General features: G+C 32.5%; 4 protein-coding genes across 5 annotated transcripts; 1 reads left to right on the top strand and 3 right to left on the bottom strand.

Moving 5' to 3' along the window:
• Positions 1-1,393: 1,393 nt before the first annotated feature.
• On the bottom strand, positions 1,394-24,664 carry LOC139513234 (2-amino-3-carboxymuconate-6-semialdehyde decarboxylase-like). 2 transcript variants are annotated; one of them, XR_011662406.1, is made up of 11 exons: positions 24,490-24,664; positions 23,088-23,229; positions 18,820-18,869; positions 16,478-16,637; positions 15,708-15,784; positions 14,004-14,097; positions 13,469-13,564; positions 10,057-10,229; positions 9,347-9,442; positions 2,836-4,229; positions 1,394-2,666 (listed from the first exon to the last, which is right to left on the bottom strand). XR_011662406.1 is itself a non-coding variant. In XM_071301537.1 (10 exons), exons 1-10 carry the CDS (start codon positions 24,544-24,546, stop codon positions 4,149-4,151), a joined length of 1,026 nt encoding a protein of 341 aa, XP_071157638.1. In that variant the 5' UTR covers positions 24,547-24,662; the 3' UTR covers positions 1,394-4,148. The 2 variants fall into 2 exon arrangements, 1 of the variants encoding a protein (XP_071157638.1); XM_071301537.1 differs by having other exon boundaries at positions 1,394-4,229; positions 24,490-24,662.
• Positions 24,665-24,666: 2 nt separating this feature from the next.
• On the top strand, positions 24,667-54,472 carry LOC139513235 (protein Abitram-like). The gene is made up of 5 exons (XM_071301539.1): positions 24,667-24,886; positions 30,348-30,399; positions 31,008-31,134; positions 32,711-32,857; positions 54,069-54,472. Exons 1-5 carry the CDS (start codon positions 24,775-24,777, stop codon positions 54,198-54,200), a joined length of 570 nt encoding a protein of 189 aa, XP_071157640.1. The 5' UTR covers positions 24,667-24,774; the 3' UTR covers positions 54,201-54,472.
• A 2,091-nt stretch (positions 54,473-56,563) lies between these two features.
• Positions 56,564-57,163, bottom strand: LOC139511055 (uncharacterized). Its single transcript, XM_071297626.1, has one exon. The coding sequence runs from the start codon at positions 57,161-57,163 to the stop codon at positions 56,564-56,566; it is 600 nt and encodes a 199-aa protein (XP_071153727.1).
• A 12,171-nt stretch (positions 57,164-69,334) lies between these two features.
• Positions 69,335-80,666, bottom strand: LOC139513221 (growth/differentiation factor 8-like). The gene is made up of 3 exons (XM_071301517.1): positions 79,212-80,666; positions 77,030-77,382; positions 69,335-72,098 (listed from the first exon to the last, which is right to left on the bottom strand). Exons 1-3 carry the CDS (start codon positions 79,723-79,725, stop codon positions 71,709-71,711), a joined length of 1,257 nt encoding a protein of 418 aa, XP_071157618.1. The 5' UTR covers positions 79,726-80,666; the 3' UTR covers positions 69,335-71,708.
• Positions 80,667-121,896: the final 41,230 nt, after the last annotated feature.

The raw sequence follows: 121,896 nt of genomic DNA, 5'->3' as shown, positions 1-121,896 counted from the left end.
AGTTACCTGTCCATTTAAACTTTTGTAAGTTCTATTGTCCCATTGAACAAATACAACAGGTAATGTTTTCTGTATAGTTTATTTGATGGACCTTTAAATTTCTTCCAAGAGAAATATATCACTCATTGATTAATTTACCTGAACAAAAAATTGAACTGTCAATGATAAAAAAAATACATGTACAAATAATAAATAAGAACTCCTGCAAAACTGCATGTGGCATTGTATTTATTCAATATCAATAATACATTTTTTATAGTTTCAATATAAACACTGATTCAAAAATTAAAAGTTGATTTCTGATCAAACTTTTGTATAATTAACCTTATAACCTATAGGAGGGTAAGCTTGTCTAAGGGGGGATTAGTTTGTTCATACTTCAGTATTTATGATAGTAAAATGAATCTCAGCCAAGTGTGCATTGCTTTATTTAGTTAAGTTAGTTTGCAAAATAAGTTTCAAAGTAGTGTGCATTGCTTTATTTAGTTAAGTTAGTTTGCAAAATAAGTTTCAAAGTCATTTTCAAGATTTCAAAATTATTCAAGATGCAAAATTAAAGCGTTTTTTTAATCAAATTAATCATGAAATTCTTAAAATATTTTTTTATCTAAATTGATTTAATGTGTAAATAATGTATCCAGCAAAATTTGCACTTTGTATGAATCAAAAGAACTACACAATAAATAAACAGTCAGACTCAACAATAACCAGGGGAGATAATTTTAATGAATATATCCACAGTGTTTAAAAATGTTCTCAGATTTTTCAAGCGTTATTCCATCTATAACTGCATCACATATTGCAGCTCTTGTATGGTCAAAAGTAAAATAACAGTGATTTTATAAAATAAGAGTACAAATAAATCATTGTACAAATATTACTTTTTGGTCTTCCCTTACATAATAACAGCAAGAAAATTATTAATCTATTCAGATACGTAGCTGAGAAATCAACATAAAAGGAATAAGTTGAGATGAATAACTATTTGTGAAAATAAGTTGGTTTACAGAATTTGAAAAATAAACAAAAAACACACATTCATACACCTTGGGCATCTATTATATTGAGTTCTGTCCTCATAAATACATTATTGACATCCTTTTATGAAAACATAACAAAACCTCAGTTTTGAATGAAGAATAAAAAACAACAACCAGGGTATATTGAATAATTACAAGTGTATTTTCATTTATTTGGAAGATATTTTTTTACTCAGGTAAATTAATCAATGAGTGATAGATTTCTCTTGGAAGAAATTTAAAGGTCCATCAAATAAACTATACAGAAAACATTACCTGTTGTATTTGTTCAATGGGACAATAGAACTGCCAAAAGTTTAAATGGACAGGTAACTTGCAGGTGGATCTATGGAAAACTATGATAGGGTTCGCTATAAATCATTTATAAAATAGATATAAAATTAACATTTGAGATTCTTCATATTATGCTTACACAAAACTGAAATATCATAAATGTATTCAATAAGGAAAATCGAATGATGTCATACAAAGTAAAGCACTATATAATGCTTTGTATTGTGCACCTTGTTTATTGTGGTATTCCTGTATTTATATCCGTAACAAGCAAATCATTTACTCACAACCTGTGAATTTGATCCATTTATCAAAATAATTCTGCAAGGTGGCCAGCATTAAACAATTTATTGGTTATTAGTCTGTAAAGGTTGTGTAGTATTGAAATTATTAGCACTTCCAAAGTAAAGTTTGTTGGTCTGTTGCAAGGGTCAGTAAATGTACATTTTGAAAAACATATTTAGAAATAATGTGGACAAGTCTATTTTTCAAATGGCAAAGAACACATAGGAAAAGATGATCTATGCATGTTTACTGATTCCAATCCATTGTGTGTGTATCACAGGTAATATAAATAAAAGGAACAATTATTGGAAAAAAATATTTAAATCACAAAATCTTTAGCTAATTTTTGTTTACTCCTAAAAATTTATATTCATTGCAATAGAAGCAATTTTTGTTGATGGGTCTCAACAAGATATAAATTTGACCACGATTATTTTGTGTTTGGTAATTGGAACCAACTTTAATTTTGGGATGGGTCATAAAATGTACATATTCATCTTATCCCTATTAATTTGATTTTGGACACTGTCGTCTAAAACAGCTAAGGTTTATTTGACTTTTTCTAGATATAAGAAGTATAATCTGACACAAGAATCCACTAAACCATTTCAGAAAGAAATTCCACATTGACTGCATTTTAAAGAACGTATTTAAACTATTTACCTTTAACAAGTTGGTTAGTGAGACCATTTCCCAATATTTATAATGCAAAACTGCTAAATCTTTCATTGGATTAAATAGAATTCAATTTGACAAAATATAAATCCAAGGAATGCTTTCTGTAAATTGCACACGTTTAAAAAATAAACCAAACGATTACACAATTATCAATACTCATGTTTGATTAATCACATTTATCAATACTTCAAACAAGAATGGAATAAACAATTTTTAACCGAAATTTATATTTTTTTATTCTAGAATCACTGGTGTATCTTATATAGACAAAATACATGCTTTGCTCAAAAAACATTATTCCTAATATCTATGATAAGTTTATCTATATGTGTTTCTTAAATCATTTATTATTGGTGTATTCACAAATAAAAAATTCTATGTTCATTATCACTGGACTAGTATATATTTGTTTAGGGGCCAGCTGAAGGACGCCTCCGGGTGTGGGAATTTCTCGTTACATTGAAGACCTGTTGGTGACTCTCTGCTGTTGTTTTTTATTTGGTCGGGTTGTTGTCTCTTTGACACATTCCCCATTTCCATTCTCAATTTTATAGTATACAATTCAAATACACATATCTAATTTTTGTTCTACATGATTACAGAATTCATTACAAAATCAGATCTTTCACTCTAACCCTTGATTTTTTGTATTGCAGATTTGAAGATCTGAAGACATCCAATAAGGATTATACTCAAATGATCTTTTAGCATAAATGCACAATATTTTAGGTTATGCTTTTGTTAAAATTAAATTAGACCAAAAACAAAATGTTAAATACAATGAAATAGCCTTATTTGCTCAGAAATTCTAATTCTGAATGTCAGACCAGTTTATATCATCTTTTAAGTAAGCAATAAAATAACATAAATATGAAAGTATTAAGAATCTTGCTATCATTGCAATTCAAAGAACCAAATAATGACTCTTATCATACCTTATATTGTTAACAACATGTTTAACATAATATTGTTTCTACAAATGTATGGTTGCAGCTCATGTTGTACAATGCATGATAAAAATAGCTGTGTATTTATTTATCATGTTTATCAATCGTCTCAACTTTCTATCACCTTCAATTCATAATAACTATATATGAGAGTGGGTATGTATCTGGCTATAATATGATCAAACCAGAACTTCAAATTGTTATGGCACAAGTTTAATAATCATTAGCAATATGTTGACAGCACTATATTCTGTGGATTCAGTATTATTCTTACTGTACTGATTTTTGTTGGTACATAATTTAAGAGATAAAAAAGATACAGATTTCTTTGTATTCAAAATTTGTCCACCCATAACAATACAAAAATTTCTTCAAAATCTACTAAAATTGGTACAAAAGACAATAAACAAATCTTTAATACTTGTAATCTTACCTGACTCAGTAGCACATAAGTTTATTATAAAAAATACTGTATAATTAACTACATGAACAGGTTGAAGCTCTCAATACAAAATAAACTGTTCCAAACTAATTTTTAAATGAAAATTATTAAAATATTTCTTAATTCAAATGTGAATAAGTGACATTATGGAACACACCTCTATACCTTAATGAAGAGGAGCATTACTTTAATACAGTTCAATATATAAAAATGGCTTCACATTTGTAATAAGTTGTAAATCCCTGGTATACAAACAAACGACAGACACCAATCAATTATAAAATTTCAATTGTTTTGGCACTGTTGCTTCAGTAAACAAATTTTAAATACTTTTGCAACAAAGTTATATTAAAATCATAAATTTTTGATATTTAAAAAACATACTTAACATAACAAGATAAAAAACAAATGTTTATATGGATTGTTCAATATGACTGTGTTCATGTCTCTAATGCTGTGGTTCTATGATGCAGTTTCTACACATCAGTGAAAGATAAGGTGTGGACTGTAGTCTGCTCGTTTGATTCCAAGGAAGTCACATGCATTCTTCACAAGTAATTTATCCTAAAATACAAACAAAACACATTTGAACAAAACAAATTTATATTTGATTTTCAAAAAAGTATGTGACAAATATAAGAAAAAAATATATGATTAAAGCATTAAGTAAAATATAGCAAGTCATAGCAAACAACTTCTGATACTGATCTTTATTTGAAATAATAGAAGTCTGTGGAAACCAATGCCCCCACTCAAGCTTTGTAATTTTCCAAGTAAAAAAGGACATCAAAATGACTCACTGCCTAATTTGCACTCTCTCTGTTTGTTGTGGTTCTTGCCATTCATTGTGTATGAGTTCATAAAAACTGGATTAAATAAACTAAAGTTGACTTCCGAAACAAAAATGGGAGGAATGGACAAAATAGATGGGTGAACCAACATAAAAACTGATGGACAGATGGAACAGTCAAGGTAACACTTATTGTCCCCATTGCCTAGCTACAGTTAATCAAAATATTAAGTTTAAAGGTTAGACTAAAAAAAAAATCTAAATCTTTTTGCCACAAAATAACACTCAAGGTATATTATGAGATGTAAATTTTTACGTTTATTCTAAAATACTGATATAGTTTCCAATAATTTTGTTTTCCCCTGCTCAATTCATTCAACTTTTTGTCTTATCCAATTTTTATGAAACTTCCACAATTTTTCAACTGTTCTAAATTAAATGTCTTTTACACAATTCACTCAAGATCAATTGCAGTAAGTTGTTCAAGTTTCCTGAAAATTATTTGTGATCAATATCCCTTTGTAATAAAATTCCCAAAGTCCAGCTGAGGAATGCCAATATTTTCACAAAGTTTGGAAGGAAATATTGGTTAACTTTATGTACATGCATGACATGCTGTATGCTGAAAGTGAATATAAGACAAAATTTAGAGATTTTTTTTTATTAAATAAGCAATGTAACAAATACTTTATATTTATTCAAAATGTTCAATGAAATTTAACACAATCCTATTAATCAAGAAAATTTCAATTGGAAAATGGAATTAATTTTATAAATTTTTATCTTTTCTTGACTGTGACGTTAGTGTCTGTTGATATGAGGCAACATGTAGTCATTTACTGTCAAGCTGTTAAAATCTCGGTTACACTTCTGGAATTTCCAGTCTAGTCATGCTAATGCTAAATCTGTTGCACAGAAGAGAACTTTAGTCTAAATTTAATCAAATTATATCAAACATTTATAAACATGATAAAAGGCTTTATCAGTAAATAAAGTCATAAGAATTTGACCAACACTTCTAACAAGGAATAATCAGTTCCCATGCATTTAAGAATGAGTTCTCATGCACTAAAGAATGATGACTTCCCATCAGTACACAAAGACTTTAGATTGAGGGATCGTATTTGCTCTTTTAGAAGAAGATATTGCAAAGGATATGGTATGATAAGGCTCCTTTATTTACCCCTTGAATTGAAAAATGAAAAGTATTATAAATTTACCAAAAAACACCTTTCAGGAATTCATATGACATAAGCCTGTTAAACACCAGTACTTATAATATGTCTTACATATTAGCTTTAGCCTAAGGTCCTAATATGGGTAGATGAATAAGACTAGGGCTGATATGGAAAATGCCATGTAATGATCTATTCACATATTAAGCCTATGAAATTAGAATAAACAATTTAATAAAGAAGATAAAATTGAGAATGGAAATGGGAAATGTGTCAAAGAGACAACAACCTGACCAAAGTGCAGACAACAGCGAACAGTTATTTTATGAAATTTTTTGGCTTTTCAATTTTTTATGTTTGTTTGTTCTTGATTATTTCTTAAAATATTTTAACTTTCCATTGATACCTCAATAATTCATGAAACACCAACATGACCAAGATGTCACTTCAAAAATATAAGACAAGTTTATTTTGTTCCAAAATTGCACTGATTTATAAACAGTAGGGTAATTCTTTTATCGAAAAAGTCTTGCAAATTGTACATGACTCTCCAAACAAGAAGACAGTTCTAATGGATTATGAATAAGACAGCTGACATGGCTCTCCCATCAAAATTACATGGGAAGCCTATATCAGCCTCAGTTTAAGCTGGTTATTTGCACCAGGCAGAATTATAAATAAGGCAAACCTACATTTATTATATATATATATTTTATCATATACTTAGCATTGATATGATAGCTTTTGCATATGTGTAATGAGCGGAAGTACACAAGCAATAATTTCCAACCCTGGTTGATAACCCATATCAGGGGCATCTTGTGCACAAAACCCATAATAGTGTCTCGTGCAAGTTACTTCCGGTATTTCTGGTATCAAGTTGTCTTCTTTTCCATTGTGACGTCAGATATTTTTTATGACATGTCAAAATTTACGGGAACTTTTGTGGGGATAGTTTAGTACTTGCTAACAAATGCCATTGATAATTATGAATCATTTCATAGTACAACAAACATGGAGTAATAATAATCATAAAACTCTTCCAAATTTTCAATGTTTCAAAATGCCTCTATAGGAAATAGTAACATAGATAAATATGGAGGTAGTGATGTTATTGTTGGGCAATTATAGTGACTGTATTTGTTGGATTCATAATTTACCTTTATATAAAGTTTTTGACTATTTTAATTACTTTATTTGTTATTTTGCCATACATAAAAACAATTGTTGGAAGTATATGATAAAGAGATTAATACATGGCCTTTTCCATATCGGCCCGGGTATCATCCCTCGACCCATATCAGCACCTGGACTACGTCTCGGGCTGATATGGGGGTCTCGGGATGATACCCGGGCCGATATGGAAAAGGTCATGTATTAATCTCTATGTAAAACCCAGGCAAATCTGCATTTATTACATTTAAAAAACCTAATGTCATTGTCTGTTAAAGACATTATCCTCTTATTGATCAAACTTTATAGAAATATATTTTTTTTACAAAATAAATAAATTGCTTCACAGAGCCCAACTGGATACAACCACAGAGGTCCAACCCTGAACAGTTGGGTCAAAAATGGACACAATATTCAAGCTTGATATGGGTGTGAATTTGGATTGTAATTTAATATTTGACACATAATAGGTTTCTGACACAGAATAAATGTAGTCAAAGAAATTAAAATTGGTTAATATATGATTTGAATTTATATTCAATTGAAGATTTCTCCCTATTGTGCAATACACTGTGCACTGCGCTGTTGTCCATTACTTAGTAGATCTGTTTTCAGACTCTGTACAAAGAATTAGCTGTTGTGACACCCAATATTTCTTTGGAAAATTGAGGGGACAATTTCTTAAACCTTGCAGAAAAAAAACCTTGTGGTACAATTTCAGGGCAATCAAAATAATTTGTACACAAGTTATTGTCCTGAATCTAGAAAAATGCTTGTATTTTTGTCCATCTGATGAGTTAAACCTTTTTTTCATCTGATTTTTATAGTTCGATCTTATGTTGTACTGTTATACCACTGTCCCAGGTTAGGGGGAGGGTTGGGACCCCACTAACATGTTTAACCCCGCCACATTATTTATGTATGTGCCTGTCCCAATTCAAGAGCCTGTAATTCAGTGGTTGTCGTTTGTTTATGTGTTACATATTTGTTTTTCATTCATTTTTTTTATATCAATAAGGCCATTAGTTTTATCGTTTGAATTGTTTTACATTGTCTTATCGGGGCCTTTTATAGCTGACTATGCGGTATGGGCTTTGCTCATTATTGAAGGCCGTATGGTGACCTATAGTTGTTAATGTCTGTGTCATTTTGGTCTCTTGTGGACAGTTGTCTCATTGGCAATCATACCACATCTTCTTTTTTATATTGTTTGCTTGTTTTTGGCCCCTTTGTGGCTCCTTATTCCTAAATGGTTGGGACCATCATCCCCAAGAACAATCCTAACCTTCCTTTTGTGGTATTGAACCTTTTGCTTATATATTTTTAAAAGAGATCCATTCACTAAAACTTTAGTTATTGTCTTAGGACTACCACTAAGACAATGCAGACAACATGCATGATAGCATTATCCTTTCCCCAAAATCTTTAGATTAATATAACAAAGAAGTGTGTACAGTTTCAAGCAATAATCATAAATTGTTTTTGAGATACGGCGCAACATGTAAAAAAAAACCCTCCCCTGTTTTACAAAATACTCAATAACTCAAAAATAAAATGTTGAGTCATCACCAAAAAGTATACAGATCTTTAGATTAATATAACAAAGAAGTGTGTAAAGTTTTAAGCAATAATCATAAATCGTTTTTGAGATACGGCACGACATGTAAAAAACCCCTCCCCCTTTTTTACAAAATATTCAATAACTCAAAAATGAAATTTCTAATCATCACCAAAATGTATACAGATCTTTAGATTAATATAACAAAGAAGTGTGTAAAGTTTTAAGCAATAATCATAAATCGTTTTTGAGATACGGCGCGACATGTAAAAACCCTCCCCCTTTTTTTCAAAATACTCAATAACTCAAAAATGAAATTTTGAATCATCACCAAAAAGTATACAGATATTAAGATTAATATAACTAAGAAGTGTGTAAAGTTTTAAGCAATAATCAAGAATCATTTTTGAGATACGGTGCGACATGTGAAAAAAAACACACCCCTGTTTTAGTTACAAAGTGACGTAACTACAAAAGTTTAAATCTTATTTTCACCAAAACGTATACAGATCATTTGACCATCATAAAAAAACTCATACCGTAGTCAGCTAGAAATTAAAAATGTAAAACAGTTCAAAGGAGAAACCTAACAGCTTGATTTATTAACAGAAAAATAAAAGAAAACAAATATAATATACAGCAACAAACGACAACAACTGAATTACAAGCTCTGCCTTGCAAAAGGCACATACAGAATGTTTACATAATTGAGCACTGTGCAGTTTTTGTGAAAACATATTGTGTTTTATTTTAACTTGTAACTTACAATTTCTTACACAATGACTTTTTTGTAGATTGCCTATGTTCAAATGTTGGCTCTGCAGCAGTTGGTGTGCTTTTTGATAGTGTTTAACTTATCTAAAAAAAAAAAAAATTGCTGCACATTATTGTGGGTCTGTTCCTATAAACAAGTGTTTGTTTTTTTATTAAATAAATATGTTATGTTCAGGTCTAGTCTCACTGTTTACAACATAATAGAAATTACCTTCAAGCTGTCATCTAAGTCCATTGTCTCTATAAGTTTACCTGGATGGTGTTCTCCCAAGGGAAATGGGTAATCTGAACCCATACATATTCTATCCTACAAATATCAAATAAATTGATTATTATAAGTAGATTGTTAGGTACCAAAAAGGTATCATTATCCATTGATAATATATATACTCTCAATCCTCAAATCAGTTATATTGTAGTTTGGTCAACATATTTGGTTGATGTTGTCTCTCACCTGAAGTTAGATAAGACATATTTCTGTTTTTGGTTCTTGCTAAAACAATTTGAAATAATGTTTTAATCAAACTAATTAACCCTTCTCACCATTTTGGTATTTTAGATTTGGATTAAAAGGGGACCTAATCAGTCTTACACAATGTTTTGATGACAGATCTTTGTTAGTCTGTTAAATTTATTCAAAATTTGTTTATGTTCAGTCACAAATTACTTCTTTCTATATTATGCATCAACATGTACATCATAGCTGTCTATTGTCAAAGACCATATTTTAACCTGTGTATCTTGTTAATTTTGTTCTGTTTGCTGCTTCAATGACCTTTACCCCACATCTTCTTTTATTAAATTTTCTTAGTGACCTTCCTGACGACTGCTGCCAAAGAGGGAAACAGAATCCAACTCAGACCTTATACTTATCAAACTGGTTGGTAGTGGCATCTTATATCTCTTAACATATCTACTTACTTCTCCTATAACATCTACCAGTAGTTTCAGAGAAATAGGATCATGGACTAATGCATCAGTGTAAAACTTTCCTAGAAAGCTACGAGGGCTTTCTTTACAATCTGACGCACACAGATCAGGCCTGACATTGTATCCATGTTCTATCCTACCAATAGTGAAAGGGAAAGCTCCTCCTAAAATATTAGAAGAAAACTAGTTTGTTTTTACAAATAAAGGTGTTTTTCTCTCTTTACAAAGATATAAGTCTTCCACTTCCAATATGTAAATATACTTTAAACCCAATATGATATTTCCGTATTTCAATCACTGCACTTGTAATTATTTCAGACACATCTTTTATTTGTGGTCCTGCTAACTCCTTAGATATAGTTCAGTGGTTTATTTCTGTGGAGTGAAAATTCCCTATTTCTACATCCTTGTTAAACTGTCTGTGAGTTGTTTTTTCCTAGTTATTTCTGCTCCTGATACTATTTCCTAATTGATCAAATTTAAATGTCAGAGGGAAAAGTTCTTCTATTTTATCATTATCTAAAAATTAGTGAAAAAATAAACAACTCACAAAACTTTCCCACTTAACAGTACATCATTTTAACACAAAATTAAATCATCATTTTAAGGAAATTGGATTTAAATATGGTTTTTTAACTAATACGGTAATTTGGCAATGCTGAAGTTAGATATTTGGTTCCCTTGCACCATTTGTACTTGTTTATTCATTTCTTTTGCTTTTGCTTATCCACATACTGTTGACTTGTCTAGTAAAGATATTGAGAGAGGTTTTAATCAAGAACACTTAACATGAACACTGGAGAATGGCAATAAAACCAGTCAGGCACAATGGCAGACTAACAATATTCATCCTCAGTCAAGTTGGAGAAAAAGCTATTAGCACATTTTTATTTCTGCCGCCTAAGAAAAAGCAATATCTTTGGGTCATCAACTACAACTTTTCATGAATGTGAGACATAACTTGACAGAGCATTTGCCCTACATAGATACAATTAGATATATTATCTCCAACATGCCCATACCATATGAAAAATTAGGAAGAGGTCCAATATACCAAATTTCTTTCAGCTGTTCAGGGAGGGGATAATTTCAAACTATTAGATATGCAAAAAAATATGTTGTTGGAAGACACTTATGCTCTAGCCTGCTGCCAAATACCACTTTCATGAAACTTTTAAGTGTAGTTTCATGAAAAGTAGGTCTTACAATTTCATCTGATATTCTCCATTACAAACTTACAGCTGCAAACATCTTTTAGTCTTTAGGCATATTGAACCAGGTGCTCCACAGGGCGCAGCTTTATACGACCGCAGAGGTCGAACCCTGAACAGTTTGGGCAAGTATGGACAAAACATTCAAGCGTGATACAGCTCTGAATTTGGATTGTGATCAAATTTTTGACATTACATGGTTTTTTTTTATGCAAAACAAATGTCAAGATTTTACAAATCAATTAAAGATTTCTTCTTCAAACTTATTTAAATCTAAAATTAAATAGTTGACACAGCCTAGGTTTCTGACACAGAATGAATGTGGTCTAATGAACTTAAAAAATTTTTTTTGCCTTTGAGCAATTCATTATGCTGTTGAATATTAATCCTCTCAAAAAAATGTTTAAAGAAATTTTCTTTTTATTTATGAAATCTGAAATGAGAAAAATTTAACCCCCCCCCCCCCCCTCACATCCCTATTTCCCTTTTTCCAAAACTGATATCAATTCAAATTTCTAATGGAGTTTGCAACAATAACTACTCTTTTAAATACATCATAAAATATTAAAATGTAAAATAAAGTGCTTGTTATCACTGAATGGTAAAGATTGGTTGGTAGTAAAAGTGAATATACATTGTTCATTGTATAAAACAATAAAAAAAACTTCATCAGCAACATTTTATATTGGCAAATTTCCAATAATGTTATTTACATAAAGTTATCGGCAAATAAAAATAGAAAATGACATCATAGTCATGTCTGGCAAATGTCCAACATACATTATCTAAAAACATTTTAGATAAGATAAGGAAAAAAAGCTTCATCAGCAACATTTTATATTGGCAAATTTCCAATGAAGTTATTTACATAAAGTTATTGGCAAATAAAAATAGAAAATGACATCATAGTCATGTCTGGCAAATTTCCAACATATATTATCAACTACTATTCTATACAAAGAAAGATAACTCCAATTGAAAATTAATTGCTATTGCACAATACTGTGCAATTAGATATTTCTTGCTATTGTGCAATACTGTGCAATTGAAAATTTCTTGCTATTGCACAATACTTGATATGGAATCCTGATTTGGACCAACTTGAAAACTGGGCCCATAATCAAAAATCAAAGTACATGTTTAGATAAAGCATATCAAATAAGCCCAAGAATTTAATTTTTGTTAAAATCAAACTTAGTTTAATTTTGGACCCTTTGGACCTTAATGTAGACCAATTTGAAAACTGGACCAAAAATTAAGAATCTACATACACAGTTAGATTTGGCATATCAAAGAACCCATTTATTCAATTTTTGATGAAATCAAACAAAGTTTAATTTTGGACCCCCATTTGGACCAACTTGAAAACTAGGCCAATAATTAAAAATTCAGCATATCAAAGAATCCCAAGAATTTAATTTTTGTTAAAATCAAACTAAGTTTAATTTTGGACCCTTTGGACCTTAATGCAGACCAATTTGAAAACGGGACCAAAAATTAAGAATCTACATACATAGTTAGATTCGGTATATCAAAGAACCCCAATTATTCAATTTTTGATGAAATCACACAAAGTTCAATTTTGGACCCTTTGGGCCCCTTATTCCTAAACTGTTGGGACCAAAACTCCCAAAATCAAACCCAACCTTCCTTTTATGGTCATAAACCTTGTGTTTAAATTTCATAGATTTCTATTTACTTATACTAAAGTTATGGTCCAAAAACCAAAAATAATGCTTATTTGGGCCCCTTTTTGGCCCCTAATTCATAAACTGTTGTGACCTCAACTCCAAAAATCAATCCCAACCTTCCTTTTGTGGTCATAAACCTTGTGTCAAAATTTCATAGATTTCTATTCACTTAAACTAAAGTTATAGTGCGAAAACCAAGAAAATGCTTATTTGGGCCCTTTTTGGCCCCTAATTCCTAAAATGTTGGGACCAAAACTCCCAAAATCAATCCCAACCTTCCTTTTGTGGTCATAAACCTTGTGTTAAAATTTCATTGATTTCTATTCACTTTTACTAAAGTTAGAGTGCGAAAACTAAAAGTATTTCGGACGACGACGACGACGTCGTGATTGCAATATACGACCAAAAAATTAAAATTTTTGTGGTGGTATAAAAAGAGTTTTATGAGGAAGTTTGAAAATAATTGATTGTTATGACTACAATATATGATAATAATTATACCTCCATGTGCAAAGCAGACCTTCAGTTTGGGAAATTGTTTCAACACCCCTCCCATTGTCATACAGCATATGGCTGTTGCTGTCTCACTAGGCATGCCTGAATAAATAAATAAAAGTTAGTTTTTGTCTTTCTTCTTTAGAACTGCTGCACTATATTAAGTGCTACATATTGCTGTTTGTAATACAATATTGTTAACTTTTGTATAAAATGGCATCTGTACACATATTAAAGTTCTAAACCATCTTTAAGAATTAATTGTTTGGTGAAATGTTCAGATAAACACCAAAAGGTTTTAAAAATGTTTGTGGTGTGAAATAAAATCTAGTGATATTAACCCTACCTCTTAAATTAGTTATCTGGAAATAAAAAAATATAAAATAAATGTTGATAATAGGTCAAAATGAATCTGAACTATAGAACTTTTCTTTTGACTCAAACAACAGAATAAGAATTTACATCAGTAAGAACTTGATTAAATAAGAATATACCAACAAGCCAAGGTAGCCAGTAAGAATTCTATTTAATAATAACTTACCAACAAGCCAAGGTAGCCAGTATTTTTTCATTCTTTCTCCCTGGTCCATATCCCATGGATGAACAAATATTGCAACTTCATGTTCCTCAGCTGCCTGTCAATATAAAAGTGTTAAGTTGATATTAGTTTAGTTGTCTATAAGGTATGCATGAATTTGTTTAGTTTTTAATTAGATTGAGCAGTCTACAAAGTAGGTAAAACGGATTTTAGTTGTCAATAGTTAATAGTTTGTCCAAAGCTAGTAATTTTGGCACAAACAGCAAAGCAGAACCAAACATAAACTCAATAAGTAACTCATCCTTATAGACTCACAAACTGCAAATCAGCCTAATATATGTGAAGTCTTTTAGAAAAAGTTGGTATAACTGTTACTTTTCATGAAGTTTTGGAATTCCAAAGATGTAATTTTTTGCTAAAATCAGCATAGTGATACCAAACATAAACTCAATCTGTAACTCATCATAGAAGACTCACGTACTATAAATCAGCTAATATGTTAAGGCATTTAATAAAATATAAAGCTTTTAAAAAGATTGCTGAGGCTGCTACAGCCACCGCTGCTTCTGGCAGATCACTATCCCTATTTTGGAGTTTTATGAGACAGAATTCGCAGGTTTGAAAAAAAAAAATTTTTTATAGACTTTAATGTAAACATATTTTAATAAAGAAATCATCATAGCTCCAATAGGGTTTCAAAATGTTCAGATTTCACTGTGCGAGTGCAACACAGACAGGGAAAACTACTCTTTAACTCTTACTTAAATAAAACTATCTTAGAAATGCAAAAATTCTAACAGAGGTTAGGTCACTACATTAAAGAAGGTGCAACATAAAATTAGTTGAAATTTGTTTAAAGGGTTTAAGAGAAAAAATTACAAAAAAATATGATCAGATATCACAATACAATGGAATAGTTTTCATAAAACCATAATGCAAAAATCAAACACTGATATATTTTTGGCTGAATTCAGTGATTTTGGATGAATAATATATAAGTAAATAATTTTATCAAAGTGTCATGATCAATCATTACTTTCTAGATACTGTGGATTCAATATATCAATTGTTGGAAATAACCATGAAATAACAATATTTACTCAATCCAAGAAAATTGGTACCCTTGGAAATAAACATTGTAAATATTTCTTAGTTCTATGGGATCTAATAATTCTGATGTGCCTTTATATCTCAACTCTAGAGTGCAAAATGAAGAACCTATTGAAGGAGGTGAGTAGCTAATCTAAGAGAAATGGGGGAATGATATGTATTCAGTAGTTTGTGAAAGGTAGATTGAATATATCTTAAAATGGACAAACCTATATATATATATAAACAATCTGACACATGGACATGCTGAAGATTATACACAGTGTAACCTCTTCTATCTGGAACATAAATATCCTACATATAGCTATTTCTGTATAAATAGTGAAAAGAGGATATGGAAATTTTTTAAAGACACACATCATGGACATGCTGATTGTAATAAATCATCAAATATTGTTTCAAGGATGTATAGCAATATAAATAATACATGTGTTCATCGATAATCAATGATAATACTTATACATATTTTGATACTTAACATGTGAGGCACCCAATGAAAGTCCAATTGTGAAAAAAAAATTGTTTTTGTAAGTTGCCCGTTTTGTTTGTTTTTATGATTTATAATTTTATTGTAAACAAAAATATTTATTTACCTACAGCAAAGAATAGACGTAACTCTTCTGCATCTAAGTTCCAGTCGTTTATGTGAGAACCAATCTGAACACCTTTAAAGCCTAAAAATACATTTTATGTTAATTATAAACATATATATTTAATGGCAACATTACGATCAAGTTTTTTTGTTGATTAAGTTTGGCAATTATTTCAGCTACTGGGAACTCAGTATAAAAGTGGTACATTATGTTATTTCAGATGCTGGGTACTCTGCAGAGAAATTTCAGTATGCTTATCAATTGTGTCGGTTAATAAATTTGAATCAACATATCAAAAATCAGGCAATGCTTCACAGTGATCTCAACTGGTAAATGTGGTTTAAAATATGTTCTACAATTTCATACCACACTTCATTAATCTCATATTAACAAGGAAAATTTAAAGTTGACATATTTTCAATGAAAATGAAAGCAAGCTGAAATGAACCCTGCAATATGGACATGCACATATTATAAGGGTTAGACAAGAGGTTCCTGATTCCTCTTTCCCCACCAAAACACTTAATTCCCTCTCTTTACCCCCTGCAGATTTTTCTATTTTTACTCCTCCTCTTCCGTAAGGTTCCCATCCCCAGTTGATTCATGTTTCCCACCTATTTCAATATTTTCTGAGAAACATGAAAAATTCAGGAGTTTTAAGGGTTAAGCTCAATACATATATCTATAATAAATAAATGTTGCATACAGGTACATGTATAACACAAGTCTGAATATTTTTATCCGGTTTCTTTTCTATTAATCTAAGTCTATTACCTAGTTCGTATTTACATCTTTTCATTTCCTTGATGGCAAGATCTGGTGCTTGCATTGGTAAGGTACCTAATCCTATAAAGCGAGTTGGGTGAGCTTTTACTGTCTGAGCCAAATCATCATTGACGATCTGACAAAGGTCTAATGTATCTTCTGGTTTAGCCTACAGAAAAATGGAAAGATATTCAATGATAAATTGTGCAAAATGTCATAATAAACACGGGACTAAGAATTTGACTTTTATTACTCTAAAAAAATTACTAAACCTAGTTTTTATACCATAAATCAAAGAATGTATAGTATGGTATTATTTTGCGCTGTAAATCATTGTAAATAGGTGTATTGTCAATTTTAAAACCATAATACATGTAAAATCCATACAGCTACATAAAAGGAATTTTGTTTTTTTCAAATTTTGATGATCAGTTAGTTATTTCTAGGGATGTCAAAAGATCTGAAATTGAATACTCGGATACTCGGTCATACTACTCGAGTACTCGCGAGTACTCGGCTGAATCTTAAACGTCTATTGAACAGTTTAGATTTCAAGTGGGATGCAGTGTTTTTCTTTTTACCTTTCATAAACATATTAGCGAAAGACAAACATACTACAAACATAGCTTGATCCAATGGTTTTTGTGTCAATTAAACAATGAACTCCCGATTGCCGTTTCTACAAAAAGAACTATCATAATAACAATTATTGTTTGCGTACAATTCCAGTAAAATCAAAAATGTTTGCATATAAAGTCTGATAAAGTAGACAATATATGTATCATATGTTCCTGAGAAGTTCGTATTTTTTTTATAATACGACGTGTCTATTAAATTGTCAACAGCAAATTGACAAATCGACTTCAAATTACCTCTGCTTTTTCGTAATGCTCAGTCTTACTTTTTCTGTGTTCTGTTATTTTGCACTATTTTAGCCATGACGTTGTCACTTTAATTTCGACTTTTGTGTTTCAATGTCGCTCTCGTACTTTTGCCTATCTTTCAATTGTAAATTAAACAATTATAGTTAAGTTTTAAACACAGAGTAATTAAATCGAATTAAATGTATATCTCATACCAATCACGTTTACTGAAGTCTTGATTAACAAACAAAGGTACGTTTTTACAGCTTGTAATGAGTAAATTATTAATCAATGAAATTGTTGATCCGTTACAAACACCGTTAAAATTGTCTTTAATCAGTTGCGTGGGGATCCCAGCAGGTCACTTTGAATGTTTGAATGGAGTTTTTTTTTTGTTCTTGTTTAGAAATATGATCTGGTCAATGATTTCAGACGAAATATTGGGTTGACTGTTAATTTTTCGTTACAAGTAGTGCACATGAAAACATTCCCTCGGAATGAAAGGACGTTGCTGGTACTACTATAACAAATAGTATCGCAGGATAAACATATTTATGTTGTTAATTGATTTAAAAAAATGTATTTAGTTATTACGAAGGGGATAGTTCAACGAAACTAAAGTGAGTGGAAATGTGAAGAGAAATATCTCAAGACGTATAACAGACAATCGAGTATCCGAGTACTAAAACTGTACTCGACTACTCGGCCTTTCGAGCGAGTACCAGAGTACTCGAGTACTCGTTGCCATCCCTAGTTATTTCTAATGACATTTCACTTAACTATGTCATGTATGTAGTGCATAATATACAGATTTCAGCTATCATTTTATTTTAATGTTTATTGTATTTTTTTCAGATGTATTTGTCATGGACTACATAAAAACAGAGTTTATTGCAATTTACTAAATTCAGTTCTTTCAATGCTTTATCATGTTTATCACATTTTTCTTATGACATTAATGACTTTCTTTTCTCCTTGCTCTTTACGAGACTTTTCATTCACATTAGAAATAAAACCACATCTGATTACTGTGGCATATAACATTATAAATGGACAAAACTGAAGAAGGTAGAAGAGATGCAATCCAAATTTTAACTTCATCTGTATGTATGTGTTTTGTCATGTTTGTGGTAATAAGTATTGTGTATTCATGTTATTATTTTCATAACATTTGTTTGAGGCAAACTAAAGAAAGAGAACTGAAACAAACTTTCGTCAGAGGACATAAAAATTCACATATTACTGAAAATTTCAAGATGATGTGATAAAAACTTCATGGTTAACAACCTCAAATCTTATATTACAGACGAAATTACAGAACCTGAAAACATCATCACCCTTTTATTCTAGGTGAGGTATAAACATTCAATTTGTAACATGATATTGGTATATTCTGACAAAATTGTACATATTTTTTCTTTTTCATGTTTACTGCACTAATATTAACATTTTATGTTTATAAATTAACATTGTTTAAACAAACCTTACCCAATAACTGAACATAACAGGAACTGTTGATAAAACTTGTACACATACTCCTACAAAGATAAAAAAAAAAATGCATTAAATATCTATAGATGCTAATTTCTGTTTTTGTAACTTCCTACTTAATTTAATTTGAATTTTAAATAACGCCTCATTTTAAAACAGAACCTGATTTTGTGGATAAAGTATGGTGGATGGTTATAAATTGCTATCAGTCAATTAGTATTTTTCAAGTTCCCAAGGCTTGTGGTTCATATTGACCTAAATTGTAACTGCAAGATATTATTTGCTATGTTGTCATTATCTTTATCTATGATTTTTATATTTAAAGTGAGGACCCTTGGTGGCCTGAGTTGTCTAAGTAGGTCTACTACTGTAATCACTAGCCAGTCAACACTTACATGACTTATGTTTTGAGTTCAAACCCTGCTCATGCGTGTGCACTTGAATCCAATCTTAATTGACTAGGATTGTCAGTTTTTCTATCAAAGGTTGTGGTTTTCTCTGGGCACTCCGGCTTCCACTGCCAATAAAAACTGTCCACCACAGAATAGACCAAATTAAGCGCTCCAAAATGGCATTAAAATACCAACAATCAACCAAACAATATATTTTATGTGAAATTGTAAATCTCGTTATTTCTATCTTGTATGAGGTCATGGAGGTAATCTTTCTTCTTTGTATCAAAGGAGAAGGGGCTATAAGGGGCAAAATTTATTGATAAATTTAATCTGTCGCTAATCATGTCTATTTTTCAGCTCTTACCAGGAAACCATATTCATATACGAAATACTCCTGTCCCCAACCTGAACTGAAGTTATTAAATATCAGATGGCATTCTCTTATTTAACACAACTTAAAGTTGATGCTATTTTTAAACGCACAGTGACACATATTTCATGCACATTCAGGAAACACGAGATTAAATGTCAGATATATATAATACAAAAACAAAGAGATGTGTTATTATTGATTTTATGGCAACTATCCACCGGAGTTCAAAATGAAGTGGATGTAAGCAATTACAGGCAACAGTAAAGCCTTTAATAATGACAAAATCTGATACTGTGAAGCCGTTTATAAAAGTCCATGAAAAGTGTGAAACAATTTAAACGAAAAAACAAATGGTCTAATTATACATAACAAATCAATTTAAAAAAATCAAAAATGAGTTGAGACATGAACCAAAGACAACCATTAAACTGCAGGCTCCTGACTTGGGACAGGTTCATTAAGAATATGGCAGGGGGTAATATTAAAACGAAGATGTGGTATGATTGCCAATGAGACAATTTCTCACAAGGGACCAAATGACGCAGAAATTAACAGCCATAGATCATCATAAAGTCTTCAACAATAAGCAAAGCCAATTTCACATACTCAGCTATAAAAGGCCCCGAAATCACAAATGTAAAACAATTCAAAGAAGAAAACTGACAGCCAAATTAAAGTTCAAAATGATAAAAGAAAAACAAGTAAGTAACACAGCAACACACAACAACCACTGACTTACAGGCTCCTGACTTGGGACAAACATATCGTTTTTTACATACATAATGAAGCGGGGATAAACATGTAAGTCGAGGATCCCAACCATCCCCTAACCTAGTACAGTGGTGTAACAGCACAACAGCATGTTTGTGAGCGCTCAATCCTCCCCGAAGCTGAAACAGTAGCGTAGCAGTACAATATAAAAAACAACCCGCACAAATCAGTTGCAATTAAATTAACTCAAAATATCGGTACGAGACACACACACAAAAAACAGCAAACTAGAATTAAGACAATAGACGAAAAGCATCCAACTAAGAGTATTTGCAATTACTGGAAGTGTGTTCAAAACTAGATGCAACTAGTACTGAGATAAATCTTTTTCTCCCAGACTGAAGTATCAATCAGTAAACAACCAACTGATTTATGTATTAAGAAACGTCTGGTATACGTTGTATACTTACATATAGATCCATATACATGTACAATGAAAGTTTTAGAAAAATGGTAGTCCGAAGGTTTTGACCATCAAAATTTTGCATTAGAAATAATAGTTTAAATAGGACCAGAAGATGTTCTTCAATGAGCACCAAGGAAAAACGATTTTAGAACTTTCAGATATCTTAACCTTATACAAAAAAATCCAGTTCGGTTACTTTAAAAAAATAAAAATGGATAGACTGAGATGTACTTTTTGACATCAGACAAACATTGACGATTTTGTTGTGCAGTTTAAGATTCTTAAAAATCAAATAGCGGGAGATTAAGCCTGGTTTGTTTAGAAAAAATGAGTTAAAGGAAAGCACAAAGAAAATAGTAACGAACAGAGCATACTTCTATAGTCATGCATGTCTTCCGGGCATATCTTAATTTTTTATAAAAAAAGTCATCGAAAAATTAATTTATGTCAACCAACATAACAAAAATCTGCTATATTCGACGTCAAAATGAATTTTTATTTTATTGATCTTCCGTAGAATATCTCCAGAAGAGGTCCAGATTAATTTTTTTGACTCTTCACCAGAAGACATTCTGGAGATGTGCAGGAGAGACCAATAAAACACGCCCCAGACGAAAACTTCAGTTTCCATTTTGCAATTTTAACGTCTGTTTGGTAAAACAAAAATAATTTAAACCATGACATAATCAACAATAATGAAATGGCCATATCATTGATATAAACAATTTAGTTGAATAAGAAGTAACGAAATAAAAACAAAACAAAATTGCTCCTACCATTGATGAATGAAAATGATAAATATGAGTTATTTTACCTACAATTAATTGCTGTGTCAATGTGGTTTAAATCGCATACACGCTACGCTACAGGCATAATGGTGTACGTTCGAGTCTCATCAAAACCAATTGTTTTTTCATCGTTTCATATTTTTTTTACATTTGTCGTTTAAATTCACATTATCATGGTATTGTAAAGACACCTTAACAACAAAAAATGAAAAAGAAAGATAAATAATGCGCTAACAATATTTTAGTTTTATTAAGGTTGAGTCAGTAATTATTGAAATGTATAGTTTATGAAATTGCGAACTTTATTCATATATTATATGTATACTAGTACGTAATATGTTCTACCTTCTTGTGTTCTTATCAGCAGAGTACATAAAAGTACACACAAACTTATTTTTGGTTACTCAAGTTAAAAAAAAAAAACATAAATAAGGCCGTTAGTTTTCTCGTTTGAATTGTTTACATTGTCATATCAGGGCCATTTATAGCTGACTATGCGGTATGGGTTTTGCTCATTGTTGAAGGCCGTACGGTGACCTATAGTTGTTAATATCTGTGTTATTTTGGTCTCTTGTGGACAGTTGTCTCATTGGCAATCATACTACATCTTCTTTTTTATACAAACAATAACTGTAGATTTTCTCTTGTGAAACATTTCTATAATTTAGTCATACATAGAAAGAATGTTAACTTTGTTGTTACCATAGCAATTATATTTCTGATATTAAATAGTTAAACTTTATATCAATTTTTGTGTTCGTTGTATTGATACAATGGTTCACTAGTAATAATGTATTCCCGTTGTAATCTATTGTAAAATATACACAATACATAAAACAAGGATAAAATACGTAAAAATTTGATATTATAGCTTAATCGGCATACCATTATTATGACGTCATAACAAAAAAACGGCAAGAGATAACTATATAATTCCTGGTGTTTTATAAGCTCCATATCATAGATATCAATTGAAAGAAATATCAATAGATTCTGAAGTGGGGCCAATTTTGCCCCTTATAGCACCTTCTCCTTTCATTTTTAATGGCTACCATGTATTATTGTTTGACAATGTTGACTCAGTATTATTAAAAATGTCTTTTTACAAAAAAATGTTTTAGTTGCCTCTGAAATCATGGAAATGATGAAAAATGATTTTTATTTGTTCTGTTAATATAACTTCTGTTATCATGGTTATTGTTAACAAAAGTGTATGTATCAAGTCTAGACTATGACAAGTCAATCCACAGTTATTTTCATATTAACATGATTAAGGATTATTTGAAGTTGTTTTCCTAAAAAAGAAAGCTCCTTTATATTGATCATGTATACATATGTATTTTCATGATTTTAATCAGAATAATATAGCCATGATAGCTTTTGACCATGTTTTTAAGTATTTTAATAAATTTGCTACCTTTTGTCATAATGATCATGTTTGTTGCGGTTTTTTTTTAAATGCATGCCTCTGCACCACTTATTTCAAAGTAAAAGATTCATCATGGAAAACATGAGTAATTCATGGTACTGACCTGTATCATTCATATCTCTTATTCTGGCTTCAGCACACCAACAATTCTCCTCAACCTTTCTAAAAAATTTGCCATTCTTCATCATGTTAGCCACACCTGGACAGCTATGATCCATCTGTACCCAACCTCCATATCCATATCTCTAAAATCAAAGAAATTTTTATCATTGGTGCCCAATTTCCATAAATGTATCTCTAAAATCCAAATTATATTTATCATGTTTATCATTCGTAAACACAAATTTCATCTTGTGTCCATTTTACTGTGGATTCATTATTATTCCTTAGATACCAACTGTCATGGATTTTGTGGGTACATTGAACCAGGAATTTAAATGTTTAATGAATAACAAATTTTCTATAAGTTTGTATGCAGACTTTTTCAAAACCACGAATTGAAATCTAACATTTACAAAAAAGGCAAGTTTTCCACAATCCACAAAATTTGTTTTGTTGTCGTTTTGTTGAAATTGGTATCAACAAAAATAAACAAATCCACAGCATGTTCACTTTTAAAAGAACTTCACTAGAGCTTCTAAAACTTAGTTGTTATCATAGCTGATCACTACATATACTACATTTGTAATAGGAACATGACAATTAAGATGTCTAGTAAATTTTCTTCATTTAAAATTTTCAAAAAGGTATCTAATGTTGTCTTGAGAGATTTTTGTGGTTTTATTAGGTTTTTATAACTAATTATACACTAGTATTACATTAAACCATGAGTATTTGAATTTATTTCTTCTAACATGTAAACATAAATATAAAACATGAAATATGCATACATGTGTACCTGTTTCTATTAATTTAAAATTTTCTAGATATATAACATGTATAACATTGTTTTAAGAATTCTATTTCAAATTTATAGGTTGCATTATCATCATGATCATCGTATCTCATATAAGAATATAACATCAAGGACGTATATTAGTTATATGTTAGTTATACGTCCTTGACAACATACATGTATAAAAAGTAAAATACTAAAAATACTAAACTCTGAGGAAAATTCAAATCAGAAAGTCCCTTGTAAAATGGCAAAATTAAAATCTCAAAGACATCAGTAGAATGGATAACAACTGTCATATATTCATGACTTGGTACTGGCTTTTTCTTCAAGTAGAAAATTGTGGATTAAACCTGGTTTTATAGCTAACTCAACATCACACTAGTAAGACAGTCACATCAAATTCCATTATACATTAACATGTTATATGAGGGTATGGATGCCCTTTACCTTCAGGTTCATACATTCGTTTTTATTCTTAACTGCTGCTACATGTAGTACTAGATTACCAACACATGCATTGTTTTTCAAAATGACCTTTTTGAAGGACAATTTGGCATTCTATTTTAGATATAATTGCAAAATGATTTTACATATTAAGAAACTCAACCTTTTCTAAATCAGGCCAGCTTTTTGGTAAAATGTGTGTATGGAGATCGATCTTCATATTTAGCCAGGTCAGATGGTAAAGGTGAAGGCTACTACAATAAACTTTAACCAATCAAAGCAATCAGTTTTGGAGGCAGGGTCAAATAAGTCGTATCCTCTCCGGAAGACTTTCTTTTTCTACTGTACTTCCAACTTCCGGTTAAAGTGAAAGTAGACCACATTTCAATATTGTCAGCATCTCTACTGCCTTGCATGTTAATTAAGCCTTCTTAAAATCTCTAAGGTTATGGAAACTGACAAAGAGCATGTGATCAATGCTCAATCTGAATCTAAAACTGTAACTGGCAAAACTCACTTGAGTGTAGTCGAAAGATACTATAAACCAAAGTATATTCTAGGTAATCTACATTTCGAGTATTTATCTTAAACAGGTCAGGAATAACCACCAATTGGTGGATTATACCTCAATTGACGTATAATCCACCAATTGACATATAATGGTATAGACAAATTGACATATAATGGTATAGACCAATTGGTGTATAATTCTTTGTTTTTCAAAACAAATTATTCCACCAAAATGAAGCATTGTTTTCTTAAAGGCAGTGTCTGCGCGTACCCGCATGCGGGTACGAATAGCAAAATTGCCGTTCGTAGGCTACGCGTACTCACATCCGGTTTTATAATAAATTGCCATCGGATCGGGAATTAAACGTAAAATATATACAGAAATTATCGCAATTAGTGAATAAAATTGATCAACTACTTAGAAGTTTTGTAAACATTTATATATTATCATGATTATATGTAAGTCAACAGTTTTTCTCGGTTAATAAATATACTTGAAATGGGAAAAGAGTGATATACATGTGGGGCAGACATTCTCAAAGTTATCATGAATTGGCTGAACAATTTGTTCAAAAGTATTAGTCGATTAATTTTATACAATTGTATATATAAAAACAAACTCGGAGTCAATTGCAGCTGCAGAGAAAAGAAGAACTGGAAACACAAAAAATAAAGAGGAAATCAAGTTTTACAGAATATTTTTTTGTATTCACGGAGGCAAAAAATTCTAAACAAGTTCGACAGGAAAAATTAAGGCCTAATACATTAATCTGAAAAACAAAGGCCGATGCCAATAATCTTCTATGAAAGCTTCGTTAATAAATAACAAAATGTTTGACGAAAATGTAAACCTTCAGCGCATCAAAAAATAGTTTGCCTCTGAGGCGTGGAAGCAACTTAAAATTCGGATATTATATATTATAGGACTATAGTTTACAGGGACTGTAATCATGGTAATGTATATTTCATTTTCAATCAGTGTGTATTTAATTGCAAGGTTTATTATATATTATTAACTTATAAATACAATTCGAAAATATTATTTGTCATATACCCTTCACTCGTTCTACTCGAAATCCCCATATTATCGATAATTTCTGTATATATTTCACGTTTAATTCCCGATTTGATTGCATTTTATTATAAAAACCGGATGTGGGTACGCATAGCCTACGAATGTCAATTTGACTATTCGTACCCACATGCGGGTACGTGCAGACACTGCCTTTCTTAAAACCATATTATGGTATAAAAACTTGTCAAACATTCCTAGTTTAGTATAGTGACATAACATATTGCATTTAGTCAATAATTGTATTTGAAGTTTCTTCTATTGTTATCTTGTCAATTCTTGATTGGCAAATTTACCTGTAATCACCTGTCAATGGACATCATTACTGTCTGCAGTCGTGTGATCATGAGTACAACTCCACAGGTGAATGGAGCTCTTTGTTAATACTTGACTTTCATTATCAAAAGTCAATCATGGTCAATAGTACAAATGTTTCAACAAAAGAATTGCTGTACACATGCATTCTCAAGAGATGCAGCAAGCTTGGACAAAACTGAAACTTTCGGAGGACTCAATAAGCAGTCAGGGGACTTACTGAAATAAGTGATTTTTAAATCACTTATTTGAGTAGCAAATTCAAGGTTTTGTCACAAATTAGGATTTTGTAGTTTTTTCAAAATTTTAAAAACATAGGTTTAAATAACATCTTCTAATTAGTAAAATTAAAAAATATGAACTTTTTGCTTCTTTTAATAACCCTTTCAAGGCGAACAATGCATTGAGGCATCCCCGTAGCCAGGCCGAACAATGCGTTGAGTCATCCCCGTAGCCAGGCCGAACAATGCTTTCATGCATTGACAATCACGTGATGAAAATAATTTTCGTCTTTTTAACTCATTTCCCCCGTAAAGCTGCGTTTAACCCAATAGATATCCAGGTTTTCAACAAGCTTGCATGTTACAGTATAAGAATACGTATTCTTACTGGGTTTGACACCTAATATTTACCACAATACAATGAAAGATCGGTAGCGTCAACAAACAAAATAAGTCATCACCATTTTGTACAATACATGTGATGCGAACATGTGACCTTTTAGGTCAAGAAAATGTTATTTGGAAGGAAAGTCAAATATAATTTCATTATTAATTTGATTTATATAATGATTAAAATTACGAAAAATGCTTTTAAAAACTCCACGGAGAATAAAAGTCAAGTATAAATAATTGGACTTCCGTGGGCGCGGCTATTCCATTTTCCGACGAGTGCAAAAGGTCGCACTCCTTTTATGGAAAATCTAAATAAAACTATCCAATCACTTTTCTCTCCCACTTGCTCGGTGTCAAGGATGCCTAAATCATAGTAAATATAGTAAAATGTCGTCTGTAACATTTTAAAAATACAAAAATGTCCGACACTTCAGAGGACGAGCTTGAGGGGTTTTCGGCGGGTGAAATTGAACTTGCTTGCCAAAGATATCAAGTACAATTAGCCCAAAATGGCATAGGAGATGATTTCCTGATAAGTGATGTTGAAAGTGATCTGTCAGATGACAATAATGATGAACCGCAACTTGTTGACGTAAATAATGCCGGTGATGCCCCCAACAATGATGGATGGCACCAAGAATTTGATATTTTTGAAAGAGGTCTCCCCCATCTGTTCCAACCTAGAAATACTACTGGCCCACAAAATATATTAGGCCCAGAGAAGGATATAATTGACTTTTTCCAACTGTTCTTATCTGACAACCTTTTACAACAGATAATTGAAAAAACTGATAGCTATGCAAAGATGCAAAAAGATATGAATCCTGATCTAAACAAATCAGCTTGGTCTTGTCCCTCCTTGCCCGAGATGAAGGCTTTTATTGGTATAACTTTCCTAATGGGTATTGATGTAAAGCCAGATATAAAGTCTTACTGGTCTAAAGATTGTTTGGAAACCCCATATTTTGCCACAGTTTTGGCACGTGACAGGTTCATGCAGATTATGAGATATCTACATTTTACTGATCCTCACCAGCGAGTTCCACAAAGAGGGGAGCCTAAATACGACAGTACTTACAAAGTCAGATACTTTATGGACGCCCTTAACCAACAAATGAAAGATCAATATATACCAAAACGAAATGTATCGATAGATGAGTGTATGATACCATACAAGGGAAGGGTTGCATTGAAGCAATACATGCCTGCTAAACCAACAAAATGGGGAAGCAAGGTTTATGCCTTTGATGCTATCATTTACCTGAAAATTCTATTTTATTTGAAAAAATGCTATAATAATAGCTTTACATAATGAACTGATACTTTCTTCAAAGATTTTTCCCAGCAGTGGGAGTATTTTTCCTGTGAAGTTCAAGGTTTCATCTTTCAGATTATGTAATATAATTCTACTGTTCGCGATAAAAATTTCACTGTTCGGGGGTGTTAAAATTAGTGGGGGTTATTAAAAGAATGATACTTAAAGAAGTATTTTTTGGGAAGGAAATTGAAGTTTGATACTTAAACAAGTGATTTTTATGTCATTATCCTAGATTTAGTACAAGACCATCACCTGAAAAGACCTGGTCATCTTAGACAACACAGATGTTGGTTCTGATAAGTTTAGAAACATAATTAGTCCCTGGATCATTAGTATTCTATATTTAAAGTACACTAATATTAAATCACTTCTTCTAGTGATTAATTTGTACTACTTAAATAGGTGATTATTAAAGAAAGACAACTCTAACTTCCAACCTTTATGGAAATAATGTTACTTGAATCAGTGATTTAGAAAATCACTTGTTTAAGTAAGTCCCCTGACTGATAAGGGTCATTTTACAGTGAAATTTATCATCATGACCTATGGAATGATGGACACAGGCGTTAAGTCATGTTTTTCTTTCCATGATAAGGCATCCTATCCCTTTATATTATGACAAGCACATAGAATACCTACAACCTGTTGATAACCTTTATTGCAGAAACATATATAAATATTACGAAGATAATTAGCAGCTTCAATCGTCTTATCACACCTTCAGTAATAATAGTGGTGTAGTGGTTAGTGCATCAGACTACTAACACAGAGGCTCCAGGTTCGATTCCCATTTGGGATGAAAATTTCAGGAACTCAATTTTCTGCTCTCCCTTGACACCATTTGCGAGTATGGTCTTGAGGAAGCCATGATAGTCTAGGAAGGGGACGATAAATGGCTGGCCCGTGTTAAGAGAGAGCTATATCTCTTGCATGTTAGGCCAAATAAAAATATATGTGTGGTTCCAGTAACCGTACCGTCCCTACTTTTTCGGCTTAAAAATAGCCTACCCTAAAGATTTTATTGTCATTTTTCATTAAGCACTGTTAAAGTCAGAATGTTGCTCCCATAGACTCAATGTAAAAAAAAAACATAAAATAAAAAAAATTCCCTACCTACAAATGTACCTACCCTAACTTTTTTTCAGATTTAACTGGAACCACACATACTTTTTTATTTGGCCTTAAAGACATCCTTGTAGATTTCGAAAAATAGTAGGCTAATGCCGCTAGAAGGCAGCACTCGCATCTGCAAAGTGGAAAGGGATTAATATAAGTTGCAAAATTTGTTTCCCAATCCACTATAAATAAATATGTTTAAACTAATAAAAGTGAGAATGGAAATGGGGAAAGTGTCAATGAGACAACATCCCAACCAAAGAACAAAAAATAATGAAAGGCCACCAATGGGTCTTCAACACAGCAAGAAAATCCTGCACCTGAAACAAAAATGTGTACTACTTTAGTGATAATGGAGGCCAAACTAAACTCCAAAACATACAAATGATCAAAAATTAAAAATCATTCAAGACTAAGAAAGGCCAGTGGCTACTTACTTGGGACAGGAGCCAAAATTTGAAGTGGTTAATATATATGAAGATGTGGTATGACTGCAAACGAGACAACTTTCCATCCTAATCATAATTTGTGAAGTAAATCATTATAGGTCAAAGTATGGTCTTCAACATGGAGCCTTGGCTCACATGGAACAGCAAGCTGTTAAAGGGCCCCAAAAATGACTAGTGTAAAACCATTCAAACAGGGAAATCGACGGTCTAATCCATATAAGAAGCAAGAAACACTTGTGAAAAATGTTTTGTGAGATCTCAACCCTCCCTTATACCCCTAGCCAATGTAGAAATAGCAAACACACAGCAATACATACAGTAAAACTCAGTTTAAAAGGAGTCTGGGTTCAATATCAGAATAGGCAACAAAGGAAACTAAGCAAGATGACAATGATACATAAATTAACAAAGGACTACTAGCAGTTATTGGCATTCCAGCTCCAGACCACAATTAAACTGATTGAAAGTAAGTATATTTAGCATACATTTGTGTTTACCTTTCTCATTAATTGAAAAGAAGGCTAGTCAGTATAAAACATGTCAGTATAAAATGAAAACATATATGGTAATAATAATTTTTATTATGTTGTATGCATAAATCTTATAATTATTTTAACTGTTTTGTAGATTGTCAGGCTAATGAAGACGAAGATCTCTGTATACTCACACATTCAAACAGGTACTGTAACTTTTACCAACATAAATCTCTGTATGCTAATATATGTCTATTACTTTTGTAGGCACAAATGTCTCTGACCTTTGTAAAAAGTGATATTTTCTAAATGTTTTCTTCCCTTGTTTTTATAGAAAAGTCTTGTCTTTGATCAGAACACTGGACATTCTGGATCTGACGTAAAAGAAAAAATTTATCACAAACTGCAATTAACAGTTTTACAAAAAGGACGCTCCACAATTTTATTTTTTTAACATTCCTAAATGAGAATTGGTAACAAGGTGTCATTTTGATTATTCAATCTGATAACATGTCCTCCTACTGATGAACTTGGTTAACTGATGATCAGATCGGATCAATATCATATACATTGTATTACCATCAGAATATTATGTTCAACTGACTTTATAATTAGGTATTTATCAGTAACAGGTTCTGTAGTTGCTTTATTACATCCAGGTACACTTGATTATCAAGTGCATTCCAGTCTTTTCTTGACCAGCATTTTGGTTCTTGAATTCAATATTGTTTGGTTTTTTTTTTTATTGAAAAGCATAAATTTATATCAATCATAACTTATTTTTTAATAACATTTCCCTGCATCTGTCTTTCAGAATTTGCATTATTACGCTGGCGTCTACTCATCCAGTTGTAAGAGATCAGAAAACTATAAAACAGATCAGTTTTAAGGTTGGAGGTATTGATAGACTTAACAACAAAGTTTCTGGAAAAGGGAAACGGGTTAGTATATATGTAAGGTTGTACGGTGACCTATAGTTGTTAATTTCTGTGTCATTTAGTCTTTTGTGAAGAGTTGTCTCATCTGATTTTTGATACATTTCCCTAGTCCCAGGAAAAACTTTCAATCTTTAGTTATAGACGTTTAATAGATGTGTCGCATACCATTGAAGATGACCCCATAATATGACCTTCAACATAAAGTTCAAATATTAGTTTTTGTCGAGCCTGCAACTTTTGTTGCAGAAAGCTTGACATAGGGATAGTGATCTGGCGGCTACGGCGGCATTAGCTAACTTCTTAAAATGTTTATATTTTAAAAGGTGAAAGACCTGGATGCTTCATACTTTGTATATAGATGCCTCATGTTACGAAGTTTCCATCAGTCTCATGTCCAACGTCGTTGACCTCATTTTCATGGTTTAGTGACCACTTGAAAAAAAAGTTCAGAATTTTTGTAATGTTGAATTCTCTCTTATTATAAGTAATAGGATAACTATATTTGGTATGTGCGTATCGTGCAAGGTCCTCATGCCCGTCAGACAGTTTTCTTTTGACCTCGACCTCATTTCATGGATCAGTGAACAAGGTTAAGTTTTCTGTGGTCAAGTCCATATCTCAGATACTAAATGTATAAGCAATAGGGCTAGTATATTTGGTGTATGGAAGGACTGGAAGGTGCACATGTCCAACTGGCAGATATCATCTGACCTTGACCTCATTTTCATGGTTCAGTGGTTATAGTTAAGTTTTTGTGTTTTTCTCATACTTTATGCAATAGGTCTACTATATTTGTTGTATGGAATGCTTGTAAGGTGTACATGTCTAGAGGGCAGATTTCATCTGACCTTGACCTCATTTTCATGGTTCAGTGGTCAAAGTTCAGTTTTTAAGTTTTGGTCTTTTTATCTAATATTATATGCCAACAGTCAACTATATTTGGTGTATGGAAATATATTATGATCTATATGTCAGTCCCACAGGTTTTATTTGACCATGACCTCAATTGCAGGGTTCATAGCATAGTGTTAAGTTTTTTTGTTTTGGTCTATTTTTTCTTCAACTATAAGTAATAGGTCAACTATATTTGTTGTATGGAAGCATTGTTAGCTGTACATGTCTGCCTGGCATGGTTCATCTGACCTTGACCTCATTTTCATGGTTCATTGGTCTTTTTTGAGCTACCTTGGTTAATGTTAAGTTTATGTGACAGTTGTAATAAAGCTTTATACTTAGGACTATCAACATAATATCAATGATTAGTAAACATGGTAAAGAAGGCGAGACATTTCAGTGTGTGCACTCTTGTTTAGGGACATTTTTATGTTCATCCACAAACCTGATGCTTAGTCTTGTTTGCCATGTTCACATTATCATTGATATGTAATAATATGTGGTAATTATGTTATTCTTATATCTGCATTGTTCATAAAAAATCATGTGTAGGCTTTGTCTTGTTGCAAAATAAATTAAAGAATGATTTAATGTATCATGTGTATATCAAGAAATCAGAAATGAAAAAAAGGACTTTTGTTCAACCAAGACAACATTTAGCAAATTATTCCTGACTCTGTTTTAGGGAGCACAAGAATTAAATGCTGGATCACCAATATGCAAGATTGCATGTGTTGATGGGGAGGAATTTACTGTTTATTCAGGAATAAAAGGACAGCTAATTGAGGTTAATGAATGTCTGATACAAAACCCAAACTTAATCCTGAAAAAAGTAAGTTTTCTTGAACAATAGTTTTTTTGTGACTACACATTGTATAAAGTCTTTTGCAAATCCACACACAATTAATTTTCCTGTATTGCTGTCATCAATGAGAAAAACCCTTATTACATAGTGAGCTATAAAGGCCCTTATAGGAAATATGTGTTTTCATACCAGAAAACTAATGACCTTATTTGTTTACAAAACACAAATGTGACTGACATCAACCCAAGACAACAAATAAATTACAGACTCTTTATGTATTTTATCAGATGATGCCATCATGCTATAATATTAGCATATATATATATACCATCATGCTATAATATTAGCATATATATATACCATCATGCCAATGTGATGGAGGCATGTACAGGAACTTCCAAAGAACCTGGTCTCCTGTGGAATTCTGATGCTTATATTATTTTCAAGCTACTTTTGAAAGTGACAAAAATAAAAATCTAAATTTTGTTTACCAGTACCATCAGATCTAATCAATCTGTATCAAAATCTTAAAACAATCAAAAGATTGCATGAAATTAACCTACAGAGTGAGGGTTTACAAATTAAGTGTACCTTATTGAGTTGTTAACATTTTTATGTCAAATAAAATCTTTTTGGGGGACAAAGTGTGAAATACAAAATCATTATATGTTAAAGGTGTATGCCATATCACAGAGTGTTAAAAGAGGCATACATTTTATAACCAGTGCTAAATATATTGTTTTCTCTTTTAAAACTATAATAATAAAGTTTATAGGATAAAAGGGGAAACAAATTATTGCTGGCAATTTACACTAGAAATTTTCCAGTTTATATATTCAGCTTATTTAAGCTGGTACTGTTATACTGATAATTAACAGTTAGTATAATAGTCCAAGATCTAAACTTCAAAATTACTTTTAAATAAGTTTTTTTTATACCTTGAAAAAGAGTTTTAGATGAGTATTGAAAAAATATTTCCAATTGAATAGTTATCAAAGGTACCAGGATTATAATTTAATACACCTGACACACGTTTCATCTACATAAGACTCATCAGTGACGCTCAGATCAAAATAGTTATAAAGCCAAACAAGTGCATAGTTGAAGAGCATTGAGGACCCAAAATTCCAAAAAGTTGTGCCAAATACGGCTAAGGTTATCTATGCCTGGGATGAGAAAATCCTTAGTTTTTCATAACAAATTCAAAGTTTTGTAAACAGGAAATTTATAGAAATGACCACATCGTTGATATTCATGTCAACACCGAACTGCGGATTATTGGACTGGTGATACCCTCTGGGACGACACACCAACCAGCAGTGGCATCGACCCAGTTGTAAATAGTTTTCAGAGGTACCAGGATTATAATTAAAAACGTGAGTTTCGTCTACACAAGACTCATCAATTCAAATCAAAACAAGTCAAAGAAAGAGCATTGAGGACCCAAAATTCCAAAAAGTTGGTCCGAATACAGCTTAGGTTTTCTATGCCTGGGATAAGAGAATTGTTATTTTTATCCAATTTGTTATTGAAAAAGACATTTTGTTTTTCATTAAAGTTTAAAAAAATCTTTGTCTTTTATACAAATGCTTGTCCCTAACAACAGAATATGTGTTGATGCAAGATGATATAGGTTGGTGTCAGTCTTTATTACTATGCTTAACTTTGAAAAGTATCAAGCAAGCTGACTAGACATTCAGACAGTTAAACTGCTTTAGGTAACAACTGCTATTTAATTAATCATAAACAAATCTTACCTAATAATTGAGAATAAGAAAATTGGTCTGGAGCAGGCATGTCAGCAACTGCTAGTAGTCCTTTGTTAATTTATGTATCATTGTTATTTTGTTTAGTTTCTTTTGTTACCTATTCTGACATCGGACTCCTTTTGAACTGAGTTTTACTGTGCATATTGTTGTATGTTGTGGGTTGAGATCTAAAAAAAGATGTTTAACCCAGCCGCATTTTTGACCTTGTCCAAAGTCAGGAGACTCTGGCCTTTGTTTGTCTTGTGTGATTTAAAATTTTAGTTTCTTGTGTATATTTTGGAGTTAAGTATGTGACAATTTGTGACCTTCGCCTGTTGTCTGCTCTTTGGTCGTGTCAAAATGTTTCCTGGATTTTTCCTGTTTCATTTCTCCAATCATCTGAACCAATATCTCGAATGCACCTTAAAGAAAGGAATACAAAAATAAAATGGAAATGCTGTTATATAACTGAGCTGTTTGATGAGCAGATGACACTAGAATAACAAGAATGTGTCCCCAGTACACGGCTGCCACACTCGCACTATCATTTTCTATGTTCAGTGGACCATGAAATTGGGGTAAAAACTCCAATTTGGCTTTAAAATTATAAAGATCATATTATATGGAACATGTGTACTAAGTTTCAAGTTGATTGGACTTCAACTTCATCAAAAACTACCTTCACCAAAAACTTTAACCTGAAGCGGGACAGACGAACGGACGAATAGTCTTACTTGAAGAAGTAAAATTAATATACTTATCTGAGTAAATTTGTAGGATACTTATACAAGTGAATTTTATTTACTGGTATAGGTAAAAAAAAATGTTGGATGAGTTATGTCCCTTAGACTTTTACTTGTAGAAGTCAAAAAGTCCTCCTATCTTCTTTTATTGAATTCTTATGATTTCTTTGCTCTAATGGAATTTTAAATTAACTGCCCTTTGCAGAAGTCTTTACTAATCAGTTTAAATGTAATTTCATGGACAATGAAAATCCCATTTGTCTGTTATCTTCAGAACACTGCTCATTTACAAGGGGCAATTTTTGAAGGCCTTACGCAAATACTTAAGATCTTTGGGCAATCAGTTTCTTTGTTGAATTAATGAGATGAAACATTGAACTCTAATAAAAGAAATTGAACAAACCTGGAAAAAATCTTTAAAGACATGAATTTACATCTCAAAACTTTGGGACTTTTGTTGGATTGTAAGAAAAATTTACTTATACAAGTAAATTTTTGAGAAAATTAAGGGGAGATTATTCAAACATTATTTATTTACTTATATGTGTATATTTTTTTACTTCTTCAAGTAAATAAAAATAACTTCTACAAGTAGTACCCCTGACTGTCCTATAAAAAGTAACGTATGCAAGGTATATAATATAAATATCCTTTTTTGTTCATAGTATGAAAAAGTTTTCAAGTCATGCTTCATACAAACACACTATTTACTGCAAATGTTCTTTTTGCTATGTCAAATTGCATTGACCGTATATTTATTTGTGATATACAGCCAATGACTATATATCACCTTGTTTGTGATGTTGCTAACTGTGTTTTCTCAAAAGTTTTATCTAAGACATCAATAAAGAATACGGGTCCTTGAAAACTTGACCTTGTCCACTTTAAATTAACAAAACTATAAAAAAAAAAAATATAAAAGTTGCAGTATAAAAAACAACAACCAAACATTATCTCGATATATAAATGCTATCTGTACTCGACTGTAATCAGGAAAGGAATGCTCCTGTGTCTAAACCATTTATAAAATATAGATTCCTACACTGCAACAAGTGTATTACGATATTTCTCCACTCGAGACAGTTAAATTTTATTATTTAAAGTGCGAGGCTTGCCGAGCTCTTTAAATAACTTAAATTTAACTGTCGAGAGTGAAGAAATATCGTAATACACGAGTTATAGTGTCGGAATCTGTTTCTCTAATGATTTTTGGTGGAAAAAGACTTCAAGTCTTCTGAAGGCCTATGGTGCCGACTTTAGGTGTCATACCACCAATTACTCCCTCAAATTTAGAACGTATGTGAAAGTAGGTCTACTCGGACAAAAAAAAGTGCATTTGATGTCATTGTTCACCTAAACCAACAAACAAATTTGCAGAAATGAAAGATTTGTTGAAAGAGAAATATATTAAGACCATTTTGAGCCAAAACTTACCTGTCTATGAGTTTGCATTAAAAATTGAGGATTAATGCGCTCCATAGTATACTAATTTAAGATTTCCAGAAAACCAGGTGTTATTTTTAGTGGTACCTCCTTTCGGAAGCTCTCTGCTTTCTTATATGATTTTGAATGTATGTTGAAAATTGGCATGCAGAAAGGTGACACCTGTACAATTCAGGATATACCTAGTTTCTATGAAGTTAAACTTAAGGTAAAATATTTAGAAAGCTGTGAAAATTGCAAAATTTGGTTGAACAGATAGGGACTTTTAATTGGTGGTATGACACCTTTAAGCAAAATGCGGTGAAACATCAAAATCAGAAAACAATTGTTTTTTTTTGTCTTAACTGATCATTTGAGATAATAGTAGCCATATTTCAATTTTTTTGGGGGCAAAATGTCAGATATTGCAAATTTAGAGCCTAAAACTTGAGTTTGTCCTATTTTTAGCTTTTCCCATCCTGACAATATGCTTTTATATAAAAAAATGTCCTAAATAATGTTATAAATGCACAGAAAGTTATTCTGTGGTGTTAAACACTGAAATCTAAGTTGTTTACTACCCCCAAAAAAATTTTGTCATGCAGATTTAATGAAATTATTTGATTTTTACGCCTTATAGCATTGCGTCATACTATGTACTTCATTTGTACTTGGCAGATATCATAGCCTAATGTAAGCACTGCAGAAACTCAGAAAAGCACCATTTATTATTCCAAATGAAATTTTTATATCTTAAATTTTATTAACTGATGTAAATAAACACAGTTAAATGACCATGACTGCACTTTTGATCAATTTGTAGTACTTTACTGACATCAGATGAAAAAAAGGGGGGTCAATATTCCTTGACACTTCAATACCTTGGATTTTTTACTAAATTCATTGCAAAAATTGTTGGAAGTCTTTAAAGAAGTAGAACAAATAAGAAAAAATCAGCAAACAATGATCTTGATATTGAAAGTTTATGTTCCTGTAGCCCAAAATGAAATTTTCAAGTATTTTCTATCAAAGTCATACATTACAGTCAGTTTAAATTGAGCTGTGAAATTTTTATTATAAGTCACATAATGCTCAGATAGGCTGTTTTTAACTACAAATTGACTAAGGATTAAGAATAAAGCAAAATAAAAGATTTCTAATCAACTATTTTGTCTCTTTAGGTGTCATACCACCAATTACTCCCTCAAATTTAGAACGTATGTGAAAGTAGGTCTACTCGGACAAAAAAAAAGTGCATTTGATGTCATTGTTCACCTAAACCAACAAACAAATTTGCAGAAATGAAAGATTTGTTGAAAGAGAAATATATTAAGACCATTTTGAGCCAAAACTTACCTGTCTATGAGTTTGCTTTAAAAATTGAGGATTAATGCGCTCCATAGTATACTAATTTAAGATTTCCAGAAAACCAGGTGTTATTTTTAGTGGTACCTCCTTTCGGAAGCTCTCTGCTTTCTTATATGATTTTGAATGTATGTTGAAAATTGGCATGCAGAAAGGTGACACCTGTACAATTCAGGATATACCTAGTTTCTATGAAGTTAAACTTAAGGTAAAATATTTAGAAAGCTGTGAAAATTGCAAAATTTGGTTGAACAGATAGGGACTTTTAATTGGTGGTATGACACCTTTAAAATCATTGAACCTCCGTATGCCGCATTCGTTTCTGTGTATTACAATTTCATAACAACTTCTGATTCCTGACACCGATTTTTACTCATGATTAAGCATCTGAATCATTTAATTTGTAAATTAGGATTGAAAAACAATCACTATCGTACATATGTACCCTTTTATTTATGTAAATTATCAGATTTCATCTCATCTACATGAACGTTATTTGTTTACCTGTAACCGGATGTTTTTATTGTAGATATTTATAGTACGCATGCGTGAATTTGGTATCGGGACAACTCGCCCTGTTGACATGTTCGCCCTTGGTCTGTTCGTTCTGAGTTCTTTCGCGCGCATAGTACGTTCGCCCTGTGTTCATTCTCTTTTCTGTTATCAAGGACGTTTTATAATACGTTCTTGCATTTATTAAAAAATATTAATATTAAGGGTATCGTTATTAAACACGATTTAGGGAAAATCTTCTGTTCCTTGGTAAGACAATCGTGTTCAGCCAATCAATTCTGTGTTTCTCATGATCAATTAATAAGCCAATAAAAAACGTTTTCTCTGAAGATTATTCTAACATGCTAGATTTTGAACTTGTGTTGTTAATCGTGAACATGGCATGTGAATTTTCATCTGCAAGCAGGTTCTTACACAGCTTAAGGATAAAAGCATGGCTGATTGACAAAATTCGATGATGCAATACTACCATAAAGATAATAAATAGTTTTTTTTTCACTAACTTATTGACATGATACTTGTTGTAACATAATTTATTTTTGTATTCTATTAAATCATTTAAAGGACAATGTACTATTCTTTTTTCACAAAGACCAAGAAACAGTTGGGACACAGATAATGAGTGATGTCCCTTAAATGAGGGAGTGTCCCTAACACAAGGGGTCATTTTACTGTTAAAAAAAAAGAAAGAAAATTTTTAAGATTTTTAACTAAAAAGTGGGAAAATTCATTATATTTGGAACAACTTTTTTTGACATGTTTTGACCATTCAATACTTGATAGATGCATAGTTCTTGGGAAAAAGTTTCATCAAATAATATGAATATATAGGTGCTCATTTTTTACAGTGGGTTGTAATGATCTTCCAATGATGGTTACCCTGTTATTTGGAGTGTTGTTCCCAACCTGTTAAAGGTCCATCTTTGTGCATAATTCAAAATTGCAAATTTCAACAAGCATCTAATATTCTTACACAAGAAAATAATCCCTGGTCTGCTAGCTACATGGTCATCTTTTCTACACATTTAATACCTAGAATCATGCAAACGGACTAAAGAAAAAGGCATGTAAGTTAATCAAACAAATATGACACTTTTTCTAGACAATCCAGATCGTGCAAAATACTTCGCTAAAAGTTATAACCTTTAAAATTGTTGCCGCTCACTAAAAAAAAACCATGGGAACTTTTAAAAGTTGGTGGGTATGTAACAAGTCTTACTATGTTTATGCCCCACTTATGGGCATCATGTTTTCTGGTCCGTCCATACGTTCTGCTTCAGGTTAAAGTTTATGGTCGAGGTAGTTTTGATGAAGTTGAAATTAAATCAGCTTGAAACTCAGTACACATGTGTTCCTTATGATATGATATTTCTAACTTTACTGCCAAATTGAAGATTTTACCTAATTTTCATAGTCCACTGAACATAGAAAATGATTGTACGGATGGGAAATCCGTGTACTTATGACACATTCTTGTTTGAAGAAGAAAAAAATACATCATAACGATAATAGAAAAAAGCAGGCTGGATTAGTGGAGCTGCTTTTATGGTAATTCAAGTTACCTTTTATTCATCTTCTTCCACCTCAGAGCTATCAGCTCTTTGATTATCCTTCTTTTTCAAAGATTTTCAGAAACTTGTTTTCTTTATATGCGACTTCATCAGGCATTTCCGCCTTTTTTAATGGCGTCACATTAGGATAATTCAGAAGAAAACAAAACATTTAGACATCATAATCAAATTTCGACTAATCATTTGCAGAGAACAGATTTTTCACTAGTGAGGAGAAATTTTTTTCTCACACCGGTCAGGAAATGTGAAATTAGCACAAAAATTAGAGAAAATAGATGTTGTATTTTGAGACAATGTAGATGTATGCCATATTTTTTATTTCACTTAAATTTTCTATAAATTTATGCAAAGTAGTTTATCTATGTTCAAATATAGATTCAGAAGTGAAACAAATCAAGGTAACACACAAATACCAAGGAAACTCAATGAACTAAAAAGGAGCAAGACTGGGTGCGTTGTCATGGTGAGTGTCTCCTATCATGCTTGCATAATCTGTCATGCAAATCCTTACTCTGTCCAAATGCCTTAAATCAGCAATATTAAGTAATATAACTGCAAAAACATGTCGCATGAGCTAAGCTACAGACTAATTGCATCAGTCATACAGTTTGTGATGGTGGCTGTGAAATGTCTGTAGTTGTGAATTCAGCTGTTCTTCCTCATAACTCTGTAGTTTTTGTTAAAGGCCTGCTCATGACGTGTGTATAGCGCGAACGTTAAGGAGACTAATGTATCAATACATATTTAATGTCATACAAAAGTTCGTGGAAATGCTAAAAAAATATAAAGTTGATAATTGTAATCATCCATTCCAAATTTCTACGAATGCCATCACGAGTTGCTTGACCGCTTTGGAATATCTGTTTTACAGATGAAGAGGGATATATCCCAACTTATGTAACCGCAATACCGTCATATTTTCCTCGAATGTGACTTACTGATTGTGTCATATGATCCAAACTGAATTTAGGAGTTCCTGAAGGACCCCACTTGACAATGATTTCCTTCAACTTCTCAACCATTGTCTGATGGGCCAGTCTAGTATATTGTTAACACTGACACAAGATACCAAGCCATATGTTAGCTAGATGTATTACCAAGGGAAAAAATGAATACATACTGTATGGCATCAGGACCCATCATCAACAGTTCTCAAGACCATGTTGAAATCATCCCTTCGTAAATTTTACGGACGCCATCACGAGTTGGTTGACCGTTAAGGAATAACTGTTTCACAAATAATATCGGATATGTTCCTTACGTCGTAACTACAATTCCCTTCCCTTTCATGAATGTGACCTACCGAATTAGACTATTTGTTATCACATAAGCAACACGATGGGTGCCACATGTGGAGCAGGATCCACTTACCCTTCCGGAGCATCTGAGATCACCCCTAGTTTTTTGTGGGGTTCGTGTATCTTATTCTTTAGTTTTCTATGTTGTGTCATGTATACTATTGTTTTTCGGTTTGTCTTTTTTTTCATTTTTAGCTATGGCGTTGTCAGTTTATTTTCGATTTGTGAGTTTGACTGTCCCTCTGGTATCTTTCGTCCCTCTTTTAATTTATAGAGTAGAATACAATAGCTACAACACTAGCATCAACAGTTCCGAAAACCATCATAGATGTTAATTTAAGAGTAGACTACAACAACTGAAAATACAAGCATCAACAGTTGCCTAGACCATTTATAGATGTTTATCTATAAAGTAGAATACAACAATTGAAAAGAATCACAGTCCTGTAATATAACAGTCACTGAGAAAGCCAACAATAGTATATTCGTTTTCTTTAATCAGACAGTCTACAGAGGCTTCATCGATAAGAATACATTATCGTATACTGACCGTGCAAGGGTTGTATAGCCAGTCAAGGTCGCTAAAAACTTCCATCATCATCTTCATTATATATGAATGGTGTTTTATTTTTGCTGTACACCCAATTCAAAAGCTTTATACGAAATAGTTTTTGTCAACATTTCACAATAAGTCCAATCTTTGCCTTTCCTTAAAAAAACCAATCTTCATGTAGTAAGCGATACTCAAACAACAAAAATGACTTCAGGTTGATCTGCGGTATGAACAATTGTCTTGCATTCTTTCCTATATTGTCTTTGTATGTAAATCGTCTTACTACGAGTGTCTTGTAAAAGAATTAAGAAAAATGAACACTCAGGTAATCCCACATACAATGACATATCATTTAACAAGGGTGAGATTTTGGCGAATCATACGTTCTTCATGGCTTTAATGAACATTACATTGAACAACAAATGGGGGGCTTATCTTGTTTGTGTTGGAAACTAGTACCCAAGTTTCACAAAATTCCATACAAACAACGGTACATTGCCAGCTCATCTGCATGTTCCACTAAAGAACTGTCCTTTAGATTGAGTATAATTCTGTCTACAGTGAAAAAGGGTCTTCAAAAATACAGTAAAACTGTTTACTGGCGTAGTGGTATTAACCATATGTGGATTCTTAAAAACGCTTTAGAACTCCTGGATAATTTTAAAGCTGGGTCTTTTTCTGAAATTAGTTCTATCAAAACTTTTGATTTTTAAAGCCTGTATATATACCACCATTCTCCATGTGCAATTAAAACAACCTAAACGAATTAATCCACAATGCCTTCCAACATAAAAATGGTAGCATACGCTTTAAATTTATTACTTTTGGATACCATAAGGCATATTTTGTTAATAGTGAACATAAGGGTAAAATATGCTTCACAGAGAAACAAGTGAATAGTATGCTGGAGTTTTTAATCGACAAAATATTGGTTGAATTTGGAGGTAGACTTTATCAACAAATTGTCGGCGTTCCTATGGGAATGAACTGTCCCTCTTTGTCGAACTCTTTTTATTTTCATATAAATCTGAGTTCCTTCTGACACTTGTCAAAAACAAAAAGATCAAAGAAGCTAGGTTATTTGATTTCACCTTCTGATATTTTGATGATGATGATGATGACGTTTTTTCCATTAACAATCCGAACTTTTCTGATTGGATTCCATTAAAATATAGAAATCAAAGAAACAACTAACACGGCTTTGTCTGCCTCATTTTAGACTTATACATCGAGTTTGACATACACAGTCATCTCATCTCAGTACCATAATCTATGACAAACGAGACGATTTTAATTTTGAAATTATCAATTTCCCCTAACGTAGTAGCAATATACTAACTTCAACTGCATATGGGATATACAATACTCAATTTACTCATTTTTCAAGAGCTTGCATTCCAATTGGAACGAATTGTGCCCCTCTTGCCGACTTGTTTTTTTTATTATTATGAAGCTGACTTCATACAGGAACTTCCTAGTAAGAAAGATAAGAAGTTAGCAATATCCTTTAACTACTTTCAGCTATATATATATAGATGATGTCCTTTCACTAAAAAAAAATCAAAATTTGGTGACTATGTTGAACGCATATATCCCATCGAACTAGAGATAAAGGATACTACAGATACAGTTAAGTCGGCCTCATATCTTGACTTACATCTAGAAATTGACAATGCGAGTGGGTTGAAAACAAAACTTTACGACAAAAAAGTGATTCAGCTTTCCAATTGTGAACTTTCCATTTCTAAGAAGCAACATTCCAGCATCACCTGCATACGGGGTATATATCTTCAAATTGATACGATATTCCCATGCTTGCATTTCCTATCATGATTTTCTTGATAGAGGGTTGCTGCTCACAAATAAGCTATTAAACTAAGAGTTCCAAATGGTGAAGTTGAAATCATCCCTTCGTTAGTTTTACGGACGCCATCACGAGTTGGTTGACCGTTATGGAATAACTGTTTCACAAATGATATCGGATATGTTCCTTAAGACGTAACTACCATCCCCTTCCCTTTCATGAATGGGACCTCCTGAATAAGACTTTTTACTGGATTTGTTATCACATAAGCAACACGACGGGTGCTACATGTGGAGCAGGATCGGCTTACTGTTCCGAAGCACCTGAGATCACCCCTTGTGTTTGGAGGGGTTCGTGTTGCTTATTCTTTAGTTTTCTAAGTTGTGTCATGTGTACTATTGTTTGTCTGTTTGTCTTTTTCATTTTTAGCCATGGCGTTGTCAATTTATTCTTCAACTTTGTACTTGTTTGGCTTTATAAATATTTTGATATGCGCGTCACTGATGAGTCTTATGTAGACGAAACGCGCGTCTGTCGTACTAAAAAGTAAAATAACAAAAATACTGAAAATTCAAAAAGGAAAGTCCCCAATCAAATGGCAAAATCAAAAGTTCAAACACATCAAACGAATGGATAACAACTGTCATATTCCTGACTTGGTACAGGCATTTTCTTATGTAGAAAATGGTGGATTGAACCTGGTTTTATAGCTAGCTAAACCTCTCACTTGTATGACAGTCGCATCAAATTCCATTATATTGTCACCGATGCGCGAACAAAACAAACAGGTGTACAGCAGTCAACATTGTGCTATCATCTTAATCACTATAAAAACAACAAATGTAACGGAGAAGCACAAAAAGGCATGCATCAAAATTAACATCCTTATTTTGCTTATATTATACAATTTTATTTATCTATGTAAAATGCACCCATAAAGGATGGAAGGTTTTAAGTACTGGTGTAAAATTGCGTGTTTGAAATTCGCACAGGTAGAGATAAAATAATTTTGTCGTTCAAAGTATGACGGATACATAAATACAGTCACGTAAAATAGATATAACAAAAAACAGACTTAACAGTAAATTAAAGTAATAATAGTAAATAAAATAATATTGTGGTTCAAAGTATGACATCAAATGTTTATCAAAAGATATATAAAAAACAGACTTAACAGTAAAAGTAATATTAATAAAATAATTTTGTCATTAAAAGTATGACAAGATACATTGGTACAGAGTCACATCATAAAATGATTTTGCCGTTTAAAGTATGATGGGATACATAAGCGCAGAGTTACGTCAAATGGATATCTCAAAAAACCGACTTAAAAGTAAAAGTGATATTAATAAAGACAAATAAAAGAATAATATAACACTTTATTAAGATGATAAACAACGTCAGTGCGTACAATCTATACTTCAAGACCATCGTGTATTATTTGTGAAGTTGATACGGAATATTTATCAACAAGTTTTTGATACCTTCCGATGAAATTTTTTAGAAAAAGGATTTGACATACCCCTTGTTCATCAACTTTCTGCTCAGACACTGGTGACGTTTTACAAAGTCTGAGTAGGAGCTGCAAGCTCTTGAATACCTAATAAGTTGGGAACTGTATATTTCATATGCAGGTGAAGTTGCTACTTAGGTGGGGAAAGTTTTTGATAATTACAAAATCAAAATCGTCTCGTTTGTCATAGATTCTGGTACTGAGATGACTGTGTATGTCAAATTCTAGGTATAAGTCTAAAAATGAGGCGGAGGAAGCCGTGTCTGTTCTCTCTTTAATTTCTAGTTCTGGTGGATATATTAATAGAACCCAATCGGAAAATTTCGGATTGTTAATGGAAAGAACATCTTCAATATATCTGAAAGTGAAATTAAATAACTTGGCTTCTTTGATCTTCTTGTTTTTGACAAGTGTCTGAAGGAACTCCGATTCATATGAAAATAAAAAGAGGTCAGCAAGGAGAGGCGCGCAATTCGTTCCCTTAGGAATGCCGACAATTTGTTGAAAAAGTCTACCTCCAAATTCAACAAATATGTTGTCAATAAGAAACTCCAGCATACTGATCACTTGTTCCTCTGTGTAGCATGTTTTACCCTTTTGTTCACTATTAACAAAATATGCCTTATGGTATCCCAAAGTAATAAATTTATAGCGTATGCTACCATTTTTACGATGAAAAGCATTGTGGATTATTTCTTTTAGACGGTTTTTCAATTTCACATGGGGAATGGTGGTAAACAAGGTTGAAAAATCAAAAGTTTTGATATAACTAATTTCAGAAAAAGACCGAGATTTAAAATTATCCAGGAGTTCTTTAGAGTGTTTAAGAATCCATATATGGTTAATACCACTACACGAGTAAACAGTTTCACATTATTTCTGAAGACCCTCTTTCACTCCGACAGAATTTTAGTCAATCTAATGGACATTCTTAAGTGGAACATGCAGATGAGCTGGCAATGTACCGTTGTTTGTATGGTATTTTATGAAGTTTAGGTATCCAATACAAACCAGGTAAGTCCTCCGATTTGTTGTTCAATGCAATGTTCATTGAAGCCATGAAGGACTTGTGATTCGGCAAACTCTCATCCTTGTCAAATGATATGTTTTTGTATGTGGGATTACCAGAGTGCTCATTTATTCCTAATTCTTTTACAAGACACTCGTAGTGATACGATTTACATATAAAGACAATATTATTTGAAGGTATGTCCGCAGGGACAACAACATACTTATCTTGAAGAGATGATAGACATTCTACCGCCTCTTTGTCTCTAAAAACGGACTTTGGTCGATCATTCACACATTTTTTCAACTTGTGAATACTGGAGTTGGACATTGCTAGAATTCTTTGATACTGAATTATAATCCTGGTATCTTTGATAACTATTATGAGTTTGACTGTCCCTCTGGTATCGTTCGTCCCTCTTGTCTTCTCAGATTTTGTCAAACGTCACCATTGTCTGAGCAGATAATTGATGAACCAGGAGTATGTCAAAGAACTTCTCGCCCTTTTTCTAAAAAGGTTCACCGTTTGTTGATAAATATTCTGTATCAACTTCACAAATAATACACGATGATCTAGAAGTATAGATTCTGCGTACTGACGTTGTTTGTCATCTTGATAAAGTGTTATGTTACTTTTACTGTTTTGTCTGTTTTTGGTGATATTCATTTTTCGTGGTTCTGTACTTGTGTATCCCGTCATTGTGTAATTGTTCTATACTTTTTGTATTCTAATTAACATTCTGTAGAGGATATGCTTAAATAACTATAGACTATATTCTTTTCATACTTTAAACAACAAAATTATTTTATATATCTAACTGTGTGACGTAACGCTCGATTTTACAACGTACGTCAGAGTTATTGTTAATCTATTCGGTTTCAGTACTTAATCTTTCAATCTTTTATGGATGGATTTAACATACATAAATAAAATACTGAAATAAAAAAAAATACATGATGTTGTTTAATTTGATATATGTCCTTTTGTGCTTCCTTGTTAAATATTTTTTTTTTTTTTTTTGTGATTAAGATTATAACACAACGTTGACTCCTGTACCCCTATTTTTGACATTTTTACCTGTTATGCCTGTAGTTTTAATCACACATCGTTGTTAATATCATGGAATTTGATGCGACTGTCATACAAGTGTTCAATCCACCATTTTCTAAATAAGAAAATATCTATTCCAAGTCAGGCATATGACAGTTGTTATCCATTCGTGTGATGTGTTTGAGCTTTTGGTTTTGCCATTTGATTAGGGACTTTCCGTTTTGACTTTTCATCTGAGTTTAGTATTTTTAGCTCACCTGGCCCGAAGGGCCAAGTGAGCTTTTCCCATCACTTTGCGTCCGGCGTCCGTCGTCGTCCTGCGTCGTTAACTTTTACAAAAATCTTCTCCTCTGAAACTACTGGGCCAAATTAAACCAAACTTGGCCGCAATCATCATTGTGGTATCTAGTTTAAAAAATATATCCGGTGACCCGGCCAACTAACCAAGATGGCCACCACGTCTAAAAATAGAACATAGGAGTAAAATGCAGTTTTTGGCTTATAACTCAAAAACCAAAGCATTTAGAGCAAATCTGACATGGGGTAAATTTGTTTATCAGGTCAAGATATATCTGCCTTGAAATTTTCAGATGAATGGGACAACCTGTTGTTAGGTTGCTGCCCCTGAATTGGTAATTTTAAGGAAATTTTGCTGTTTTTGGTTATTATCTTGAACATTATTATAGATAGAGATAAACTGTAAACAACAATAATGTTCAGTAAAGTAAGATTTACAAATAAGTCAACACGACCGAAATGGTCAGTTGACCCCTTTAGGAGTTATTGCCCGTTATAGTCAATTTTTAACCATTTTTCGTAAATCTTAGTAATCTTTTACAAAAATCTTCTCCTCTGAAACTACAGGGCCAAATTAATCCAAACTTGGCCACAATCATCTTTGGGGTATCTAGTTTAAAAAATGTGTCCGGTGACTCGGCCTTCCAACCAAGATGGCCGCCACGGCTAAAAATAGAACATAGGGGTAAAATGCAGTTTTTGGGTTATAACTCAAAAACAAAAGCATTTAGAGCAAATCTGACATGTTGTAAAATTGTTAATCAGGTCAAGATCTATCTGCCCTGAAATTTACAGACCTATCGGACAACCCTTTGTTGTGTTGCTGCCCCTGAATTGGTAATTTTAAGGACATTTTGCTGTTTTTGGTTATTATCTTGAATATTATTATAGATAGAGATAAACTGTAAACAGCAATAATGTACAGTAAAGTAAGACCTTAAAAGAAGTCAACATGACCAAAATGGTCAATTGACCTCCTAAGGAGTTATTGCCCTTTATATAGTAATTTTTTAACAATTTTCACAAAATTTGTAAAATTTTACTAATATTTTCCACTGTAACTACTAGGCCAAGTTCATTATAGATAGAGATAATTGTAAGCAGCAAGCATGTTCAGTAAAGTAAGATCTACAAACACATCACCATCACCAAACCACAATGTTGTCTTGAATTCATCTGTGTCCTTTGTTTAATATTCACATAGACCAAGGTGAGCGACACAGGCTCTTTAGAGCCTCTAGTTGTGATTTTACTTTTTTCCAGTAACCTGTATGACAAATGATATGTATATACTTACAACATACACTCTGTAATTGATGACCTTACACACGCCGCTGGAGTTGGACATTTCTAGAATTCTTTGATACTACATATGTCAATGCCACACTCAGATCAAGTCCTAATTCAGAACAGGTTTTCAAACTAATATTATTCCACAGTTATTTGATGTCACTGATGTAACAGTGTCTGACATACTTTCGATTAGCTTTTTGTATGAAGCTGTATTTTACACTCAAAAATATAATTACCAAAATGTATCAGATCGGACAAATAAACAAACCAACATTATTAGAAACCATTGCAATCACTGTTAGTACGAAGTAAATGAAAATATCACAAATAAATCCAAAACGATATTCTATATTTATCTTCACAAGCCGTCAGTATAATAATTGTTAGTTATCTCTCTTTGATTAATATTTTGGTGTAGATTTAAATCTAGTCGCTCCTCTTTATCGTAATTACATCTTTTGATTGCGAATATTTCTATCAAATTCCTTATATAAATAACAAATGTGTTTCATATAATGTATGTAAATTTACCACAGAGTTATTTCTCAAAATACCTTTCAAACTCCGCTTTCAAATTATTTGAGCCTTCCAGCACGTTCATACGTTATAACAATTTAAATTTTCTGCGATTTTAGAAATTTAATTGGTTGTCTTGCCAGTATCTTTTTTGATTATATGCGGGGGCATTATACTGTCATCATTTCCTTTTTTTTCTATTTTTTTTGGGGGGGGGGGGAGTATTTGGCATAATCAATACATAGGTTAAAGACAATTTTTAAAGCACAATATGATTTTCTATTCATTTATTATTAAACTATTCCATTTTTTCTCTTGGGTTGATATTGACTGGCTTTACCAAATTCACGTAGAAAGTAACATCAACACAGTTTTATAGACAGAGAAAAAAATATATAATATTGTAAAAGAGAGAGTTATATTTCATCGTTATTTTTGGTTTTCCGATCTGGATTGAAATTGTATTATTTAAAAAATCATAAAAATACCAGGCTTCTAAATTACCTTTCCAGATGCATCATCTACGCAAGAGTAACTAGTGGTGCTCAAATAGTTACAAAGCCAGTCCAAACACTAGCGTATTAATAATCGAACATTCCGAACAACTGTTCCAATTACAGCTTAAGCAAGCTACTAGTACACATTGGGAAATAAAATCTCTTAGCATTTTGAATATTTCAATATTTAAAAAAAAAACGAATATATCTTAAATATAATTCCTGTCAGCATAGAAGTGCAGACTACTGGGATGGTGGTACCCTGGAGGACGAAAATCTCTTAAGCAGTTTCATCGACCTAATGGTCGTTAAACTATTTAAAGATACAAGACCATAACATTTACTTAGTGTAGGTTCCAACTAGACTTGAACCATATGTAAGACATGAAATGATTCAATTCTCTAATGTCTATCATTAACCTGATATATTTTTTTTTTTAAATAAATCAGATGAAAGTTGTTACTTAAATAATTATTTTCCTATGTTGTTTCAAATTTAAATGTTTGGAAAATCGAGCAAAGAATAATCTTCCAAACATTTTGACAGTAATCTTTGCCTCTCGTTGTTTTCTATTCTAGATATGTTTTTTTATTATTTACAGTATACCTATATTTATTATTACCATTATTTACACTAAGACACAATATGAGGCTGACTGATATATGGCCGAGATGATATAGTTATCAGATAGGAATTTATAGTAGTTGCAAACTGTATCTGATACTTTGACATACATATTTCAAAAATAGCAATAATTAGTTGTGTCTTGTTTAGCTTCTTGATGGGCGTTTTAATAGAATATTTTTCTTTATGGCATTATAGTGTTTATTTCTGAAGCTATAGAAGACCTTTAACATAAGTACTTAATCTTCTTCTTGTATCTTTATCTGAGACTAAAATACACCAATCCTGTATTAATGTATCATGATTTTGGTGTAGTATCCTTTCAATTAGTATTTATTTCTAGTCACATTTCTGGTCATTTGTCGTACAGTACTGTCTATTTCAAGAATCGAAAAATCTGTAAAAACATGAAAAAAAATAGGTGACGCAGTGTTTCATTTTGATTAAATATTTTGTTTTATTTGCCTATCATTGTGAAATAGAATAACAAAGATACCAAAATCAAAGATAAATTCAATAGGTCGATAAAAACGGACAAAATCACACATATGTGACTTGTCAACCAACGAAAGTAGTAGAAACAAGTATTCGTGAATTATACAGTATTTTCGGGACAAAATGGTAGGCGAAACCTGGTTTTGACATTCATATAACTCGATTAGTTTACATAACTATACCAGTTATTAAAATCCGTGCAAAGTAATTTGATAGTTCGTCTTGTTTCTTCTCATATCCAGTAATGCATTTTTGTAACTATATTTGGTAGTAAGTTAATACATTGGTAAATCCTATATTCTTAGGGATGGTGATGATGATGTTGGAAAATTACGATAAAGAAAACGATTTACAGTATTTCTGCATTACTTAAGATGAAAAATATTAAATTATCGGAAGGAGTGGACATGTTAGGAGCTTGATAGACTTACATTTTAGTGACCATGTTAATTTTCTTTAAAAACGATTTACAAATGTAAATCCTTTGTGATACATGCAAATGTTTCCTCATCATGTATTTATTTAACTTGGAGTTAATTTCTCGGTTTATTCTATGCAGATAATTTATTAAAACATATTTAACAATAAGTATTACTAATGCGCATTTATCGTATGAATGTTATGCAGGTAAGACAAAGCAGTATTATCCAAATCAGATGGAATATATATAATGCTGCTGGCTACAATTATCATAAATAGATAATGTTTGATATCAATAGAAACTAATTGAACTATTTCAGTAATGTAATAAAGATGATGCCCACATAATTACTAAGCTTAAGTACCTATAAAACAGTTTGACTAAAGATAGAAATACAGAAATAGATATGACGAGGAATCTAAAGAGCTCTCTATTGAAAGTTCAATATGCTTCAAAGAACCTATCAATCATTTGTAATTAAGTTTGTTTACACCTGTAATTGTTGTACATAGTTGAAATACTTGCTTGGTAATACCTGCGTGAATCAGCTGATCGAGATAATAAATGTCACGTCTGTTGTGGTCATTTTTAGCACGGAAGTAATTAAGTATCGTTGATTAAATACAGGTTATCTTCCCCTACTTAACCTTGGTATAATATATCACACGTAAAATGTTCGTGAAATGCCAAGAACATGCTAAGTTGTTGATTAATAATGGTAGCGAGCCAGAAACCCTGACCGTTCGTTGTTCATTTACAGTACTTAATTTCTGACAAATCGTACGAATTCCGATTGTATAATTTCGAATACCTAAAATGTTAAATAATTTACATGTAAGTTCTTCATATACATGTATGCACCTGATGAAAAGAGGCAATGCTGAACTTTTTTCCATAGTGTTTTTTATCAGAAATATGCAGAGGAACCTTTTTGGTTTCTTCCTTTGAATCTACCTTATATACATGTACTTGACAATAGAAATTTGCAAAACTTCCCAAACAATCTAATGCTGTGTGTTTTTTTCCCATATTGCAAAATACTACACAGGGCTTGATATGTAGTGTCAAATATGACAAAAGAAGCTTTATATGTTACAATAGATTTTAAATATTACCCAAGCAAATACAAACATCACTATAAAATATAAATCAGGCAGTTAGTTTTTTATTTTGAATTGTTTTACATTTGTTTTTCGATGCCTTTCAAACCCGACTATGTGGTATTGGTTAGCTCATAGTTAAAGACTAATGGTAACCTTTAGTTGTTCAGTTGTGTGTCATTTGATCTCTTGTGGAAAAGTGTCTCATTGACAGTCGTACTATATCTGGGTTTTTTAGACAAAAACAAAGAGATGTCGTATGATTAACCATGACACAACTATCTTTCAACAGCTCAAAAACAGACAGTTATTATATTGTTCCAGTTTAAATGCATTTCAAAGTTTAAGTTGGTTCTGGCAGATATTGGAATCACGTGTCAACTAAAGTAGATTCTAAAATGAAATCATTTTGATTTGTCAATGTGCAGAAAACAACAACTATAGAAATGCAACCAGCAGGTGTTAAAAGTACGTTTTTGTGTATAATCATGACATCACGAAAGCGTGGTTATACTTTAGCCATGTTTTGACCATTTATGAACCTACACCTCTAGCATAGTTAATTCAGGGCTTTAATTGAAGATGTTTATTCATACGTAAACTCGAACGACTCGCTCATAAAATAAATAAAATTCTAGATGAACATTTGTTCAATGAAATAATATTTGAAGCAGGACTTCACATTATAACTTAAAGCAGCATCTTTCCCCTTGTATTCACCTTATATTATTATGTTTATATATTCTTATGAACTATCAACTTGAGAAAAAAACTTACTGTTTTTTCAAAAATTCCGTTTTAGATAAAAGGAAATGGTGTTTATATTGGCATATCAAAAGTCTTTTCCAACGGTTTGCCACGAAAACGCTACATACATGTATATATATGCATTTAAGTACACATAAACAGGATAATATCCACAATCTGCACATAAAAACAGGCAAACAAGCATCTTACGAATGAAACCTTCGTACTTAATGTGTTTTCCTCGGTTTTAGTTTGTAACTCGGATCTGTTTTTGCCTATTCGATTTATGACTATCGAACAGCGGTATACTACTGTTGCCTTTATTTAAGTCGTGCTTTGTTCATCAATTCCATTGTAACAAACAAAAGAAACATTCAGACAACCACGAGGAACATGCTAATATTTGTAAAATGCCATGAAAAATGTATAATAGTGCAAACAAGTCTTATGTTCTCAGTGAAATGAGAAGTAGGCATGAGAGAATAAACATCAAGCGCGGGAAACTTTTTACTGTTTCTATTGCTATGGTCAATTAGTGTTTATATTCACTTTATTTCTTCTTTGAAAGTATTTACAATTGATTTATAGATATAACATATTATTTTTAAAGAGAATTTTATCTTTTTATTGTTTATTAATTTGTAACACTTATTTTCAGCCACTTACAGAAGGATACATCGCCATTGTGTTACCGAAGCTTAAAGACCATGAACAAGTTCTTAAAAAGTTAAAAACAGAGGAAGAATACAGACAAAGAATATTTGACCTTCCAGATGCTGGAGGAAGTTGAAATTTTATAATTTGTTTGAAACACCGAATACTGTAACTGAATTTATAAAAGAGTGGCATATTGTAAATGGAGTAATGCTGCCAAATTGAACTAGTTGCACAAAACATGACAAATGTAAGAATATTCAGTAGTTTTTTTTAACTGAATATGTATGTAATGACGATATTGGCTATGTATTGAGGACAGAATACTGCAGTTATCATATTGAAATATATAGAGAACCTATTGATGTCAAGTTTACAAAAATACGATAATTAAAAGTATAAAATACAGTTTTCCTTTTGAAATTTCTGTTTTATAGCCTTTAAACATTAGTATGATTCGTTATGCAGGCAAACGTTGTCTCTTTTACACCGTTAGACTAGTCACTATATTCAACAACCAATTTTTCACTTGTTTACTTATTTCTATAAACATATAACTTTGGGCCTACTTGTAAGATTGTTCTTTTTTCTATTTTCCCTTTTTCCAAGAATACAGCAGAAAAAAAACTATAAATATAAAAAAGAAGATGTGGTATGATTGCCAATGAGGCAACTGTCCACAAGAGACCAAAATGACACAGACATTAACAACTGTAGGTCACCGTACGGCCTTCAACAATGAGCAAAGCCCATACCGCATAGTCAGCTATAAAAGGTCCCGATAAGACAATGTAAAGCAATTCAAACGAAAACTAACGGCCTTATGTATATAAAAAAACATAAACGAAAAACAAATATGTAACACATAAACAAACGACAACCACTGAATTACAGGCTCCTAACTTGGGACAGGCACATACACAAATAATGTGGCGGTGTTAAACATGTAAGGGGGGTCCAAACCCTCCCCCTAACCTGGGACAGTGGTATAACAGTACAACATAAGAACGATGTATAAAAATCAGTTGAAAAAGGCTTAACTCATCAGATGGACAAAAACCGTATTTGTAAACTAAAATGTATTTAATTATGGTCTAAGACCAGTATATATCTTGCAACTCATGCTATGCAAAGGGTCAATATGTTTACCTGCACGATATATAATAAACTGCAAGGAATCGTTTCACTAATTATCAATTGACCAGTTCAACCATATCTTTAGTTTGTCATCTTTCATATATTTAGCATAAAAATAATTGACTATGTTACATTGTTCTGATTGAAAAAGCAAAATATATATATATATATATCGAGTCTAAAAGAATCTACCAACCAGTAAACTTTTAAAAACAGGTATTGGATCATCAAAGTTGACAATAAAACACAAACAGGAAAAATTATATGAGTCTAAAAGATTGTTTAACAATAATGACAAATAGATGGAAAACAAAACACTAAAAAGTGTTGAATATCATCGCACAAAGATGGAAAAACAGATGATATAAATTATACAATAATTGCAAATATTTCGACTCAACAAATGGCCTTCCTCAGTGTTAAAAGTTTTTAACAATACTGATATACAATGTATAAGGTGTAAACATAGATCAGTAATAATACAGGTAAGTTTTGGTCGATTGATTTTAATCCAAAATCCTGAATATAATAATATAAACATTAGACTGTAATTTTAATTATTTCTTTCTATTGATTCCAACTGGATGGAGGACACCCAGTTCTTTTATCCAAAACCTCTCCCGATACTCTCTTTGCCTATGTTGCCATGTGCAATCATGTTCGATCACAAGGATCTTCATGTGATCAAAATCTTTCAGATTGTGATCTGGTAACCTGAAGTGTTGGCTGACATGAATATACGGTTTTTTTGTGAGGTCACTCCTGTGGCCATTAAGGCGTATGTGAAATGGCTGCATAGATTCACCAACGTATTGGAGACCACATATAGGACACTCAAGAACGTACATCACGTTTGAGCTTTTGCAGTTAACATTGCAGAAGATGTCAAGTATGTCTTTTCTGTGGTCTTACTGTGAAATGTTGATGAATGCTGCAATTGGTTGCAACACTTGCAGAGCTTATCCCCACAAGGCTGGCAATTACCTACAGTATGGTAAGGTTTGGAAAGGTCAGCACGGACAAGTATATTTCTCATGCTGTTAGGTTGTTTGAAGGCAATATTGGAGACTCAGGGAAGATTTTGGATAACTTACAATGTTTCTCGACTGCTGTCCAATGATCACGAATGGTCTTGAAACTATTTCTCAGGCATGGATGGTAAGTGAGCACACATGGGATTCTTTTACTTTTCTGTTTTTCTTTGTAAGTTAGCAGACTGCTTCTGGGGGTGGATTCCGCTTTTCGAAAACTATTTTTGATGTTTTCGTGTTTATATCCCCTTCTTTTCAAATGTCCTTTGAGCTTCCCCAGACGTTGTTTTGCAGTGTCTTCAGAGGAGCAGATTTGCCTTATTCTGAGAGCTTAGCTGTATGGAATGCTCTTCGTGCAGTGTGGAGGATGGCAAATTTCAGGCGACAAGTATTGATGAGTATCTGTAGGTTTAGAGTATATATCTGTATTTATTATACCTACAGAGAGGATGCTAGATGTATCAAGGACGTTTATGGTGGAATTAGATGTTTCATGGGTGAATTTGATGGTAGGGTGTTGATTGTTAGCATTTGTTATAAAAATTTGTAATTCTTGGTCTCCCTTGTCCCATTTCATGTCAACGTCATCAATGAATCGATACCAGGAGAGCGGTTTTTCGATGGAGCACTCCAGCAGTTGCTTTTCAACTTTACCCATGAATATATTGGCATAAGAGTGAGCCATTTTTGTACCCATAGCAGTGCCATTTGTCTGTAAATAGTGTTCTCCTTGGAATGTAAAGTTGTTCTTTTTCAAGACCATAGTAAGCATTTTTACTAAGCATTCAGTAGGTGGAATTTTGAGAGTTCGAGAGTCCCAAACTTCTCTACATGCTTCAATACCATCCGCATGGCGAATATTCGTATAGAGGGAGGTGACATCCATTGTGACAAGAGTAGTATTGGCAGGTAGAGAGTTTAAATCCTGCATTTTTAGTAGGTAATCTGTAGAATCTTTTATAAAAGATGGCAAGTTTTCTACATGTGGTCGAAGATAGTAATCCACGAATTCGGATATTTTTTCGGTGGGATGACCATTAGCTGAGACGATTGGTCTTCCTATAAATACTGATCAATACAGGATATGTTCTTCTCGTATATTTCATGATGGTATGATACTTAACCCCTAACGGGCGGGATTGTGCTAGATTTTCATAAGTTAAAGACATAATCTTTTCCATCAGTTATATTGGGGTCATGAGCTGGCATGTCAGTAACTGCTAGTAGTCCTTTGTTAATTTATGTATTACAAAATGTACTGTCATTTTGTTTAATGTCTTTTGGCATCGGACTGAGACTTCTTTAAAACTGAGTTTTGCTGCACGCATTACTGTTTGTTTGTGTTTTTTTCCACATTGGGGGTATAGGAGGAGGATATGAAGTCTGTCTCATATGAATGAAACAAGAGGAGTAGCAAAGTTACCAATTGTTTGTTGAAAAACACATTCTTCAAACATACAAATGACAGATAGGTTGTCAATCAAGAAGTCAACCTTCTTGATTATTTTAATTCAAAGACTTTTTTGGTTTTTAGAACAGTATATTTATATTTTCACAAGGCATGATATATTATTCCCTAAAATAAGACACTTTGTATCTGCATAGGCCACTTCTTTAAATGAAACAAAGTTTGACGAACTCTTTCAACATGTCTTGAAATTAAAAGTGGGTTATACTTTTGATCATTTATTTTCGTGGGAAACAATTTTTGACACTTAGTAATTTTGGAATCCTGGGAGAACATTAAAGGAGGACCATGTTCTACACCAATGGTTGAAATTCCTGAAGAAACAGAAAACCGAATTTTCAGAATTTTTGCTTTTGTGGGTTGAGTTTCCAATTGAATTGTCAATACCTTTATACTATTTCGTTATCAAGCAGTGTAGTGTGACAGACTCACAAATCCGATATTTGAGTCAATGAAAATTAGCTTAAGTTTTCGTAGACCAATCCAGTTTTTTGTTTGTTTGTATTTTTATCAGTCCTATCCCAATCGGGAACAGAAAACATATCTTTTTTTTTTTTTGGCATTTAACCCATTACCTGTCATAATTCTCGACTGAATCCCTAGGATTTTAATGTTGTGGTTCCAATTCTTGGATTTAGGCTTGCAGTGTTTCGTTCGTTTGGATAACACATTTCGCACAGAAGTGTTGTTGACATGTTCAGGTGACCAATAAAAAAAACATGACCAGTCTGATTATTGAGAATGGGAAACATGCGCGGAGAAATCCACAGATTAAGACTTGATGTTCATAAAGAAATTGAAAATTTAGTCACAATGGGTGTGTTATAGGAATAAGTTAAGGCCACAGTGGTTTACCGAGATGACAACTCTCATTAGTAGATGTTTGAGTCAAATTAGTTTAACATACAAAAGCTAAAAAGAATGACATGAACTCCAAACGGTGCTTGATCGTGTCGTCGACAGGGCAAGTATATACTGTTATGTGTTCATCACCTGCTATGTGAATCCGCACTCAGTCAAAATGTCACAATAGGTTAGATACAAGAAACTGATAAGACGACAATTCCGGTGACTTAAGATCAAACACTGTAAAAACATAACCGCTAGTATGTGATGAAAAAACACGTCGTATCGTTCCTATTTTTGGAGGTGACTTGGATCAGATGTGAATACTTCAAAATTCCAAAGATGATTTAGAGTTCATACAATCTAAGACTTTTTTCATATTGCGTATTAGTTTTCTACACCTTACACAAGTATTCCTTATTCCAATCTAAAAGACAAATTGAAAGAGTTGGTATTGCTTTGTTTCATAAAAACTAAGGGCCAACGTAGATACAAGTATCTTGACATACTTGTCATAGGGATGAGTCCTTATTTGTAAAACAAATTATGATATCCTTGATAGAGGGTTGTTGCTCACAAGAAAGCTATTTAAACAAGACCTCCAAATTGTAAAATTGAAATCATCCCTTCGTTAATTTTATTGACACCATGACGAGTAGGTTGAATCCTGGTACCTTTGATAACTTTTTACACCACTGGGTCGTTACCACTGCTGGTGGACGTTTCGTTCCAGATGGTATCACCAGCCCATTAGTCAACACTTCCGCGTTGACACGAATATCAATTATATGGTCAGTTATATAAATTTTCTGTTTTCAAAACTTTAAATATTTCGAAAAACTAAGAATTTTCTTATCCCAGGCATAGATTACCTTAGCAGTATTTGGTCCATTATTGGGAATTTTTGGGTCTTAATGCTCTTCAACTTTGTACTTGTTTGGCTTTATAACTATTTTGATCTGAGCATCACTGATGAGTCTTATGTAGACGAAACGCGCGTCTGGCGTATTAGATTATAATCCTGGTACCTTTGATAACTATTGACCGTTATGGAACATCCGTTTCACAGATAGCGGATATGTTCCTCATGTCGTAACTTCAATCCCGTTCCCTTTTCACAAATGTGACGTACCAAATTCGACTTATTCCGGGTTTGTGCTATCTTGAGCAATACGACTGATTTCACATGTGGAGCAGCCGGACCTGTTTGTCCTTCCGAAGCACCTGAGATCGCATCCAGGTTTTGGTGAGGTTCGTGTTAATTAGTCGTTATTTTTCTCTTTGTTATGCTTTGTGTACTATTTTTGTCTGTCTTTTTCATTTAGTCATGTCGTTGTCAGTTCTTTAAGCTTTCTTTTTCTGTCGATGGCTACGTCGTTTGCATTGTATAAGAAACATTCACCAAGCTACAGGAAGGACTAGAATAAAGACATACGGAGATTATAATGGTTGTATTATTCATAAATCAAATAAGTTAAGAAATTGTTTGAATCTTCTTTTTTTTGTGCTTAAAACCTTATTGATAAAAGTTTGTATATCAGTATTGTTTACTATTTCACCTGGTTATTATTTAAATGAACAATAATTCGCTTAATTAATTTTATGCATTGATGTGCTGTACAAATTAATTCTAGGCGTTCTATAACATCGTGTCTTCATTCTCTCTTTATTTCGTTGTTTTATACATTTATTGCAAACACAGCCAGCTTAATATTTTGGAGTGAGATGCATGACTTTTTATTTAATTGTTATAAGCTTTGAACTAGCTATCAGTCAGTAACTGTCAGAGTACACCTGTACTTACTGCATTTTTAAGGGGATGTATAAGTCACCTATCAAGTCCGGTCCGTGTTTTTTGTTAGATTTACATCTGCTTTGTGTCAATCTGATGAGTTGAACTTCAACTGATTTTTATGGTTTGTTCTTGTGTTGTACACCATGATTGTCCAATGTTGGGGAGGGTCGGCGCCTTCAAACTAGTTTAATCAATATCTGTAATCCAGTACGGTTGTCGTTTGTCGCTATATTTCATATTTATTGTTCGTTCATTATTTTGTACATATCGTAAATATTACTGCTACTGCTGAAGACTGTATGTTATTGTTAACTCTTAAATTCGCAATGTTAATTGTTTTGCTTACGCCAACTAAGCAATAGCTGCATATATCGTACTCTGTACGATTTATCTACGCGAGGATATCAATTCGGAGGAAAATCGGAGGGAAACTCGTACCGTGTACAAACACAGCTTAAGACATCTATCGCTGTATGACGTCACAGCTCTCATCTATTTATATTAAATGACTAGAAAATATCCGCGAAATAATTAATACACTCTGGTTCACATAGGATATACATGTCATTGTAAACTTATACCCTAGATGCATTGCGCTGATCAAAATACCTTTAATTTAATCATGACACATAGAGTGAAAAGTGGCAATTTTTAATCGAAAATTAAAGTAATCCCCCACCCTTTTCATGTTGAATTGATGTGGTTCCCCGGAAGGAAAAGCCCTTGACGTTATGTTGTTAAATTGCTGATAGCGTCAAGGGAATGTGTATCACAAAGTGTTTCAGTGTAAGGTCAATATTTACCGTATCTGCTTCGAAATAAAATTTCAATTTTGCCGAGCAGACGTGCAATGACGGAAATGATGACGGTACGTAAATTTTAGAGCCGAACGTCGTGAAGGACGGTCGATCCGAACTGGGTTTTTTTTCCGATTTTAAAAACAATATTCCTGGATTCTATGTAAAAGAAGAAAACGCGACACCCTATTTCAACTCTTCATTTAGTAATATAGATGTCTCATTACAAAAATATTCAATATATATATATATATATATATCTCGTATATTAGCATCCTTAATATTATACCTGCACAAAGAAAGAATTGTAAGCAAGCATCAATTGGCATTTTCCGCTCTCAATTTACTACATTTTGTTTGAATTACATAAGTTTACATTGTATTTGACACCTCTTAGATCTTCTGATTACCTTCGTACGAAATTACATCGGAATTGTATGAAATGCTTTAGTATTCAGTCTTTCCATTTAGGAGATATTACAAAAGCTATATGACACTGTTATAATTATTATTTGGTTGAAATAATATACAGTATGGATAATTTGTTTATCGTGTTGATATAAGAAATCATTAAGATTTGACACCTGATAAATAATCTCGCTGACTTGATTTACAATTGATTTAAATATCCTAAATGTATATAGTATAACCCTGGTTTAGTTTCTGTAAATATTTGACACCAGCTGTTTAAATGAATTAGGTATGATAAAATTATATCTCATGTAGAAATGACGTCTGAAGGTATTGCTGATTCAGCAATTTTTCTTGCTCCTGCATAGAACTTTCATTCTTAACCCGGACACCATGCCCCCTGGTTTTCTCTAAGTAGTTGATTGACATGTGCCATTAAATAGAGCAGACAAATTGTCTTATTTTGTCAGTAGTCCTGTTGAGAGTCAAAATTAATATACGTTTAAATATATTTCAGCTGTGTTTGATATAGGTTTTTGTTACTTTAATGTAGTTTTAACAAAAAATGAAATTTCAGTAGCATTGTGACTATTTATTTTTAATAAATTCCAGCTTCAAACTGTTACACACTGATACACTCTGTTACTATTCATGACTTTTATACTCTATTTAAAGTTAATAGCATATATATTTTTTTTAGTTAAACTAAAGTCGATGTTTAACGAATGCGATAAAATTACTTATTTCAGATATATCTTCTACATGTGACAAATATTCAGAAAAGCGCTTCGGACGCATGAAATTATTAAACGTGTTGTTTTCAATTTTTTACATCACTGGGTCGATACCTCTCCTGGTCTATCAGTTCCCGAGGGTATCATCAGCTCAGTAGTCAGTACTTCGGTAATGACATAATTTAACAAACCTTTCAAAAATTGTCCATTTATAAATTTTTTAAATTATTTAGAAACTAAGGTTTCAACTGCCTCAGGCAAAGTTGACTTTAGATAAATTTGGCTATTTATTTTAGGTATTTTTGTTATATATATAGCTCTTCAACGGTTTCGGTACTTATACATCCTCGGATTTCAAATGTTTGGCTTTGAGCGTTCCTGATGAATGTAAATCCAGAAAAGCGCCTCGGACGCCTGAAATTATTAAACGTGTTGTTTTCAAATTTTTATAATAATAATATTGTTCTCTCGCATTACTTTTTTCGTGTCATACGGATTAGTAGCAAAAAGATTCTCCTTAATGCACTGACACATTTTGTCTTGTGTAGAGTATTCGCAGAACACCTCCCTGGTCACTTTGACCCCAGTATGAAAACTGAAACACCAGTATTAATCTTATTACAAAAACCAATGTGCTCAGAATTAATATTTTATCTTTTGTATGTTAATATTCACTATATATATTATTACTGTTATGCAAATTGGGTAATCGTTATAACTTGTTTCTAATTTTGATGCGTCCGAAAGGCTATTAGGTCTAGTTGTCTAGTTATTTTCATCAGGAACGCTTAGCTAATAAAACAAAAAAGCCAAGGATATAAAATTACCTTGAACACACGAGGAGCTTATGACCAAAAAGGATATAAAGAGAAAAAACAAATCCATCCGAGGTCACCTTTTCAAAGTTTATCAACCATATGGCTTTATGTTAGATACCCTCTTCGAGTCCTAATTTGGTGGAAAAAATTCTTATTCGTAAACAAGAAAATACACTTTAAACAGAAAAAAATAGTTAATCAAGTATTCTAAATACTATATGTATTCAAGTTGTATCCCATATTTTGCACTGAAACTTTATTTTATCTTGTATTTTTAACAAACATTAGTACAATCCCGTAGCGGGGATACCTCGACTTGTGTTTGGAGAGTAATCAAAATTAAATTTACGACAAAGATTGCAGGTACATACAATTCAATTGACGATATAGGAGAGCGATCATGTCAAATCATTTAAGGATAAGTGATAAACTTACTTCTCATATTAGTATCTGTTATGCATTGTATTTCTACCTGCTTTACTACAATCCTCTTATTATGGGAATATATATATAACTACAATAAAATAATGTCATAAATGATTGCTAATAAATGTATGAAAATAGTTAGATTAGATCTGTGTCAATTGATAGTTAATATTTTACGAGTTTCTTTCTTTATTTTGATTTTCTAAAGTTGCATAGTGACTTTATTTATTTTTCGATAATATCGAATCTGAAAAAAAATGTCTAATTTTACCCTTCATCTTCGCCAATGGAAATGTTATATAATGATAAATCGAAGAAACGTAGTTTTCCAAATAAATGATCTATGTAATCTATCCGGCTATATATTCTTGTTTTTATTTTTTCTGGTCATCAACCTTGAAAAGTGTTGTGTCCACTTTTAAGTCGTTTGTGCTTCAGAATATCCTTTGTAACAGTCTTGCTCAATCAACTTCATGTTTAATGCAACACCATTTCCTTGATAATATGCAGGTCATATCAGATTTTAGGCTGTTACTGCTTACAGGTGTTACATGTCTATGCAATCTTCTCATAACGCCATTATTTTTGTTATTATTATTAAGTAAATAATTTGTCCTTGTGTGATACAACATTATATTTCTGTGTAAGAGTACTTTGAAATATATATATATACTGTTGGATGAAATGTGTCAATTGTTTTAACATTACGCTTGGCTTTCAAAGTACTCTTTCGTAGATTATTCATGTTGTATCACACAAGGTCATATAGTCCTTATCACCGAATTAAAATATAAAAAAAAAATATTATTAATATCATTTTTATTATTATTATTATTATTATTATTATTATTATTATTATTATTATTATTATTATTATTATTATTATTATTATTATTATTATTATTATTATTATTATTATTATTATTAGAATGATTGAAAATATATATGTGTGATAAAACTTCCTCAGAAAATATGAAGTGCGTAATTTACTAGGAAAACTGTGTCAATGCATTAAAAAGCCTGAATTCATCTTCATGGAAAGGCAACTTGGCGAAATTAAAAATGAAGTGTATTAACATTAATTCATTTGTTTTAACATTAAGTTTGGTTTTTAAAAATGAATTAATAAATGTATATAATTTCAGTTGGATCTTTGATCTAGCAATGGAATAAATATGAATAAATTATAAATTCACTACTTTCTTTTTTTATTTTAATTTGCCTTTGATCTGTCATTAAATGTTATAAATTGTTCGCCTTTAGCTGGTTTCATGTATTTAACACATATACTGATGTTTATTATTTATTGTTCAAGAATTGACATACTTTTTATAAACAATTTATATGAAGTGTCAGATGACAGTCCTTGTTATTTGTTTCATACTTATTTGTTCATTGTTTTGATTTTTACACAATTTCATTGTTCTACAGAAATTATATCGAATATGTGCAATTGATTTATTATTTAGTGTGAACATATTGTCGTCATAGATTACATATAACATGCATATATACGTGTAAGTGTACGTATTAGTAAGACTGACAACGTGCTAAAATGAGTAATTGCATGTAATTTGTTGGTTTTTACGCACATACTGAGAATGCTTTGATTGACAAACTGACATTTTAGCAGATGCATCAGAAGAGTAAACATTATCATATTTTTCAAAGTTTAAGATTTTCACTGCATTTCCGTTAGTCGTTATTCACCAACAAATAATTTGACCGCCTTTATAAATGTTCGTCTTAAAATTTATTAAGATAAGATTGATAATCATAATATATGCTGAACGATATTCATAGTATATACCATGTTTAATTATATATTTAATAAAGCTTTAAAATCTTGAGGAATTTTCGTTAGTTTCAATTAAAGTATGTCTTAAAGAGTAGTTCTCGAAAGTATGGCTATTATACTGTACAGATTACTTCATGAACCTATTGCTATAGTCATGGCTCGTCTGTGTTCGCTTAATTAATGCACGAATGTATCTACGCATTTTCAGAACTAGTGGGGTTTTCGGGAATTACTCCATTTCTAAAGTGTGTTGGTCATAACTGTAGACGGTAATTTGGTTTAGCTCTAATCATTTTCAAAAACTTGAATTAACTTTTTCGAGAAGTGCTACCTCACTGATCCAGTGGCGGATCAAAAAGAGGGGTTCGGGGTTGGAAACACCACTTTTTTTTTTTAACGATTAATGATTTTGAATGGGGTTATATGGTTTAATCTCAGTGATCCATAACAATTTAATCATTGGACTCAATGATCCACATTTGGACTCCTCATTACAAATTTCTGTAAGTAGGACTCTTAGTTTCAAAGGAACATTGCAATCCGTGTTATAAGCTAGAAAATTATGTACACTGAAAATTGCCGTTTGCTAGACTCAAGACGATTTAGAACTAGGCATATATAATAGACACCTGTCTATCATTAACGAAAGGAGGTTTTCTATTATAGATACCTTTTGATGTGATGTGTTATTGACGTGCATGTATACACTACAACTTTTTTTTATTGCATTTATATGCCAAAAACTAATTTAAAAAGTGGGTTTGAAACCATCAGTTCTAATTCTACAGATGTTACTTACATTTTGATATATGTTCAAGGGTCAGCTGGGAGGTTTAAAGAAGATAAATTATATATTTACGAACCAAACACTCTCTTTGATTTAGCTCTATATCACTTACTTAAAGCTCAAAACAAACACAGTGTCACCACTGCATGTATTTACTTAGTGAAATCAGAACAAAGGGCTTTAGAAAATTATGGATTTACTATTCAACTGCTAGAGTTATCTTCCTGCTTTACGCAACTAAAAAATGCAGGTTATATAATTTATGCATCCCTATGATGTCATGATTCATTCGAAAACTAGAACGCGTGTAGAAGACATGAACCGGTTGAGGAACAGTGGTCAATTGACTAAAACATATATGGTATCCAACAAACCTTGCATCATTCATCACATATATTTTTTTACTTTGTAAGGATTCTTTATATAAAAAAAAACCAGCTGTTTGAAACATGTCATCTTTATTTCGTCTCGAACCGTGAACCATTGGCTGTTTATATTTTCCAAATTCATTTAGTTATATATATAAACTAGATGATACGTGACGGACAAAACGTCGATAGAGAGAGAACAAAAATGAAATTTGTATTTTATTATTTAAATGAAAATGTTTCTTATTTGTATTTGATGTTCATTCATATGTTACGGGATCACATTGTGGTGCGAAGTTGAAATAATTGAGAAAATTTAAGTTTCAAGAAATTCTATCAAGTTAATAATGAACGTGTGGTACATGTATAAATGCCAATTAGACAACTCTCCACCAGGAACTAAAAGACAAAGAAGTAAACAACTATAGGTTCCCGTAAGGCTTTCAACAATGAGCAAAACCCTTACCACATACTCAGACATAATTTTTTTTTTTAATTTGAAAATATGAAATATCAAGTCGTGAGTAAGCATCAAAATGTTTTCGCCGTAAGAAATCTGTAGTTCTAAGGAAATACAAATACCTTTAATGAACAATATTTTTTACTGTACAAGTGCAAATCCATCGCGTTCAATTTCAATTGTATCAAAGATGAAAAAATAATTTGTAAAAGAAATGGTGTTCTATAGCCGACTATTCGGTATGATTTTTTCTCATTGTTGAAGGTCGTACGGTTGCCTCTTATTGCTTACTATGGCTAAATTTTAACTCTGGTGGAAATTTGTCTCAAAGTCAATCATACCACATCACCTCATTTTTATATTACATTGGATATTAATTTTAAACTGAATTATCTAAGTATTCTTGGCGGCAACTTTTGTTTAAGATATAAGAAGATGTGGTCTGAGTGCCAGTGAGACAACGCAACATGCAAGTCACATTTTTTTAAGTGTAAACCATTATAGTTCAAATTACTGTCTTCAACATGGAGCCTTGACTCACACCGAACAGCAAGCTATAAAAGGCACTAAAATAACTAATGTAAAACCATTCAAACGGGAAAAACAACGGTATAATCTATTATATAAAAAACGAGAAATGAGAAACACTTATGAACCACATCAACAAACGACAACAACTAGACATCAGGTTCCTGAATTAGGACAGGTGCAGACAAATGCAGCGGGTTTAAACGTTTTAATAGGTACCAACCATCACCCTAAGGCCTTACCTGAAACAATAGTGTAACATCACAACATAGAAAGACACACTTTAAAATCTATACTATTAAACGAGAAGACCTCATTTTGGGTGTCGCTTCTCTTCTTTCTACAATAAATTAACAAACAAGCCTCTGTGTCCTATAGGTACAGTGCATAGTCGCATTTGTCATCCATTCATATGATTATTCAGATTGAGTTATTTTGGGAGAAAAACGAGAAAAAGGGCATCCGGATATTGTCCCGTCATTGGACAAAATTTTAAGTCATACTATACTTCCGGTTTGCGTTTTTTTGTATACAAGTTTACGCTCTGAATGCCCGCGATTTCGCGGGTGTGTTCTAGTATAAATTGAAATGGCTTTACTCAATCAAAAGACAAATAAACACAAACACGTGAACATATACGTCTTGTTATGTCGATTCGCAGAAGGCTTTTGAAAACAGTAAAAAGCGAACATACGACTGATGCTACTGTAAAGCATAGAGTTTTCGGGTGAGCTTAAAACCAAGTGACAGGAACAAAAAATAGAACGAGAAATTGGAAATGGGTCAATGAGACAACAATCTCACTACACCATACTATTTGAAGGACAACTAATCAATCACATACGAGATTCATAACTTTCAACAGACAAATTAGCAAGTTAATAAGTTAGGTGAACAAGGGTTTTTTTTTGTATTTTCTATCCGAAATAGTGGAATTAACAGAATACAGAGTAGAAGACACCATACAACTAATCAATAGGAAAAAAATAAAATCTTTATCATCGGTATTAAACAAAAATCATTACGGGTAAAACAACAATTAATATACACAAATACAAATTAACGTATACACGCCGTTACTGAAAACATACTTTATGCCCTTATATTTTTACAATTAGGGGCGTTTTGCTTGTGAGAGAGCTGTTTACATATTCCATTATCATTATCAATTTTCTATTTTGCTTTACTGTACTTTTTCTGTGTCATTTTGGTCTCTTGTGGAGAGTTTTCTCATTGGCAATCATACCACATCTTCTTTTTTATAATTATTTTGTTGACTAAGAAATCAATTTCCATATCTTGGCATATATATACCATTTAAGAAACAATAAAGAACCGTTGTGCACAAAATGAACAAAACACGTTATAATTTTAATTTCCCATCGTGAGTTTTCCCTTTATCGAGAAGTATAAAGTGTAGTAGATTGCAGGAGTTATCGTCTGGGTGTGCATAAGAAATGTACGTTCACAGTTAATTTAATCCTAAAGACCTAGTGAAATAAAGAGAATTCGCTGACATAGTGTCCCAGTATCACAGGATGTTTGCCATCGTAGAAACGAATTGTTTGACCATATAGTTATATAAAGGGGTCTCACATAATCTAGTAATATATTTCTAACGTGTCCCGTTTTCAGACCTAATCTGACTCATTTCAACATACTTTTTCGAATACAGGGCAACATTCGGGTGTCGCATGTGGAACAAGATATACATATATTTGTTCGGCAGTTTAATATAACCAAGGACTTGTCCTTTAAAAATTCTTTCGCGTGACCGAGAAGCTATATTTCTTTTTTTGTCTATATAAATTATAACATCTCAAGAATCCTTGGCGTCATGTGTTGTATTAATAAAGCAAGAAAATATAAGATAAAATTTTTTATTTGTATTATCACAGTTCGAAACGTTGTTAACATCATTTTTTCAAAGGCAAACTGTGGTCATATTGTTAGATGCAGTTTCCAAAAATAAATATACCTTACTGATAACAAAACTAATATAAAGTGTTGTCCCTCTAAATACCCATTTTTAAAGACAAGTAAGCATAACATTTAACAAATTCACAAACAATCACTGCAGCATTTATATAACCATATTCTTTACAGTCATTCAAGCTACAAGTTTTCCTCACGCTAATATCTTTAATGCACATTAAAAATGGAATGCATTAGAATGTGGACCTCACTATATATAAATTGTCTGGAACATAATATTTGTAGAGAAAAAAGACCAACAGACAGATTATAGTTTGAAGATAAAAATTACTGTTTGCTGTCATGAGAAATATCTTCATATCTATATTTCAAATATGTCAATATTATAAAATACAACATTATTTAGTCTTTATAATTTGTTTCAACCACATACAATAATATAATTCTAGTATTTTGAGACACCGCAGATCCCATGTTGTTATCTTTATCACTTTAAAAATATGCCCTATTTAGTCAATCACATGCAACTTGGTTGCAAATTGTGGGTTTACCCACCATTGCTAATACACGCAAATATTCATATCACAAAATATTGCCGATTTCTTCCATTAAATGGAAAAATATGTTTGAAATAATTTTTTTAGCTTAACATATTCCAATTGTCAAAAATTATTGTTTATGCTTATAGTTTTGAAAGATAGACAAGGGCATCTTAGCCAATTCAAAAAACACACTTATCAAATAGAAAAAAAAACCACTTAGCCAAATCCGAAAACAAGCATATCAAATAGAAAAGAAAAAAAATGATTTTTAAAAAGATATGGTACCCGATTTTTCTTGGGTCTATTTCTCATTTATACTACGAAGCATTAATTTTACAGCACTAGTTGTGCACCAAAAACTGATGTATTTCCAATTTCACAACATCAACTAAGCAAAAGCACTGATAGGAAGTACAATTTATTTTACCATATGTACTCTATATACATTATAAAAAAATAATGATACAATGTGTATTGTTCATGCTTTTGAAGCGAATCAGACTACTTTAAATTACAATTTACCGCTTTAGCGGCCGTCATTTTAAATAGCTTAAAATATAAAGAATCTGTAAAGCACCATATTGCCAATTAAGTTACAACAATGAACACCAATGAACAAACAACAAATACTGTAAATATACAGTCGATCAAATGTTTCTGATATCTTCAAGAACAAAATATAACATGTAAAAGATATTCTGTAATATTGCTTAATATTTACTGACAATTTTAACTACATGGGAATAAACGTCAGCAAAATCTCAATTGTTCAATTCTTTGTAATGATTATAGTTTACTTACAAAAATTTACATAAAATGTATTATTATTAATTACTACAAAGATAATTGACATTTTAAGTTTTACTTACAATGTTATTGTTAAAGATTACAGATGCATTTTCGAAGTTTACAAATGATAAATGATATTAGTGTACGTTTAAATAAATAAACCATTGAAATCATTCGGCACGAATTAAGTCTAACAAAATTAAAGCAGTAATACAAGTACGTGAACAAAATGTTCAACTTAACGAGAGAGTATTTGTTCCAGGTCCAAGCTTTATCTTAAAAGGGTTGATAGGATTTTTGTGTATTTAAATTTTACTTCGCGTGTCTTTTAGAACTCAAATCAGTGCACTTGCACGACAACTTTTCTGAATTAATTGGCAACTTCATTAATTTTATTTTCATCGTATAATATAATGTTTTCTTCTTATATCTTTGAGTAAACTTAAGTTACTGAATAGAATAAGAAGTGATATAACGTTTTAGTCTACTTTCTACTTTTCTGATATTTAATCAACTGTGTTATTAAATGTGATTGGATATCCTTCCTTCATCATGCTTTACCATAAAATAAGACCAAATTGTTGAAAGTTTCTCATCCTAAATTATTAAAATCTATCCTTTTGGAGTCAGTTTTACAAAAAAAACTTACGACTGAGATTGATCGTAAGTGTACTAAATTGTTCATGACTTACGATCTATCTTATAGTCCTAAGTTTCTTTTGTGAATATCTTGATGTATACTAGATCCACCCAATCGGGCTAGCTATTTACATGTGTCTAATACATATATACATATATACAAAAACAGCAATATTAACAGTTTCAAATGATCGACTGTATGAGATAAACACGAGATCAATGATAGGATTTCTTAATAACAACAACTCTAAACAACCATACACGGGCTTTCCAGCTCATTTACACTGTTCACGACAACCAACATGAAAGACATCTTTCGGAAGTTTGCATTGAAGCTAAGTACATCCACATCTCTCAACTTTCATTCTCGGCAAGGTTGTGAATTGAATGTTCATTGAATGATCAAAGTAAAGCATTGATAGTTGTCCCATTCTAGTTGGGCTACAACAAGGTCCATGTTCAGGGGGTATCGCATCCCCTTGTTGTCGTAAATATGCATGAGGACCAGAATCCATGTGTTGATTCCTACATTCTCCTGCACAGTAATATGCAGAATATGTTAACGGGGCTATTATGAAGTCCCACCCAAACTCCACAAAGTCAACAGTTAATGGATATCTACAACAAGACTCGGTTGCGTGTTCTTCGTCACAGTTGAGATATATTGACCGTTTTCTACGACTATGCTGTTGGTGAAGCGATGTTCTTGTATCCAATACAGGTTCCTGAAAGAGAAATGATATGTTATTCAACTGTTTGGATGTGGTTAAGCTTTAAATAATAATTAAAAAAAAAATCTGCAAAACACAGCAACCCCTCCCTAACTCTACTATATACAATCCGTGTTATACAGCGAAAAAAAACATGGCAAGTGGCACACACACACACATGTATATTTACTAAACATGATGTTTTGTAAAAATGAGCATGTGTTAGAGGTTCAAAGCTGACAATGAGGTTCTTGAATGATTTGTTATTACGATACCTTGAAGTAATTGGTATTTATTATTTTATTTCATAAATCAAATATTCATGTGATATTGTTATAAAGAGGTTTGTGCTGCTTTTATAACAGATTTTATTCATTCTGCAATTTTTAGAAAACGATCATTGGCACAACGTTCAGTTCTGAAATTGTTTGTGCCATTGCATCATTTTTTCAGTTTTCAGTCAAGCAACATCAAAAGACAGCAAACACCGGCAATTGATACAAAGGTCCCTACTTTGGAAATACACTTGTCATAACCATAACAAATGGACGGCGATTGTTAACTTGATCTTCTTATTAATAGTACTTTAATTTTCAGAAAGCTTGCCCAATTTATCACAAAGCAGAAGAGACACCGGGCATTGATCCCACAATGTTGGACTTTTGTAATTAAAACCTTTGCGTGTGTAATTTTATTGTCAAAACTGATGTCAACCTTTGCATGATTATTTTAAATCAACTTAATGCATTTTGATATAAAGCTTTTCACTTAATGGTTTTCAATTTAATTACTCTTTGGTGTTCGATTTTCCCTCTCGTGCTTTAATTGACAAAACATTATCTTTATTGTATAGTTTTGCGTTACATATTGGCATTTGCGTTAGAGATTATTGAAGCTAAAACATTCCTAATGCATCTGGTATTTCCTAAACTATTTCATTATTAAAGCTTTTCCAAAAACTTCTCATCTTACAGAAATTGATATTCTCGTTTTCAATGATGACTAAGATATGTTTCAGCAGAAACTTATATGAAATTGTTCATGTCTCCAGCTTCATGTTTTAGAAATTTATATACATTTGATAATTGTATATAGTTTTAATACTATCCCGCAATAATCGTTTTTCCACTTTTGTGAATGTTGACTGTAGCTTATACATATTTTCAACGACGACCTAATGGTTTTAAAACTCGATGTAGCTTGTAAATTTTATCAACGACGACCTGCAGGTTTTAAAATCGATGCAGCTATAAATATTTTCAACGACGACCTGCAGGTTTTAAAACTCGATGCTATAAATTTTTCCAACGACGACCTGCAGGTTTTAAAACTCGATGTAGCTTGTAAATTTTTTCAACGACGACCTGCAGGTTTTAAAACTTGATGTAGCTTGTAAATTTTATCAACGACGACCTGCAGGTTTTAAAACTTGATGTAGCTTGTAAATTTTATCAATGACGACCTGATGGCTTAAAAACCCAATGTAGCTTATAAAATATTTCCAAGACAACCTTATGATTTTAAAACTCGATGTAGGTTATAATTTTTTCAACGACGATCTGAAGGTTTTAAAACTCATGAAGCTTATAATTCTTTTCAAAGACGACCTGATGGTTTTAAAACTCGATGTAGCTTAAAACCTAATGGTTTTAAAACTCGATGTAGGTTATAATTTTTTTCAACGACGATCTGAAGGTTTTAAAACTCGATGAAGCTTATAATTTTTTTCAACGACTATCTGAAGGTTTTAAAACTCGATGAAGCTTATAATTTTTTTCAAAGACGACCTGATGGTTTTAAAACTTGATGTAGCTTATAAATTATTTCAACGACGACCTGATGGCTTTAAAACTCGATGTAGCTTATAAATTGTTTTCAACGACAACCTGCAGGTTTTAAAACTCGATGTAGCTTATACATTTTTTCAACGACGACCTGAAGGTTTTAATACGATGTATATTTTATAGCATAGATATAGGAAGATGTTGTATGAGTGTCAATGAGTCAACTCTCCATCCAAATAACAATTTATAAAAGTAAACCATTATAGGTCAAGGTACGGTCTTCAACACGGAGCCTTGGCTTATGTATTTATATTTTTCATTTATACTATTAAACATTGGCAATTGTTATGGGGGAAAATAACACTGACAAGATTTAAGTAAATCGTCATAAATCCAACTCTGAAATCTTTAAAATATTTATGAAAGGCCTTTGGACATATGTTTTTTTTTACTACGCCTTGAAAATATCCTTGTAGTTTTGATAAGACGATACAGATGATTAATTTTTCTATTTCAAGAATCTAAAAAAGTGCTGATATACTCTTATCATCAGTACTTATATCGTTTATTTAATTAACCCGATTCTTGAACATCTGTTTGTAGAAAAGAAAGATAATCTTACACTTAAATAAACATTTAACAAATAACGATCAGTCATAACACCTGTTAGTTTGATAGTATATTGAAGTACATAATTATGTTTAACAAATAACCGTAAAAGATATATGTTACATGGCTCAATTTCAGATTTGTCCCCTTTTTTTGTCTTGTGTAAGAAAATGCCGGCAACTAAATCAAAATAAAAAGTTATGAATTTCGTGCGTCCAAAATCTCACATTTAAATTTGTTGGAATGCTATTTACGTAAAATAAAGATGACGGCAGGCAAATAAGTTATAAGTGAGAATAAAAAAATATACATATTATACTGATTAATTTCATCCATCAGTCGAATAAACGACAGTACTCACAAATAAAGATCACTTAATTTTCTACAAAAATTTTGACGTTATATATATCTTAAAACCATCACATACTTGGGCCCATAGAATCATCCCATTTCAATCTCTTATCAATGTGAAGTCTTCTGAAGTCATCGAGGACTAGAAACCTACTAAAACAGATTTGCTGTTTAACACTTCGGATATACGAATGGACAATCGTACATTGGACGAAATGCGAGAGAAAAAAACCACATTAAACTTACTGATTCAATGTACTTATAAAGTTTTTGATACAAATAAAAACTTGGCCCAAAAATAAAAAAAGAATTTGTATCAATATTAAATACATGACTATGCCGAAACAGAATCAGAAAAGTTTAAACACTTATAAACAATAATACAAAGGGGAGAGATTGTGTTATCGTGAGAAAAAAAAAGGCAGACCCGGGCCAACTTTATTTGTGACCTGTCTGTTCTAAGTAGGAAGTTTTTCAATGCAATTGTTGCTGTCTTATTATTATATCATCCGGAACGAAAGTATGGTGTCCCTCGGTTTCTGTGTTATGTCAAATCGAAAGGAGAGTAAGTATTACTGTTATACAACTGAAGTGTCACCAGGGCTTTCGTCTACTTTGGCTAAGAGATTTTATTTCAAGCTTTACAGAAATACCGTTTATGTTAGGGAAGATGAATGTCGAATCACATCCAGGACTGCGGTGCTGCTATATAATATGTAAATGAATTTAACCTGATCGCCATTATACATCAACGTGTCTTCTTAAAAAAAGCTTTTCTAGTTTGTAAAACTGACTTCTTTTTAACTATAATCCGTAACAGTCTCAAACTTATAGTCTGTTTGCGTTTATCATATTATTCCTATATGATTTATTTAGCAAATTTTATGTAATGTATCATTATTTTTTATTGAAATGCCGAGGCTGGTGTCGTTGTATACCAAGTCCAGTTTCAAAAAATGGATTTATCTCAAAACTAAGAAGTGGAAGTGGTTACTGTCCATCTTAGACAGGTTTGTTTTACATACACAACTGCACTTTATTTATTGAATTTTGGAGTGCTGTTTCTAGTTTATGAAGTTGCTTGGTTTTCTTATTTTTTTTTTATTTTTTTTTTTATCTTCAATCCCTTTTCTCTCTTTTGTCATTATCTTACAAAAGCTTAACATGAATATTTTAAATATAATTTCTTTTTGGGGGGGGAGGGGGGGGGTTAAAACGTCTTAAAAAATAAAAATTCGTGTATCACCTTAAATCCTTTGTTTCTCATTATGAAATACATTACAGTTACACTGTTTTTTGAAAAAGGAATTCTCACATTCTGATAAAAGGGTTGTCGTAAAAAGCGGATTTTTAGTACGCTTCGACTAAACCATGCAGTTTTAATTCAAAAATTCATAAGGTGACAATACTTATCCAAACAGCCATTTTGTATCTAGTATCTAGCATTTCCCTAATCTGACCAAACTTTTGGTCAGACGTTTAACATTTGATAAACTTTCGAGTTACTTCTTACTTAATTGATTAAGATTAAAAAGTTTAAAAACTGACAACAAAACTAGTTAGCAAAGTATTGATGTGTAATGCAGATTTTTATAATTTATCCGATGATAGTATTTATTTCAAAATAAAGAGTGTTATGATATACATGTTTTAATATTTATGGTATAGACGAAACACCTTTTCATATTCTTAGATTGGAGTTAATTTGAATGTTATGTAATACAGAAATTCTGTGTGAAATGTATTGTACACAGTCTCTCATTATTCTTGATAGAATGGCACATGTATTTTATCTTTGTGTACTGTATATTTTTATTGTGTATATTCTTTGTATTATACTGTATGTTTATGTAAGTGGTGAGACAAATAAAATATTGAATCTTGAATCTTCTATTAGTCAGTTTTCAGAAAACCCAGTGGATACAGTCTGTACTGTTTAATTCACTATTTTCCTAATGTTCAGTTGCTGTTATCAACACTCCTAGCAAGCCAAACACTACTGAATTGTTAGATAAGTAACTAACAACAGTATAACACAACAAGCGAAAGGTCTGACCAGTACAGGAAAAATATTTGAGAAATCATAACTTACCACGATCCCTAACAAAACGTAACATAGTTATGTTCAAACATTTAAGACGATTTATTTTATTTTACATTGCCTTATTTTCGATTACTAAGAAGAACTTGTATAATACTTACATATCCATCATCATTTGCAGATGGCAATATTATGGAATTTCTTCCGTTATCGTCCAGTGCTTCAACCACAAGACCTTTATTCCTCGATGGATCTTCTATCCATTTTTCTACTTCGTTCAAAATATTAAAATGTTGCCATCCACGGGATGATCTTTTTTTACTTCTTAAGAACTGCTTTTCTATGAAGTCATTGTTTTTCGAACTTTTGACGAGTGAATATATATAAATTTTTGTAACATTTTGAGATGGATCAATATAAACCCATAGAAAAGCCTTCTCCAAAACCTTGTCCACTAGATCTGGTAAAGTGAAGTATATAGAATTTGGTTGTTCAATGTTTAGTTCCGTTGGAGCTGGAAAGAAAATAAGGTAAAATGAAATATCTAATTAATTAGTCTGGACTCTGTGTTTTCATTTTGTTTTTAATAATTTCCCATTTAGGTTGTGTAACAACATTTTTTAATACAAAAAAAAATATATACAAATTAATTTTTTTTATCGCAGAATACATGTTTTTCAATATACAAATTATCTTTTACGTAGAATACATTTTTTTCAATATCAATAATTGAACATTTTCTTGCAATAGATTTGTCCTTAGCTTGAAAGTATTAAGGTAAATGACGAGGCCACGACAACTTTACACGTTGAGGACAAGCTACGATAACATTGACGTGATAAACGATTATATCACACAACATACATATTCTTGCGTGATATGTACATAATATGCTTCAGGGTTTGAGATTTATGAAATACCAATAAAGAAACAAAACGACACTATTAATTACATTTGTATCAATTCTCTAATATTATCTAGAATCATCCAAATCATCTCAAGTCTCCAAAATCACTTCTGTCACATAATGTTAATTATGTAGCGATTTAAATTTACATATCAACCAAAAAAAAATTTTAAAAAAAAGATTATGTGACTATTTTATATTTTCTTATAGTACTTGTAATGATATATTTTATAACAATTGCATTAATATGATTGTTTGTACTTGTACTTTCAAATTTGCAAAGGTATCACCTCCTCCAAAACATTTGAATCTATAGTCTTATAAGAATATGAATGTTGTTTTAATTTAGATATTATATGTTTGTAATGATTGTCATGTTTGTCTTGGTAACAATCCAATATTTGGATTTTACACCAATAAAATGATTTGATTTGATTTGATTTGATTTGACCACTGCATACTTTGTACTGGGGGTTATATATTCCTGAATTAGCATGATGTATTTGTCACTGGTCAGTCTATACTTTGTACTGGGGGTTATATATTCCTGAATGATCATGATGTATTTGTCACTGGTCAGTCTATACTTTGTACTGGGGGTTATATATTCCTGATGTATTTGTCACTGGTCAGTCAACAGCAGTCATTTTTTGGGTTAAATTAAGTATAATTTAAAATGGGGAAGTTTGTGTTGCAATCTGTATCTTAATTTATGAATGAATTTGCGTAGCATGAGGTTTATGATAAGTGTTATGAAATGATGACTATCTTATGCCATTTAGGACATATTAATAAAATAAATTATTATGATGTTTCCTATATAATTATTTAGAATATGCACATTATTGTTTAAAGAAAATGAATGGGAAAGAGGAGAATAGAATGACATAACCTTGACACATCTATAAACTGTAGAACTTCATTAATGAGTACTCTTAGGTTGTTTTGAGAACGGAAACAGTTATGTAAAGTAAAAATAATTCTACGGAAGCATCTGTTTCCTTCAATGTAAGTTAATTGTATTATTGAGTTCAACGAACGTTTTTCTAACAGTTTCATTATATAATCATCAGATCTAAATGCACTATAGAAACAAACAGATAATTTGTAACATTTTAAACAATTTTAATTTCATACCATAGAACGTTCTTTTTTTCAGATCAATTAATTATACCGAATTATCCAAAATGTTTAATTTAGGTTTTTGATATTCTAGATATTTGAACTTTCCGTATGTACATAAATATGTCTTTTTCGTTATTTCTGTCAAGAACATGAGTACAAGAATAAATTTTACTGACATATACACATTTTTTTTATCTTCTATACAATAACTATCGAATAAAAAAGACTAAAACCTTAAAAATTAAAACACTTCTTGGATTGATTCTCTAGACTACATTTTCTATAAATATGAAATAAAGCATTATACTTACGAAGTTGCGCAAATGTATAAGTCCTTTGAGATTGTCCGAATTCCTCAACATAATCCTCCTGAGAGTTACGAACTTCATCACTCTGCATATCTAAAGCTTCTCTTATTTCGTATTTTTGCTTTAAATTCTGAAATGATGGTATTTTTGGTAGTTTGTTATTTGTCATATTTGGCTTCCCAAGAACATCTAATCTTAATGCATGCGAAATTCGATTTTTGATTGATTCAATTCTGTTTCTCTTCTGATCTTCTCTGATGGTACAAGAAGTACATTTTGATCTATTTTGATCTCTATATTGAGTTTGGTTATATAGATGTTCTAGTAATATTTCTTCGTCAGTTTCTGATCGCAATTCCCGACCTTCATCCTGTGTTACGACTCGCCTCAACTGCTCGCTAGATATATGACTTAAATCATGTTCCCTTAAATCCACTCGAGCAGGATTGCCGTCCAAATATTTAAACAGAACGGAAAAAATTAAATAATTGAAGAAAAATGTAGATATTTGTTGCATTTTTCGTCTGCTGTGAAAACAGCTGATCGTTGGTACTTTCCGTTCCGGACCAGTAACTATCAAGGAATGCCCAAGGCTTTTATAGTGACAATCTGGTCAGATTTATACATCGGAAAATAGATATCAATTATAACATGAAAATAAGATTGACAGTAATTCACAAGCACAGATAAAAGAAGTTGTCAAATTTATAATTCGCGTATTATACGGTTGTAACAAGAATACGAGCTGTTAAAAGTCCATTGAATCACCTGTTCGTTTTCGACTTCTTTTATACACTCTCGCTAGTTGATGTATAGCGTATCATATAACCTTTAATCGCATTTCAAATCTTCATACATTATTTTTTTTTGTTAACAGATGCCTGACATATACCTTGTGTCAAATCTAATTTCCCTCAAATCTTTTTATTCTTTATGTGTATTGAGAGTAAAGATGATTTACTGCGAATCTTATTTCTGTTAAACGTTTTTAGATGAGCACATTAAGTGTCAAGATTGTTGCAAGGAGTTTGTAATTTAACACAATTTTCTTGACATATGTTTTACATTTTGTTCGTTAACGAAGCAAGCGATAACGCTACAATCAATTTTGTTCGTTGACAAGCAGTAATAAGTGCTTGATATATCATATGGCTACAAATCTACGGTTTGAAGTCAAATTTCAAGCAAGTTTGTAACATTTTAGAACGAATGTATAACAAATATTTGATTAGTTCTGACCTGTACAAGAATTGTATGCCATAATGAAAATAATGCTCAAACCTAAGCATTCCGCTTCACATTTTGAACTGCAGAATCGATATAACGTGTAATCACGCAAGGATCATTATAATGTTAAAGATATTATGACAAATTAACCAAAGTATAAAGACTGCTTCAATAAAAATAATAGTGTCCTTTTTAAAAGACACTATTTGAAGTGTGTTTTAATTTCAACTATGATAACATCGGAAAGTAATCAATAATTCTTCTTTTATTAAAATGCTGAACAGGCGTAAATAAAATGTTTAATCTTATGAAATAAGAGATATTGTGTTAAATGAACTACCGGTCTACTTAATTTCTTTCCTCCACAAGATTCGTGGTCTAAGATAAAGAAATGTACGTGAGTCCCCAAATTTGCTTTTGCAGAATTAAGACTGCCAGATATATACTGGAAAAGGGAATTGGCTTGTTTTGTTTTTACAACTAACAATAATGCAACCGTTTTAGATGCAATTTTTGTACATGTTGCAGTATAATAAAACAAACAGAAATTAAAACAAATGAATGCAATTTATACTACAGCGCTTATAGGGCATACTCTGTACGAAAATATAAAATATGACTTTTGCAAAAAAAAGAAAAAAAACATTAGAACTTAATGTTCAATTACACAAAACAATTAGCCGACTACCGGCACTGGGTGTATATTGTGATCTAACGTAGAGTGTAATAACATAAAATCATACCATTTCAATAAAGTCGTACATGTAGATATCTATGAAGTACTGGAACCCAAAAATACTTCGTCATTCTATTTTAGAATGATTTTAAAGCGTTTATCGTCTTACTAAATGTGATTATTATTATTATTTTTATTATCATTATTATCATTTTTATCGTTATTATTATTATTATTTGAAATATGCTTCAGTAAAAAATATAATGGATAAGGAGTCTGTAATTGACTGGTAAATGTATGGGAAAATAATATTACATTTTATTTTCAAAAGGCACCAATTAAAGAAGAGGATAAGGAAATGTGTTCCCCTTAACTTCAGCAACCTGTATCAAATTTAAAGTTTACTAATAGCAACCTGTATCAAATTTAAAGTTTACTAATAGCAACCTGTATCAAATTTAAAGTTTACTAATAGCAACCTGTATCAAATTTAAAGTTTACTAATAGCAACCTGTATCAAATTAAAAGTTTACTAAGATAGAAGCGAGTTTGATATGACTGTTTCAAGTTAGAAATCTATTGCTTTATATAACTATTTGCTATTTATAGTACAGTTTTTATCCTATAAATATAGTTTTATGCGACTGGTAGATCTTCGATGGTCGCTGTTTCATTTACAGATGTGCTAGACTAGGGCGATCTCGGGCGACTTGGAGCTTAATGTGTAATAGTGTCTTTTGCCTTTTGTGGAAGACTATGTTACTACATCTAGTTATCCTGCTTTCTTTGTTCTGTTTTGTCATCCGGGTTAATTTGCAGTCTCATTGACATATACCCCACATCTCCCTTTATTCAAATAAGCAAATATCTAAATATCAGGCCTGTACTTGGTGATGTGATATAACTTGGTTTGTGTTCACATTTTGTAATTTCAAACTAAAAGGCGACTCGCGATAGGAAGAGAATGTCTTGTTTCGTTTCATAAAAAGAATGGCCCAAGTAGATACACGCATCTTGTATCAGGGAGAACAACTCGTATTGTGTAAAACAAATCACTCTGATTAAAAAAAATCTTTCGAACCGACATTATCAATATATTTGATTTTTTGATTGACAGCATATTTTTTTTACATTTGCAAGACGTGTTTTTCAACAAACAATCGACATTCCCATGGGAACCAAATGTGCTCCTCTTCTTGTCGATTTGTTCTCATATTCATATGAGGCTGACTTCATACCGAAACTTCTATGAAGAAGGAAAAGAAGTTAGCAGTTTCTTAGGGTCCTACTAAAATGCGCCCGGGAGCGCCCGGGAGCGCCCGGGTGAAGAAAAAGCGCCCAGGGAAAAGAAAAAATAGCGCCCGGGGAAAAGAAAAAATAGCGCCCGGGGAAAAGAAAAAGAGCCCGGGGAAGAAAATTAGCGCCCGGGGAAATTATATAGATATTTTATTGGCATGAGACAACTTTGTGTCCGGCGATGAAATAAGTTATGCACATTGATTTTTTTTTAATTTTAGGCAAGTAATTTGTAAATTAAGATAATAGATATTTTTAATAAAACACAAAAACAAGTATAAATGTTTCAATTTTAACAATAATATATGAAAAGGCCTACTATTTCGAAAGACAGATAGTAATGGATCACAGTTTATGCTGAAGATTTATAAAATGTAAGACATCAAAGACATGTTTTTCAAAAACGATACCAAAATGAAAAATGTAATAAAAAAAATTTCACAGAAAAGTATTAATCGAATCAAAATTAAAGAGTAACACATAATAAATCAGCAAGCAGTACTATACATGTACCGTAGTTAAAATAAGGGGGTAAAAAGCAGGAGTTTTGTTTAAATTTAAAACTAAGCATTAAAATCTTGATAAGCATTGCCATTAAAACAGTTGTAGTTTTATAAAAAGATATCATATATCCTAATCAGCATCTGCACACAAAAAAGGTGTTCACCATGCAGTTGCTAAAATATTAGACCTCAGGCACTGATTATTTTTTTTAAAGTAACAAAATATACGTTTTGATCGAGGACAATATCGTTCATGATTCTTCTATATACTCTCATTTATATTTATTTGCTTATTTATATACAATTTTGAAATCTAAAATGCAAAAGTGCAAGAACCGGCACTTTAGATGTTGCATTGTACATATCCCAATTTATATCAAGGACAAAACAAGCAATGATTTTTTTTATGGAAAAAATTTATTGTTATATTATATTATAATATTATTGTAATATTATTATTTTATTCCCCGGGCGCTTTTTCTTTTCTCGGGCGCTCCCGGGCGCTTTTTAGTAGGACCGGTTTCTTAAACTTCAATTTTCGCTATATACATAATTCAAAATCCATCGATCATAATTATCTTCAAACATCTGAAAACAAATGTTATGCTTCATGCAAATCAATTAAGAAATACAAAACAAGGGATTTAAATCCACACTTTTTAATTTGTAACAATAATATATCTGCTCGTGTATTTATATTGTCAAGAGTATGCATATTCTCGTAATTGATTTCCTACAGATACTTATTTGTTTTGCTGCTGTTAATATATTATGAAGCAATGATTTTTACTGCAAGTGCTTGAATGCACAACAGGGTTATCCGTTGTGTGTTCAGTTGTATTTTTTCCCCAAGCCATAAAAATATTCTCTGCAATTTAGAATAATTTTTTTTGTGTACATGCGAGGTTCTGAATATCTCGATCTAAATCCTATAAGTCAAGGGCCGTGTCAATGAAAGTATCCTAGGACATGTCCTAAGATAGGTCTTAGGACATTATTTAGGATGGTCTTAGGATGTGTCTGAGACATGTCTTAGGATGTAAAACAAAGCTGTCTTAGGACAGTCCTAACTATGATGGTCCTTGGACCATCCTAACACATTTATTTAATTGAAAATATATGTAGAGATTTGTATGACATAGATTGAATTGTATTTTAGAACCTATATGTAAAGAGAGAGAGGATGACTCTTATATAGAAAACGATTAACGCAAAATAAAAGTTAAAGTTTTTACGGAATACTTATAAATACGTTATTAAATATGATAAAAGATATAAATGAATTTAATACGGAAACAAAAGTAAATGGTCACAAAACTTTGTGATATTCGTGCTGCAATTGTAGTACATAAACTAGTTTTGTCCTTAGGTCCACTCGATTTCATTACATGTATGGAATTCAGGATTAGGTAAAAAAAGAAGTAAACTTTTCCCCACATTTGAATTATTTAAAATATGTTGCTTATGATGATAGTATTGTTTAGGCTTCAAAAAAGGCAGCACGAAATAATTTAATATAATACAATAAAATCTTTAACAAACATTAAACAATATTTTTTTTAATTAATTTTGTCTAATGATAGTTAAAATTGTATTAGTATTTTTAGTATAGAGTTTATGCCATATTTGTTGTTTTTATTACGTTTTAGAACGATGTAACCTTTAGGACTATCCTAAGACACCTAATTGTATATCCTAACTTTAGGACAAAATTTAGGACATATCTTATTTTAGGAGACTTTCGTTAACCCGACTTAGGACTAAGACGTGTCCTAAGACCATCCTAAGACATGTCTTAGTCCTAGGACAGCTTCGTTGACAAAGCCCCAGGTATCAAAACGGGGAAACGAGTTAATAGGTGTTAAACCTATCAAATGATTATTATTTATGTTTGAGTATTATATATGTATTCTTATATTAAGTAACATATTAAAGAAAACCACATATAAAAATATCCCTCGTAATGAAAAATCGGTCATTCTTTTAATTTATTAGATTGACATGGTCCACACTATTTCGAATAGTGAATGACATATTTAACGATAATAAAACACATTTGTTAAAATCATAATCATATGGTTAAATATCGGAAGTGTTTAGAACAATTTTCAGTCATCTTTCATCGGAGTGTGAATAGTTTGAAGAAAATAGTAAAGTTGTGATTTATTTAGTTTTCGATATTTCTTTTTCACTTGTTATATGAATCCGATGTAAAACACGATACAAACATTTCTACTGAAATCATGACATAATATTTGCTTGAATTTTTTTCATTATATTTTTTGGCACAGTTTACAAAAGAGGGACGAAAGATAACAGAGGTACAGTCAAACTCATCCTTACAAGGAGACAGAACTTTAACATGCCGTGCAGCACAACTCAATAAACCAACATACTGTCCAAAACGGTCCTTTTTCATAGTACCAAAGACAGCCGGTTTGTACAGGCTTTCCTGTAATTACCAGTGCTGATTACCAGATTTCTATTGGCTGTTTTATACGGTCAGGGCCGTATCGCTTGTCATTTATAGAAGTTTTATGGCGAGTACCTGAAGCTAAAAATGTACTGTCATGTGGCACGTAACTATCACTCAATCCATTTTAAGCATGAAAACTGACAGTTTAAATTAAGAAGAGTCATAAAAATGTTAGGATTTGGTAAACGGACAGTTATATGCATTTACTGAGACAAACTATCGTTTGATATTCTGTTAATTGACTCTTCGTTAATGATAGAATTAATGTGAAGGACAGTTCATAATATATTTTGCGGTATCTTTCTATTTTTTTACAAAAACAAAATGTGTAATTCTAATGATTTTCATAAGGAGAAAAACATTGACTATAAACAAACTGTTATTCAACGCGTTGGCTCCATTATTTATTTCTGTCATTCATTTGGCAAAAGAATACAGGCTTTTGTAAAGTGATAATTTAAACTTATACTAGATCTTTGAAAGCTCTAAATCATGGGTAAACATATTTTGGGATCATTTTGAGGTTAACGTGAATTTGTAAATAAAACTATCTTATTTCATGACGGCTAGATCCGACAAATATGAATAACTGATGATCTGTTTCTGTTACATCGTATACATCTAATCAAAGAAGTACGTAGATATTTTACCATGACATAATTCTTTACAAACATAAAAGTGTCAAATCGAATTTCACTTGATATTATTTTACAACTTTTATTTCCTTCAAATATTCTAAGTATTGAAAAAAAACACATGGTTTTGAAAGTGATGCTCTTTGTATATATATAGCCTTCTAAATCACTATATTTGAGTGGCTGCAAATAGCAACGCAATCAATGTCATAGTATCGCTTAAGTTGAAGCACGTGATTTGAAGTTAGATCCCCTACCATCCATGAGTTATTAGTAAAATAAAAAAAAAAAATTGTGAAGCATTTCGCCAATAAAAACGATCCACATTTTAATCATCGTTATTTGGTTCAAGTTCGTTGGTTCCTTTGTTCATGTGTTGGTTTCTGGTGGAACGTTGTCTAGTAAGCAACCATACCACATCTTCTTATTTTTATATTTATAATACCATTCATTCACGAGTTTCAGATCATTCAAATACTCGTAAGCTTCAAAAATTATGTTGACGATTTTTTTTTTCTTTTTCTTTTTCTTTTTGATTTTTTTTTTTATAATTTTATAACTGTTTGTCTTATAAAAAGTAATTAAATGTAACTATTTAATCAAGCCATATTCCCCCTTACTTCATCTTATTATCGAACATGTGAAATTTTACACACCTAGCCTAGTTGGAATTTCAAAGGTGTGCTCTTCTTACTCCTTCATCATATTTTTAATATATACTTGATTAAATTAGAAAAAGTAATATAGTTCTTTTATCTTAGTATTTCAGCACCAAATTTTCCTTTTTTTTTTTTGATTGGCCTATTTTTGCCTGTAACAGTTCTCTTTTTTTTTACCATTATTATCTATTCTCTTAATCACATCCAAAGAACGGGATCATCTTATATATATAATCCAAACAAATTTATTATAAGCCTGTGATTCTCCAGACAATTTGATTATCATTGTTTTTAAGAATGTGTAAGAAACCTCTTATTTCCAGAAGTTGGTTTGAACAACAGCAGGTACACGTAGCAGAGGATTGTTAGATTTAATAATATGGTTATAATAGGGTGTTACAACACAAATTCAAATCAATTCAAATTATTGATATTTGCAACTTACGAAATATCTAAAAAAAAAAATAAAAAAAATCAACTCATATATGAGACCAAGAATTTATAATTTCGTAATAACATTTACTGGAACTTGAAAAAGAGGATTAAGAAACCTCTTAGAAATACAATCATAATTTAAGAGAAGATATCACAAAGCAACCAAAAATCATAACTCATAAAGGAAGAAGATACCACAGGACAACTAAAAATAATAACTGAAAATGGGAGAATTAACCTCATAATAACTAAAAATCTTTACTCTAAGTGGGAGAATTAACCTCATAATAACTAAAAATCTTTACTCCAAGTGGGAGAGTTAACCTCATAATAACTAAAAATATTTACTCGAAGTGGGAAAATTAACCTCTTAACAACTAACAATCTTTACTCTAAGTGGGAGAATTAACCTCATAACTAAAAATGTGGGAAAATTAACCTCTTCACAACTAAAAATCTTTAGTCCAAGTGGGAGAATTAACCTCATGACAACTAAAAATCTATACTCGAAGTGGGAGAATTAACCTCTTAAACAACTAAAAATCTTTACTCTAAGTGGGACAATGACAACTAAATATCATTATCAAAAGTGAGAGAATTTACCTCATGAAAATTACAAATGATCTTTATTCAAAGTGAGAGAATTTACTTCATGACAAGTACAAACATCATTCAAAGTCGGAGAATTTATACCTCATGACACCAAAAACTCATAGCTCAAAGTGGGAGAATTTACCTCATGGCAACTTGAAATCGTTACTCAAAGCGAGAGGATTTACCTCAAGACATCTAAAAATCTTTACTCAAAGTGGTACAATTTACCTCATGACAACTAAAACATTTATTGAAAGACGGAAAAGATAACACAGGATAATAATTAATCATGACTTCTTGGTGAGGAGATGATACAACAGGACAACTGCAATTTATTACTCGGAGTGGAGACGATACCATAGGGTAACTGCATTTTATTACTCGGAATGGAGATGGTATCATAGGGCATATGCATTTTATTACTCGGAGTGGAGATGATACCATAGGGCAACTGCAATTTATTAATCGGAATGGAGATGAAATCATAGGGCAACTGCATTTTATTACTCGGAGTGGAGATTATTTAATAGGGCAACTGCATTTTTTTTTACTCAGAATGGAGATGATATCATAGGGCAATTGATTTTATTACTCGGAGTGGATATGATACAATAGGACAACTGCAATTTATTACTAGGACTGGAGTTGATACCATAGGGCAACTGCAATTTATTAATCGGAGTGAAAATGATACAACAGGACAACTGCAATGTATTACTCGGTGTGAAGATGATACAATAGGGCAACTGCATTTTATTACTCGCAGTGGAAATGATACCATAGGACAACTGCAATTTATTACTCGGAGTGAAGATTATTTCATAGGGCAACTGCATTTTATTACTCGGAGTGGAGATGATACCATAGGGCAACTGCATTTTATTACTCGGAATTGAGATGATATCATAGGACAACTACAATTTATTACTTGGAGTGGAGATGCTATCATAGAGCAACTGCATTTAATTACTCTGATTGGAGATGATATCATAGGGCAACTGCAATTATTACTCGGAGAGGTGATGATATCATAGGGCAACTGCAATTATTACTCGGAGTGCAGATGATACCATAGGCAACTGCATTTTATTACTCGGAATGGAGATGATATCATAGGGCAACTGCATTGTATTACTCGTAGTTCAGATGATACCATAGAGCAACTGCAATTTATTACTCGGAGTGGAGATGATATCATAGGGCAACTGCAATTATTACTCGGAGAGGAGATGATATCATAGGGCAACTGCATTATATTACTCGTAGTTCAGATGATACCATAGAGCAAATGCAATTTATAACTCGGAGTGGAGATTATACCATACGGCAACTGCAATTCATTACTGGGAGGGAAGATGATACCATAGGGCAACTGCAATTCATTACTAGGAGGGAAGATGATACCATACGGCAACTGCAATTCATTACTGGGAGGGAAGATGATACCATAGGGCAACTGCAAAATATTACTCGGATAGGAGATGATAACATAGGGAAAATGTAAATCATCACTCTTAGAGCAGATGATACCATAGGGCAACTACAATTTATTACTCGTGGGTGAAGATCATACCACAGGGCACTTCCAATTTATTACTCGGAGAGCAGATGGTACATTAGGCATCTAACAATGTATTACTCAGAGAGGACGGCAACTGCAATTTATTACTCGGAGTGAAGACGATACTATATGGCAACTGCAATTAATAACTCGGAGTGTAGACGCTACCATAGGGCAACTGCAATTTATTACTCGGAGAGGAGATGATACCATTCGGCGACTACATTTTATTACTCGGAGTGGAGATAATAGCATAGGGCAACTATATTTAATTACTCGGAGTGGAGATGATACCACAGGGCAACTGTATTTTCTTACTTGGAGTGGAGATGATAGCATTGACCAACTGCAATTTATTACTCGGATTTGAGATGATATCATCGGGCAACTGCATTTTATTACTCGGAGTAGAGATGATAGCATAGGGCAACTGTATTTAATTACTCGGAGTGGAGATGATACCACAGGGCAACTGCATTTTCTTACTTGGAGTGGAGATGATAGCATTGACCAACTGCAATTTATTACTCGGATTTGAGATGATATCATCGGGCAACTGCATTTTATTACTCGGAGTGGAGATGGTATCATCAGGCAGCTGTATTTCATTACTCGGAGTGGAGATGATACCACAGGGCAACTGCATTTTCTTACTTGGAGTGGAGATGATAGCATTGACCAACTGCAATTTATTACTCGGATTTGAGATGATATCATCGGGCAACTGCATTTTATTACTCGGAGTGGAGATAATACCATAGGGCAACTGTATTTCATTACTCGGAGTGGAGATGATACCACAGGGCAACTGCAATTCATTACTTGGAGGGAAGATAATACCATAGGGCAACTGTATTGTATTACTCGTCGTGCAGATGATACCATAGAGCAACTGCAATTTATTACTCGGAGTGGAGATGATACCATACGGCAACTGCATTTTATTACTCGGAGTGGAGATGATATCATAGAGCAACTGCAATTCATTACTTGGAGGGAAGATGATACCATAGGGCAACTGCAAAATATTACTCGGATAGGAGATGATAACATAGGGAAAATGTAAATCATTACTCGGATAGGAGATGATAACATAGGGAAAATGTAAATCATTACACGGACTTGATTTGATACCGTAGGAGAGCAGATGGTACATTAGGCATCTAACAATGTATTACTCAGAGAGGACGGCAACTGCAATTTATTACTCGGAGTGAAGACGATACTATATGGCAACTGCAATTAATAACTCGGAGTGTAGACGCTACCATAGGGCAACTGCAATTTATTACTCGGAGAGGAGATGATACCATTTGGCGACTACATTTTATTACTCGGAGTGGAGATAATAGCATAGGGCAACTATATTTAATTACTCGGAGTGGAGATGATACCACAGGGCAACTGTATTTTCTTACTTGGAGTGGAGATGATAGCATTGACAAACTGCAATTTATTACTCGGATTTGAGATGATATCATCGGGCAACTGCATTTAATTACTCGGAGTGGAGATGATACCACAGGGCAACTGCATTTTCTTACTTGGAGTGGAGATGATAGCATTGACCAACTGCAATTTATTACTCGGATTTGAGATGATATCATCGGGCAACTGCATTTTATTACTCGGAGTGGAGATGGTATCATCAGGCAGCTGTATTTCATTACTCGGAGTGGAGATGATACCACAGGGCAACTGCATTTTCTTACTTGGAGTGGAGATGATAGCATTGACCAACTGCAATTTATTACTCGGATTTGAGATGATATCATCGGGCAACTGCATTTTATTACTCGGAGTGGAGATAATACCATAGGGCAACTGTATTTCATTACTCGGAGTGGAGATGATACCACAGGGCAACTGCAATTCATTACTTGGAGGGAAGATAATACCATAGGGCAACTGTATTGTATTACTCGTCGTGCAGATGATACCATAGAGCAACTGCAATTTATTACTCGGAGTGGAGATGATACCATACGGCAACTGCATTTTATTACTCGGAGTGGAGATGATATCATAGAGCAACTGCAATTCATTACTTTGAGGGAAGATGATACCATAGGGCAACTGCAAAATATTACTCGGATAGGAGATGATAACATAGGGAAAATGTAAATCATTACTCGGATAGGAGATGATAACATAGGGAAAATGTAAATCATTACACGGACTTGATTTGATACCGTAGGGCAACTGCACATCATCACTCGTAGTGCAGATGATACTATAGGGCAACTACAATTTATTACTCGAGGGTGAAGATGATACCACAGGGCACTTCCAATTTATTACTCGGAGAGGAGATGGTACCTTAGGTCAACTGCAATGTATTATAAAGAGAGGAGAGAATAACATACGGCAACTGCAATGTATTACTCGGAGTGAAGACGATACTATAGGGCAACTGCAATTAATTACTGGGAGTGGAGACGATACCATAGGGAAACTGCAATTTATTACTCGGAGAGGAGATGATACCATTGAGCGACTACATTTTATTAATCTGGGGTGCAGATGATACCACAGGGCACTTCCAATTTATTACTCGGAGAGGAGATGGTACCTTAGGGCAACTGCAATGTATTACTAAGAGAGGAGAGAATAACATACGGCAACTGCAATGTATTACTCGGAGTGAAGACGATACTTTAGGGCAACTGCAATTAATTACTCGGAGTGGAGACGATACCATAGGGCAACTGCAATTTATTACTCGGAGAGGAGATGATAACATACGGCAACTGCAATTTATTACTCGGAGTGAAGACGATACTTTAGGGCAACTGCAATTAATTAATCGGAGTGGAGACGATACCATAGGGCAACTGCAATTTATTACTCGGAGAGGAGATGATACCATTGGGCGACTACATGTTATTACTCGGAGTGGAGATGATAGCATAGGGCAACTATATTTAATTACTCGGAGTGGAGATGATTCCACAAGGCAACTGCATTTTCTTACTTGGAGTGGAGATGATACCATCGGGCAACTGCATTTTATTACTCGGAGTGGAGATGATATCATAGGGCAACTGCAATTCATTACTTGGAGGGAAGATGATACCATAGGGCGACTGCAAATCATTATTCGGATAGGAGATGATAACATAGGGAAAATGTATATCATTACACGGACTGGTTATAATACCATAGGGCAACTGCACATTATTTCTCGTAGTGCAGATGATACTATAGGGCAACTGCAATTTATTACTCGGGGGGTGAAGATGATACCACAGGGAACTTCCAATTTATTACTCGGAGAGGAGATGGTACCTTAGGGCAACTGAAATTTATTACTCAGAGGAAGATGATAACATATGGCAACTGCAATTTATTACTCGGAGTGGAGATGATTCAATAGGGCAACTGCAATTTATTACTCGGAGTGGAGATGATTCAATAGGGCAACTGCAATTTATTACTCGGAGTGGAGATGATTCAATAGGGCAACTGCATTTTATTACTCGGAATGGAGATGTTACCATAGGGCAACTGCAAATTATTACTCGGAGTGGAGATGATTCAATAGGGCAACTGCAATTTATTACTCGGAATGGAGATGATTCAATAGGGCAACTGCAATTTATTACTCGGAGTGGAGATGATATCATAGGGCAACTGCATTATATTACTCGTCGTGCAGATGATACCATAGAGCAACTGCAATTTATTACTCGGAGTGGAGATGATTCAATAGGGCAACTGCAATTTATTACTCGGAGTGGAGATGATTCAATAGGGCAACTGCAATTTATTACTCGGAGTGGAGATGATTCAATAGGGCAACTGCAATTTATTACTCGGAGTGGAGATGATTCAATAGGGCAACTGCATTTTATTACTCGGAATGGAGATGTTACCATAGGGCAACTGCAAATTATTACTCGGAGTGGAGATGATTCAATAGGGCAACTGCAATTTATTACTCGGAATGGAGATGATTCAATAGGGCAACTGCAATTTATTACTCGGAGTGGAGATGATATCATAGGGCAACTGCATTATATTACTCGTCGTGCAGATGATACCATAGAGCAACTGCAATTTATTACTCGGAGTGGAGATGATTCAATAGGGCAACTGCAATTTATTACTCGGAGTGGAGATGATTCAATAGGGCAACTGCAATTTATTACTCGGAGTGGAGATGATATCATAGGGCAACTGCATTATATTACTCGTCGTGCAGATGATACCATAGAGCAACTGCAGTTTATTACTCGGAGTGGAGATGATACCATACGGCAACTGCATTTTATTACTCGGAGTGGAGATGATATCATAGGGCAACTGCGATTCATTACTTGGAGGGAAGATGATACCATAGGGCAACTGCAAAATATTACTCGGATAGGAGATGATAACATAAGGAAAATGTAAATCATTACACGGACTTGATTTGATACCATAGGGCAACTGCACATCATCACTCGTAGTGCAGATGATACTATAGGGCAACTACAATTTATAACTCGAGGGTGAAGATGATACCACAGGGCACTTCCAATTTATTACTCGGAGAGGAGATGGTACCTAAGGTCAACTGCAATGTATTACTAAGAGAGGATAGAATAACATACGGCAACTGCAATGTATTACTCGGAGTGAAGACGATACTATAGGGCAACTGCAATTAATTACTGGGAGTGGAGACGATACCATAGGGAAACTGCAATTTATTACTCGGAGAGGAGATGATACCATTGAGCGACTACATTTTATTACTCGGAGTGGAGATGATATCATAGGGCAGCTGCATTTTATTACTCGGAATGGACATGATACCAAAGGGCAACTGCAATTTATTACTCGGATTGGAGATGATATCATAGGGCAACTGCATTTTATTACTCGCAGTGGAGATTATTTAATAGGGCAACTGCATTTAATTACTTGGAGTGGAGAGGATATCATAGGGTTGAGATGATGGCATAGGGCAACTGCATTTTATTATTCGGAGTGGAGATAATACCATAGGGCAACTGCATTTTATTACTTGGAGTGGAGATGATACTATAGGGCAACTGCAATTTATTACTCGGATTGGAGATGATATTATCGGGCAACTGCATTTTATTACTCGAAGTGGAGATGATACCATAGGGCAACTGTATATTATTACTTGGAGTGGAGATGATACCAAAGGGCATTTGCAATTTATTACTCGGACTGGAGATGATATCATAGGGCAACTGCAGTTTATTACTCGGAGTGGAGATGATTCAATAGGGCAACTGCAATTTATTACTCGGAGTGGAGATGACATCATAGGGCGACTACAGTTTACTACTCGGAGTGGAGATGGTACCACAGGGCAACTGCAATTTATTACTCGGAGAGGAGATGATACCATAGAGCAACTGCAAATCATTACTCGGAGTGGAGATGATATCATAGGGCAACTGCATTATATTACTCGTCGTGCAGATGATACCATAGAGCAACTGCAATTTATTACTCGGAGTGGAGATGATTCAATAGGGCAACTGCAATTTATTACTCGGAGTGGAGATGATTCAATAGGGCAACTGCAATTTATTACTCGGAGTGGAGATGATATCATAGGGCAACTGCATTATATTACTCGTCGTGCAGATGATACCATAGAGCAACTGCAATTTATTACTCGGAGTGGAGATGATACCATACGGCAACTGCATTTTATTACTCGGAGTGGAGATGATATCATAGGGCAACTGCGATTCATTACTTGGAGGGAAGATGATACCATAGGGCAACTGCAAAATATTACTCGGATAGGAGATGATAACATAAGGAAAATGTAAATCATTACACGGACTTGATTTGATACCATAGGGCAACTGCACATCATCACTCGTAGTGCAGATGATACTCTAGGGCAACTACAATTTATAACTCGAGGGTGAAGATGATACCACAGGGCACTTCCAATTTATTACTCGGAGAGGAGATGGTACCTTAGGTCAACTGCAATGTATTACTAAGAGAGGATAGAAGAACATACGGCAACTGCAATGTATTACTCGGAGTGAAGACGATACTATAGGGCAACTGCAATTAATTACTGGGAGTGGAGACGATACCATAGGGAAACTGCAATTTATTACTCGGAGAGGAGATGATACCATTGAGCGACTACATTTTATTACTCGGAGTGGAGATGATATCATAGGGCAGCTGTATTTTATTACTCGGAATGGACATGATACCAAAGGGCAACTGCAATTTATTACTCGGATTGGAGATGATATCATAGGGCAACTGCATTTTATTACTCGCAGTGGAGATTATTTAATAGGGCAACTGCATTTAATTACTTGGAGTGGAGATGATATCATAGGGTTGAGATGATGGCATAGGGCAACTGCATTTTATTATTCGGAGTGGAGATAATACCATAGGGCAACTGCATTTTATTACTTGGAGTGGAGATGATACTATAGGGCAACTGCAATTTATTACTCGGATTGGAGATGATATTATCGGGCAACTGCATTTTATTACTCGAAGTGGAGATGATACCATAGGGCAACTGTATATTATTACTTGGAGTGGAGATGATACCAAAGGGCATTTGCAATTTATTACTCGGACTGGAGATGATATCATAGGGCAACTGCAGTTTATTACTCGGAGTGGAGATGATTCAATAGGGCAACTGCAATTTATTACTCGGAGTGGAGATGACATCATAGGGCGACTACAGTTTACTACTCGGAGTGAAGATGGTACCACAGGGCAACTGCAATTTATTACTAGGAGAGGAGATGATACCATAGAGCAACTGCAAATCATTACTCGGAGAGGTGATGATACCATAGGGCAACTGCAAATTATTACTCGGAGAGGTGATGATACCATAGGGCAACTGCAAATGATTACTCGGGGGGTTAAGATGATACCACAGGGAACTTCCAATTTATTACTCGGAGAGGAGATGGTACCTTAGGGAAACTGTAATTTATTACTCGGATTGGAGATGATATCATTGGGCAACTGCATTTTATTACTCGAAGTGATGATGATACCATAAGCCAACTGCATATTATTACTTGGAGTGGAGATGATACCAAAAGGGCAACTGTAATTTATTACTCGGATTGGAGATGATATCATAGGGCAACTGCAATTATTACTCGGAGTGCAGATGATACCATACGGCAACTGCAATTTATTACTCGGAGAGGAGATGATATCATAGGGCAACTGCATTTTATTACTCGGAGTGAAGATGATACTATAGGGCAACTGCATTTTATTACTTGGAGTGGAGATCATACCATAGGGCAACTGCATTTTATTACTCGGAGAGGAGATGATATCATAGGGTAACAGCAATTTATTTATTTATTTATTTATTTATTTATTTTTTTTATTTTTTTTCTTCTCTTTATTTACTTTGTTGTCTTTTTTCTTCTTCTTCTTTATATCATAATAATTGATATCACATTATATCCTATTATGAGATTTCTGTAGTTTAAGATATGATGACCTATTCTAACTTTATAAAATAGTATTTTACCATAGAGCAACAGCAATTTATTACTCGGAGAGGAGATGATATCATAAGGCGACTACATTTTACTACTCGGAGTGGAGATGGTACCACAGGGCAACTGCAATTTATTACTCGGAGAAGAGATGAAACCATAGAGCAACTGCAAATAATTACTCGGAGAGGTGATGATACCATAGGGCAACTGCAAATTATTACTCGGAGAGGTGATGATACCATAGGGCAACTGCAAATTATTACTCGGGGTGGTGAAGATGATACCACAGGGAACTTCCAATTTATTACTCGGAGAGGAGATGGTACTTTAGGGCAACTGACATTTATTACTTAGAGGAATATGATAACATACGGCAACTGCAATTCATTACTCAGAGTGAAGATGATACCATAGGGCAAGTGCAATTTATTACTCGGAGTGGAGATGATATCATAGTGCAACTGTAATTTATTACCCGGAGTGGATATGATACCATACGGCAACTGCATTTTATTACTCGGAGTGGAGATGATATCATAGGGCAATTGCAAAATATTACTCGGATAGGAGATGATAACATAGGGAAAATGTAAATCATTACACGGACTTGATATGATACCATAGGGCAACTGCACATCATTACTCGTAGTGCAGATGATACTATAGGGCAACTACAATTTATAACTCTGGGGTGAAGATGATACCACAGGGCACTTCCAGTTTATTACTCGGAGAGGAGATGGTACCTAAGGGCAACTGAAATGTATTACTCAGAGAGGAGAGGATAACATACGGCAACTGCAATTCCTTACTCAGAGTGAAGATGATACCATAGGGCAAGTGCAATTTATTACTCGGAGTGGAGATGATATCATAGTGCAACTGTAATTTATTACCCGGAGTGGATATGATACCATACGGCAACTGCATTTTATTACTCGGAGTGGAGATGATATCATAGGGCAACTGCGATTCATTACTTGAAGGGAAGATGATACCATAGGGCAATTGCAAAATATTACTCGGATAGGAGATGATAACATAGGGAAAATGTAAATCATTACACGGACTTGATATGATACCATAGGGCAACTGCACATCATCACTCGTAGTGCAGATGATACTATAGGGCAACTACAATTTATAACTCGGGGGTGAAGATGATACCACAGGGCACTTCCAGTTTATTACTCGAAGAGAAGATGGTACCTTAGGGCAACTGAAATGTATTACTCAGAGAGGAGAGGATAACATACGGCAACTGCAATTTATTAATCGGAGTGAAGACAATACTATAAGGCAACTGCAATTAATTACTCGGAGTGGAGACGATACCATAGGGAAACTGCAATTTATTACTCGGAGAGGTGATGATACCATAGGGCGACTACATTTTATTAATCGGAGTGGAGATGATACCATAGGGCGACTACATTTTATTAATCGGAGTGGAGATGATACCATCGGGCAACTGCATTTTATTACTCGGAGTGGAGATGATACCATAGGGCAACTGCAATTTATTACTCGGATTGGAGATGATATCATAGGGCAACTGCATTTTATTACTCGGAGTGGAGATGATTTAATAGGGCAACTGCATTTTATTACTTGGAGTGGAGACGATACCATAGGGTGGAGATGATAGCATAGGGCAACTGCATTTTATTACTCGGAGTGGAGATAATACCATAGGGCAACTGCATTTTATGACTTGGAGTATAGATGATACCATTGGGCAACTGCAATTTATTACTCAGATTGGAGATGATATCATCGGGCAACTGCATTTTATTACTCGAAGTGGAGATGATACCATAGGGCAACTGTATATTATTACTCGGAGTGGAGATGATAGCAATTGGCAACTGCAATTTACAACTCGGAGGGGGTTGATATCATAGGGCAACTGCAATTTATTACTCGGAGGGGGGTTGATATCATAGGGCAACTGCAATTATTACTCGGAGTGCAGATGATACCATACGGCAACTGCAATTTATTACTCGGAGAGGAGATGATATCATAGGGCAACTGCATTTTATTACTCGGATTGGAGATGATATCATAGGGCAACTGCATTTTATTACTCGGAGTGGAGATGATATCATAGGGCAACTGCAAATTATTACTTGGAGTGGAGATGATACCATAGGGCAACTGCAATTTATTACTCGGAGAGGTTATGATACCATAGGGCAACTGCAAAACATTATTCGGAGGGGGGAGACGATGCCACAGGGTAACTACAAATCATTATTCGGAAGGGAGATGATACCACAGACACCGCAGGGCTTCTTAAAAAAGAACTTAAAAAAAGAGAGAAGATAAAAACAGAACAACAGCATGACTCGTCTTTCCTTTGATGGAAAAACGACGATAAAAAAATTGTATACAGTATATGTATTAATTAAAATAACGATTTACTCGAAGACTGAAACGATACAACAGGCCAATCACAATCATAACTCAATGAGGGAGAAGATTCCACGGTACAATAAAAGTGTTACTCCAAAAAGGATGAAAAACTACAGATAATGAACAATTATAACTAGAAGGGGAGAACATGTACATAAATCATCACTTAAAGTGGGAAAATATCCCACAAGACGATCGAAACTCCTAATTCAAAGAGGGAGTAGATACAACAGGAAAACTAAATAGCAGAGCGACGTGAGAGCAGATACCATAGGACAACTAAAAATTTCAAATCGATGTCGGAGAAGTTACAATAGTGAAGGCCAATCAAAAACATTTATCAAAGAAGGAGGTGATTAAACAGGACAACTAAAGATCATTACTTAAAAGCGAGAAGATACCACATAGCAACAAAACAAATGACTGAGAGCCGGAGATGATACGACAGGTCAATCAAAACTCGATGAAAATTGGACAACACCATGAACAGCCAAATGACAAAAATGTAAAGAGATAAAGATGTACACGAGCAATACACAAAAACGGCTGTGAACGTATGTGTTCATGTTAAGATAACTGATTTCAATAACAGTATTACAAATGTCCATGTTTATCAATTGGTATTATCGTCGTTCTTTTAATATATTTTCAATTCGCCTATAAAATATGTACCATGATGGTACTCTCTTGAACGCTATTGTTGAAAAGTTTTCGTATGGATTTAATGCATCTCATGTGACACTGATACTGGTTTTGCTGACTGCTCGCTGCAACCAACAATTTTACACTGATGAAGTAATAATGTAATGAGAGGGAAATGCGTTGAAAGCATTGTGTTTCGATAATCTTTCTATTCACCAATTCAAATTACGATCCTTCCGAGTCGTATTTACAATATTTTTAAGCTTTCAACTGGGCGAAGAAATGCAAAGTCTGTTTTTAGTTTCTGAAGTGTTTAAAATTGTCACACTTTGTAACGTAAGATGCTTGTTTATAAAGATAGCACGGCACAATGACAATGATTTAAAAGACAAATGAGTCATTTAAAAGAATGGCAAGAGTAAATTCCCAGTGCGTCTTTCGTTGTTTTTCCCTGTTGTCTATTGTAAGGAAAACTAGCAACTTTAAACATGTCTTTTATTTCTGAAAACAACATTCGTGTACTGATCAGCAAGATTAAAAATAAAGAGTCATAGCTTTTTTTGCGTAGAACGTTTGGAAGTCTTGAAGAATTTTTTGTTAACGTTTTACTAGTACAAGTAATATATAAATATAATTCAGCTGATCTGTAATAATCCATCTACATGCCTTATATTCATGTACTGTGTTACGACGCTAGAAAAAAACTGACGAGGAAAAGTAACAACCGGCCACCGAAAGCTTGATTTTTGTCGAGCCTAGGTGGTCGAGTGGTCTAGCGCGCAGGGCATAATGCGATCTAGTGCCACGATATATCAGTAGCATGAGTTCGAATCCCGGCTAGGGAAGAACAAAAATTTGCTTCCGCAAATTGACAGATCTAACATTGCTGGGCTGTTACTAAGACGAATTATATGTATAAATCAGTTAAGCTTTATATTTTCCCAATTTACCTCCACCACAGCATTCCCAACCACTCACAACATCTCTAATATTGATAAACATAGCGAATATCTTCCACATTCTAAAATCAGTTGAAAAGAATGTTGTAAAATCATCATTGACTCCTTTTTCCAGAAAAAGAAGAAAGAAGATAGAAAGAAAAGAACAAAGATAGAAGTTTGATTATTACCCCCAGAAAAGTGAGACTACCGAAAATAAAACAAATTCTTCAAACTTCAATGTTGTGCCGTAATTCAGATTCCAAAATCAACTTCATTAACAGGGTAATCATGGAATACTTACAAAATACAGACAAACCCTGTCAAGCAAGCCTTTCTCGTGGGAATATTGTGGAGTGGAACTAAATTATCGGAGCGCCCTATTCCAATAATTATTTTCTTGTTGCAATTTATCCTTAATCATTTGTCAGGGCATACGAACTTGTCGCATTGGAAAAAATAACAAACTTATAAATCAAGGAGCATCAAAGTATTAAGACAAATTATATATATTTTTATACGGATGACGAAGCCAAATATAATTCTCAATTCTTTTCAGGTATACGGTTATAGTAACTATTTCTCCTATTCCCGTGTCCATATCCTATAACTGCTATTTCATGTGATATGGCTTCTCAATGTAAAATATCTTATAGTTCCCTCATAACCATTCTATGGAAAATAAATGAAGGGAGAAGTAGATATATGCTACAATAAAACAGTAACTCAGCAACACAAAAAAGACAAACGGTGATATAGAAGAATAATACGACCATCAACAATAGACGATTAATAACTCAGTTTTCACCCCTTTAGTCTTGTATCACTTGCAGTTAAAACAAAACTTATGGTTTGTTCTAAGTAAATTCTTTGAAATATATGTCACAGTTCAAAATTATGTCAGAATTATTGTTGACAAATTATCATAAGGCTTTCCACTTTGAGACCAAGTAGAGATATTGACCCACATGGCAACCGTAATTTGTTTGCCAAACCCTTCAAATTATTAGCTTTAAGACATATAGAAAGAACAAGTCCAACTTTCTCTCATAAAACAGACTGGATAACGTTGAAACTAAAGTCTTGATTTGTGAAAGGATAAATCACATCACTTTGGTTATTTATTTCCAAAACGTCTTCAGATTAGTCATTTTACTCGACTATTTTTTTTTTAATTATATTTCCTTCTCGTAATCTACCTACCCAAATGGTTTTTATTAGATGACCATTTCTTAATTTATAAATCATTGTGCATTTTACTTCACCATATTATTATAATTGTTAAGAGTTATAGGAAATAAATCCTTAAAATATAAGGCTATGGAAAACTATTAACGAAAATATAAACATGTAAACAGGATGTTATCTATTTTGTTTATTGAAATCAAGGCCGGATAATATCTACGTAGTAACCTTCAATTTAGATAATTTGTAGTTTTGTTTTAGATACCCTCGTATTGTGATTTATAGTGTTATCTGTAGAGTCCTTATGATACCCTTTTGCGTTCGCTTTTGTAATAATAGGTCATTCATTTCGTTGTTTTTGTTTTTTAGTTGTTTAACGTCCAGTGGCAACTATAAGTACGTTGCATATTTAGGACGCTGGTAACAATTTAAAGCATTTAAAAACTGTCAAAGATATTCCTTATGTTATCGTTCTCGTAATGGACTACCTTTCGGATGAATTTCGCTGATTTGGGAGAATATTACAGGTGCACATGTCCAACATATGAGTTCTGTGTTTTATTTGTAATCTTGTTTTCAAGTGAATGTACACGTAATTTTATTTATTCAATAATTAGGCATGCTTTGTCGATTTTTTCAAATGCAAAGTATTTCAGAAGTTAGAATTCCTGTTATGATAAATGTTTCAGTATTTTCTACAGTTATTACATGCCAGTAATATTTGTGTCTCTTAGACATGACATAAATCACTAACTGCATGCTAATCAACATTTTACACATTTCATTTTCTGCCCTAACTATCACTGTTGTTTAATGCTTAAGCTATCAAATATGTGCATACCTAGCTAAATTAAAATACAATTATAATCATTGATACAAGTCTGTACAGATTGTCCTTGACACGATGTTCTAATCTTAACAAAGGGGTAGAACTAAACCAGGTTAGTATTTAGTATTATTTATTTTATTTTTTGTTGAAAGATGTTAAGGTATTAAACTATCAGCTCTTTAAGTATATGTTAAAGCCAAAGGTTGTTTGTATTATCTATTAAATATAGTTATTCACAATGTCAACAATGGCCTTTAGCTAAAATCAGTAATATTATAGGTAATTTTGTCATCGTTCTCTTTCATTTATTTGGTATCATAGTATAAACATAATCTTCACAAAGTAAGGAATAAAATGATTATATCGTTTAATATGTCATGTAACAATGATGGCACAAAACAGCTATATATGTTATATATAGAAAGTAAATGGGCCTTTTTCAAAAAATGTGGATTTTCTTGTACAATCAATATTTCTAAAAAAGTGTAAATATTTTTATCCAATTTTTAGATACACCATTTAGTTTTTGGTGTGTGTAACAAGTTCCAGCAAATTCAATATGAAATTTAGCTACAGAAATTGCTTCCAGTGGGTTTCAAAGGGTCCAAAAACCCCAAAATTGCTTGTACGAAATTGAAAAACTAGTCTTTTTTAAATCCTGGTTTTAATACCCAGCGGAAATTATTATTTTTCTTTTGTTATTATAAATATATAGGTATCACTGCAGGTATGTATACACAAATACAGGGAATTATTAGATTTTATTAGCATTTTTTTTTACTTTTCATTTCGTACTTAAAAAAATGTCAACTACATAACACAAATGAAATAATCATGCCAATAAACAACTGATTATATCCCTTGTAACTAAGGAAGTGTTCTCTACTTACTCTTCATCCTCTGATGACGTGCTTAAAGTTACAGGATGACATCATTTATTCATTTCATTATAGATTAGTTTTGGTGAGTACAAATTACTCCGTAATTTTATTCTATGTCAACTTTGTAACGGCAAAAACATTGATAAATTTTGGTATAAATATTTTTTTTTACATAAATCATTCAAAGTCTATAATACTGACTCTAATTCAATAAAAACCATTTATCTGGTAGTATTAGGGTCAAGAAAAACATCCAAAAACCACAAATAGGTCAACTACATAACGGTCAACTACATAACGCAGTGAATCGTTATGTAGTTGACAAAAAGCGTTATGTAGTTGACAATGATGAATTAAATTCACTTTAAAATATGTTTCTAAAAAGTGTTATTTTAACCATGTTAACTGTTTTGAAAAAAGTGTGATGATTTTTATGGAAATATATATCAAGCAAAATGTAAATATTATTAAAAAAAAATTAGGGACCGAAACTAAATTCGTTATGTAGTTGACATATGTCCCATACTTGTTTCTATGTTATTTTTTAAAATATTTTTGTAGTAGCATTTAAGATTGCATATTTTTATTTCAGGTTGTATTGTTGTTAAACTATTCAATTTTTTTTTGTTATTTCACAACTGAAATATCCACATTTTTTGAAAATGACCCAAATAAAAAAAAAAAAAAGAGATAATCTTAAAATTAAGGAGGATTTTTCAGTTAAAGTTTGACTAGACATTCTTATGCGAAAGATAAAAAACCACGAGAGAGAAAACATGACACAACCAGAACACGTTTGTTTTGATCAGCAACTGTTTCAAATGAAACTTATATCATGCGGTATTATTACTATCATGCTTATTATGTTATAAACTAAGCTGTTGATACTGCATGGTTCTCAATTGAATAGTTTCATAACTTTTATGCCGGAGCCTTTACTTATAATAACCACTTTCAATTTTGCGGGTGCGAGTGCTGCCTTGAAGCGGCATTAGCCTTCTCTTTTTAGAAATCTACAACGGTGTCTATATTACATGCAAGAGATGTGTCTCTCTCTTAATACGGGTCAGCCATTTATCGTCCCCTTCCGACGGTCTATCATCGTTTTCCTAAGACCATACTCGCAAATGGTGTCAAGGGAGAGACGAAAAAATCAGTCCCTGAAATGTTCTGCCCGGAGCTGAGATCGAACCAGGAACCTTTGTGTTAGCAGTCCGATGCACTAACCACAACACCACGGCTCTCTGATGCATAGTTGTCTCATTGAAAATCTTACCACATCTCCTTATCTATAAACATATATATAAGTTTGGGAAGCAATTCAACCAAAATGGACTTAGTATGAATAAATAATTAAAATTTTGAAAAAAATTAGGACAAGTTATAATAATCTTTTTTTTTAAATTTTTCACCAAACATTTAGTTCCGATAACTAAAAAACAACAGTACTGCTGTTTTTGCAATAAATAAATCAAAAAGTCAGTCATTAATGTTTGAAGACGTATATAATGCATGTTAATGACACTTTTTTGACCTGTTAAATTCGAAAAAAAAGTATCATGTTTCTCTTATATAACACCATAAAAATGTTAAGAAAACATAATTATGTCAAGGCGTTTGGCGTTTGTCGGCATATATTTGAATTGTGTAATTACTTATTTCCTTTCCTTTAGGCCGTTAAAGATCTTTAAACTTCTTGCATTTCCTAAAAACAAAAACCTACAAAAATTGCATCGCATTAGAATATGAAAATGAAAATTCATAACACATACATGTATGAATATGTTTTGTCACATCACGGTCTCTTTGATCCGGTATTTGTGTTTTGTGATATATTTTTTTTTTTGGGGGGGGGGAGGCTTTTGCTCGTATTTTATTGATTAAAAAAATAATAGGTATACAATGATTATTTTTGCCGATTTTTGTCTTTTATGTTTATGACTTCTAACTGCGATATTATTATAAATGACATTTCCATAGTAAAGTGTTCAGATTTTAAAACTGTATCTATCAAATTGACATAATATTGTTAGGATTGAAGAAGTGTTCTCCCTATATTTGTAGATACATCCAAGGGTAAACAACCATATTTGTAGTTATATCCAAGGGTAAACGTTGATACTCTTTTCTTTAAACTGTTAATGTATGATAAACTACATTCATTAAAATAAGACTACCATAGCAAACTATGATGGCAACCCCTTTATCATTTGACTTAACACATAAATCATGGATATCTATTTTCATATCTTACTAATAACTGTCAGAAAATGTTGTAAGTAAATGACTTCTGTGTATAAATGTCACGTTTGATAATTGGAGGTGACTAATCTAACGAGATCTAACGAGATTTGATTTTCTCATTTCTCTGTAGTTTGACGAACCATGTGACAAAAAGATATCTGCTAACATCATCAAAACGGTCGTACAAAATTTCAAATGCTGACCCGTGTAACTAGTTCATTTTTATTCAAATAAGAATAAAGAAAGTTTAATTCGTGGTGATTTGTAATATTGTAACCTATACTTCATCATTTATCATCACTCATTTACAAGTCATAATAATGTCAAAGAAGATAAAAATGGTTAAAAACGAGGTCAGGATAATATACCAAATTTTATCTTAAATATCGCTATATTAGCCTAATACGCAACATTATCAACTTAACATGATATTCCAGTACATAACGCAAACAGAATGCATTGCTAGATACAACCGTAAATATCTATCGTTTAGCTATTTTGCATTTATATTTCGAAGCCGTAATGTAAATTGCTTTTGGACTGATGTGCGAAAATTATTTCATTTTTTCAATTTTATATGCATTATGAGTGGGTAAGAAGATTTTTAAACCATTTTTTTTTTAACTCTAAATAGAGCGTAGTCGAGTTTGTTATAGGACAGGAAACTGTTATTAGCCCCTTATAGTCCCTCCCCCTCATTATCATAAATCCAAGATTTTCAGTATATATCACTTACTTTTTAGTATTTGTTTGCCTATATACTTTTACTCTGAATATGCATTTTTACTATCAACGTGAAACTATATCTAGCGTAGTCGAGTTTCACGTTGATAGTAAAAATTAAAAAAATATATACTGATAAAATCTTGGATTTATGATAATGAGGGGGAGGGGGAGGGACTATGAGGGGCTAATAACAGGATCCTGTCCTCTAGCAACTATGGTTGATGTCTAAATATAAGGAGGTTTGGGGAAATTTTTGGATAATTTATACATTATTTCAAAAGATGGTATTGTCTCTTAAAATATATAAAAGCCTGTAATATCTATTCCTGTATGCAATAGCTTGTTATGTTTTACTGTAATTTAATTTTTCTTTCTTTTTATCTAATTTACAATTGCAAGAGACACCTTGTGTAAATTGCAAGTACCCCGTTTCTTACAGCAAATCAAGCATTCCGAACTTGCTGCCAGATAACTGCGAGTACTGTCAGATCTGTTCCTAGTGTCGTTTTGTTGTTGGGATGTTGTGTCCATCTGATGAGTTAAGCCTTTTTCAACTGATTTTTATAGTTCGTTCTTATGTTGTACTGTTATACCACTGTCCCAGGTTAGGGGGATCCCGCTATAACATGTTTAACCCCGCCACATTATGTATGTATGTGCCTGGCCCAAGTCAGGAGCCTGTAATTCAGTGGTTGTCGTTTGTTTATGTGTTACATATTTGTTTTTCGTTCATTTTTTTGTACATAAATAAGGCCGTTAGTTTTATCGTTTGAATTGTTTTACATTGTCATTTCGGGGCCTTTTATAGCTGACTATGCGACATGGGCTTTGCTTATTGTTGAAGGCCGTACGGTGACCTATAGTTGTTAATGTCTGTGTCATTTTGGTCTCTTGTGGAGAGTTGTCTCATTGGCAATCATACCACATCTTATTTTTTTATACCAACACATCGTAAAGTATCCATGACCGGGATTAAACGAGAAAATGTAGACTGCATCCCGATTAGAGGTTGCATAAGAATAAGAAAATGAGGGATGACAGAATGTAGCAACTTTCCAGCAGAGACCAAATTACCTAGAAGCTAGCATATTTAGGTTACCATGCAGCATTCAACAATAAGCAACATTCATCTGGCATAGCATAGTTAGCACAGCCTCGATTAAACTTTCGAATTGTATAGTCAAATTTTTACATATTAAACAACTTTTGAAAGAGGGCGTTATTCCCGATAAATGAACTTAAACAAACGAGCGAAGAGAGGCGAAAAAAAATTGATTGTGAAAAACATTAGATTGGAAAACAGATTGGCGATACTTAATTCCCCCTGCATCCGCTAGTATTTGGGGATTCATTTTTAAGACAAATTGTTACCTGTGATACGAAAACAAATATCTATACAGTAGAAACAACAGCTGCAGCAATGTTAAAACATCGTGAACCTTATACACACCAGAATACTAGAAATAATTATATAAATCAGCTGTGAGCTCTGGATCATTAATGGTGTTGCTATTTATCTTTGTTCCTTTCATGCTTTGTTTATTAGTAATTTGTACTCTAAAGTTTAGAGATTCCCAAGTACTTTGCTAATTTCTTCGTTTAATTTAAGTACAAATGATTTGTTAATAATGAAAAGAAATTATCACATTAAGTGTAATTATTACTGAGCACTTATTCTTTTATTCAGATGCATCTCTAAAAAAAATCTTGAGGTGCACTAAAGATAACGGTTTGTACTATTTAAAATAATAATATCGTTATATTTTTTATTGTTATTTTTTAGCTTTTCATTGTTCATCTCCGATGTTGCAGTTACTTAGACTTGTTAGTAGTATCCCTAAGATTAGTTCCTAGATAGATTATAATAGTTCACATTAAAGGTCTTATCAAATTTTAATTTATTCGTTTTAAGTTCATCTATTTACGAAAGAATCAAAGTAACACGTTTTTTTTTTTTTTGTTATCATAGTTTGTTTTTCGTTTAAACAGGCCAGGAGACCACGAAAGTCCTTTCTTGGATCTGAAATAGAAAAATGTGTGTAAATAGATGACTTCATCGATGTATCTAAAATATCAAATAATTGTTATGATCATAAACTGAATAATTGCCTATTCTATCTAACACCTTCAATTGTCTATCAGGAATATATTATTTCATCCTACTTGGAAATTTGAAGGACAACAATTTTAGTTAAAACTAGAAACTGTTAAGTCGAGGTTACGATATGAATCATGTGTCCATGTAGATATATGAGACCTAAAAATAATACTAAATTTCATATAAAAAAGATAAAAGTCATTAATTAAATGGAAAGACTTTTTTACTGAAAATTGTGCTTCTTTTAGTGAATTATTATATTTATATCACTCCAAAACTTAACAAGTAGGAAATGTTGTATGTGTACTTCTTAAACACATTTTTCAATAGTTGTTATTGGCTTTGAACTAGTTTTCAGTAACTGTGAGTACTCTCAGATCTGTGAAATAGTATGTTTGGTTTTGTGATGTACAAGTACCCGTTCACGTCCACAGTTGGTTTTTTTTTTATAAATTAGGCCGTTAGTTTTCTCAAGTGATTGTTTTATATTTTTCATGTAGGGGCCTTTTATAGTTAAAAAATCAAGCGCTGCAAAAAATCATTCGTTTCTGTACCATACTGTTTATTCCGTTCCTGTATACATGATATTCTAAATAAAATATACATACAATGATATAAGAATGAAGGAAGGCATGATTGTATGTTTCAGGTTTTAGTCAATTGGGCTTGCTTTCAGTTACTGCGAGAAATCTTTAATATGGCATTGTCTTAAATTGTTTGTAATACGTTATTTTTTGTTATCCACTTGTATTATACCGCGATGCTTAAAGTGAAATGTTTTAATTTCTTGTAGAAATTTTCAGTGTAAGTTCATTTAATTGGCGTATCTTTTGTTTGTCCTTTGAACGAGATTAAAGTAGAAAAGTTATCTTATAAAATATGTTAGGAAGTGACTGCCCAAATTCAGAAACCTTATCATAAATGGTTGTCTTTTGTTAGAACTTATTTTTGGAAAATGACGCAGTCATTGTTCCATAACTGCCGACCTGATTTCTCTGCCTACCGCGCTTGGTTTCGTATTTACTAATTTCAATACAAACTGGAATGTGCTTGTGTTCCTTATCATTATGCATGAGCATTGTGTAGTAATCAGCCAGGAACCAGTTTACAAACTAACTGGTTTCTGTTTGTATTCCACTACAGTCGAACAAAGTGTTGTAGTTTGACAGGAACCAGTCCAGAATTTTGTAAACTACAAAACGTAATCGGTTATTATCATTCCGTTTTGGTGTTTCATACCGACTTATATGGTTTGAATAAGCTTAAGACCCTTCAAACATTAATGTGATAGGTATATTAAAGACTGTTTTACAAAAGGATGAAACTGTTTTGCTTTAAAAGTCGTACTATAGTGATATATGTTATGTACGGATTTCCACTCTCACCGGTTAATTTCTTCTTTTACACGTGCTTTTGAAACTTCCTGTTTAAACAGAATACAGAATTAAACATCGCAAGTTTTAAAATTGTTTTTTGAGTGAATTAAACTTATTTTAACAATCACGAAGCGTTCGGGAATCATTTCAAGCATTTTTTTCTTCTCTTTGATGATTGAAAATAGGTTTTCTCAAGAAAATACCGCAAACGATCGCAGAGGAATTGAAACGTACAAGTCAAGTCGGCACCTGGTTAAATTGGCTTCAAGTCAAATCGGCACCTATTTGACGTCAATTCGGCTTCCAATAATATTTATTATAATATTTTCTATTCAATTAATTAATAACTGTTACCAAGTACATAGTCAATATTAGGTAAACAACGAAACCAAAGTGAATATGTTGTTGTGTATAAAAGTAAACAACGAAGCTATTGTTTTAACCATTAGACAATTATTAAAATTAAATGGAAAACTATGAGTCCCTTTCAATAAATCAAATTTTCATGCCAAATAATTAGCAAATTTAAGGTGGTTTTTTTTCCAGTAATGTTTAAACAGCATTAAACAAACAATCCTGTAAAAGACTCAACTGGTTAAATAATGCATAAAAATATCCAATATCTCATGTATTAGTCCAAATAATAATGTCGTCTGACAAGGCTATTTTATTTTTTTCTGGGACGCCTTCCTAAGACGTTCGTAGGAAGGCTTCCTAAGAAGGCGTCCCAGAAAAAAATTAACATAGCCTTGTGGTCATAGGAAGGTGTCCCAGAATAAAATTTAAAAAGCCTTGCCAGACGTAATAATTATTTTGACTACTCATATATATCATTAAAAATACACCAAAAAATTCATGTAGTTGAGAAAAATAAATACATACAAAATGTACATGAACATCCAAAAAAGTGAAAGTTAGTATTAACTCTTTTTGCTTTAAAAATTTACAACTGCATTTAAGTATTGAATGCTTTTTTTTTTTGTAAATTCATTGAGGTGTAAAAGCGTTGACCGAAGTACTTTTTGTATGAAGCGCGTAAGCGTAAGCGCTACATTCTAAAAATGTGCAAACGGTCAATGCTTTTGCAACCCTATGAGGTTACAAAAAGAAACATTCAATACTTATAATTACTTTTTTTAGCTAGGATCATGAAAACACGAATTTTATAACTTTTTTATTCAATTCATCTGTGCACTTTATTGTGGGACCACGTGTTATCATGAATGAAAAGTTTTATTGAGTGATGCAATTGCTTGAGGAATAACATGTGATGTGCAGTTAGTATTATAATGAAACATATATCAAATGTAATTATAACAAAATACATTACGTTGTAAGAGTTATCTCCCCAAACACTGTTTTTCTTGTGGCCACCTCTCCTTCGTAACCGTAAAAGATTTTATTTTACCAAATTGCTCGTTACATATTAAGGATAAGAATATTCGTTTGAACCATAGCTCTATGGGGACTCCATATGAGAGTTATTCCCCCTTTTTCATTTGATTCAAGTGATATGCATTTTCAACTGGTAAACCATAACTGATAGAGACCTAGGGTCTTCATGAGGTCATTGGTACTTAAAATGAAAATGAGGTCAATGTCAAAGGTCAAGGTCATATTATAAATTTTGATTTTGGCTTATTTTCACTTCTTTTCAAATACCGTATGACATTTTGACAAATAATTTTACATGTCCTTACTTGTATATTTTGGTTGAAAGGCTGCGCATACAATAAAAGGGAGTTTTTGTCCATCTTACATTTAAAATTACGCGTCAAGTGGTAGTACTCATTAACCAAACATATTAAAGACCTAGGATATTTTGATTCAAGGTCCATGGTTTGTGACCTTGAAATTGAGGTCAAGGTCATAGGTTAATAGGACGTCATAAAGCCATAAGAAACTAACATTTTAAACTGATTTTTCATATTTCAATATAAAAATAGATCTTTTCTAGTGGAAAGACTTCAATTGTTCTCTGAACAATTTGTTTTTAATTTACTTCATATTTTGTGGGAGAAGGGGGTTCAGACTATGTGGTATCAGGTCTGTTTGCGCCCAATACACTTTCGCACCTCGCACGTTCACACCCAAGGTCCGTTCGCACTCTACTCATTCGCGCCCAATGTTAATTCAAATTCAAGTTGAATAATTGGAAAATCATGATTGTTTTAAATTGCTTTGGTGTAAATACTGAATGTATTTATAGCTTGGTATGAGTAAAACATTGAAGATTTTAAAGGAAAACACAAAAGATAATTGTTTTTAAGCCCTTTGATCTGAAACAATAAAATATAGGAACCAAAATATAGCAATCCACTATTATAACCAAAACATGATAAAATTAAACTCACAGAAAAAAAATTAGTCAGAATCTCACTTCATTATGAAAGAGGTCAATGAAACAAAGTATAGCAATACACTGACCAAAACATGATTAAGAGTTATTCAACGCTAAATAAAACGTTGACAAAATACCACTTTATTTAGAAAGGATTATTATTATCTTTAACAATACGCTATCCAAAACATGATTAAGATTTATTCAACACAAAACAAAAATGCTGTCTCACTTTATTTTGAGACAATGACAACAATTATACTTATAAGAAAACACTTGCTTACAGAGCTATTAAACACAAAACCAATTAAGATTAGTTACGAACATGTAGGGTGTGAAAGTGAAAGGGGGCGAACATGAGTTGGTGCAAACGTGAATGGGCGCGAACGGACCCGGATTCAGCCTATGTACCAGTGAGAAATATAGAAGCCTTTCTACGGTATTTATTTGTACAATTCAGGTAGTCTTGACCTATTCATTTGTCTTAAAAAAAAAAAAACAGCCAGTTGGCACCTTCACTTCACACACACACATATACGAATATCAATTATATGCTTACGAGACATGTTGCATTGTTAAACTAATTACGGTATGTGAAAATCAAGACTTGCATAAAAACTATCCCAATATTAGAGACAGTGGCGTCATTTTTCTTCAGAGCTTTCAGCACTTTGATTTTTTATCATTATGGGGACAAGGTGTTTGTGGCAAGTCGTTCAATGTCTCAGCATGTTATATCCATTCACAACTTTTCAGACAATGGGCGATTTAAAGCTTGACACCCGTCTATCATTAAAGTCCGTTTAAAGACCTCCGTGTAGTTTTTATGTTGTAGGGTTGCTGTCTAATATTCGTTCATCCCGAATGTTCTTTTATTCGCCTCAATTTCTTAATGTCATAAAAACAGGATAACCCCAGGAGATCGACAAAGGTTGTAAAAGTAAAATTCATGATGTGTTGCTGTCATATATACGATCTTTTTACATTAAAATAAGTAGTTAGTACTATAATTTTGTGAGTTGTATTTTTTTTATAATTAATTCTAATTTTGTACAATTAGGCCAACAAAAATTGATTAGTTTTTGATTAATTGATAGTTTAGATAGTTTAAGTATCTATTGCATTTTGAAAATAAATTTTAAAAAAAAGAAGGATACAAACATTTGATCAGTTGTACATCTTTTACTTTCTGTTAAGTATAAATTCAAGCGACCACTTTCTTATACATGTATACTAAAATTAATCAAGGAGTGAGTTTTGATCTGTTTTATTGAGTCGCTGCTGTATATAAGTATGCCGTCAACGCAAATTGTATGAATAAAACTTATATTTTTAAGTATCATTTTTTTTAACTGTTAGTATAAATTACAGTAAAAAGGGTCAAAATCAGAAAAAAAAAGTGTTCATTAGCAAAGACAAATGTTTTACACATTTTTGTAAAAGATTGCATCGGAGCACATTTAAGTATTTGGCTAAGTAATATTGTTCCTATAACATCAGTGTACACACATGAAGCTGTGATACTGTGAATTTAGAAAAAAAAATGAAAGACGTTTTGAACATGGCCTACGTTTGATTTTTAAGAGGAAATTGGCAGCACCTTGTAACAATTTACATTAACAAGCATAGTTACAGATATGTTTTATGATTCTGTTAACCTTTTGGCTTCCTATTTTGTTAATGATAGTAGTTATTGTATGATTTAGTGCTAAATATTTGTTTGGCGACAGAGCAAACATCACTACTTACCAGTAATGTATTCTAAATGAAGAATACGAAGCCTAAATATTTGACATGTTGGAAGAGTTGAGAAATTTCTGAAATATCTGTGGCTATCTTTCAGGAATGTGACAGTAAAAGACATCAGCTGTTGGTTTCTAACTTATAGATCGTTGCACTAAGGTGCGATCATTTTCTTTAATGTAAGCATCTACTTTTACTTTGTTCAAGTATCAACAACTTTCGAAATTAGAAACGGAATTCATCATGATGATTTATTTGAAATTATAGAATAGTATACATCATCCCTATAATTGTTGAAATGTCAGAACCAATAAAAAAACCAAAGGACTTGTAAATTACATTATTTCTCGTTAATTACATTGCAAGCATTACATGAAGGAGATATAATACGCATTACAAAATGTACACCGTAACATAACGGTTCAAAAAAGGATAGATGTATAAACATTTCAAAGTGGTTCTTTACATCAAACAAAACTATGATATGTCAATGTCGCTAAAATGGAAGCGTAATAAAAGATGTTCCCACAACAATTCGTTTACAATAATCATATATAAAATAGTCGTTTTGGAGTATGTAAATCTGAGACTACTATAACACAGTTCTAGTAATCTCTGGCTGAATATATTTTGAGATAATTAAATTAGTTATATAAAATGGAAATTTGGTATAATTGCCGATGAGACAATTATTCATAAACATCAACAGATATAGAAGTGAACAATTACAAGTCATTGTTATGCCTCAAAAATGTGAAAGCTATACTGCACAATAAGCTATAATAGAGACTACGGTTTAACAAAATGCAAAGCAATTCAAGTGAGAAAACCAACGGTGTGTTTTGTGCAACAACAATGAACACTATACATAGTAGAATAATTTGTAATACCTTGATAGCAAATCATGTCATGTTATATGTATTAAACTATAACCAAAAAAAATGAAATATCAGACCGATATCGGCAAGCATTCATAGATTTTTTTTAATATGTTTTATCTTTTTTTTGCTGATTTTTTTCAGACTCGCTTAAATTAGGCCTAGAACATATTTCAAAATCATAGAAATGACAATGCAATGTGCAACTGTATCAGATTTCCATAAATATTCATTTCCGACGTGTCAAATATAAAGAGGTCTTTTGCAAAACTTCATGCATCTGCATCTTTATAATAGGTTTATTATTATGGATCGTATAATTTTTTACGAGCTCCATAAATAACATCAAATGACACGTTAAGATATCATATCCGTTTAGTTATCAGATGTCTTCAATACCAAGTTTGTATATCTATTAAAGTATCTATAAAGGTTTTAAGTAATTTGTTGTAACTATATTTATATACAGATTACGTTCGTTGACATCTAAATCATCACTACAGTCAAGGACATAGCGAACGAGTTAGGAAATAAGGTATCAAAGGAACATCACGGTCTAAAAAGAGAAACAGATTAATAAAAATTCTATTTTTTGCTAATTGTGAATTCAAGTTTTCCGTGTGAAACTGAAATGCCAATATCAAGTAAAGTACAGTTGTCCCTGTTAAGATAAGCAAATATTTCATCAAGGTAACAAACAGTCAATGATATTTCTTTTTTCTAATTAATTAAAATTAGGAGGATCTTTACTGAGTTTGACCATCAACAAATATTCTTATAATACAGGAACAAATCTGCTGTCAAAGGCCCCTAAAAATACATATAACTCTGAGACATATAACTAGTGGATAAATTATATTGTCAAAACAAACACAGATGCTGTCAATAGGAAAATTTACTGCTTTAATCATCTTCTTAGTATTCTCTCTAATAAATTGTAGACCTTTTGTTTGTCTTTTTGTAGTTTTTTGTTTTTTGCTACGTAATGGGTAGCAACATCCGGGTTTATGGGTTAGCAACAATCCGGGGCAATGGGTTGGCAACAATCCGGGGCAATGGGTTTTGTATAGTAATAGTCAGTGAACTAGTTTAAAGGACAAATGGATTAGTTGTGACATACTTTCTAGAACTTAAGTACCTGCATGGCCTTCATATTTTGCATTGTACATATTGATCCACTTTAAATCTTAAATATGTTTTTAAAATGTAAATGTACATTTTGTAATGATTGCTGTTTAATGATTGATGTCCATGTCATCAGCAGCCACGTAGCGGAGGGATTCACAAGTTATATGGACGTCAAGTTGGTTACCTATTCCCTATTCCCTATTCGTTACCTATTCTTTGTTATTCGGTAGCAGAATTTTCTGCATTGGCGAACAGAACAGCAACATCTTAAATTCAGAGTATTACAATGGACCTCAGTGTTAAATATTGATTTTCGACTTCTTTGTATATTGATCATCGAATTCTTTTAGCGATACATCTTTCCAATTGTTTCAACCAGATGAAAAGATTGGCATATGTTCTAATCTCTCTTAAAATCTGCCATAAACTGTCAGGAGAACTGTTCAAGAAAATGTTATGCAACATTTCTGACAGAAACTATTCTGTCATAGAAAAAATTCTACTGTAAAACGAATCAAAGTATGAGATGAAAAAATTTCTATGGCAGTAAATTTCCTATAAATTTTGGATAATATAAGGGGTTTTTCTGGGGTTTTTTTTTAACAGTTTACGTTCACGTGCATTTAGTTATATAACATGAACTCTTTTTTCGTGAAATTAGAAGGTAATGACTTTACAACGCTTCGATTAAAGAACTAAATTTAAGTACATGTATCATTTACTGTTGTCACGAAATAGAAACACAAATATTTACTATTCTTTTATATTTTTCAGTATCAAAATACAGAAGATGATCTTATCACTGACTGTTTAACAAATGTGTAACGATTAGCTAAAATTAAACACAGGTGATTGGATTTCTTTAAGAGAGAAGTTTGATATGTATCTGGAATCCCGAAAATAAATTTAAAGTACATTGTAAACAAAATACAAGTTCAGATTTTCAGTTATGGAAACGTGTTGCACAATCTCAATATTGGTGACATCAAGTCAATATTTCCTGGTTGCAACTCTGCTTGTATCCCATTCATGCATAATTCGCCCGGACTGCATGTCCACGTTCTGACTAGTGACATTAACATTGTCAACAAATTCTCTTTATGAAATCTCTTTATGTTTTTAAACCAACAGATCGAAATACCGTCATACTATATCAATAATTTTGAAACACAACTTGAAAAGACTAACGAATTGAGTCCAGGATTATGCAAGACAATGAGCTTAACGCAAGATCGAAGACGTGGCTTCTTTTTTTGTCAAATAGGTTAAGGTTGTAAGGTCGTTAATATAAAGTTAAAATCGTAAGTGTAAATAAAATAAAATAAACTGCTTGATTACGGAATTAGGTATTAACAGTTCATTTGAAATGTCAAAATATACGCCCTCAACAATTACCAAAGAAGAAATCCTGAACAATCATATGCCTCCTCTATGTTCCTTTGGAATTTTATCAAATAAACTCATCATAGATACCAGGATTAAAATTTTATATTTACGTTTCGTCTACATAATACTCATCAGTGACGCTCGAATAAAAAAATGTTTAAAAGGCCAAACAAAGTAAGAAGTTGAAGAGCATTGAAGACCAAAACTTCCTAAAAGTTTTACCAAATACAGCTAAGGTAATCTATTCCTGAGGCAGAAAAGCCTTAGTTTTTCAAAAATTCAAAGTTTTGTTAACAGTTAATTTATAATTATGAACATATCGATGATAACTCAAGTCAACACATAATTACTGACTACTGGGCTGGTGATACCCTCGGGGAAATAAATCTCCACCAGCAGTGGCATCGACCCAGTGGTTGCAATTAAACTCATCATAGATCAGGATTTAAATTTTATATTTACGCCAGACGCGCGTTTCGTCTACATAAGACTCATCAGTGACGCCCGAATCAAAACATGTTTAAAAGGCCAAATAAAGTAAGAAGTTGAAGAGCATTGAGGGCCAAGATTAGGAACTTGATCTTTCTTCAATATACTGGATACCAAATTCGCTAAAATGTCTTTAAACATAATGTTTTATTTTTGGGTTTGCCAAGTGTTCTACGAAACCTCTTTCACATCAACATCAATGTTATCGGTACCGGGATTTACTGTGAGAACACCTACTCTATGGCCGGCGATAATCAGATGTCGTTACTGAACAATCTTAATATCTGTTAGAGTACTTACAAACTCAGTCCTAATGGTATCACAACATTTGTCGTCTCTACACTAACATTATTATACCTCTTTTCAAACTTTAAAAAAATAGATTGAACGAAACAAAAATGCTTTACACATAAAATTGTCTGAAACTGATCATCAAGATACTTGATTTTTTTCTTGACATCATTTCTGTTAAAATAGAAGATATTCTCCCTTATTTTGCCGACTTGATCCTGTATAAATATGAGAAAAACTTCATACAGAAACTTCTCTTGGAAAAAAGAAACAATCACTATCCTTCAACATCACATTCTTTTATACCTTTGATAACTATTATAAAGAGATTGTGTGCTCTCACTTGGTAAAGTTTGGTGATTACGTTGAATGCATCTATCCCATCTAACTCGAAATAAATGATACTACAGTTAAGTCTACCTATTGTCAATGAGGATCGGTTTAAAACAAATCTTGACGACAAATTGGATGATTTTATCTTCTCATTTTTTATACTTTCCATATTTTTGTAGCAAAAAGCAAGAAACAAAAATACTGAACTCCCAAGAAAAATTCAAAACGGAAAGTCCCTTATCAAATGGCATAATCAAAAGCTCAAGCACATCAAATTAATGTGAAACAACTGTCATATTCTTGACCTGGTACGAGAATTTCTTTGTGTAGAAATGTGTAGATTAAACCTGGTTTTACAGGTAGCAAAAGATTTATTTATATGTTCATCAGTATTTGAGCAAAACTAAAAGACATAATAGGCAAAACTGTCAATATTTTTGGTACAGCAGTCAACATTGAGTTACAATATTGATTCCTTTAAAGTATGCCAACAAAGAAAGCAAAATGGCACAAAGACCCTTCATAGAAACAGAACTTAAGCAAAAATATGTCAGACAAAAACACAAAAAAATAACCATAGCACAATAACACAATAGCGGGATGTATAAATATCGAGTCACGCCAGAACAATTATACAAAAATGGACTGTACAACAACATTCCAGCAGCGCCTGAATATGAAGTAAAAAGTCGAATCATAAAAATACTGAGCTCCGATGAAAATTCAAAACGGAAAATCCCTAATCAAATGGCAAAATCAAATGATCAAACACATCAAACGAACAACTATCATAATCCTGACTTGACTGACTTAATTTTATAAATTTACTGTTTGCAAAAGTATAAATTATTCTAAATGATAAGGATGTTCTGGTAACTAACAGAAAACCCTTGCCGTTTTTGGCACAACTTTTTTAATCTTTTAGTCCTCGATGCTGTTCGACTTTGTGCTTGTTTCGGCTTTCAAACTTTTGTATCTGGGCATCACTAGTAAATCTTGTGTGTATAAAATGCACTTCTGGCGTATTAACATTTTCAATTTGTTGCCTTTTGTTGGCTGTTGTTCGTGTAAAAAGTAAAATCACAAAAATACTGAACTTAGAGGAAGATCAATTGGGAAAGTCCATAATCACATGGCAAAATCAAATAACAAAACGCGTGTGTTTCTTTGTCAATTGTATTCTCCAATTCATTTACATTGTAGTCCTGTAGTGTTTAGTTGTCATCTTAGTGTTGTATTTCACATGGCTATAGAAGGGGAGGTTTGGCGTGAAACATTGCAAGGTTCAACCCGCCGTTTTTTTCTTTGAAAGTGTCCAGTGCCAGGTCGGGAGTATGGCCATTGTTATATTATAGTTCGTTTCTGTATGTGTTACATTTTAACGTTGCGTCGTTTGTTTTCTCTTATTTTTGAGTGTAAATTCACATTGCGATAAGACGTGTCGCGGTGCTTGTCTATCCCAAATTCATGTATTTGGTTTTGATGTTATATTTGTTATTCTCGTGGGATTTTGTCTGTTGCTTGGTCCGTTTCTGTGTGTGTTACATTGTAGTGTTGTGTCGTTGTTCTCCTCTTATATTTAATGCGTTTCCCTCAGTTGTAGTTTGTTACCCGATTTTGTTTTTTGTCCATGGATTCATGAGTTTGAACATCGGTATACTACTGTTGCCTTTATTTGGTACAGGAATTTTCAAATGTAGACAATAATTATACCCAGCTGATACGATAATTCAGATTTTCTGTTTCCTATTATACATTGCTTTATTGAGGGTTGCTGCTTACAAAGAACCCATTGAATCAAGAGTTAACAATTGGTCCATTCAAAAGATTTTTGGATGGAACCACGGGTTGGTTAATCGCTTTTGATTCTTTTTTCACATATGACCATGGATTTGTTACAATTATCGTAAACACAATCTAGTCCTCTATACTTTGATTGTGACATCACCGAATAAGTACTTACTATGAGCAACACGAAAGGTGATATTAGTGGAGCAGGATTTGCTCATCTTTCTGGAGCACCTCATACCTCCCATTTTGAGAGTATCATTATTTCAGTTTTCTTAGAAGGGTTTTCTAACTTGTTTAAATTTTGTCGTCTTTCGTTTTTTACGGTGTTGTCAGATTCTCTCGACTTTTGAGTTTTTAATGTCTGATTCTTGTAATATGTATTTTGTTTCAAAGCCTTGTATATATCGAACCTGATGTATTTTATCACACATGCTATGCGCATTGATATCAACAAGATTCATTTCTGTTCTGTCCGTTATGTCATGTTTTAAAACAATTAATATTTTGCTTTTGTTATCACACTATAAGTGCGACGTAAGCTTCATGTTAAATTGCAAGAAGAACGATAACTCTGGGACAAATGTGATAGCATTTCAACATTCAGTATTTGTTAAAATATTGCAAACTCATCTTCTATCAGACTTGTGTATGCAACCCCTGCCAGTCTTGTTAATCTGAATATTGGCAACCTCAGTCCGTTTAATCCATTACGGTAACAAAACAGAGTTTGAATTGCGTATTTATATTTCGGGAAATGCAAATTGAATACATGTACTTAGATTGAAAAGTTTTTTTTATTATGATTGAATGTACACATCAATAACTTGAAGAAAAAATAAGAAAAATCATAAAAAAACTGAACTCCGAGGAAAACGCAATCGGAAAGCCCCTAATCACATGGCAAAATCAAATGACATAACACATAAAACGAATGGACAACAACTGTCATATTCCTGACTTGGTACATGCATTTTCAAATGTAGAAAACGCTAAACCTCTCACTTGCACAACAGTCTCATCAAATTCCGTTTGAGAGCTTGTTATACAAAAGCTTTGGTCAAAACGTACGAACTTGTTTATTGAAAAGGGTATTAGTTGGGTTTTTAATTTCAATGGTTTATCAAACGATATTTCATATGATCATTCATATATAAAAAAAAAAAAATGGCATGGTTAATGGCGTAGAAGGAAGGACGAATCACCTGAGCACCAATTTTATTTTTTAATCGCAAAGTTTTAAGTCACATCACAGTCTACTGATTGAACATTTATGTATAGTCACTCTCACCACACTTTTTATCCATTTTAAAGCGTGTATATATTTTTAAATCGTCTTTTATCACTTAATACACTTTTTTAGTCCTCGCCGCCATCTTGTAAAAAGTTGATTTTTTGTTTTTACATTTAAAATATATCTTA

Source organism: Mytilus edulis, chromosome 2 (assembly GCF_963676685.1).
Source record: "Mytilus edulis chromosome 2, xbMytEdul2.2, whole genome shotgun sequence".
Lineage (NCBI taxonomy): Eukaryota > Metazoa > Mollusca > Bivalvia > Mytilida > Mytilidae > Mytilus > Mytilus edulis.
Note: the sequence above shows the minus strand (reverse complement) of the source record. Positions and strands in the feature narration are given on the sequence as shown.

Excerpts from the sequence above, each read along its gene's own strand:
- LOC139513221 (XM_071301517.1), bottom strand. The coding sequence starts at position 79,725 with ATGCAACAAATATCTACATTTTTCTTCAATTATTTAATTTTTTCCGTT. Across the intron at positions 77,383-79,211 it reads TTATACATTTGCGCAACTTC|CTCCAACGGAACTAAACATT; the intron begins GTAAGTATAATG and ends TTTTCTTTCCAG. Across the intron at positions 72,099-77,029 it reads CTGCAAATGATGATGGATAT|GAACCTGTATTGGATACAAG; the intron begins GTAAGTATTATA and ends TTTCTCTTTCAG.
- LOC139511055 (XM_071297626.1), bottom strand. The coding sequence starts at position 57,163 with ATGCAGGATTTAAACTCTCTACCTGCCAATACTACTCTTGTCACAATG.
- LOC139513235 (XM_071301539.1), top strand. The coding sequence starts at position 24,775 with ATGGAAACTGACAAAGAGCATGTGATCAATGCTCAATCTGAATCTAAA. Across the intron at positions 24,887-30,347 it reads TAAACCAAAGTATATTCTAG|ATTGTCAGGCTAATGAAGAC; the intron begins GTAATCTACATT and ends ACTGTTTTGTAG. Across the intron at positions 31,135-32,710 it reads TTTCTGGAAAAGGGAAACGG|GGAGCACAAGAATTAAATGC; the intron begins GTTAGTATATAT and ends ACTCTGTTTTAG.
- LOC139513234 (XM_071301537.1), bottom strand. The coding sequence starts at position 24,546 with ATGAAGATCGATCTCCATACACACATTTTACCAAAAAGCTGGCCTGAT. Across the intron at positions 15,785-16,477 it reads AAGATGTAAATACGAACTAG|GCTTTAAAGGTGTTCAGATT; the intron begins GTAATAGACTTA and ends ATGTATTTTTAG. Across the intron at positions 13,565-14,003 it reads CTGGCTACCTTGGCTTGTTG|GCATGCCTAGTGAGACAGCA; the intron begins GTAAGTTATTAT and ends TTATTTATTCAG.